The sequence below is a fragment of the Bos indicus x Bos taurus genome, chromosome 4 (genome assembly GCF_003369695.1).
Source record: "Bos indicus x Bos taurus breed Angus x Brahman F1 hybrid chromosome 4, Bos_hybrid_MaternalHap_v2.0, whole genome shotgun sequence".
Classification (NCBI taxonomy): Eukaryota; Metazoa; Chordata; class Mammalia; order Artiodactyla; family Bovidae; genus Bos; species Bos indicus x Bos taurus.
This window is the reverse complement of record NC_040079.1, coordinates 26,728,341-26,865,043: the sequence shown is the minus strand read 5'-3', so window position 1 is coordinate 26,865,043 and position 136,703 is coordinate 26,728,341. Positions and strand designations below refer to the sequence as shown.

Here is a 136,703-nt window from a genome sequence, read left to right as displayed (position 1 = left end):
GCTCAGTTGTGTCTGACTCTTGGCAACCCCGTGGACTATAGCCTGCCAGCCTCCGCTGTCCTTGGAATTCTCCAGGCAAGGATACCGGAGTGGCTATTTTCTACTCCAGGGGATGTTCTGGACCTAGGGATCGCACCCACGTCTCTTGCATCTCCTGCGTTGGCAGGCAGATTCTTACCGCTGAGCCACCTGGGAAGCCCCTCCATCTGTAAAAGGAAGTAATAACCACTGCTGTAGGTTGGGAGAGTCCAATGAGGCAATGTACATGTGATGTGTGCCTGACACGTGTGTGGCGCCTGGTACGCAAAAGAACCCAACATAAGTTACTTTCTGTTCCTCCCCTCCTTCTGGTTGTACTGACAAGAGCAGCAGGTTGATTTTCCTCTGGATTTTGTGGCTGGAAGCAAGAGGTTGCTATAAGGAGTGAGGGAGATAGGGATAAGGAAATTGTTAAGTTTTGTACTTAATGCCTTTCAAGTCCGGGGCTTCCCAGGTGGCTTGGTAGTAAAGAATCCACCTGCTAATGCAGGAGACTCAGGTTTGATCCCTGGCTCGGAAAGATCCCCTGGAGAAGGAAATGGCAACCCACTCCAGTATTCTTGCCTGGGAGATCCCATGGACAAAGGAGCTTGGTGGGCTACAGTCTAGGGAGTCGCAAAAGAGTTGGACACGACTTATCGACTAAACGACAGCAACCTTTCAAACCACGCCAGTTGTAACAAATGAAGTAAGCCCACAATGTTATAAAGGCAAGTGCATCATGACACCTGCTTCAGCCCTTCCTTGCTTATCACTCCCCCCAACGTGACCAATGGTGACAAGGTCTGTTGTTCCACACCCATCCCCTGGCCCACACGACCACATGCAAGCCTGTGAGCATCACATGGTTTCGTTTGGGTGTGGTGCTTGGGAAAAGGCCGTGCAGGATCCCATCTCTCCCCCACCCAGTCTGCCCCTGCAAGTCACCCACTCACCCCTGAAGCTCCTTTCTTGGTGGTTCCTGTCTCCACCTCCCTATTTACCCAGGACCCTCTCTCCCCACTCACAACATCATGTTCACCCCAGGCAAAGGTTACCCTGACTGAGCGCTGTTTATCACAGATCTGATTCTAATTCCACAGCTGTATCCCACAGCTGGCCACTCCTCTGCCTGATTCAGAATAACTAGGCTGCCAGCCCCTTCCAGAAAGGACTTCTTCTGCCCCTTAAAATGCCTGCAGGTGTCCATCCCACTGTATTCCAGGGATCATGCCAAATCGCAGCATGCCTACTCAAGTACCAATGTCAGCCCCCATACTTGACCGTCACTGCTCACAGGTTAATAGCAGAGTTGGAACTCAGTACTTCCTTTGTTGGATGGAACCTGCTGGGATTTTAGGAGTGTGTCTGTTTTTCGGCTACTGTTTTTTGGTAAAGAGAGACCAGTGCAGTCAGATTGCCTATCTGAACCTTGCCACAGAGCCAGCACCTGGAGCTGGGTAGTACTGGCAGAATATTTCCAGGCACCACACAGGGACCTCGAAGCCACGAGTTTCTCCAGCCTGGAGGGGAGCTTGCCAATCAGCCTTGGGCTGATTGGGGAAACTGGGACTTCCCCAATCTCTTTTTTGACTTTCTTTTTCACAAATAATGACCCGTGGGGACATCATTAGGGCATGAAGAAGCTGAGAGGGTGGGGCAAAGAGGAGAGGAAATATGTGTGGCTTCCTGCCTGCAATTTCCTCTTCTTCCCACCCATTTCTCTTCTTCCAATGCCTCATAGTCCTGCTCTCAAGATCCCATAAAACCTCCTCTGCTGGTTCTGGGCAGCACAGTCCAATAGAACTTTCTGTGACAACGGAAATGTTCTATATCTGTCCCGTCCAATACAAGAGCCCCACGAGGCTCCTGGCTAGTGCAATTGAGGATCTAAATTTTTAGCTTTATTTAACTCTAACTCATTTTAATACAAATAGCTTTGTGTAGCTAGTGGCTACATAGCACATATTCAGACTGTAAGGCAACCTTGTGCAAATTAGTGAAAAGGAGAGCTTAACAAGACAGCCTACTCCCTTCCACGGGCTGGAAAGTTTTATAATAGGTTCGCAATGGCAGAGATGGGAATGAGGCCTCCTCAAGCTGTGCAGCACACAGCCCCACGTGGCTGCCATGGCTCCAGGTCCTGTCCCCGAATGGCAGTGTAAAGAAATGTGACTGAATGGTTGCCTCTTGACTTCCTTTGCAGGTAGGAAAGAAGCTGCCCATGCAGACCTTCCCATGAAGGCTGGCCAGAAGAGAGAATCTTGCAGGAGTTTGGGCCAAGACTTGCCAGGGGCCTCTGGACAAAGGCCCTGACCTCACTCAGCACCATAGCTCCACTCCATAGTTTTGACACAAGCAAGATCTTAGGCTGAGGGAGGGGAAATAGCAGCTGTCCACTCCAGGTCATATGAAGAGAGGGGGTCAGAGGGTGAGGGGATGGAGGCCAGTGGGTCAAAACCACAGCTGGGGCCATCTTGAGGCCCCAGATGTCTTGGCATCCAGTATTGATCTCAAACTCCTACTCATCTGGGGCTTTTGGTAACAGCTTTATTGAGATATAATTCACACACCATAAATTCACCTGTTTAAAGCGTACAATTTGATAGTTTAATATATTCACAGAGTTGTGCAGTCATCACTGTGATTAATTTTAGAACATTTATCTATAATAAACCCCACACCCTTTAGCATTTCCCCCACTATTTCCCGCCACCATCCATACCGCAGTCCTAGGCAACCGTTCGACTACATTTCTTCTCTATGTGTATGCCTATGCTGGACATTTCATGTAAGTAGCCCTTTGTCCAGCCTTTCATTTAGCATAATGTTTTCATAATGTATCCATTTTGTACCATGTATCTGTACTTCATTCTTTTTTATTGCCAAGTAATATTTCATTGTGTGTATGTGCCATACTTTATTCATCCACTCATCAGCTGATAGACATTTGGGTTGTTTCTGCTTTTTGGCTGCTATGAATAATGCTGCTATGGATATTTGTGTGCAAGATTTTGTGAGGACAGACGCCATAATTTCTCTTGGGGATATTACTGGGCAGGGAATTGCTACAGCATATGGTAACTGTGACTTTAACTTTTTGAGGAACTGCCAAATTGTTTTCAAAAGTTGGCTGCATCATTTCACATTCCCACCAGGGATGTGATAAGTGATAGAGTGAAAGTCACTCAGTCATGTCTGACTCTTTGCAATCCACGGAATGTGGCCTGCCAGGCTCATCTTTCCATGGAATTCTCCAGGCCAGAATACTGGAGTGGGTAGCCTTTCCCTTCTCCAGGGGATCTTCCCATCCCAGGGATTGAACCCAGGTCGCCTGCATTGCAGGCAGATTCTTTACCGTCTGAGCCACCAGGGAAGCCTAGTGATGTATGAGGGTTTTAATTTCCCTACTTCCTTGACAACACTTATTATCATCTGATTTTTTGGATGATAGCCATCTAGTGAATGTGAAGTGGTATTTCTTTGTGGTTTGATTTGCATTTGTCTAATGACTCATCGTGTTGAACATCTTTACATGAGCTTATTAGTCATTTATGTTTCTTCTCTGGAGAAATGTCTATTCAAGTCTTTTGCTCATTTAAAAAATTGAGTTACTTGTCTTTTTATTATTTTTTGTAAGAGTTCTTTATATATTCTAGATACAAGTCACTTATCAGGTATATGTTGCTGCTGCTGCTGCTGCTAAGTCGCTTCAGTTGTGTCCGACTCTGTGCGACCCCACAGATGGCAGCCCACCAGGCTCCCCCGTCCCTGGGATTCTCCAGGCAAGAACACTGGAGTGGGCTGCCATTTCCTTCTCCAATGCAATGAAAGGGGAAAGTGAGAGTGAAGTCAGTCACGACCCCATGGACTGCAGCCCACCAGGTTCCTCCGTCCATGCGATTTTCCAGGCAAGAGTACTGGAGTGGGGTGCCATTGCCTTCTCCTATCAGGTATATAGATAGCCAATATTTTTCCCCCATACTGTGGGTCATTTTTATTTTTTATGATTTGTTTTTTTTTTAGCAGCACAAAAGTTTTTGATTTTGGTAAAGTCCAGTTTATCTGTTTTTTTCTTTTGTGCCTTGTACTTCTGGTGTCACATTTAAGGAATCATTGCCTAGTATATGGTTGTTGTTGTTCAGCTAACTCATGTCTGACTCTTTTCGACCCCAAGGACTACAGCACGCCAGGCTCCTTTGTCCTCTGCTATCTCCCAGAGTTTGCTCAAATTCATGTCCATTGAGTCAGTGATTCTATCTAATCATCTCATCTTCTGCCAACCCCTTCTTCTTTTGCCTTCAATCTTTCACAGCAGTCTTTTCCAATGAGTTAGCTCTTCACATCAGGTGGCCAAAGTATTGGAGCTTCAGCTTCAGTCCTTGCAATGAATATTCAGAGTTGATTTTCTTTAGGATTGACTGGTTGAATCTCCCTGCAGTCCAAGGGACTCTCTTGAGTTTTCTCCAGCACCACAATTCAAAAGTATCAATTCTTTGGCGTTCAGCTTTCTTTATGGTCCAACTCTCACATCTGTATATGACTACTGGGAAAACCATAGCTTTGAATATAGGCAAGTGTATGGTTAGAAAAATGTATCCCTGTGTTTTCTTGTGAGAGTTTTATAGTATTAGCTCTTCCATATAGGATTTGATCCATTTTGAGTTAGTTTTTGTATATGGAGTGAGTAAGGATCTGTTGTTAGGTACCCATGTTTATAATGGTCACTTTTCTGATGGAATATACTTTCATCATTATAAAATGTCCATCTTTACCTTAAGTTACGTTTTTTGTTTTAAAATCTATTTTGTCTGGTGATACTATAGTGCCTCCAGTTTTCTTACGGCTGCTGTTTGTATGATAAAACTTTTCTCCATCCTTTCAATTTGAATATATTTGTATCTTCCAAGTATCCTTCTTATAGACAGTATTATGTTGGATCTTGTTTTTAAATCTGGTCTGATGATCTCTGCCTTTTGATTGGACTGTTTAATTCATTCACATTACTAATATAGTTGTATTTGCATTCGGGATTTTACTTGTTTTCTAAATATATCATTCCTATTTTTGTTCCTCTGTTTCTCCTAGACTGCCTCCTTTTGTATTAAATGAATTTTTTTTTTTTTTGGCCATGCTGCATGGTAGGATCTTAGTGCCCCAGCTAGGGACTGAACCCATGCCCCCTCCATTGGAAGCATGGAGTCTTAACCACTGGACCACAAGGCAAGTTCCAAGTCAGTAATTTCTTCTATAACATTTTAATTATTCCTTTAATGATTTTTTTAAAAAACTTTTTTCTGTTTTCTTAGTGGTTATTCTAGGGCTTCCTTGTGGACAGTTTACTGTCTTCCGTCCCATCCAGGTAAGTTGTCCCCGGGAAAGGTCCTGGCAGAGCAAGTGGGCAGGGGAGCTGCCTGAAGAAAGATGGCCTTAGAGATGGGCCACAGGAGGCAGGACTGAGCCAGGGAGATGGCCACAGGGTGGTGGCCCCAGGCTGCAGTTGTGATGGAGCTTTGTGGGGCTGCACGGACCTCAGATTTTGAGTCAGGGCAGAGGTCCACATTCAGGGAAATGAACATTCTAAGGTCCAGGCAGGACTTACTGGTAGCCCTGTAGTCAGGCTCCCAGGTAGCTGCCCCTGTGGCTCCATCCTGCCCCTCAGATACCTCCCAGTGTGGACCCCTGAGCTGGTCCACAGTTCCCCTCGGCCCCCAGGGACCAACAGGCGACAGGGCTCAGTGGGAATGGTGGCTACCCTCCTTTTCTCCATCAGCTACCAGCCCCGCCTCCCAGGGCACTCAGAGCGTGTGGGGGTCCAAGGCCAGGCGCTGCTCCCCCAACCAGGAGGCCCGCTCTGGGGAGCATGGCCGCTGCTCCGCGGATGAGCACACGGGTGCTACTCAGAATGACAGGTCCCTCAGTTTCCTCCCCTCCTCGGCAGCGCCAACGCCTGACTGAGCCCAGTGAACCCAGCCCATGTCCTTCCCCGATGGAGAAGGTGGGGTCTGGGGAGGGAAGGTTTCCGGGGTAGGTTTCCGGGGAAACAGAGGAGGAGCCAGGCCTTTTATCCTGCAGGACCCTCAGGCTCCCCCTGTACCTGATGGCCCACCACGCCCCATCCTGCCCAGCCCGTGACCTCAGCTTGTTTTGCTCAGGGTCCTCTGTAGGGCCCCAAAGTGGGTACTTAGGAAGTAGTCCTTAAAGGCCTGGAAAGGTGGAAATCCTGGGGAAAAGGACCCACCTTGTTCTTAGTGCCGATAGAAACAGACCCCTTCCCATTCATTCTGTCGCCCATTCCTTTTCCCATCTATCATTCATTCATCCAGGAGCTCCCACCATGGAAGAGCTAGGATGGCTGGCTGGCCCTCGGTAGAAGCCTGAGGTAACCATGGGACCAGGGTATGCCCCCAGTTTCCCCAGGAGAGTCCTCCCTTCCCAGCGTTTTGGTTTCTCACCTCTTGCCCCACCATCCTCACTACCCTCTGCTTTTCTCTGCTCTACTTCACTCCCCAAAGCTGCTGGGTCTGTGTGACATGGGGTCCCTTGGCCTCTGAATTCTGGGCGGAATTGGCTAAGGGGAGGCATTGGAAAAAAATAGGAGGACAGGAGGGTGGAACGGATGGAGCCCCCCCTGCTCCCCTCTCCCCCCCCAATCGTGCATGGCCATGGATCCTGGAGGTCAGCCCCTCTGTGGATGGTGACAGTTCCCTACTGATGCTCACCTTGGGGGCCTGGAAGTTTCACGGTGGCTTTGTCAATCCTGTTAATGTGTGCTAAGTTGCTTCAGTTATGTCTGACTCTTTGCGACCCCACAGACTGTAACCCCACCTATCCATGGATAGCTCCTCTATCCATGGGATTCTCCAGGCAAGAATACTGGAATGGGTTGCCATGCCCTCCTCCAGGGGATCTTTCCAACTCAGGGATCAAACCTGCATCTCATGTCTCCTGCATTGGCAGGCGGGTTCTTTACTACTAGCGCCACCTGGGAAGCCCAATCTTGTTCACATCTCTGCAAATATTCTAAACTTGCTTCCATTTAATTTTACCTGCATCCTGCCACAACCTCGCCTCATACGCCTCCTATCTGGAGCTGCCCACACTGAGGTGGCCCCTTTTTCTGAGTCCCTGGGGCAGTCGGGGGGCCTGTGAGAAGTCATCAAACCCCAGAGACAGTACTCAGCTTCCTGAGAGCAGGAGGAAGTCAGGACAAGCAGGGGAAGGGCGGAAGAGCCAGGCAGAGGGAAGAAGAAATGGAGAGGGTCGGGGCAATCACCACCCCAGTGTCTGTGTGCTGAGCCTGTTCTTTTACTTTTCTTTTAAAAATTATTTAGAATTTTTATCTAAGACTTACTGAAAGAGTTCTTTAAGGCCTATTTACCATATATAGGTCTTTTGCTTCCATGAAAAGAAAATTACAAGCTAAATACATTTCTTAAGCTATTCCTATTCCTAAAACTTCTTTTTAAAAAATAGTTATTTTTATTTATTCATTTATTTGGCTGTGCTGGATCTTCGTTGCCACATGCAGGATCTTTTGTTGCAGCATGCAAAGTCTTGTGACATGTGGAGCTAGTTCCCTGACCAGGGATCAAACCCAGGACCCCTGCACAGGGAGCACAGTGTCTTAGCCACTGGACCCCCAGGGAAGTCTCTATTCCTAAAACTTCTTGACATGTAGAATTTGGATTTTCTGAGTGCCCTTTTTATTTATTTTTAATGCCCTACATACAATGAAAACTTTTTAGTGTACAGTTCTGAGTTTTGGCATATGCACAGGGTTGTATAACTGTCGCCACAATCAGATCAGGATAGAGAACCCTTCCCATCACTTCATATTGCCCCCCCTTGGCAGTCAGCCCCTTCCTACAGTCCCCCATCCACCCACCCAGCTCTGTTCTGTGACCCTACACCTTCTTCTGGGCCTATTTCTGAGGGTGAGGCAACTGGGGAGTGGGCAGCCTCTCTTAGGGGCCATGAGCATACCCCAGCACACACAGGCCACATTTTCTGTACAGACCATCCCCCAGGGCCTGAGCATGAGGAAGGAGGCCCCTAGCAGCCGGCTCCCTCTCCTCTCCCAGTGTTGGGTCGGCGGCTGGAGGTGGGGGGATAGCCCCAGCATGCTCTGGGCTGGCGGAGGGTGGGATCTGCCTGCCTCTCTGGCTCTGCCTACCCCAGGGACTCAGCGAGGACATCTGGCTGTAGTGAGGCAGCCACCCAGAAACAGCAGAACACAGGATGTACTCTGGGGAGTAGCTGCTGCTATGTTTAAATTATCATCACTTCTGCTGCTGTGTGCCAGGCACTGGGCTAGACAACCCGACCCCCCAACCCCCCTACTGAATAGCAGTTCTTTCCTGACAGTAGGGTGTTAAACCCCTTTACAAACAAGGACACTGAGACTCAGAGAGGCTGAATGCTTTGCCCAGGATCAGACAGCTGTGACCTGACTTCAAGGTCTGTCTGACATTAAAGTGATCAAAGATCACTCATCAGATCAGATCAGTCGCCCAGTCGTGTCCGACTCTTTGCGACCCCATGAATCACAGCACGCCAGGCCTCCCTGTCCATCACAAACTCCCGGAGTTCACTCAGACTCACGTCCATAGAGTCAGTGATGCCATCCAGCCATTTCATCCTCTGTCGTCCCCTTCTCCTCCTGCCCCCAATCCCTCCCAGCATCAGAGTCTTTTCCAATGAGTCAACTCTTCGCATGAGGTGGCCAAAGTACTGGAGTTTCAGCTTTAGCATCATTCCTTCCAAAGAACACCCAGGGCTGATCTCCTTCAGAATGGACTGGTTGGATCGGGACTGGAATGCAAAAGTAGGAAGTCAAGAAACACCTGGAGTAACAGGCAAATTTGGCCTTGGAATACGGAATGAAGCAGGGCAAAGACTAATATAGTTTTGCCAAGAAAATGCACTGGTCATAACAAACACCCTCTTCCAACAACACAAGAGAAGACTCTACACATGGACATCACCAGATGGTCAACACCGAAATCAGATTGATTATATTCTTTGCAGCCGAAGATGGAGAAGCTCTATACAGTCAGCAAAAACAAGACCAGGAGCTGACTGTGGCTCAGACCATGAACTCCTTATTGCCAAATTCAGAGTTAAATTGAAAAAGTAGGGAAAACCACTAGACCATTCAGGTATGACCTAAATCAAATCCCTTATGATTATACAGTAGAAGTGAGAAATAGATTTAAGGGCCTAGATCTGATAGATAGAGTACCTGATGAACTATGGAATGAGGTTCGTGACATTGTACAGGAGACAGGGATCAAGACCATCCCCATAGAAAAGAAATGCAAAAAAGCAAAATGGCTGTCTGGGGAGGCCTTACAAATAGCTGTGAAAAGAAGAGAAGCGAAAAGCAAAGGAGAAAAAAAAAGATCACTCATAGTCAGGTTCAAATCCCAGTGCTTCATTTTGCTAGTTGCTGTGTGCCTTTGGGGAAACTGCCTAACCTTTCTGAACTTCGATGTCTTCATCTATGAAATGAAGATAAAGAAAAATAAACTCAAAATGGATTAAAGATCTAAACGTAAGACCAGAAACTATAAAACTCCTAGAGGAGAACATAGGCAAAACACTCTCTGACATACATCACAGCAGGATCCTCTATGACCCACCTCCCAGAATATTGGAAATAAAAGCAAAAATAAACAAATGGGACCTAATTAAACTTAAAAGCTTCTGCACAACAAAGGAAACTATAAGCAAGGTGAAAAGACAGCCTTCAGAATGGGAGAAAATAATAGCAAATGAAGCAACAGACAAACAACTAATCTCGAAAATATACAAGCAACTCCTACAGCTCAATTCCAGAAAAATAAATGACCCAGTCAAAAAATGGGCCAAAGAACTAAATAGACATTTCTCCAAAGAAGACATACAGATGGCTAACAAACACATGAAAAGATGCTCAACATCACTCATTATCAGAAAAACGCAAATCAAAACCACTATGAGGTACCATTTCACGCCAGTCAGAATGGCTGCGATCCAAAAGTCTACAAGCAATAAATGCTGGAGAGGGTGTGGAGAAAAGGGAACCCTCTTACACTGTTGGTGGGAATGCAAACTAGTACAGCCACTATGGAGAACAGTGTGGAGATTCCTTAAAAAACTGGAAAGAATTGCCTTGTGATCCAGCAATCCCACTGCTGGGCATACAAACTGAGGAAACCAGAATTGAAAGAGACACGTGTACCCCAATGTTCATCGCAGCACTGTTTATAATAGCCAGGACATGGAAGCAACCTAGATGTCCATCAGCAGGTGAATGGATAAGAAAGCTATGGTACATATACACAATGGAGTATTACTCAGCCATTAAAAAGAATACATTTGAATCCTTTCTAATAAGGTGGATAAAACTGGAGCCTATTATACAGAGTGAAGTAAGCCAGAAAGAAAAACACCAATACAGTATACTAACACATATATATGGAATTTAGAAAGATGGTAACATATTATGTTAATAGATCACTGAGAGAATAAAATGTTAGCCTTCTGTAGCAAAAAGAGAAAATATGCATTTAAGAGGAGTATTGTGGGTCCCAGGACTTAGAAAGAGTCATTGTATTAAAAAAAAAAAAAAGAAATGAAGATAGTACATATCCCTGCCTTGCACAGTTGTTATGAGAATCAAATGTGACCCATGTTTGGTGGATAATGGGTTACACAGTAAATACTTGTCCCTGTCCTGGAAGTCACTGATGGCCCTGGACAAGCTGTCAGGCCGTATCGCCTTCCCTGCAGCTTTGGAAGTGCTGCTTCAGAAGAAAGGGAGGAGGATAGGCTGAAAGAAGTAGGGGAGAATGGTCCGCAGACTGACACAGATCAGCAGAGACTCCTGGATCCTGCATGCCACCAGTGTGGCATGGGTCCAGTCTGCCTAGCACAGGGTCCTGGGTGGGCATCAGAGTGCCAGCTGGCTCTCGACTTGGAAAACTGTGAAACACTGAGATTCCAGGACACTGGCCTGGTAAGAACTCCCTCTGGATTCCTCTCCAGTGAGGCCTAACCCACTCCCCTTCTCTGGGAGGAGTGGTCCTGCCCTAGGAGACCTCCCCCACCTCCAGAGTCCTCAGCCTTCAGGGCCCTCTGCTTTCTTGATTTTCTGCCCCCAACATCAGAGGCCATAGAAGCAGCAGAGCAGCCTAGGGGTTCCCCAACTGGGCCACCAGGCCTGATTCCTACAGGGCGGTAGCTCTGGCCCAAGGGTACCTGGCTGGGAAGAACCAAACACCTGTACCCACAGCTCTGTTGGTTCCCGGCCCCCCAGGAGCTCCTTGCCCTGCCTTTACACACATGATGTGCTTGTGCCACGACCCCCAGCCAGCCCATCCCTTAGGAGGCCAGAGGGACAGCCTGGACATCCCCTTCCCACAATGAAGTGTTGAGAGGCCACGTGGGACAAATATCCTGCCCCCTGCTCCCTCCCATAATCTCACGCGCCAGCCCCTCCAGGTCAGAGAGTGCCTCCTCTGGACTCCCAGAGCCATCCTGGGTGTCCGTTCCCATCCAGGGTGGCTCTGGCCTCATTCCACCACCCTGAGGTCCAGATGTGAGCTGAGAAGAGGCCCCCTGTGTCCTTGGGCTGATGCTGCCATCCTGAACATAGCTGAGCCACATACACACACCCTCCACCTTAGAGGGACAATAGTCTCTGCCCCAAGGGGGATCCTGACCCTTGGTTGTAAGCTTCAGGGACTTGAGATGAATCTGGCTGAGAAGCCACGGGGCCTCCTGCCTCCCACATCTATGATGGGTGGTCCTCATGCATCTAGATGGGACCCCTCTCTCCAGTGGGGACACCTATGAATTCTAGGCTTCAGCCAAGTCTGTTTGAGACAAGCTGGAACACTGAAGTCCATTTGTTGGTTCCCATGGGACTGGGGTGGCCTCCGTACCCACAAAGCAGGGCCTTAGCCATTTCCACTGCCAGAGCCCTGGAGGGCTCCTGTTTCCAGGTTGGACTTCCTTCTCTTTCTTTTCCTCCTTGTCCAACAGCTGCATGCTCTAAAGTGAGTCCTCCAGACTGGCAGGAAGGATGGAGGCCCTGGCCCCTTCCTTGACACAGCCCAGGAGAGGGGAGGGAAGTGGTTTGAGCAAAGCACTGAACTAAGCATATTGTAGGAGAGTCTGAATCAGACTAAGGGCAGATGGGAGGAAGGGGTGCGAAGATGAGGATCTGGGCGAAAGGCATCCTCATGTCTCAGTGGGGGACAGTTGGCAGAAGGACCAATGACGATTGCACCAAGAGGCAGGGCAGAGGGCAGGTGGCGTGGGGTCGAGGAGGACACTAAGACACCGAGCTGAGCTAGGAGCAGATTGCCAGGACATTTATTTACAGTGGATAGGGAGAAACTCAAGCAATAGTGAAATCTCAGGATCTGAGGGTTGAAGTGAGAAAGAGACGCAGAGACTGGAGTTTCTGAGGCATACCTGAGGGTTTCAGGGACTGCTGGAGCTGTGGATCCAAGGTCCAGAGCAGAATCCATGGGCAAAGGGTGGGCGCCAGATTGTTGAGGATTAGGGAGAGGAGAGGGGCTGACTATGGAGGAAAAGGGAAGTAGCATTGGTTCTCAGTGGGCCTGGGGATGGACGAGGGCGGTGGCGGAGCTTCCTGGGACTCAGGCCATTTGAAGAAAGAGTGTAGATTTGGGAAAGAGGGGACGTGAGGTCTAGAGGCGTCAGTGTGACAGTGCTGGCCGAGTGGGGGACTTCCAGCTCACACCTCAGAGTGCTCCGAGGAGGAGGGTTTAATGAGAAAGGGGAAGGAAGCCCCAGTTGTGGTGTCCTGGGCCATGGTGATGCGTGTCAGATATGGTGTCATGTCCTCTGCAGGCAGGAGCCAGAGTGGCAGCATGAAGCCTGGTCAGACCACGTGGCGCCTCTGCTCAGCCTGTGCATCGACCACAGGGCGCCCTTGGCCCAGCTCTGTTCCTGAGGCACTGACTGTCTGTCTGGCTCCACAGATGGAAGCTCCAGGAGGGCAGGGGTATTTAGACCAAGTGGACTTTGGTTGGCCACTTTCACCTGGCTTGGCCGAAGGCCTCACTGTGACTCTCAGGTTATCATTCTCACATTTCGAGGACTTGGGGGTCCTCGGAGTCTGAGGTTTGCCTAGGATCAGACCATTCCAGAGGGGAGAGCCAGGGTATGGCTCGGGCCAGCTGGATCCCAGAGCCCAGTGTCTCGCCAACAAGTTCCCAGAAATGGGGGTGAATATCTAAGGGCCAGGCCGGCCCCGGGGAAGCCTGACAGCCCAGACTGAGGGGCCAGGTCTCCTGGAGGGGGGGTGTGGGGATGGGTCCCGGGGCTGTGTTGAGGGGACGGGTCTAGAGTCGGGAGGGGGTCTTGTCCGGCTGCCTGCAGGACCTCTAGGTTCTCTCCCCACCACTCACACTGGGCTTTCGGTTCCCTTTGGTGATGTGGCTCCCCCCACCCCCAACCCCTGCACATACACACACGCACCGTGGCTTCAACCGGAATCAGGCCTCTCACCACACCCTCAATCTGATGCCCCAAGCAGGGGAAGTGGGGGCAGAGGCTGTCTCACCATTGGAAGTGAGAGGCCTGGACACACATCTCTGCCAAGGCTCCCAGCGCTGCGGAGGCCACGTCTCCTCGCTCCCCGTGTGCCTCGGCCCCACTGTGGGGGAACTTGGAGTGATCACATGGGGTCACTGGTGCAGTCTCACTTCTCCTTTGCTTGAGCCTCACCATAAGTCAGCATCCGGAAGCAAGGGGACCCTTGAATTTTGGAAGAGCCTGAGAAATGCTCTCTGTCTCCACCCCGTCCTCCTGATGCCGTGTCTTTGGCCCAGAGTGCTTCTTGGTTCAGGTTCCCCTGAACCTGGGGAAGGCAGAACCCAAGGGGTGTGGAGCCCTTGCATAGCCCCTGGCCCTGGAGCTTCATGCCAATGCTGCGATCTCAATAATACCATCACCTCCCCCTTTACCGCAGGAAATGAGATTCACAGGACCCGCCTAAGGCCCCTGAGCTTGAACACAGCAGAAATGGATGCACGCTCAAGGGCAGTGCCCCTTCTTCTACACACAGCCTCCAGAGGATTCTTTTTTTTTAACTTATTTGGCTGTGCCAGGTCTTATTTGCAGCAGGTGGGATCCAGGTCCCTGACCAGGGATTAAACCTGGGCCCCCTGCATTGGGAGCACAGAGTCTTAGCCACTGTACCATCAGGGAAATCCCCCAAATGGTTTTAGACAAAGTTCAGGGGCTCTCAGTGTGGGGCGCCTCACCTGAGGACTGGGGATAGTGCTGGGGGCGGGCAGGGTGCAGAATCCTAGTCTTAGCCTCCCTTAGACTGTGTGTGGGGGGCATTTAGCAATAAAATAAGACTCTTCTTGACGATCATTCCAGATATATTTTCTAGTCCAACATAGAATACTTCCTATTAAGCACGACTCACCTCCAATGAAAAAGGTTTGTATTTTGGGGGCAACTATTTTCAATTTGGAATTGAAGTCCCCCACTCGGCCAGCACTGTCACACTGACGCCTCTAGACCTCATGTCCCCTCTTTCCCAAATCTACACTCTTTCTTCAAATTTGGAGAAGGCAATGGCAACCCACTCCAGTACTCTTGCCTGGAAAATCCCAGGGACGGAGGAGCCTGGTAGACTGCAGTCCATCGGGTTGCTAAGAGTTGGTCAATTTAAATAGCAGTTTCACTTTTAAAGAAAGAAATATAGAACGATCTCCCTATCCTCATTTTCTGCATTCACACTTTAAATCTTAAAAATCTTAAATAGTGACATATTCAACAGATACAAATAATACAATACTTATATAAGATTATATTTCTATTTTATGTTAGGGCTACAAGAGTGGGGGAGAAGGAGAGAAATGCAAGAGAGGAGAAAAAGGACAACACGTAACGAGCAATGATACAAGATCAGGGGTGAAGATTAACCCAGGTATTTCTACAGAGATGGAGGCGGGAAGGGAAGGTCAAAGTTCTGATTCATCAACTAACTGCTATGCTGTGTTTGTTAAAAATACAGGCGCTAAACTTTAAAGGGCAAAGAGTACTTTCTAGAACTTATGTATTTTAGTTTCTATCTAAGATGTAATCGATTGACATAAATTTCCTTCATATAAAAATGTATTTTTATTAAAAATTACTATAGAAAATAGGAGATGAAAAGATAGGCGTGGTTCCTGAGTAAACTGATTCTAGTGGAAATCAGACATTAAACTCCTAAGTGAAAACCAGTGAAGACAGGCCTTAGGGTCTGGGAACCCTACCTAGGAGACAAAGTCAAGGTAAGCTTTTCAAAGGAGGTGATGCTGAAACAAAATTTGAAGAGGAGCAGGAGTTCCAAAGCGAAGAATACTCCAGGAGAGGTAACTGGACAGTGTGAGGGTTGCGACCAGCGAGGGAGGCCTGCCTGCGGAACCAGAAAACGTTCAGACCGGCAGACGGATGGTCAAGGTATCCGTGAGTGAAGAGGTGGGACAAGAGACCAAAGCGCTGACGCACAGAGGTCCCCAAGGCGATCAGGGAGGGGGAGCAGGGGCAGGCAGATGCGAAGGTTAAGGATTAGAAAGAATCAGAGTAGCCTGAGCATCCCTGTCTGTAGGCACCTCGTGGAGCGAGTGTCTGAGTCTGGATGCCAGTGGCTGGGTACTGGGCGACCCTCGGAAGGGTTCGCGGGCGCGTGGGGCGAAGGCCAGGGGCGACTAGTACCCCCACCGCCCTCGTACATGGCTCGGTTGATCGCCAGTGTCCGCACCGATCTAGAGCTCCCAGAGGGACAGGCTAGAAAGTTCCCGGGCCCAGCCGATCACTATGGCAGGGTAGGGTTGGGGGGCTGAGGTTGTCGAACGACTCTTGCGCCTCCAGATTTCTCAAGGAGCCCAGCAGTCCGTTCAGGCCACCGCGCTGCCGGGCGTCTCCGCCAGGCCCTGGGCTGCAGGGGAACCAGCCTGGCCCGGGGCTCAGCCCCGTCCCTCGGTGGCTGAGTCTGCGCGGGGACCCGAGGGTGGCTCTGCGGGGCAGGGCGGGGCGCTGCCGGCGCACCGAGGCTGGGCGGCCGCGGCCCAGGGGCGGGGGCGGGTGATGCGGAAGTGGCGAGCAGGCGGGCGGACCCGCGCGGCTCCAGGACAGCGCGGCTCCAGGACAGCGCAGCTCGGCCCCACCGCCTGGCCAGGGCTCCCGGGCGCAGCCACGCGGGCGCACAGCAGACAGGTAGGTCCAGGCGGCCGCGCGCTCCTCTCCGCGCCCGCGGGGCACCTGCCGGCGGCGGGCTGGGGACTGAAGCGGGGCAGGCGCGCGGGAGGGGTCAGCATCCGGCTCTTCCAGGTGCCCAAGCTCAGGGTGGGGAACGCCCAAGGCAGGACGCGCCCCGCCGTTGTGGGGGCCTCCAAGATGCCTCCTATTTCTCGATCAGAGTACGGTGCCCCGCACCAGCAGCCTTGGTCCAGAAGGCACCCGAGGAGCCCGGAGGCGCGGACGGCGGAGTCCGCACCGCTGCCAGGGGCGCCAGCTCTCCGGCTTCTCTCCCTTCCTCTCGCCTTCGCGGTGGATGGGCAGCGCCCGGCTGGGGCCATGGAGGGAAAGCCCCGATTCTCCCTAGAGTTCTGTACGCTCCGATCCCCCTTCCCCGGGCAGCCCTCCCCTCATCCTTTCCAGTAAGAGAATGAGGTTTAAGAGGTTCATCTCTCCCTTGATCTTAAGGCCAATGGCAAGAATTAGGGCAGAGAGTGGGTAGGAAGATGGTGTCAGGCGAGGCGCCGGCTGTCCTTTTACTTGCAGCAGGGAAAAGAAAGTGCTGACCCTCCTGAGCGAGAAGAACCACGGACGAGATACTTCGTAGACTAGTTTCCTCTACAGCCTTCCCCCGAACATCAGAAGGAAACAATCGAGAATCTAAAAGTGGAGGGAAAGCGAGACCAGTGTGAGCGTGTTGCGGGATAGGAGACGGTGAACACCTGCGCGGCCCGGGCGCCCAGTTGTCTCTGTGGCCCCGGAGGCACCGGATCTGGCCCTGGGGAGCTGGGGCGGAGGGGACTTCCCTGGCTTCGCCGCCACCCTGCGCCCATCAGAGCGGGGATGAGGGCGGGGTCGCCTCCACCCTGAGGAGCGGTCGGAGAGGCAGACCCTAAACCAGCGCTCCGGGCCGGGGAGGGAGTGGGGGTAGTTAGTGGGCTGGGCCAGGAGGCGCGGCCAAGCCGCCCCGGGCGGCACCTGCGGGGACTGTCTTGAGAGCGGAGCCGAGTTGGGGCTCCCTGCGCTCCCAGAGCGGGGATGAGTGACCAGGACCAATGAGGACGAGGGCGGCGTCGATGGAGAAAGCTAGAGTCTCCCGGGAGAGGCAGCCCGGCCAGAGCAGGGTTGTAGGACTGGCTACTGGGGCTCCCAGCAAGTCGAGGGAAGCCTTGGGAAACCACCCTTTTTTAACCCTGGGGTTTCCCCGCCCTGCGCCTTGGCCTTACCCCACCGTGCCCCCAGAGGAAGCCGAGGGAAGCGTCTTTCTGCCCGCATCTGCCGCCCTGGAGTCTCAGCTCGTCTCCCCCGGAGGGGGAGGGGCTTAACGTCTCGCTGGGCGCAGGGCACCCATGCCTTCTCCAGGAGTTTGGTGTGGAGTTTGCGGGAAACGTCTGAATCAAATTCAGGAGGTGCAAGGGCTTGCTGATCGCGCAGTACTGGGGGCTGCAGAGCCTCCTCCCCTAGGGGGTCCCTGGTACCCACAGTGTTCAGGCTTCCCTTGTGGCTGGCTCCTGGGAGGTCAGGAGTTGTGGGGCCCGTGCACCTCCAGAGATGCTCCTGGGCTGCCCCTTCCCCATAATAGGGCCTTCCTCAGGTCCTCAGCCGGAGAAGGCAATGGCACCCCACTCCAGTACTCTTGCCTGGAAAATCCATGGACAGAGGAGCCTGGTGGGCTGCCGTCTATGGGGTCACACAGAGTCGGACACGACTGAAGTGACTTAACATTAACAGGTCCTCAGCAGGCCACTCCTCCTTTGATGTTTCCATGGAAGCTGATGTATGCTCATCCGGCTTTCCTCCATCTTTCAGGGTTCTAATCCACAAGGCTAGTCTGGGGGTTGCAAACCTGCACAGCTGTTGAGGAATCAGGGCAGACCCCCTGACCAGCCTGCATCCTGATGGGAAGTCAAGTCCTCCTCCCAGCAGCCACGAGGGGGGTGTGTGTGTGTGTGTGTGTATAGTTGCTCAGTTGTGTCCGACTCTTTACAACCCCATGGACTGTAGCCCACCAGGCTCCTCTGTCCAGGGGATTCTCCAGGCAAGAATACTGGAGTGGGTTGCCATGCCCTCCTCCAGGGGATCTTCGCCACCCAGAGATAGAACCTGGTATTCTAGAGCAAAGTATTTCAGGCAGATTCTTTACCTCGTGAGCCGCTTTCCTGGTGGGGGAGGGATGTAGAATGGACTTTCTCAGGGCTGTGCTTCTGGGACCCCCTGGGGATCTGAGTGACTGCTTCTATCAGGATGGAGCGCAAAGGCACTGAAATTCAGAACTCCTGGCATTGGGATAGCTTGCATCAGGTCTAAGTCCATCTCCAGGCAGGAAGCAGCCTCCTTGGGGAGCTGATGCTGAGCCTGGTCCTGATGCCCCCGGATGCAGGGAAACCTGTGGCTGAAGCTCCCTGTGTGGCATGCTGGGCAGACCCTCTCTTGGCCATGGCCAGGCTTTTGGTGGGAGGCCCTCTCCAGAGCTCCCTTCCCTTCCTCTCCCTTCCCTGTGCTGCTAGAAGGGGTGCACCTTACTGCCAAAAGGTCAGAGGCTTGTGTTGTAGAGCAGTGCGGCGGGCCTTGCCCTGACTTCCTCCTTGCCCTGGGCGGAGAAATCGATCTTCCTGGCCTCCCAGTTCACCACTTCTGGCACAGCTGCAGGCCCGACCATGTGTGGGGGTCATCAGGGAAGCTTGCCTTGCCCTCTGTCAACAGAACTTTCCTCGATCCACCTTCCCGCAGCCAGAATGGCCTGCCGCTGTGACTGTCACCTATCTGTTCTAGGACCCAGGCCTTTGGGAGGCGTGGGGATGCTGCAGACACAAATTGGATGAAGCTCTCCAACGCTGTGAATCATACAATGGATGATGACTGCCAGCGGGCTTGAGGGTTGGGGGATGGGCTACAGGATGAGAGATGGAGCATTTGGTCAGGGGGACCCAAATGTGATTTTCTCCACATCCCTTCCCTCCCCCAGCTCATAGTGAGTCAGGTTTCCGAGTTGTCCGGTCTGGCCACTTTCATTTCCCCTAGGGCTGGGTGGAGGCTAGTGCAGAAAGGGGAACCGAGCCACTCATCTTCTGAGACCTGGGGGCAGGGCCGGGTGCTCTCCCATCCTCTCTGTCCCAGCCCAGTGCTGGGCACTGCTCTGGGGAGAGGCCCACAGACAAGAATCCTTAGCAGCGTGGAGGTGGCACTTAGCCGCCACAACCCAGAAAGATTCTGGGCAGGGAATTTCAGGGGACATTCTGAAGCAGGCCTGGATGATGGTGTGTGTGTGTGTGTATCCCAGTGCAGGCCAGGAAGCCCACCAAGACTTGTGTACTCCCAGAAGCCTTTGCTCCCAGCAACAGTCCAGCCTGTGGTTGGGTGGCTTTAGCTGTCAGAAGGTTCTTCAGCAAGGATGTAGTCTGTCGCAGGGGAGGCTGTGTTGGTCTTGACTTGAACCCTAGTCTTTCTGCCACACGGGGGTATTTCTCATCCCCACCCCACTGAGTGTTTACATCAGCCACCCAGATACCTCATTTCCTTCAGTCATCCCTTCCCGGACAAGCCTGCCCACCTCAGACCCTCACTGCCTCACAGCACTCGAAGCTTCCCTCTTGGGTCTGGTCTCACCTTGAGTCGGAGGAGGATCCTGGGGAGGGCAGGGTTGGTTGGGGTGGCAGTGGGGTGGGGGTGGGATGATAAACAGCTGGAGGACGGACGCTTCCAACATCTGGCTGGCCTTCCTTAGGTCCTACTTTGGTCCAGTAAATGCAGATGCCCAGGAGGGGCGAGTGGTGAGGAAGAAAGAACCGGAGGCACTCCTGCCCTTGAAGAGGTTGCCCCCTGACCTGGAAAGTAAGCGAGACGTCTGGGTGGGGGAGGCTGTGCAGGACGGAATAGGAGCCCCACTTGTCTCAGTGGAGGAGAGTCCAGGGCAGCCCATGGCTCTCTGGAGAGGGAGCTGTGAGTGTTGCGGCCGGAGGGCTAGTGTTGGCACCCTTGTTCCAGGAAGCATGACTTCTGCCAAAGACCCCGGCCCACCCCATCCCTACGCCACCATCATGGCCACCACTCCCTCTCTGTCACTTGTGCAGCATCTTCTACAGGGGCTGGGTGGACCAAGGCAGTGGGAGAGGAGCATGGTGCCTGCAAAGTGTGTGTCCTCTTACACACACAAGTGCACGCCCACCTAACTCACATGTGCTCAGAAACCTAGGGCCCAGGGTGGGAGGCAGCCTCATTTCTCATCGTGGATCAGCCCTTTGTTCCTTCCTTGCCCATCGACAGAGTCTTCTCTGAGTCTCAGGACGGGGGGCTATGCTGGCTCTGTCCCTTCTGTCGCTGACCCTGGGCTCACAGGTGAGGGGCAAGTGCAGGGGAGAAACCACGCAGGAGTGGAGGAGAGTGAAAGTGGGCTCAGGACAGTGAAGAGAAATTTCAGTCCAGGGTCTGGAGGGGAGTGGAGCTGGCAGGTAGAGTGGAGGAGGCAGGGATTCCCTGTGGCCAGCTGGCCTCTGACTTGGAAGGCAAGTCTGTGGCCTGGGGTGGGGGGTGGCACTTGCTCTGGTGGGGACTCTATCTGTGTGGATCCCACAGCAAACATAAGGTGCTGCTGAATGAATGCATGGTTGGTGGAGGAACCAGAGTCTAGGAAATTGCTGCCTTGAAAAGCAGAAGTTCTAAGTTTGGTGGCCACTGTCCTTGCCAGCGATTCAGGTGGTAGATGGAGTTGGCTCATGGGATTTCTTTCAAGATATCCAGGTCGGAGAAGGGTGGGAAGCTTCATCCCTGAGGGAAACCAAGGAAGGAAGGAAGCTCTGAGGACTGGGTGTGGAAACCCCTCCCTGACTCACAGGTTCTGCCTTGTCTTAGCAGAGTTTCTTGAAAGTTGGTTTGGTGAGGGAGAGGGAGGGAAACAGGGGAAGCAAGAAGAAAGCTAAGCAAGGATGTGGGCTCAGCCAGAGACTGGCTTCAGCTAGAACCTGTGGGGACCCTGGAGCGCACATTTGCTCTGCCTGAAGCAAGGGGACCAGCCCTTTGTCCCTGAGTGTGTCACTGACTGTGGGCTCTCCCCCACAGAGTGGAGGGGTGGCCTGGCCCTGGAGTGGGGCAGCTGAGGGCAGTTCTCCGGCAATGGGCAGCTCTGTGCTGTGCTTGGACTCACAGCAGCTGGGGAACTGCTGCCCCGCCGGGCACAGGACGTCTGGGTGGGACACCCACAGTGTCCACTCCAGCTGTGTACCCCTCCCTCCTTTCCCTCAAACACAAAGCCCAGACACAAGGACCTTGTGACAGGAAAGCTGATGCTTAGAGAGGAAAACTGACTTAAGCATCTGGACAGGCTGGAGGGACTCTGGCCTCCTGTGCTGGGAGGAAGAGGGGGAGTCTTACGGGCCATGGCTCGGCCCTCTGATGTGTACTGACTGCCCCCTGCTCTCTCTGCCAGACGCCTGTGCCATGAACCAGCCGGCCCCCGCCGCCCTGCTTCCGCCCCGGCGCGTGCGGCTGAAGCCCTGGCTGGTGGCCCAGGTCAACAGCTGCCAGTACCCAGGGCTTCAGTGGGTCAACGGGGAAAAGAAATTGTTTTACATCCCCTGGCGCCATGCCACGCGGCACGGCCCTAGCCATGATGGAGATAACACCATCTTCAAGGTAAGCCCTGGGCCTCTGAAGGCCCTTCCCTAGAAGAGGGCTCCCCACTACATCAGACTGGCCACTCTTCCAGCTGCCTTGTGGCCAGCGACCCCAGGCCGGGGCTAAGGGGCTGCAGGCATCACCACTGGGCAACCTTTCTAATCCGATCCCTGGAGCAAGGTGAGGACTGAGGGGCCCCAGGAGACCTTCAGGTAACTCCTCCCCCTCTTCCTCTTTGTGCTTTTTCATCACACATGAGCACCTGTCCAGGATGCACATTTGGTGTACACATATGCTTAAAGGACCACAGAATTCCCCCATAATCTTAATACTATGAATATTTTTTGCTTGTATTATCAGTTTTCTCCATGTGTATATGAAGTGCAAAGATGGAATCAAGCTATAGATTCTATTTTGTAACCTGCATTTTCCACCCAACATCAGGACTGGCTTTCCCATTCCAACAAATGCCACATTCAAATGCCACTGAATGTTCCATCGGAGCAGGGAGCACACTTTAGTCACCAAATGCCAGATTTTGGACACCTTAGGTTGCTTTCAGTGTCTCCATGTTGAAGACCACACTGCCATGGACACCCTCTAAACTCTTATCCTTGGCACATCTCAAATGGTTTTCTTTGGGATTAGTGCCTAGAGTTAAACACTTCTGGGTTGAAGAGAATGCTTATTTTTAAAGTTTTGGCCACGTGTTGCTTAGTTTTTGCACTTAGTGTTTGTCTTTTCAAGGTTCCTTTCAAATCCATTTCTCATTTTTGAATAAGTAGCATGGTCACATAATTCAACATTTAAAAAAGTGTAAAATGCAAAGTCTCCCAAATGGGAGACAGTCTCCCAGACATCCAACATCCTCCTTTGGGACAGTTCGTATTCTCAGTTTCTTGTTTATCCTTCCTGAGGGATTTTTGTACATATGCAAGCAAATATGTGCCTATCCTTTCCCCTGCTGCTGCTGCTAAGTCACTTCAGTAGTGTCTGACTCTGTGTGACCCCATAGATGGCAGCCCACCAGGCTCCCCCATCCCTGGGGTTCTCTAGGCAAGAACACTCGAGTGGGTTGCCATTTCCTTCTCCAATGCATGAAAGTGAAAAAAGTGAAAGTGAAATTGCTCAGTCGTGTCCAACTCTTAGTGACCCCATGGACTGCAGTCCACCAGGCTCCTCCGTCCATGGGATTTTCCAGGCAAGAGTACTGGAGTGGGGTGCCCTTGCCTTCTCTGATCCTTTCCCCTACTTTTGACAAAAATGGTAGATGTTTACATCTTCTTCTGCACCTCATTTTTTGAAGATTACAACATGTCAGTATATAAAAAACTTCCTCCTTTTTTTTTTCTTGTTGCTCAATATTCCATTTTATGGGTTGGCCATAATTTAACCAGCCCCCATTGATGGACATTTAGATAATTGAGGGTCTTTTTCTTTTAGAAACAGAGCTGCAATGAATAAGCTTATATGCGCAAGCTTTTGTGTGGATGCATCTTTATATGTCGGATAAATTCCCAGAAGTCAAATTACTGGGTTAAAGGATGGAAATGTGTAATCCTGAGATCAACCAAATTACCTTCCAAAATAACAGTACTGGGAGTTCCCTGGTGATCTAGTGGCTAGGACTCCAGTGCTCTCACTGCCATGGCCCAATTCAATCTCTGGTCAGGGACCTGAGATCCCGCAAGCCACATGGTGAGGCCCCCCCCTCCACAAAAAAATCATTATCATCATAATACCAACAGCCCAAGTGTACAGAGTCCATCCCAAGGGGAGACACAGTTCAGAGAGCTTTATGGGCATTAAGCCTGAGTCTTCACCACCACACCGTGAGGCAGGTGCTGTGATGGGGAGACCGAAACAAAGAGAGGCAAAGTGACATGGCCCTGGCACACAGGTAGTGGTGGCACATTCCGATCCAAACCCAGTTCTTCTCCAGGCCCCTCTCATCCACCATGTTATCCCATCCTCCTTAGAGATTATACCTGTTTGCCACCTTAAGACCAGTGAATATGATGCCTTTCAAAGCATCTAGAATTCCTCTAGCTTGCTGGAGCCGTAAGAGACTGGCTTCCTAACTCCCACCTTGCAGATGGGCGCTGGGCTCAGCCTGTGTGATGGTCTCATCCACAGCAGTGACTCCCCCTGGCCTGGAGGGGCTGGGCTTCAGTGAGGGGAGAGGTTCTCTGTGGTTGTCTGTCTTGTCTTCCTGCTCTAGGCCTGGGCCAAGGAGACGGGGAAGTACACCGAGGGGGTGGACGAGGCCGATCCGGCCAAGTGGAAGGCCAACCTGCGCTGTGCCCTGAACAAGAGCCGTGACTTCCGCCTCATCTATGATGGGCCCCGGGACATGCCACCTCAGCCCTACAAGGTCTACGAGGTCTGCTCCAATGGCCCGGCTCCCGCAGGTATCCTGCCTGGCTGTATGTGGGCCACCTAGGGGGCTATGCACGGAGGCCTGGGGCCCCTGCAATGTGCAGTGGCTGGGGACGTGCTGCTTGGGCAGAAACCCAGGGCTCCCAGGAGTGGATCACTGGTGAGGCTAGGAGTGGCTTGGCATGGACCAGGCCCCTCCCCACCGGGTTTGATTTCCTCACCCGATCCTGGTTCTTGGCTCCGTGAATGTAGGTCAGGTGACCCAGTGAATGTAGGTCGGGTGACCCAGGGAGGGGAGCGCCGTGGGGTCAAGGGCGGTGTCCCCAGTGATTGCTGGTGGCTGTGTGGCCTTTCCCTCTGTGTTTGGGCAGCTCTGGGCAGGAGAGAAGCCACCTGGAGCCCTGAAGCCTCCCTCTCCCCTCCTGACTCCCTTCCGGTCTTTCATTTCTGTCTTCCTCTGCAGAGTCACAGCCCAGTGAGGATAACGCTGAGGAAGAAGAAGAGGAAGAGGTGAGCTTAGGGGCGCACTTGGCAGCCTGTGCCGCCGCCCTGGGCCTCGCTAGGCCTGGCTGCTTGTCCCACTCCACTGCAGGACTGGGCAGTTCCATTCCTCTGGAGCCTGCTGCTGTTTCTGCAGCCCTTCTCTGGGTTTCTTCTCTTGGGATTCTGGGGACAAGAACAAAGTCACCACCTTGAACCTCCCTGGGACTCTGTTGGTAGAAAACATGCTCGCACATGGTCTCAGCCTCAGTAGTTGGGGCTTAGCAGGTATTCCCACCTGCAGAGGCAGAAACTGGGGTACCAAGAGCCTACTGACATGCCTGGGATGGCAGAGTTGGGCCTGAGTGTCTGGCCTCGCCTAAGCTGAAGATCAGGGAGTTGCCTTGTGGGTCTCATTCTTCAGCATTGGATCAGTTTAATAACCTGTCTTCCTTCTCTCTCTGGCCTCCTCGCTCCTCCTTTGCCTGTGTCTTCTCTTCAGCTCCAGAAGATGTTACCAGGCCTGAGCATCACAGGTGGGGCTGGGAGGTGGTGTGGTTGGGGGTCTAGTATAAGGAGGAGCTGTGGGGACCACAGGTACCTGGGAGGGGGCTGAAGGGAGGCTGGGGGCTGGCCCAGGGCTGGGAGTAGGTGAGCCTGGAGGCAGTTCCTAGAAGTGACATTAAAATTTTGTCCACTCCCACCTTCTATAGAAGCAGTGCAGCCCGGCCCTGCCATGGCACCCTATTCTTTACCCAAAGAGGATGTCAAGTGGCCACCCACTCTCCAGCCACCTGTGGTGTTGGCCCCCCCTGCTCCAGGCCCCAACCTGCTGGTCCCTGCTCCTGGCAATGCCGCTGACTTTGGGGAGGTGTTTTCTGAGGTTCTGCCGAGCTCGCAACCGCAGCCTGGGTCCCTGTCTACCAGCCTGGCCCCCACAGGCGAACAACTCCTGCCCGACCTGTTGATCAGCCCCCACATGCTGCCTCGTAAGAACCCACGGGAGGTGGGGGGGGGGGGCGGGCACGGAGGAGCAGCTAGGAGGGTGGAGGATGATGAAGAGAAGAACAAAAATGCCCATACCAGTCCCTGCTTGGCTGGGAGGGAAGTGGGGAGGACTGATGATGGCCTGGCCGCAGGGGAGAGAGGGAGAGATCAGTGGGCAGCAGAATGGGGAGGCATGGGGCTCATGGGGGGGTGGGCTTGCCTCTCTGTCCTGCAGTGACCGACCTGGAGATCAAGTTCCAGTACCGGGGACGGCCACCCCGGGCTCTCACCATCAGCAACCCTCAAGGCTGCCGGCTCTTCTACAGCCAACTGGAAGCCACCCAGGAGCAGGTGGAGCTCTTTGGCCCGGTGAGCCTGGAGCAAGTGCGCTTCCCCAGCCCCGAGGACATCCCCAGCGAGAAGCAACGCTTTTATACCAACCAGCTGCTGGACGTCCTGGACCGTGGGCTCATCCTTCAGCTACAAGGCCAGGATCTGTATGCCATCCGCCTGTGCCAGTGCAAGGTGTTCTGGAGCGGGCCCTGCGCCTCAGCCCAGGGCTCACACCCCAACCCCATCCAGCGGGAGGTCAAGACCAAGCTCTTCAGCCTGGAGGACTTCCTCAATGGTGAGGGCCCTGCCTCATGTTCCTCTGGGTCTCTTTTCATCCAGGGGCCTGGTGTCCGCCTCTGACTTAGGGTCTTACTGTCAATGCAGAGCTCATCCTATTCCAGAAGGGCCAGACCAACACCCCACCTCCATTCGAGATCTTCTTCTGCTTTGGGGAGGAGTGGCCTGACTGCAAACCCCGGGAGAAGAAGCTCATCACTGTACAGGTATACTCCCATCATCAACCTCCTGAACTCTGCTTTGAATATTGGGAAATCCTGGGCCCTTGCCCCAGGAGGGGCAGGGCTGTCTGGGTAGGGTGAATTCAGTGGTCAGAGTTAATTGATGACCGGCACTGCTCACACATAAGCTGCCTTTCTACGAAGTAGAAATTGGTGCCCCTTCTTCTGGCGGATGTAAACTACCACCTGCCCTCTGGTGGATCCCCTCATGCATAACTCAATCGGACAGCCCTGCCGATCCAGACAGTTCACCCCATCCTGTCTCCTCTTCACCCGCTTAGGTGGTACCCGTAGCAGCCCGGATGTTGCTGGAGATGTTCTCGGGGGAGCTTTCTTGGTCAGCTGATAGCATCCGGCTACAGATCTCAAACCCAGACCTCAAAGACCGCATGGTGGAACAGTTCAAGGAGCTCCATCACATCTGGCTGTCCCAGCAGCATCTGCAGCCTGTAGCCCAAACCCCTGCCATGCCAGGCCTCAGTGCTGCACAGGGACCCTGGCCCATGCACCCAGTTGGCATGCAGTAAGGAGGCTGCAGGTAGTGACTGGCCCAGGTTTCCTGGGTGGCTGTGCAGAGATGTGGAGGGCAAAAGTTCCTGGGGGCACCTGATGAGCAGCAGGGTCCTATCTTGGGGTCTCCAGAAATGGATCTGGGTCATGAAGAAGAGGTAAAAGAGGCCTGAGTTCCAGGTTCTCCTCAGAAGCTGAGGGAAGCTGGAAGCCAGTTTTGCTTTGAGGACTCTGTCTTCCTGCATATGTCTCTCCTGGACTGGCTCTGGGGGAACTCAGCCATCAGCATCATTGTGGAGGGAAGGAACTCTGCCAACTCAGGGGGCCTAGTTGTACAGAGGGAGTTGCCCCAGAGCAGTCCCTTCTTGTGGGTGCCTCATTTCTTTGGGTAAGAAGAGCCAAGTGCTGGGGGTCAGACCTCCCTGGCAGGTCCTCTGCAGGGCATGGGCCTGACTTCGGAGTTCCCTAGCTTAAGCGTTGATACCCTGGGGGAGGAAATGGCAGCCTACTCCAGTATTCTTGCCTGGAAAATCCCATGGACAGAGGAGCCTGCTGGGCTACAATCCTTGGGTTCACAGTCAGACATGACTGAATGACTGAGCGCGCGTGCGCGCGTGTGCACACACACACACACACACATACACACACACACAGTTTGAGCCTCATTTCCTCACAACATCCAGAGACAGATTAAGTATTACACCAGATACTAAGTCTGGCAGCTACCTCCCTTGAGAAACTAAGAACCTGGGATAGAAAGGGGACATTTATGTATTTTTGGATTAATAAATATTAAAAACAGACTCAGTCATTATTTTTCAGCACCAGTTGCTCCCATGCTGTTCTACTGGGCCGTATTTCTCCTGCCAGTTAGCTTTCTTTACCCCAGCACCTGCCCTCCTGCTCTGGGGCTGTTGACACAGGGAGGGCCTGCCTTCCAGGCTGATGAGTCAGTGAGGCCTTCACAAGCACTCGGCTGGCTGGCTGTGCTTTCCAGGAGGAAGCCGGCTGAAGCAAGGGCGTGGACTTTTAAATGTGTGCAGAGTCTAAGATTCTGTCCAAATCAATTTTCCCATAAGAAATGGTGAAAAGGGGCTGGATCTCACCTAAGGACCATTACTATCTGTTAGCCTCATGTATATTCATATGCTATTAAATATATTAGGACAATGCATACAAATTGGGAGCTCACTGTTTGAATCTGGCTTACAGATGTAATTTTCTGACCTGAACAATTTTGCTGTTATCTTTTTATTATGGAATATCTTTAACATCTGTTAAAGTAGGGAGAATGGTATAAAATTCCCATGTAGTAGCTTCAATAATTATCAATTCACAGTCCTTCTCATCTAAATTCCCAACACTACAGTGGATAAGCTTGTGCATATTTATGTCTTTTTATTACTTTTGCCAGTATATCTTTAGGATGAATCCACAGAAATGGGATTTCTGGGTCAAAGGATAAAAATGTGTCGAATTTGAGTGTAGCTGTTTCCCCACAATCTCAACAGATTATAATGCCAATTCTTTGGATTTTGCCAATCTGTTAGGTGAGAAATAGTATCTCTACCATTTCTCATTATGAACAAGGATGAGCATCTTCATATGGTTAAGTGGCCTGTGCAGATTTTAGTGATTAAAAGAAAATAATAATCTTAGAATAGTTTTAGATTTACAGGAAAGTAGCTAATAGAGTGCCTATATGACCCACACTCAGTTCCCCCAACTGTTGACATCTCACACTGTACCTTACATTACTATGGAGCATTTGTCACAACTAATGAACAAAGTGAACACATCGTTATTAACTAAATTCCACTCTTTATTCAGATTTCATTAGTTTTTAATCTCATACTTTTTCTGTTCTAGCACCCTATCCAAAGGATCGCTTTACATTTAGTGATCGTGTCTCCCTAGCTATCACTGATTTAACTGGTTCTCAGACTTCCCTGGTTTTGGATGACTTGGATGGCTTGGAGGGTACATTTTAGAATGTCTCTCAGTCTGGATTTACCTGATGTCTCTCATGGTTTTTTGCAAGGAAGACACAGAGATGAACTGCCATTCTCACCAGAGTAGATGAAATAATGAAGTAGGCAACCATCCCTGGACTGACTTCTCCAATACTGCAGGCAGTGCAGTGGCTGCTGAGGATCCTCCTTTGGCTTCTATTTACATTTTGATTTCTTATATAAAACATAAATGAAAGCAAAAAGCAAAAACCCCAGCACACCTGGCCATCATTTCCTGTAGGGTAACTGTGCTGTAGTAGCCAGTGGTGGATGGAACACTAGCCGCTACACTCCCGCCCCCTCCCCGCTCTGCCGGCCCCACAGTAGCAGATATTGAGTATCATTAAGTTCCAGAGTTAAAGCCAGGAGCGTTGCCATTCACTGCTCCACTAGGCTCCAGATCCACTTGGTAGTGGCCTTTGCCCTGGTGGCCTCTGCTAGCGTGCAGGTTGGAATCCACAGAATACTGATGCTCATGATCCCGGGGATGAATACATCTCTTTAGCATGAGGTAGTTTCCCTCAGTTCTTCAAGGCTTCTCCCCAAGTTCATCTTTGTATCCGACATAATACTCCCTTTTAATTCAAGACTCCTTCCTCTTATTCAGCTTTTCACTAACCTGAAGAACTTTTCAGTCTTTATCCAGTAGGAGAGAATATTGATAGCTTTCCCCCATTTTTGTCAGAGGAGTGTTCTCACAAGGCAACCCTCTCACTTGCTGGTAATACATCTCACAATTGGGCATACCTTGTTGCAAAATCTTAGATATTTAACTTCTCTGGATTTTTGGCTTTCATCCTTGTAAAGCGACTTAGTACCAGGGCTACACAATGTGGACACGTACTTTTCATGAGGTGTGGATGCCATCCAAAAGATCCTATCTTATTTACAATACACTCTCAAGTTATTGATCTTTATAGAACAGGTACATAAAATTACAAGTTACTTCTCCTTAGTAAAATCTTGCTGGGAATAGGCCGAATGGGTGATTTGTGTTTCACATAATCATGACTAAAATCTCTTGGCTAAGTCAGTCATGGAAATAAGGGAACAGCTCCGTGGGAACTTTATGACAGGTTAATTCAGGTGTAAGACTCATTCTACTCCCACTAGACAATGTCAAGCAGGAAGACAGTACTATATTAGGATACCTGATCCCAGACAGTAAACTGATCCTTTTAAACTGAAATATAGGTGGGTATCCTTGCTATGACAAAAGTTGTTAGCAAGACTATTTGTATTAAGTAGTCTAAACAATCTGACACTGAAAAGTACAGTGAGAACCATTAGTAACAGTTCTGGTTTTCAATATTGTAGCTGTGGAGATGTTCTTGATATATACTAAGATATATATTTCAAAGGCTATTTTGTGGTGGCTGGGGAGTCGTATTAAGTCTTCTACATCTTTTAGTCCCAGATACGACTTTCTGTGATAAAAGCCAAATTCCTTAAACAGACCAAAGTCAATGGGTCATTGTAAGGATCTAAGGCTGAATTAGGCTTCAAACTTTTGTTTAGCCAGAAAATGAGCAGGATGGCTAAGGTAAGGTGCTGATCCCCAGAATTTGATCATCTTATTCCAAATATTGTTCCATACTCAAGTTTTTTTCTCCATTTATAACACTGCCTCTTTAGAGAATAAAACTCAGAGCTGATATTATACAGAGAGGTTTGTTTCAAGGACTCCAAATGCTAGATGCAACTTTGTGGTCAAGGTTATTAGCTCTAAGCCCAATTACTATAACATACTGTATGATCTCATTTACATAAAGCTCAGGAAAATGCAAACTAACCCACAATGACAGGAGAGCAGTGGGTACTTGAGTATGGCAGAGGATGGGAAGAGGCATGAAGAAACTTTTGGGAAAAGAACTTATGTTCATTGTCTTTATGGTTTCATGCGTGTACCCTATGTCAAAGCTTACCAACTGTACACCTTAAACACATGCAGCTTATTTTATGTCAATGACTCTTCATTACAGGGCTCTTTTTTTTAAGACTGACTATTCAGTAGTTAGGAAACAATCTACTTGGATGGCCACTGCAAAAAGAACACACTACATTTTGTTTAACATGCCAAATGACCCATTCTCCTACCCACTGAGGCCATACAGGAGGACAGAATGTAGCAGGAGTTTTAGGGTAAGCTGGAAGAATGAAAGACGCAGAGCGAGCCACTCCCCTGAAATATGAACAGTCTGGGCAGTGGGCAGGGCCTGGCTTTCAACCTCCGTACCCAGACATCTATTAGAGAATAACTAAGACTCTTCACTCAGGCAGTCACCAGCTGTACATCTCAGATTTATGAGGCAGTGAAAGGAAGGAAAAACAAACACTGATTAAATTTTAAAAATTTATTGTTTTTCTTTCTCTTTCTTTTGTTGCTGTTGACTTGTTCTTGAGATGGCGACACCACCAGACAGAACGTGTTCTTGTGTCCAGTGCCTGTGCAGGGCTACAGTTCCTTGAAAGCATCAGGGCTTGCTTCAGCTTTCCTCTCCTGCCTCACCCCCCATTAAGTCAAATGATTTCCACGTTTTTTAGTAATATAGTTAGCCCTGTAAACACTTTTTTCCATTCTCCCACCTTCTGTTTTCCTCTCTCAAGTCTATGGGTAAAAAATTAACAAAAAAGGAAAAAAAAACTAAAAGAAAAAAGTATCTGTATCCCACTCACCCTAATTTTGGCTCTTCTCTCCAAAGATGACAATCCAAGGTAGATTGGAAGTGGACTTAAAGAGATTGAGTAGGGTCAGAATTGGGGTACACATGAATTTTGGCCCTGGCAGGTCCTAATATCATTGATGTGACCATGATAAAAAGCAGAACAGGCGCCTTGCTTACTTCTCCTTGTATGAACAACTCTAAAGGTGAGAATAAACAGTTGGGACCAGACACGAGGAGAAATTTTGACTCACTTTCATTAAAAGAGGAAGGGGAAAGGAAAAGAAGAGAGGGGAGGAGAGAAGGAAAGGACAAAAGAAAACCTTAAGAGATGATCCTGCCCCTTTCCTTCCAATTGCAGCTGTTTAATTCATTTGAATTCCCATCTTCCCTAAGTAAATGCTTTTGTTTCACAGACAGTTCTGTACTTGTATTTCTCTGTGTGCACACATGCGTGCTAGCGTGTGTGTGTGGGTGCATGTATGTAAGTGTGCGTGTCATTTGCTACCAGGAGAATGTTGCAATTGTAGTTTCAGTTTAGTTTTCCTTTTTTTTTTCTTTTTTATTTCCTTAAAATTATTTTTCCTTTTAGAAACAAGTTCACCAGGAAACCAGCTCCCCTCCCACCACGCTGGACAGGCCACAGCCATTTCTCTAAACAGCTGATTCTTCCTCACATCCCCAAACAGGAACTCGGCAGGGTGGCCTTGGAAGGCTGCAGTCTCTCCCTGTCTGGCGGGATGCCCTGGTGGCGGGTGAAGGCCCCTCTGCCACAATGGAGGTTTCTGATTGTGGGACACAGTCTGGTTTTTGTTTTCTTCCTGTCTTCTAATTAAAAAAGACATTCCTGACAAAAGAAAGAAGACAGTCAATTAACTGTGGTCCGGGAGATGGCAAGCACGTCATAAAGTCAACCACAAGGCAGAAATTTCTATACCTGCTCCAGTACCTCACTCTGGCCTCTGATGTAAGAACTTCAGTTTAAAAACAAAGGAAAAGTAGTAGTTGGATTTTTTACCTTGTGATTTTAAAGGAGCTACTGGTTTAATGAAATACTGTCTGCTGTTTTCCAATTCTGAGTGTGCTCAGGGGTAATATGTAGGAGTAAGGAGTAGCCAGCAGATCCAGGCTGCCCACTCCAAAACCAAACCCGGAAACCTCCATTTAAGTCTGCTTAAATAAATACTGGGGTTTCATGCAAGATTTTATTTTGAAAGAAGGCTCTGCCTACTAAAAAAAGGTTTAAAAACCATTGATCTAGACTTTATGTAAAGGGTACTATGTAAAAGCTTTAAGTAGAGTGGGTAAAGGTGAAGATTCTGACACCAGAAAAGTGAACTGTGGGTCTATCAATTACTGACTGTGGCATCAAGCAAATTACTTAACATCTTCAAACTTCATTTACAAATTTCCTCATTTGTAAAATGGAAATAATAATAGTAACTAATCCAGAGGACTGTGTGAGGACTATCTTACAGTTAGTATATAATATGCTTTGTACATGATACAAAGTACTTAGGATAGTACCAGACATGCAATCAGGGCTCCATAAATGTTAGCTATGAATACCCACAGCTATGCACAAATAACCCTATGTGCATCAGTATTAGCTATTCAGACACTGCAAAACTTGAGCATTCCAAATGATATTACTAATTAAAAAATCAAAGTTTAGAACAATTTCTGGTATGGGAGGTACCACTGAACAGCATCTTCACCCATAAAGCATTTAATCCCAAAACCACCAATGAGAGGGCTGCACATTCATCAAGAATTACCTCCAAGAAGGATAAATTTGGCTTAAGACATCACAGAGTGGGCTTACAGGAGAGCTGCCTTTCTTCTCTCAGTCAAGAAACAGGCACCCAGATCCCACCACTCGGTCCTTCCCTCCCTCAGCTAAGCTTCTCTGCTTTACTTTGGAATCAGAAAGTCCATGGAGAAAACTGATGATGATCAGGGGCTAGACAAATAGGCCAGCTCCTTTCCTATACCTCCTGCCTCGGTCAAAAACCTGGCATTTTAGTGTTAAAATTACAAAAATTGGTAAGAACAAGCCTCTTTGCTCCTCAAATCTGAAAGATCAGTTTTAGGAGGGCAGTGCCATGTATCATGGCTTTAAGGCCAGCACTGTTTTCACCAAAACAGCCAGGTTGAAAAGTACTCTCATCTGTCACCACACATACTTACCATTCTGGAAATATCTGTAAGAAGAGGAAGGGAGGAATTTTTTTAAAAAGATATTCTGCAACAGTAACTTTCTTATGGGGGTGAATGGCATCCACAACTCCAGCTATAGTACTAGTCCCATGATGGGCATTAAAACCTGTGCCCACCCTCAAGTACTCCTGACAGCCACCACTCACCTGGGTGACAGGCACAGAACAGGAGTGTGAGCTATCGAAACAACCTGGTGAAGTCTCGCAAGGCCCAGCAAACTTGTTTACATTCCTCAGCACTAGAAAAGAAAAGAAAGGTAGGTTGGTCCCTGCCTGGTAAGAAAAGTATATACACTGAAAAGCAACCACAACTTTGAGGGACCCTGAGAACTGTCCCAGCTCTGCTCCTGACCCAACTTTTGATCTTTCTGTAACTCAGGGGTAAATATTAACTACTGTATATGGGAATAATTATAAGCTATGTGGCCCTTAAAGAGTGGGCTTTGGAGAAAAAATTGCTTAGGTCTAAATCTTGGTTTCATTGTGTCTTTGAGCAAGTTATCAATCTGCCTCAGTTTCCTCATCCATTATCTACCCCACGATGTTCTGAGGATTAAATCAATTCCTGTATGTAAAGTGCTTAGGATAACAGAATAGGAACAAAAGAGCATTTGACAAATATAGGCTGCTGTAACAATAAAACTTGTTTGTGGGACTTCCCTGGTAGAACAGTGGAAGACTCTGCACTTCCACTGTAGGGGTGCAAAGTTTTGATCCCTGATCAGGGAACTAAGATCCCATATGCTGTGCGGCCAAATAATAATAACAATACTTGGTTAAAGTCCTTGATAAATCTAAGAAAAGTCAGAACCCTCAAAGTAAAAAAGCAAGCATATTCACCTAAGGTGGATCATTTTAACTCTATGAACTGAGCTAACTTAGGTACCCTGGTTTCCTCATTCTTTTCCAAAAGCAGATTTTGTTTTAAAGCCCAATTCAGCAAGTAACTCTCAATCAGTCTAGTTGAACAGGCTGCTCAAGATTTCATGCTGTGGGAGGAGAAGGGAGAGGAGAGAGGAAAGGGTTAAGGTATGAACAAAGGGAGGAGGAGGAAGCTGGTCTTGGTCTTCAGGCAAGCACAGAGATGCCTAGGTGGTATGAATAGCCCAATATTCATTTGACCCTGTTTTTTCAAAAGGCTTCCTTTGTCTAAAGACTGTCACCAAAAAAACCTGTTGATGCCAGCTGCATTCTTTTCTGCCAGTCTTCATAATATGGTAACTGAACACGAGGCTCAGCTAAAATTGTGGAAAACAAAGCATATTCAATTAATAATATGCTCACACTATGTGGCACTCTCTTTGGCACTGAAAAAATCAGGGACCACAGCCTATAGCCTAGGAGTCAATGTCAGAAGAAAGCTCTCTCCTTCCTGTAATGGTTAAATGTCAGAGCGGGAATCACTAACCGTGATCCAGCATAAAAGAAGGTAACGAGAGCCATCACCTTAAGTGCCTACATCTGGATTCCCCAGCTATTTATTATAGGGTCTGAAACATCACTAAGAACTTTGATTTAGATTTCAGGACTTGATTAAACAGAAACTTTCCTCTAGTCTCCCTCCATCCTAAAAATGTAAGGAAATTAAAGAAGATCTTCTAGTTTTATGGAAATTCTGCCATTTGCCCTGTGAATTTAACATGTTTCAATAAAAGCATAACATTTCTCTATTTCCAAATTAACACTGACTCTAAGTAGGCAGCCTTGGTGAGTGAACCCCTATCACGCATGCTTCTGAAAGTCATGAAGGAGGAAGATATGTAACTCTAGAAAAGTCACTGTGTGGTGTGCTACTGTTATTATAAGGGACTAAAACAACAGGAAAGAGAGAAACTCAGGATAATGTTAGAGCCCCAAATCTTTTGTGATCCTAAAGCCTTACATGTTCTTCAATTCTACCCTTCTTCAGCCAGAGATCCTGGTTAACTATGGAAAAGAAATGACAACTCCATTCTTAGCCTCTTTCATGACACAAGAAAAAGTACTGAAACCCAAATACAAGTACAGGAGAACTGTGCTGAGACAGGGTGAAATGAGGTATAGTTAGTCTCTCGAATCAGCTCAGCTTCTGCCCCGAATCCTGTCAGAACTGCTCTGCTGTCAGGAGTTTTAGTCAATGTTTAACTTAAGTGTCCTTGGTGATTAAGTCCAAAGAAATGGATTTAAAATAAATAAATAAAATAAAAACTTCCTTAAAAACTAGAACTATTTTCTGTTTTATGCCTCAGTCCTCCTGGCATTTAATATTTTGGGATTGTTTTAATTTACACTTATTTATTTATTTATAGTCATTAATTCAAAATTGCGATTATTTTTGTAGAATTTTCTGACTTCTAGTCCCACCATCCTAATCCTTATCCTTTATTTATTTATTTTTAAATAATCAAAGTAGAGTTGATTGAAAATGTGGTATAATTTATCCCTCCCTCAACCCTTTCCCCTTTGGTAAATGTAAGTTTGTTTTCTATATCTGTCTGTTGTTGTTTAAATATGTTCATTTGTGTCATACTTTAGATTCCACATAATGTTATTTGTCTTTCTCTTTCTGACTTTCTTTACTCAGTATGATAATCTCTAGCTCCTTCCATGTTGCTGCAAACGGCATTTATTTCATTCCTTTTAATGGCTGAGTAGAACTTCATTGTGTATATACACCACATCTTCATCCACTCATCCGCTGACAGACATTTAGAGGTTGCTTCCGTGACCTGGCTACTGTAAATAGTGTTGCTATGAACACTGGGGTGCATGTATCTTTTCAAATTATAGTTTTCTCCAGATACATGCCCAGGAGACTTTCATTGTACCTTTGAGTAATTTCATGGTCACTATTCCTCAAGCCCCATAATCCCAGTAGTGTGCTGAGAAATGTAGCTCTTTTCATCTGATGTGCATATGGAAAGTAATCAAGCTCTAACTACTGACTTCATTCAGAAAGAAGACACCCCCATACCGGCCTATTCTAGTGTCAGGGCTTTGTATTCCTATCTTCTGACCTTGAGATCCTCATGCAAGTGACACTCACAGAGTAAGTACCAAGACAAGAGAAATGGGAAATGACAGCAAAAATTCTTCTGGACATGCTTAGTAGTATCTGGAAAGCAAGAATGATATTTCAGAATGAAAAACTCCAGTTTTCTTCAAGTTGGCCAGCTAAACATGCCAGGGAATTAATTACCAGTACATATGAGAAACAGGCTTGGACTTGCTGAAATGAAACGGAACCAGTTTACCCTCCCTGCTAGGATGGCAAACAAAGCAGCATGTTGAGGCAGGAGTAACAGGACCTTAAAACCAAAAGGGAGACTGAGTCATGTGTGGAACAGAAGGTTCAAGGGCAATACACGCACTAGAGAAAGAGAATTACTAAGAGGAGGTGAGCAATTTCAAATCCTTTCTCTAGAACCTCAATATTACCTCTTACTTCTGTTCATTTCCCACCATATGTCACAGCCTGCTAAAGGAGGAGCTGTAAAACTTGCTTAGCAGTAAGAAATCAAGCAGCCCAGGTTGATAATGTATCTTATTTTCCTGTATTACAGGACAAAGATCACAGATATTTTTGTTTAAAGCGATGCATTATTTGGGTTCATATTCCTAGCCTCAAGATTTTCCTTACATTATGGAATGTCCATGACTTCTATTTCAGACTTATGCTGTATTTCTATCTATCATGTATTAGTCTGGATGAGGAAATGTGAACTTGGTAGAGACTTATTCCATGTGTGGGTGGCTGCCTTAGAGCTGAGGGAGACATGCTCTAGCTAGTTTTGCAAGTACATAATGACATTCTGGCAGGCTCTTTTCCAAGAAGAGAACTAACATTCACTGATCACCTACTACGTGCCAGATCATCTTTAAATTTCTACTTGGTATTTCACCATAACCCTATAAGCTAGGTATCACTAACCCTATTTTACAGATAAAAAATTTCCTGCAAAGTAACAGTAAGTGGCAAGATTCAAACCAACAGCCTTGACTTTAAGCCCAGTCCTCCTTTGAAGGTTCTCCCCATTCTCTCATTCGCCCTAATCTAGGGCCAATACGATCCTGTCCTTCTAAAGAACAGCACTGGATAAAACAGAGAAAAACAGAAGCAGAGAGAAACAACTGTTATACTTCTTTCCCCTGAGACACCTTGTAGGTAGAATACTACTTCTACTGGGAAGATTCATAGTTTAAAAAAAAAACAAAAAGAGAGAGTTTTTTAAGGTTATCCAAATTAGTATATGACTCTCTACTAGAGAGGAGATCTCCTCCTTTGGCAAAATATGTCATGAAGGCAGTCACATGCTATTTTTAAGTCATGCATGTCACTTGATCTGTGGCCCAAAGTCAGTTATTTCTGGGACATGAAGTTAGGCCACTTTGTAAACTACAAAAAGTAATACTCAAAGATTAGGGATTTTAACATTAACAAAATTATTGGAGACTCTGGGGAATGAGAAAGTAAACTATTTTTGAGAGTAACAAGAAATCAATTCTCACAAAAAAAGATTAACATTTAGTTTTATCTCCTTTTAAAAACCTAGGTCTGGTTTTAATTGTAAAAGTATATATATACTATGCTCATGAAAAAAAAAAACAACAAATAGCACAGGTTAGGAAAATCTTATGTACATCTTTCCATAAATTTACTACTGATTATTTGTAATAAAGTAGCCTGTGTGTGTGTGTGTATATAATAGAACAGCTTTTAAAAGTACAAGTTGGTTCATTTACAACAGCATGAAAAAGAGTAAAATAAATTATAAAATGTGACTGAAAGAAATTAAAGACACCAATAAATGGAAAGACATCTTATGTTCACAGATTAGAAAACCCAATATTGTTAAGGAGTCAATGCTATAATGAAGTGATCAACAGATACGATGCAATCCCAGTCAAAAATGCCAATGACATTTTTTTGTGGAAACAGAAAAACCTATCCTAAAATTCATATGAACACAGTTCCCCCTGCTGTGCTGGTATTCATGGTGGCGAGGCAGCTGACCTCAGCAATGTGTACACTGCTTCTTTGGCCTTTATTGTTGACTCAGTACTATAAATTTTCTGTTTTGAGTTTTGTAACTTTGTAGTATTTTAGATAATGTTGTGTTTGTACTACTTTGTTGTGTAGAGTAAAAGGATTATGTTGAATAAACCTAGGATTAGAGTCCAAAAAAGAAATCATATGAAATCTCAAGGGACTCCAAATAGCCAAAAACCTCTTGAAAACAAACAAACAAAGTTGGAGGTCTCAATTTCCCAATTTCAAAACTTATTACAAAGCTATAATAATCAAAACAGTATGAGACTGAAATAAAGACAACCACTGGGATAGAATAGAGAGTCCAGAAATAAATCCCTTACATATAAATGACTTTCAATAAGGGTACCAAGACCATTCAATGAAAAATGGACAGTGCAGGGAAAACTGCAAAAGAATGAAGTCAGACCCTTAACATACATCACATACAGAAATTATCTCAAAATGAATCAAAGACCTAAGTGTAAATCCCAAAACTATAAAACTCTCAGAAGAAAATATTGGGGAAAAGCTTCATGACATTATATTTGGTAATGATTTCTTGAATGTAACACCAAAAGCACATGCAACAAAAATAAAAACAGATATGGAGAAATTAGAACCTGTGCACCATTGATGGGAATGCAAAATGGTATAGCTGCTATGGAAAACAGTATGGCAGTTACGCGAAAAAAAAAAATTAAACACAGAATTGCCGTATGATTCAGCAATTCCACTTCTGGGTATACGTCCAGAAGAACTGAAAGTGGGGTCTTGAAGTAATATTTATACACTCATGTTTATAGCAGAATCATTCACAATAGCCAAGAGGCAGAATCAACCAAATGTCCATCAAAGGATGAATGGATGAAGATACAACATATACATACAAGGGAATGTTATTCAGCCTTTAAAAGGAAGGAAATTCTGATTCCTGCTACAATGCTGGATGAACCTTAAGGACATTATGCTAAGTCAATCGCAAAAGGACAAAAACTATATGATTTCATTTTATGAGTAAAGAGTCAGACACGACTGAGCGACGGAACCGAACTGAAACTTAAGACAGTAGACCAATGATTATTAGGGGCTAGAGGAAGGGGGAGAAAAGGGAGTTGTTTAATAAATATACTTTCAGTTTTGCAAGATAAAAAAAATTTGGGGTTAATTCCGCAACAGTGTGAATGTAGTAATACTACTGAATAATACACTTAAAAATGGTTTTAAAAAAGTCAAGACAGTAAATTTTGTTTGTATTTTATCAAAATTTTAAATCAAAAAAATCTTAAGTGCAAATTGGGTTATATGATAGTTTTTTCTCCCTTTATATCTTATATATATTTTATGTATCATCACATGTATTTTTTTCCTTTTTCTTTTCCACTGTTACAAACATTACTGCAATAACTCACTTTTGGACCTAAAATCATTACACAACTGTATGAATATAAGCCATTGCCTAAAATTTAGTCAAAATTCTAAAGACTAGACAGAAAAAGAAATATCAGAGCAAGGTTAACACAGAGTTACAAAATCCAGTTTAAGCTGCTGTTGTTAATACTATCAAGAACCATAAAAGTCACATAAGTTTGAGTCAGTGATTATTTCTTAAGGAAAAGAGTCAAAAGAAGTTAAAGGCTAGATATTAAGTATTACTCATAATACTAAAAAAATGAAAATTAATAGAGGCACTGTAAGGAAATCAATGTCTTACAGCTATAAAACTGTAATTAGGAAGACTACGTAGCTATATTTAAAATGTTTATGTTTACAGTAAGAAAAAAAAACCAACCCAACAAACCCATACATGTATACTTAACATTTTAACTAGGTTGTAAGCAAGTGGCTCATGGGACTAATGTGTCCCAGAGAGAGGTTTCGTTTGGCCTGCATTCAATTAGAATTTGCCTATCTTCTAAGTTAGGCATGGCAAAAATTTCCCAATCAGTCTACATCACTCCATAATATTTTACAACCACTGGTTCACCTAGTCAGACACCTGCATTCTTGACCCCTGAATATGGATAAGGGCTGGGAAGGACTTTAAAAGATACAGATTTCCTGAAGGATAGTGAGCTGTTCACTAGATAGCATATTGGACCTAGATAGCATATTGAAAAGCAGAGACATTACTTTGCCAACAAAGGTCCGTCTAGTCAAGGCTATGGTTTTTCCAGTGGTCATATATGTATGTGAGAGTTGGACTGTGAAGAAAGCTGAGTGCCAAAGAATTGATGTTTTTGAACTGTGGTGTTGGTAAAGACTCTTGAGAGTCCCTTGGACTGCAAGGAGATCCAACCAGTCCATTCTGAAGGAGATCAGCCCTGGGATTTCTTTGGAAGGAATGATGCTAAAGCTGAAACTCCAGTACTTTGGCCACCTCATGCGAAGAGTTGACTCATTGGAAAAGACTCTGATGCTGGGAGGGATTGGGAGCAGGAGGAGAAGGGGACGACAGAGGATGAGATGGCTGGATGGCATCACTGACTCGATGGACATGAGTTTGAGTGAACTCTGGGAGTTGGTGATGGACAGGGAGGCCTGGCGTGCTGTGATTCATGGGGTCACAAAGAGTCAGACACGACTGAGCGACTGAACTGAACTGAACTGAACTGAGTGAGCTGTTCAAGGCACTGTTGTTCTCTTGGAAGACACAATGCTTCCACTTACCTATTAGGATATGTTTGATACATATGAACAATAAAACAGGCACACATGGTGGTATTTCCCCACAGATTGGTTCCCAACACCAATTTGTGCAATTCAAGAGTTAAGAAGACACAAAATTTTAATTTATAAAGGTATACACACAAAAATATTACTGGGTATATTTGTAACTAAGATGATATAAGAAACAAAGATATTCTTTCCACATACGCCAGCTGCTGTTGATCACTCACCTGGTGACTTGTTTGTGGAAATCTGTAAGTTGTTTGTGTGTCACTGTAACGGCTCCCCCTGTTGTCTCCTTTGGCAAACCTTTCAAAGAATTCTCTAACCACCGACAAAAAGTCTGTACAGAGAAGAAGGATAAGCATTTTAAAAGGAGGCAGGGCTTACTCAATTGAGACCCTACAGGTAATAACAAAAACCCACAAGTTTTCCTTCGTAGCATTTGTGCTCCACTTGGAAGTAAATAAAGGAGTTAACAGAAGTACTGTTTTTGGCCTTCCAACCTACTGAAGGTTGGAACAGTCTATAAAGGCATGCCCAGGCTCCCTTCAAGGGGGCAGCAGACATCAGTTCAGATGAAGCCCTCTACCTTGGAAGTAAAGTCTCTTCTGGATGAAGTTATTATTGTTTCTATCATTAAACTTATGCAATATTTTAAAAATCAGACTGCTGCCAAAAATCTTTTGAGCTTAGAGATCAAGGGCAACCCAAAGCAAAAGTTCGGGTACTAGAAAGAGCAGGGTCAAAAAGTAAAACAAGTAAACATTTAAAAAAGTGTATATACAAATATGAATCCAGAATCTTAAGGATTTTAAGGTCATTTCTCTCAGTAGAAGTCACATCCAGTCAGTTCCTTTGTGATAACTGCCTGGTCTTTGGGTTAAGAAAATTCTATCTTGTTGCTCCTTTTGTTTTCTTTTTTGGCTCTAATTTTTCTTCATGTCTTTAAGTAGGATGTATGCTTTGGTCACAGTTTTTAGCTGTAAAAGAACTTTTTTATACCTAAATTTTTTACATTATGTGTTTTTCCACTATGTTAATTTATGATCACAATGGGGTTTCCTAGGTAGCACAGTGGAAAACAATCTGCCTGCCAATCCAGGAGACACAAGAGATGTAGGTTCGAGCTCTTAAGTCAGGAAGACCCCCTGGAGAAGGAAATGGCAACCCACTCCAGTATTCTTGCCTGGAGAATCCCATGGACACACACGCCTGTGGACTACAGTCCATGGGGTCGCAAAGAGTCGGACACAGACTGAGTGACTAAGCACATGATCACCACAGACTAGACCAAAAGTAATATTCCACTATAAATGTTTAAAGTACCACAGAATGCTCGAAGTGTTGCCTCCAAGGAAGACAACACACCACTTAGACAGAAACAAGCAGAGGCAAACAGGAAGAACAAACTCTTAATTGACAACATTCTGGCATCCAAAATGACCCATAAGTTAACCACAGTATCCCCCGAAAAAAAACACTACGAAACTAAATTGTATACTGTCAACTAATATAGGACAAAGGAGATGAGAATATCCAAAGTAGGAAAGATAGCTTTCTCAATAAACAATGCTGGGATAGTTGAATATTTTCATGTAAAACAAAGAAACTAGACTCTTACTTTTCACCACTCACAAAAAGTAACTCAAAACAGGTTAAAGACTGAACACAGACCTGAAATCATGAAACTCCTTGAAGAATACAAAAGCCTAAAGTACTGTGACATAGGTCTTGGTAATGATTTTTTGGCAACGACACCTAAAGCACAAGCGGCAAAATAAACACAGGAAACTACATCAAACTTGAAAGCTTCTGCACAGAAACCATCAACAAAGTAAAAAGAAAACCTAAGGAATGGGAAAAAATATGTATTTGTGAGCCATATACCTGGTAAGAGGTTAGTATCTAAAATACATAAAGAACCAACCCACAGAAGTCTAGCAAAAAACCAAATAACCCAGTTAAAAAACGGGCAAAGGACCTCAACAAACGTTTCTTGAAAGAAGATACATGAAAAGCCAACAGATACACCAAAATGCTCAGTGTCACCAATCATAATGGGAATGCAAATTAAAACTATAAAGACATATCATCTTAACGCCTGTTAGAAAGGTCATGATCAGAAAGATAAGAGATAACAAAGGCTTACAAATTCAACGTTTTTTGTAAAGTTAAATGTATATAATAAGGTTTTTGTTACCTGGAAACCAAATATATTTATTAAAAAGTAAGAGTACAGAAATTTTATTTCTCTTATCAATGACGTTTGGAATAAACTTGTCACGCCGCAAGGGCTCAAAGAGTACTTTTTTGAAAAACAAAAATACTACTGTATTAGATTCTTAGAGTGACACAAACGTATTCTCTAGAATCCTTCTATTGGCTCCTTTATTTAACAATTAAACTTAACAATGTGCCTAAATTATGTTCCAAGAGCATACAATAGGACTAGTTTCAAAGTTAGAGTCAGCCTCTCAAGAAACTATCCAGGACTGGAAGTGGGTTCCTTATGAAAACAGTCTTACCGGTCTGTCAACCTGCATGATCTCCCAGAGCACTTCGGCCACATCGGGTAGGGTATATGGGGGGAGGCAGAAGCAGCACGTGTGAAGCAGCTGGCTTACAAGCTGCTGTCCAAGCTGGTTCATCACCTGTCCAATTAGTTCTTTCCGTACTTCAAAGTCTTCTTCATGCTGTAAGAAAACAGGAACAACAGGGAAGTGCTAATTTCAACTTTCTGAAGAGCAAGTACTCTTTCCCCTTTAATAATTTCCTTTCTCAGAAAAGAAACTATATATAATAGCTGGACTCACAAGGTGCACTGTCTTGTCACAAGGAAGAAAATATTAAGAATTTAGTTTCAAGGAAACGGGTAAGGGCTTCAGTTGAGATTAACCTTAACTCTAAGGTTTTTCATGAATAGAACACAGAAGAGAAACAATGGTTAGAGATTAAGGGTAGTGATCCTTTTAACCTTTTATTCTGGTAAAAAATAAAGTATTCCTATTTTCTTTTTTAAAAAGCAACTGAAAAAAGAAGACTTCTATCAAATATCTAATCTTCTCTATCAAAAAAATCTTACTTAGGAACTTCCCTGGGGATCCATGGTTAAGATCCTGCACTTCCATTGCTGGAGGTTTGGGTTTGATCCTTGGTCAAGGAACTAAGATCCCACATGCTGTTGTGTGGCCACAAAAATAATAAATTAAAAAAAAAAATCTTACTTATTTTATTCCTTTTAGTCTTTGAATATACGTATTTCTAATATGTTGAAAAAAAACCTTTAAAAGTGCCTTTCACTTCTAGCTATTTGTCTTCTTTCCCTCTCTTTTTTCTACTGTCAAAACTCTTCAATTAGTCTACAACATACTTACTTCTTCACTGTTCTTCCTTACTTTCAATTCTACTCTACATCTAGTCAAATCAACGTTTGAAAATTCTGTGAACCACTTTACCTCCAGCCAAAAAGGTCTCTGAAGTATCTACTAACAAACTTAGTCCTTTCTCTGATTATGATTTATATACCCATTTAGATTTTCCTCCAATCCATCCAAATGGCTCCACTGTGGTCTCTCCTAGTCCAAAAAGTTATCCCAACCTACTTCTTTCCAAAGAGTTTTCCCTCCTCTGATCTCAGCAATCACAACTTTTATCACTTATCTGACAATCAAATATTGCCTTGCTGCTGTTGTTTAGTTCTTTACAACTCTATTTCTCTCTTCAATTAGACACCAAATGGCTTGGAAGCAGAGACAGTTTAGACTAGTTTACACCGCTTACAACACGTAGTATAGGTTGTCTTAAATCTACTAGTTGATATTTTGGTTAGTGAATGATCCACTATGGAATATACCTACCAACACAGATCAAATGAGATGTTTCTTTTTCCCTAAGGAATGATATATGAGGTGATAATGAGATACAAGTAGAAAAACTATTTAATACATTGTTTGTACTTACATCATTGGCTACCCCTGTATGGATGAGGTCTCGTAGGAACCTCATGACACTACAATTGGCATCCCGGTGGTCCAAGGTAGTAGAGGCAATGGCCCACTGTAAGATAGGGATGACAACTTGGCTCCTCAGCAAAGTAACAGGGCTACGCTGAATAAACCTGGTATGGAAAGATAGGCAAGGTAAAAATTACAAAATTAGGCTATACAAATGTAGCCAGGGTAAAAGGCAAAACTAGGGAGATAGTAAAAAGATCAATGGTTGTTAGGGATTGACGGAGTGGAGGGTAGGAACATGAATAGGTAAAACATAGGGGATACTGACAGTACTAAAACTATGCTCTATGCTACTGTAATGATAGGTATATGTCATACACTTGTCCAAACCCATAGAAAGACCTTGGCTTCCCTGGTCGCTCAATGGTAAAGAATTGGCCTGCAATGTAGGAGATACAGATTTGATCCCTGGGTTGGAAAGATCCCCTGGAGAAGGGAATGGCAACCCACTCCAGTATTCTTGCCTGGAAAATCCCACGGACAGAGGAGCCTGGTGGGCTATGGTCCATGGGGTCGCAAAGAGTCAGACACGACTTAGAGACTAAACAAGACGCTTGGAAGACAACCACCAAGACAGAATCCTAATGTAAAGTAAGTACTTTAAAAATGATGTGGCAATGGAAGTTCATTAATTTTAATAAATGGGCCACTCTGGTGGGGGATGTTGATAGCAAGGTAGGCTGTGAGGGAAGGATGGGGGAAGCTAAAGGTATATGGGAACTCTATACTTCCCAATTTTCTCAGATCCTCTAATGTTCATAGAAAATCTCCAAGAAAAAGTAAAATAACATTCCAAATTTATTTTACCAGGCAATCATTTGTACAAAGAGAATCTCTTGAGATTAATTTTTCAAGAAACACACCAGGAAAACAGGTTGACGGCCCACCCAATTTTTCTCATACCAACTCAAAAAATTAATAAATAAATAAAAAGGGTTTTCTAACTTGTCCAAAAACTAACCAAAAAAAGTGTTCATTACCAACTGATTTGGATCAAATTCCTGAGCTAGGGACTAAGAATGAATACAAACAAGCAACAAATAGGGCTGCAGGCTAGGAGCAGAAATGGGAAGTACAGTACCAGATAATTTTTAAAGTACCTTAAAAGTCTAAAAAAATTGTATTCTGAGATATGATTATATTTTAAGGATGCCAAGCTTCTCAAGGAAAAAGCTGAAGTAAAGCATGACATCATAGTAGCACAAAACATTAAAACCACACAGGATTCTAGAGACTGTCTAGTCAAATGTTCTTGCAAAACTCATTTTTATTGTCATGGGTGTGTTCCCTCCTTTATGAAAGGAGCTCAGTTATTTCCCCTTGTACTTATCCAACTCTTCTTCATTTATGGGAATAGTCTGGTTCACGATTTAACTTTGGATTATGAATAATTACTCTACCTACTTCTCTTACCTCATTTTACAGAGAAGGAAACAGGTAAGTGTTAGGTGACAAGACCAAGCAATGATGAGGATGATCAATAAAAGAAAAGGTTGCTTTTCAGAAGGACTGACCTTGTGGCTAGCCTGAATAGGTCATCCACTGTGTCAGGGTGATTCTGGAGTCCATTCTGCTGTTCTAAGAGCTGAAAGGTGGGGATGCACAGTGCCTAAAACAGAAACGATTTTAAAACAAATGCTTGTAAATAAATGCCATGGGATTCAGACTTGCTAAATATCACAACATACACAGAGAACAAAGAGGTAAAGCACAGATAAGAAAAAGACTGTGATGAGATTCAGATCAAGAAAGGGAAGACAAAAATCCTTCTCAGTTGACATAAACAGTCTTCACATATGAGGCCTACATTTCAGAAAGGGTTTAGGGTACAGACTTCTGTTGATGAAATTGGATAGATGTCATCTCAAAGTTTTAGAAGTTTCTGAAAGTGACAACTGTGCTTATATACTAGATATGATCTGGTCAACTAAGAGAGTAGCTGACATTTTAATAATAATAATTATGAAATGGCAATTTTAAAGGGAAAGACATCTTGGGAAAAGGAGCACCATGATTTAACTCCCTAATATATTTTCCCCTCTTTGACTAGGAGACGGTAAAAGCAGTATATGAGAAGCCTTTTCCAATGCCTGCTATTTACCCTAAGGTGAGACCATCCCTGCTAAGTAAACTAGTTCACTGGCTGTTCAGGCAAGACATTAAAAATACAATCATGCTTGAGCTAAGAGATCCTTTATTTTAAATCCACTTGCCCACCTTCCCAAAAAATCCTATCTCTGAAGAACATAAATTAGACAGCAATAACTGTAATGACCAGCATATTTGTGTGGTCAATCTCTCTCTCATTCTTCCAAGCAGGCCTGTCCACAGAATAACTAGGAAGATCTACCTCCATATTAGGAAATCATTATGCTTGAAAAGCAAACTAAAAGCAACAGAATTAAAGACATGGTGAAGAACACACTGCTAGGCCTTCAGACCCTCCAAGAGAACATACCTGGAGCATGTCTAGTAGTCCCTGCCGACAGCCCTCTTCCATGCCATATTCATCCACAAGGATACTACCAAGGTACAGGAAACAGGAATGCTGATGTACCTGGTAAACATTTACCATCTGCCAAGGGAAAAACCAATTAGTTCAATTATTCATCTCTCAAAGAGTGTCAGCTTAGGTAGCTGTCTGAGGGAAGAAATTCTGAGATAGATTGGTCTCTTCTCTTTAAGACAACGTAATAAAGCTTGTTGGAAACATTTTCTAAACCATAGGGCTCAATAATTTGCAAGTACTCTATTTAGAGTTCTTTCAAGCCTTCAACCTTTCACCTTTTCAAAACAATGCTGTAGGAGAGTTGTATAATACTACAGACTGGAACCATTCATAAGTTATTATCTGAGGCTTCTGTTATATTTGCAATGCCCTAATAAAGTATATCTAAACTTTTCTTTTTTTTTTTTTTTAAAGTATACCTAAACTTTCTAACCAACAGGTTGCTCTTATATGCATTAAAGATGATTCTTTAAAAAAAAAAAAAAATCACAGTAGGAACAAAGTATCAAATGCCCCTCATTTTAGAGGAGACAGAAGGCATTGTTTAAATTGGTTTATAAACTCTTTTATTTAATCTTTTGGGTAAAGAACAGTGTTTCTAATCAAGATTATCTAGACCTCTAGAGAATAAAAATTTTAATACAATCTAAGTATTTAAAATATTTGTTTAGAATTTTTACCCTTCTATCCTACAAAAATTAGGCCACCATACATTCATCTATTCAAAATGCCATCACATGGGAATTCCCTGGTCATCCAGTGGTTAGGACTCAGTGCATTCATTGTTGGGGCCTGGAGTCCAATACCTGGTCGGGGAACTAAGATCTTGCAAGTCAAGAAGTGAGGCAAAAAGAAAAAAAAAAAAGCCATCATAACACACATGTTTTGATCTTATTACATAAATTCAGTTCTTTGATCTTGGTGGGGTGGAAGGGTCCAGTAATTGGCTCTTATCAGCATATGGCACGAGAAAAGAATACGAGATGGAAGCTATGAATCTGTTTAGTGTTGTATACTCAAAATTGTATGCTGTACTTAATGAATAAGTTACAGGCTGGGCCAGATAGCAAAGGGTTTTAGGCTCTGCTGGCTTTATAAACTTTTGATCACTTAACTTTGCCACTGAAGCACAAAAATGGCCAATAAACAATACTTAAATGATTACGCATGACTATCAGTAAAACTTTATTTACAAAAACAAGTGGCAAGCCCACTGGCTGGAGTTTAGTGACCTCAAATTTGTAGGTTTTTTGTCACATGTACAGACTTTTGAACATACCTCCTATATAAGATGCTACCCTATGCTACTGGAATAAGAGCAATATAAAAGTCATGACTCAAAGTGTTAGTCACTCGTCCTGTTTGACTGTGACCCCATGGACTGTAGCCCGCCAGGATCCTCAGCCCATAGGACTCTCCAGGCAAGAACACTGGAGTGGGTAGCCACTCCCTTCTCCAGGGGATCTTCCCAACTCAGGGATTGAACCCAGGTCTCCAGCACTGCAGGTAGATTCCTTACCATCTGAACCACCAGGGAAGCCCAGAAGTCATGGGCATATCCTCCAATAGCAAAGGGGAATTAAACCACATTGTATAAGACCCATGATGTACTGCACTGAAGAAGACACTTGACCAGAACTGAACACAGTCTAAATGTAACACATACTGTTGTACTCAGGGTATAGTAAATGCAGAAAAATCACTAAAAAAATTCTGTTAACATATTTACCTTTACAAACTTCAATCAAATCTATAATTTAAGGAAGCATGATCATGTAAGTGTCAACTGACACAGCAACAGGATGACCCTGGTTCAGGATAAGAGCTTCCTTAAGAGTGAGGCAGAACTTAAGAACTTGAGGGGCACTCACTGTCAGGGTCGGTCCAATAGATGCCCTGCCCAGTTGGAGAAGGCCACTTCTGGTTGAGTGGGTGAGGTCTAGCCTGAAGCCCTGTAGTAGCTTTCCTCACAGATGAGTGCAAAATTTGAGAAGGTACTTGCTCAGAGTCCTGCAAATGCAAGATTGGCACTTTGCCCTGCCTCCATCAATTCTAGGTCATGGCAGCCCACTTGCCTAAATCTAGTTCTGGCCCTGCTGTTAGGCTGGGGCCCCAGCATAAATTACTTAGTAAATTAAGTCACTAGTCATAGGCATCTCAAAAGAATATTCTAGATGATATGATCTCAGAGAGCCATGTACAAGAGCCACATCACCATAATTACATACCAATCATGCTGATTGAAAGAGTCAAATTTATTTCCTGACAAATAAGACACTTATATGAACAACTAACTATGGTGAAGAAAAAAGAAAATCTCTTTAGGCCAGAAATAGCAAAGCTTGACTTGCCACATTTTCAGAAAGGAAATTAATATAAAATGCTTAATACATAAGAGCTGATTCATTAACATCATTCCCATGTATGAATTTTACACTAAGATGTGGTGCTATTTAGACTATTACTACACAGAACAGATTACAGGCTATTTACCATAAAAATAACACACCCACCACAGGCACTACTTATCTTTCAAATATTTTTTAGTTTGTATTTAAGAAATATTGAAGTGTTTCATTTCATTAGCAAGAGCTTTTGTTCTAAAGCCTCCTATTTCAAAACTCTGTATCCTTTACATTTTCCATCTTTCAGGGAACTCACCTGCGTGACTAGTGGCTGCAGCAGGGCTGCGGATCCTTTGCCTACACAGCGAACAGCAAAACGGAGGCACCTGCAACAACGCTCTACAATCCGATTATCAGCCCGGTGCTTATTTAGAGTCTCAGATAAAATTGGCCATATCTGAGTCGAAAGTGAAAAGAGCACAGGAAGAAAATAATGAACAACTAAGTGCTGAGAAAAATGCTCCCAAGTTGGTAAAAACTGATTTGACTTTTAAATAATTTGGGGAAATCTTTCTTTACAGGAACACACATGGCCTGATTCTGGTCAGTGGGTGTGTGTTTATGTGCTGGGGTTCAATACACTATCCATCAATAAAAACAACCACGTCTTAAAGGGAAGCACAGTAATTCTTTACAACAGAAGAGAAGCATGACTAATTTTACTAAAAAGACAAAGATCTCTATTTTCCTAAACTCTGAACTTCTGATTTAGGATGGGAAGAAGTAGAACAAGTTAAAGGAAGAGATATCTGATACCAATGAACACTCAAGGATAACTGGTGTTTCTCCCCTTAAGTCTGAAAAGCACTTCTCAAACCATGCCCTCTGATCCTCATGTTACTCTGAGTTTTTACAAAGGAAGTACTGTCAAAGAGGAAGCTATGATGGTTAATCAGCTTTGTCAAAAACATTCTGCCAGTACTGACCAGGCCTCTCAACAACTCTAGGATTCACACAGTTAATCTCTTCTTACTTTGGCCTTTCACTGTGTTTCCTTACAGCCTGTTTTCTTACCAAATCTAAAATCAAAAACATTTAGTTGGATAGTTCCATTCATCTTTTCATTGATACTGAATGCATATCAACAAACTGAATCTTCCTACGAACCTAGAAGACAGAACCTTCTCACTTTAGTTACCTAGAGTCTTATAAGGAAAAAAGAAGAAAGCTTTATTTCACAGGCATCGATTAATACTTACTTCCTGTATGACTTTTTGGCACGGATGAGTCTGTCCATTTTCCACAACGGGATTGGTGTGTCTGGGGAAAGACAATGATCCAAATTAGTGAAAGAAGAGCAATTTCATCAAGGACACAGAGCCCTAATCCCTGTTAGTTTACTTAGTATCATTCTCACCAATTAAAGAAAACCAGATAGTCAACTCTGGGTACATGGGCTGCAGGTATGGGGCACTACAACTATCCTTTTCATTTTTTTTTTCTTTCATAAACTTGAATATGTAGTTTTTTCCAAATTAATAAATATATTCAAGTTATCCGAATCCACTACAGAAACTCAAGTACTGCTTCATTCCCAGCACTCAGAAGGTAAAAGCTTTTGAAACTGGTCTACCAAAGATGTTTCCCACAGTTCTAGTCTAAATTCAATGATACACAATGTGAGCCCACCACAATACACTGAATTCACCTATCTATCTAGTTCTAGAATCCACTAACTTGAAGGAGAGCAGGAAAAAACAAAAACTATGATTTTAACTACCAACATCTTTAAAGGAAAACAAGTCTTTAATTTTAAAAAGCTCAACAGCAACAATAAAAATATGCTGTCGTAGTTGTTTAGTTGCTCAGTCGTGTCCAGCTCTCTTGCGACCCCATGGACTGCCTCCCTCTCGGCTCTTCTGTCCATGGGATTGCCCAGGCAAGAATACTGCAGAGAGGAGCCATTCCCTTCTCGACCCAGGGACTGAATCCAAGTCTCCTACACTGCTGGTGGATTCTTCACTGCAAAGCCACCAGGGAAGCCCAATATAAAAAAATATAATTTTTCTTTACATTAAGACATTTCAACTTTTGCAGATTTTCTTTCATTTATTGTGAAATAAGACTGTTAATACGCTCTCAGAATGGTATGCAACAGGGGGTCCCCTAATTATACAAGAAAAGCATTATACCAACTCAGAAAAAGATACTTGTAGGTAAGAACAAGCTAAAACAACACCTCAGTTTCAACTTCTTCCACACAGGTTTTTATACAAGTATTAATTGATATTCCAGATATAGCTATATGACACATAAGTTATATTATGCAACTAAGAAAGATCACTCTCTGAATACTGTTGCTCTAATGCTTTTTTAATTATTAGGCTCCTCTTAACATCAAAAAAGGTTTAATTTCACCTGGTCACGGAAGAGAATTCATTATTTGTCTGCCCCCATACACTATTACATAGCAATGATTATGAAAGTATGGTCTTTGGACTACAATGCAATAGCACCTGAGAACTTATCAGAAATGCAAATTCTTGGGTCCTATCAAGATCCAATCCATCAGACACTCTGGGAATGCAACCCAGCAATCTGCTGCCTTGGGAACTGAAGCACCACAGGTGACTCTGATGCAGGCTGAAGTTTGAGAGGGCCTGCCCTGGTGGCTCAGATGGTAAAGAATCTGCCTGCAGTATGGGAGATCCGGGTTTCATCCCTGGGTAGGTAAGATCCCCTGGAGAAGGGAATGGCTCCTCACTCCAGTATTCTTGCCTGGAGAATTTCATGGACAGAGGACCCTGGTGGGCTACAGTCTGTGGGGTCACAAAAGAGTCGGACCAACACTTTCACTTTTCAAAGTTCGAGCATCACTGATTCAGAGACCAAAAGAATTAATTACATTTTAAAGTCTTTTGACAAAAGTTTACCAAAAATAAATTCTTAGAATTTGCCTTTGCAGTTTGTAATAGGAGTAAATTAGTCTTCTGACAGAAGCAGTTTACAGGAGGTACTCAGAAGCTGAGGAAAAAAAACACTTTCTTACTTCTATATAGTAGTCTCATTAGAGATTTTAACCCAGGGCAGGAACCTGGCATTTCCCTTCTTACCTAAATATGACTGCAAGGCGATCTAAGAACACAGTGGGATCTGAGGATATGCCGTTGCTGGGCTCCTGAGACAACAGCTGAAGAGACAGAAAGATATTAATACCCAGTCATTAAACATACAAACCTACAGCAAACATGGCAACATATGCCTCTGTACATCAACCTCTGTCTCAATCTCTATTTCCTTAATCAGATTCCTGAAAGTTACTCAAAATGGTAAAAACTTTTAAATTCATATTAGCAAACTATTTTCCTCCATCTTACTGCATTCTGGCCAAGACTGCATATTAACTTTTACTATAGATCACTGTACAGTGGAAAACAGTGCAAAAGAGACACAGGTGTAGAGAACAGTCTTTTGGACTCTGGGAGAGGGCGAGGGCGGGATGATTTGGGAGAATGGCATTTGAACATGTATATTATCACATGTGAAACGAATCGCCAGTCCAGGTTCGATGCCTGATACAGGATGCTCTGGGCTGGTGCACTGGGATGACCCAGAGGGATGGGATGGGGAGGGAGGTGGGAGGGGGGTTCAAGATGGGGAACACGTGTACACCTGTGGCGGGTTCATATTGATGTATGGCAAAACCAATACAATATTATAATTAGCTTCCAATTTAAATAAATTTATATTAAAAAACAAAAGGAAAACAGTATTATTTTTTCCCATTTACTTTTATAATGATTAGGATATTATAGACATTCTTATTATAGTATAGATTATATGTATTATACTATATAATATATATTTATATAATAATTTTATAATATAAAGCTTCAAAATTATTATATCTTTTTAAGAGGTAAGGCAAATTGCTTCCTCTTCTTTCCTAAAATTTCTTAGACACTTCTACCAGTATATCACTAGAGATGAGCTTTAGAGTCATTTCATCAAGTTCTCCTAAAACTACCATTGGTATGCTCATTGCTATTGCACCATAAATGTAATTTGAGAAGAGCTGACATTTTCGCAACAGTCTTCAAAGAAACATGGTAGGTTATGGTTTCAGAAGTTAACTTGAATGGTGTTTTCTCCACTGTATCTTTTAAATGGCATTTCTGATACAGTGAAAATCTATTGATTTGGGAATACTTATTTCATATATGTAGCTACTTTGATAAATTTATTAATTTTAATAACGTCTCAGTTCATTCTCTTGACTTTTCTAGGTAGTTAAAAGACCACCTGCAAATAAAAGAATCTTCTCTTTTCTTTCTATCATATAAACACACTATATTTGTTTCACCTCTTAATTAGACTCACCTTTTTCAATGCCAAAACTTGAACAGAACATAGTTCACTAAGACATTCAGTAATCTTATCCAAAGGTAATCTGGCTAGGACAAGTGCTGTCCCTGAAAGACAAAGGATGACACAAATGAAGAAAATAAAAGCCACACTGAAGTAATTCATTGGTTTACATTATATGGCTTACAAAGGCTAACTGGTTCTATTCTTTTAAAAAGATCAGCACTTTTTAAAAAATTATAGTATTTTGTTATTTTATGGTTGGGCTTAGGAAGATCATAAAGACTTTCACATTGACATTCACAACTGAAGTTAATATTAAATTATTTCTCCTCAGTAGCCTACTGGTTTAAAGATGTTAAAATATGTCTCTCCACTTCCAATCCTTCAAAGACTTTAAAAATCTCCACAAGGCCAATGACAAAGCTAGTTTATATAGCATAGTACAATGGTTCTCAAATTTCCCAGAGGTCAAGGACAGCCTTTATTGTTGATAAGTACTATAGGCAATTCTTATCATCCAAGAAGTAGAATGAGTTGAAGTTAGAGATTAACTCTAGTTCTACCATAACAGACCCTATGAACTGGGTAAGACATTCTCTCAGACCATCAGTTTCTTTACCTGTAAAAATGAGCGCTTCAAACAGAACAGTAATAGTTAAGTTTGTCTTTATTTCACTTTTAAATAGTTGCAAAAATCTCCCCTTTCTCCTTTTCCCCAAATAAAATCTTAACTTGGAACTCCAATAAAACAGATTAAAAAAGAAAATAGAGGTAGGTTAAAGTGGGCACAGAAGGCCCAGATCCTTCCTATCTAGCTTCCCTTGTGTCACAATCCCTACCAAATGCTGAAGTATCTCCCCAGCATCCAAAGGATTACACATTATGCTATATCCTTTGACTATTATTTTTTCATCTCCTAAAATTTTATTCAAAAGAACAGTAATCAATTCAAACCTTCAAATTTGAATAAAATATTGAATGATTTTTCTTAACAGTCTGTAACCATGGATGAATTAGATTTTTTACTTAAAACTAGAAGGGGTAAAAATCTAACAAACACAATTTTTCCTTTTAATTTATCCCTACAGAAAAGAATGTTACTAAAAAGGTTTCTCCATCTAGAAGATACCACCAATATAACTGGGACACCACATTTTATTACAAGTTAGTTGTCATGCTATCATCAAGGTTAAATTTCACTAGAAAATTACAAGATGGCAGCAATACCCACAGTTAGTAGTGAAGAAAATACATGACCTGATTTAATGCCTCATTATCTACGCCTCCGAAGAGAAACAACAAAAACCCATGCTTAAAAAAGAAAGTCCGTCTTAAAAATGCATAGTTACATTGGCTGGTAGGGAACCTGATCACAGAAGTGAGAAAGAACAGTCATCCAATCCGGACAAGGCTGTCTGCCACTCACAGAAATGTACAAGGTTCTGCACAGGTGCTATCACCCAATCTTTGATTTGATACACCAGCTGTCAGAACTTCACTACCTGACAGGACACACCAATCTGTCTGCAGAAAGCATGGTTAGAAAGCATTTTCTTTCTAAAAGCCAGTAAACTGTCAATAATAATTACTCATAAAATAAACCTGCTCCCTCTTTTAAAAATAATTCTTCAAATATTAAAAAATAGCCATTCGTCTAAGTCTTTTCCCCAAGTATTAATATCTCTAATTCTTCTATTATTTTGAGTTTCATCACTACCCTGGCTGTTTGCCTCTCAATCAATTCAGTGTAAACTAATTAGTAATGGTTAAAGACCATTAAGTGACCAGAACCCTTGGCTTTGAGTTACAGGACTGATCTAGGCAGACTACCTTTAAATTTCCACCTCTCTCTTTGGTATAGCAATGCTTATTTGGTCTCCCTTTTTATTCTTTCCTTCAACTCAAAAAGGAACTATGATTTAGTTCCAATATGTTAACTCCACTCAAAATCTTAGACCATGATATAAATTCTATAAGCACTTTGAATTAGTTATACAGCCTTAAAACATTCTAAGAATGCATGCACACATAATCACACATCCTCTCCTCCGAGTGACCTTCCTCATCATTGAGTAAATTGCAACTGAAAAGGGGGATACAACTTGACACAAGATAATCCCCAGAAGTGGCTTAGAGACTGTTCTTTCTTAATATCTTAAGTAAATACCTTTTAGCAAGCCCACAGCAGCTTCTGGAGACAACATGAAGGAATCAAGGGAACGGGCAATCTCCAGGAGTCCATTAAAGTGCTGAGCCATGTGGTCTCGGCAAACAGAGCAAATGTTATGAATTGCTTTCGCTGCAGCAGAAGCCAGAGGCTTTTCACACAGGCCTTTCATCAAATAGCCCAACACAGGGTCTAAGGAGAAAAGTCATACATAAAGATCACATATTTGAAGCTTAAGGAAAACTTCTAGGTTGTTAGAACAGAGATTTATATTCTCCTTTAAAGCAAAAGAACCATTTTTAAAAAATGAAATATGTTTAAATCCCAAGGTATTTACATATAAAAATGGAGCTGATCTCAGTGACAGTGTCAGAGAGCTCCGAGGCCTATCTATTTATCTTGCATTTCTTACCTTGTGGACATGAACTGCTGCTTATTGCTAGGGCTTCACAAAGCACGGTTTGAAAACCACTGACTCAGTTTGAAACACTGGTGGATATAACCATCCAAGTATTAAGAATACAGTTAAAGTAAGAAAGAAGATAAAACTCAGAGAGTACCACAATACTCACAGATTAATCATTACTTGTAAAAAATAAAAAAGAAATCACCTACATCAGGACAATGACAAGTTACCCAAAGCTGACACTTTTATACTTACTTCTTTATAATTATAAAAACCACAGCGACAGATCCTTAGCACTTTGAGAGGAGTTAATTCATTATGTCTTACTTGTTACCAACGTAAGTGTTCTAAGAAAACTGATTATAAAGGCAAATTTGTATACAGCAAATCCTACTTATCCTTTACCTTGCTTTGTAAAAGTTTTTCTATGAAAAAACCCTAAGAAAAACCATCCATGTTTAAAGAGCACTTTATGTGAACTATAGAGTAATCTCATACCATAAAAGAAATACTCTCTGAAAACCCATTTAAAAGTTATTTCCATTTTTAGCCTAATGAGAAAAATAAGGCAGCAACCCAGCAGGAACCCTTGCTTTCCCACGACACACAGCCTATTTAGCATGAGAATCAGAACTAGAATCTAAAACCTAGTCCAAGTAACTCCAAAATTATTCAGTTCAGTTCAGTCGTTCAGTCTTGTCCACCTCTTTGTGACCCCATAGACTGCAGCATGCCAGGCTTCCCTGTCCAATACTATAGGCCTCAGTGATTCTCAAATTGAATATTTTGAAATATTCTCAATTCACAAATTGAATATTTGTGATTTTGACTATTCTACAGTAAGTATGAATATGCAGCACTGTGTCTTCTAACTAAGGCACAAATTTAAACGATACACAAGGTGATACTGAATGATAAGTGTTAAACAGGTAAATGCACTTTGTTTCTCTGTGGAAAAACTGTTCAGAAAAGAAGCCAAATGATGTGGCAGATAAGTGAAGACATTTAAGAATTAGAAAATAAGGTATTTTGAAAAAAATTTTAATGGTATGTTGAACTTGAAAGTGGCTCAACTACAATGTAAGCCTACCTATCATATGCTCTGTATACAGATACAAGAGAACAGGAACACACAGCTCTCTCTTAGTTTTGGATACGATAGGTCTTTGTTGCTGCGCTTCGGCTGTCCCTAGTTTCTGAGACTGGGGGTATTCTCTAGTTGCGGCAGGCAGGCTTCTCATTGCTACGGCTTCTCTTGTTGCGGAGTACGGCTCTAGGCACATGGGCTTCAGTAGTTGCAGCACGCGGGCTCAGTAGTTGTGGCACATGGGCTTAGCTGTTTCATGGCATGTGGAATCTTCCTGGACTAGGGATTGAACCCATGTCCCCTGCATTGACAGGGGGATTCTTATCCACTGTACCATCAAGGAAGTCCAACACAGCTCTTTTTAAGTAAGAGTTTCAGGCAATAAAAAAAGAGATCACGTGTAAAATAAAATCAAGTCAAAAGGTAGTAATAAAGATAAGCACAGGGCTTCCCTGGTGGCTCAGTGGTAAAGAATCTGCCTGCCAGTGCAGGAGAGGGTTCAGTCCGGGAAGATCCCACAAGCTGCAAAGCATAAGCCCACATGCTGCAACTACTGAAGCCTGTGCTCCACAACACAAGCCACTGCAATGAGGAGCCCGTGCCCTGCAACTGAAGAACAGCCACCGCTCATCGTAACTAGAGAAAGCCTGAGCAGCAACAAAGACCCAGCACAGTCAAAAGAGAGAGAAGCACAGCACATCAAACTTAATCATACTCACACATTTAAGGATTCTTAAAATTCTCAGAATATGTGTCTTGAGTGTCAGTGGGACTTTATTTATATTAACCTAGATAAATTCTCTAGTCTCTCTGGACTCCACTTTTCTTATCTTGAAAATGAGGGAATTAGAAGAAATTCTTTCTAAATTTACTTTCAATTATAAAATTATTTTACATCTGTATTTTTTCAAGACAGCCAGAGGTTATACAACTCAACACTCTTCATCTTAGTTTGTACTTAGTTTCAATAATATTTCTTAGTTTTTAAATAGTGTATGTATTTAACACTGAAATGCCCTCCCCTTTGCTCTAGTCTACTGGCAGCTTCTAGGTTAGAACTACAGGAGAGTCTGATTAGCTCAAGCCTATGCCAAAACCTAACAAAGACAGAAATATTTATGCTGAAGCAGAGTACTAGTAGCAAACTGTCACCCTATCTAGAGATCTAATTTTCAAAGGTTCTTTCTCCAAAGACTGTGATCAAATTATAAAATGTATGAACTGAGCAGTAACTCATGTATCTATTCTCGGTGTCTAGAAACAGTCTACTTATCAATAAAAGAGAAAGTAGGAGAACAAAAGCAAAAGTAAGAGAGGAAGAAGAAATCAGAAAAATCAGAAGCAGTAGTTACAGAGGGGAGCGTTCACACATACCAAGGAACTGAGGATTTCGATCGACCACTTCGCTCATCTCTCCAACCAACTCAATGCTGGTGTAGCGCACAGCTGTATGCACAGTCTCCGGGAGACGGACAACTCCTTCTAGGACCTCCACGAGTGTTGGATTGTTCTCCCTGAGTTTAGAAGGCAAGTACTCAGAGTTAACAATTTCAGAGGTGAGGTTATGGCCAATAAACAGGCTGCAATGACACAAATCATTGCTAAGGGTTTCTTTCTAAATAAGTAACCATTTGCATAAAAGTGCTTAAATCTGGTATAAAAATTTTTAACCCTCAAAAAGGGGTAAAAGACAGAAATGGAAGTTATCATTGTTTCAGTTGAGAAGCACACTGCTCCTTAATCTTCTAAATGCCAGTGAAGTGTCTAAAGACACATCTTGCTATCAAATAAAGCTCTTCAAACTGGACAGGTAGGCATTTACTGTGGACCAATGTCTTTTAGTGAATTCACTATTTATTCCTGTATCTGCAGCACCTAGAACAGCGCCTGGCACATAGTGGGCACTCAATAAATAAATATTACTGAATAACTAAATGAATAAATAATTCTTATAGACCACTTCCTATTAGTTGTTATTCTCCAAAAGATTTCTTATGGCTGGATAATGGAAACCTTAAGAACAGGTAAGCATGGGTGGGCCAGCTCACTGACTAAAGAATCAAGAACAAAAGCTGCAGGAATAGATAAAGGTGCTCTGACTTAAAACATGAGGGAAAATTAAAGTTATCCAAATACTTTTCACAGCTCCATGAGTTTATTTTTTCCTTTTCCTTCTCTTTTTCTCACCCCTCAAGGATACAGGCTCAAGTTCTTTTAAGCAGAGGGGAGGATGTCCCGCAAATGACCAGAATGTAATCCAGAAATGAAAGATGTTTAAATAAATCCTGGATTAGCACAAGAACGATCCTTCCTGATAAACTAAGTCTATTAAGCCCTTTATAAAACAAAAATAAAAACAAACCCACACCTGTAATCATGCAGTTGGCGTGAAATGTAGATAAAGAAAAAACAAAATAAAATCTTTCGTTTATGCCTTATGTTTCCTGAAGGCACTAAGCTAGTGTTGAGACTCTCTATGCATCCTTTCTCATACACAATCACAAATCAGTTAGATCATTAGCATAATATCTTCAGACTGTTACTGAAGGTTCCAAAAGATACCAAAAAGGGTTTAAAAGCAAACAGTATGATAAGTGATTCAGGACTGCTGCTGCTGCTGCTAAGTCGCTTCAGTCATGTCTGACTCTGTTCGACCCCGTAGACGGCAGCCCACCAGGCTCCCCCGTTTCTGGGATTCTCCAGGCAAGAACACTGGAGTGGGTTGCCATTTCCTTCTCCAATGCATGAAAGTGAAAAGGGAAAGTGAAGTCGCTCAGTCATGTCCGACTCTTAGCGACCCCATGGACTGCAGCCCACCAGGCTCCTCCGTCCATGGGATTTTCCATGCAAGAGTACTGGAGTGGGGTGCCATTGCCTTCTCTGAGCCCTTCTCCTGCTGCTGCTGCTGCTAAGTCGCTTCAGTTGTGTCCGACTCTGTGCGACCCCATAGACGGCAGCCTACCAGGCTCCCCCGTCCCTGGGATTCTCCAGGCAAGAATACTGGAGTGGGTTGCCATTTCCTTCTCCAATGCATGAAAGTGAAAGTGAAGTCTCGCAGTCATGTCTGACTCTTTGCGACCCCATGGATTGTAGCCTACCAGGCTCATCTGTCCATGGGATTTTCAGAACTTCTTAATAGAGAAAAACAAACCAACTCTGATCTCCTTAAATATTTCCTTGAGTAGAAAGTATATAAGATTTCATTGACTAGACCCTGAAAGCCAGCTAAGAAAGAAGCACTGTACGTTTTATGAATACATGCCTTAACCATCTCTCCAACCAAAGCCCTGTACAGAGAGCTCAACTGCAGGTGTCTGATTACATACAATACAGGAAAATTTGACAGATATCAGCATCAATTTATAAACTCACAGAACAAAGTAAATTCTGTTTTTAAGGATTCATGTTGAAATAATAAATAGGATTTCTTTGCTAAGCAAGGAGAAATCAAATTCTAATAATTTAAAAATTTCCAACAGCAATAACAAAAATAATTCCCCTTTAGATTTTGTTATTCTTTTAAGAAATACGATAACTATGATGTGCCTCTCTGAAACTTAAAAATGATTCTCCAAGACAGGAAAAAAGGAGAACAATATAGTTAAATATTTGTAAGCATAACTTACCCAAGATCACAAAAGCAGGTGAGAGCCAAATTAGTGCCTATTCAAATGCTTCTAAGCAAGTGCCAACAATTTAAGTCTAATAAATTTTTGATTATACCAACTTTCACAAGGGAGCCTGGGTTGGAAAAATAAATCAGCGTTCTTTTCCTAGCATCAAGAACAAAAGAATTTTAACTATAGAAAATGTGGTTAAAACATGGATATCAGCAATGCATGCTACTCTGAACTAGTCTCTTAGAAGTCAGAAGACTAGACAGCATTATAGAAGAAAGAAGTTCTATGAGTTTCCAAACATATCCCACATGAGGAAAAATGGCGCAATTTTCCTTCCTCTGATATTAAGAGTTCCCAGCAAAAGACTTATAGACACTCACGGATCAACACTCTTTGCTATAGCAGCCATGATAAAGAGAACCGCTTCTGTCACCTCCCAGGGTGGGTTGCCTTCTTTCAGAGTAGAATATAACTAGAGAAGAAGAGGTGGATTATGGATCCATTAAAAGAAAAACAGAATAGAGTTCCAAAACAAAACAAAAAACCTGTTAGTTAAATTCAGCCCCTTGTTTCTAAATTTAATTATCTCTCAGAGCCAGGGGAGAATAGTATTTTCATTTTTCAAATCTTCACTAACTCTAAATCAATACTAGTTTAATATCTGAAACAAATCCATTTAGGTTCCCAAGGGTACATCAAATTATCATCTGCCCCTACAAAATAGTATTATGGAAAAAACAAAACAAATTACATGAGTGTCTTTTCTTGGTTCTGGTAACTGATAAATACATTAACACACTTAAAAATGATGTAAAACCTCCGCATATGCATTGGCTTTACATTTATTATTTTGACTACCTGTCTGCATCAACACTAGCAGATTAAATTCCTAAAAAGTAGCTGTTCTGAAGCACCCATCACAATACCATGTCCAAGCAAGGGTGGGTGGGAAGAGACCAAGCAGAATACTCAGAGATGTCCTAAAACTTCCCAGGGTGTAGCCATCAGTGGAATGTGACTGGTTGTTAGTCTAGGTTTCCGTAATCAAATAACACACTGCTAGGTAAAATGAAATTAAACAATTCTCTTATATGACTTCACAGAACCTTTAAATATACTATTTAGGTCATTCTCCAGTTTTAATTGACAGAACTATTTTTTTCCAGAAAAGAACATCTCATGAGACTGGTGTTCCACAGTACACACCTTGGACAAGACTCACAATTAATGTACATTTGTAAACTGAGGTCTGGAGAACAAGTCATTTGTTCAAAGTCACGGAGCCAGTGAGAAAAGAGTTGAAATCTGAGCACAGAGCATCTGCCTGTGATTTAGTGGGGATCTCACTTAAATCTGCTTTCTAAGAATCCCTAACCCTTTGTGATTAGGTCAAGAAACACACTTTGCTTAATATAAAGAAATACAGTTACAATTATTTTAACACTTTCTAAATCAGATGATTCCCCAAAATACACCAAATGCATGGGTTACCCATTTTCCAAATTAGGTCAGTTCAGTATGACTGATAAACCATCAAAATCAGTATTTCAGGATTCAGAGCATGATCCAGCAATATGAAAACCACCTGATATTATGCTAATGTTAAGTGACATGGAATGGTGATGACTGTAACCTTATGACCTAAAATGTTACTCACTGATTATTAGGAAAGCCATAGGACATGATTCTTCTACTCTACTACAGTCATCTCTGGGATGACACTGCAAAGGAATCTAACCATAACTGTGAATAAACGAAATGCCAAATAACTAAGATGGCCAGGAGTTGATATATAATTATTAAAAGCAGAAAAACTTGTCTGTTTTTCCTGGCTGGGTCCAAATTCCCTTTAAGTATCTTGGGGGCTTTAAGGTTTATCTATGATCTTCCATTTCAATGGTACAAGTGGAACAGCTCTCACTAGCAAGAATATAGTGTAAAACAATAACTGAACTATTCACTGCAATTGGCTTGTAAGATACTAAATAAACATAGCTACTATATGCCAGGCAGTGTGCTAGGCACCTGCATATCTACTGTCCTATTTAGCCATCAAGATTGAAGAAAAAGATGGAACACTTAGAGAAGACACAGAAGTGAACACAATTAGAATGACTGGTAAAGCTGATGAGAATCTTCAAATGGGCTTACCTGAGCAAAACACTCCATAGATCCAATCAAGAAAATCAAGTCCTTCACCAGGTCTGACACCCGCATCCGAAACTCCCCAAAGTCATCAGTCTCCTCAGGAACCCCCTCCTGAAATTTCAAATCAGATAACATTTGTTTTAAACCCACTAAGGTTTTCACTAACTTTTAAAAGAATAAAAAACCCATTAAGCAGTTCAGTCCCAATGAATAAAAAGATAAATTGCATAAATCACAAAGATATTTTACCACAGAAAGTATCCCAAACATTAAGGTATGTCAAATCAATACAACCTACGCTCTACCTTTACTATGAGAAACATTTTTTGGCACGTCCAAGCTACATCCTGCCTGTTGCTGGAAAAATCTGGAGTGGTGGAGGTGGAAAGTGTTCTAGAATATAAGTCTATCTATAGTAGATAAAGTCTAGCTTTTTATTACTGAATAAGCCTCTGAAACTTTATGATTCAAGATCTACCAAAATCAACCATTACCACAACTAGACACACAACAGAATATTAGACTTTAAAAAGAATTTTATATAGGTGCACAGATACATAACACAGGTGTAATAAAATATTAATGGTAGGAGTTAGGCAGCAGGTATACAGATATTCATTGTAAAATTATTTCACCATTGCTGTATATTTAAATTTTTTCATTAAAAAATACAGAGATCATTCACATTTCATGCTTCTGAAGTTTTCCTTACTCTAATATCCCCCTGTGAGTACACTAAGGTTTACTAATTATGAGATTAATTATGAGATTAACATAACTAATTATGTTATGGGTATGTATAAGAATCTTGGACCATGAGTTTCTGGGAAAAGCCCTTAGTATTACTGAGAATTGCTAATCTAATTCAACATTCTTGCTTTAAGATGAAAAAAATTAAAGTCAAGGAATGAGGAGGAAATAATGGTTGACTCGGATGAGATAATGAATTATGAAGCACGGCACACCTACAAACGTATGGAATTACCTACAAGGGAAGTGGTACCACAGAACTAGCAGAGAGAAGAAAGGGATCAAGCAAACACAGCCATTTAAACCAGAGTAACTCTGTGTTTTTTTACTTATCATGCTTCCAAGCACTATGGAATCCTGAGGACAGGATTCCTCAGTTTAAAAAAAAAAGTAGTGAAAACCACTGAACTAAATCATCACTAAAGTTCTGTGGAAATACAAAATACCATAACTCAGATGACAACATTAACATTAAGATATAGAGCACAGACAGTTTTCAGGCCAGGTTTAATAGTAATAGGAAAAAAAAAAAATCCACTCCAATTTATAGGCTGAAGGACAGAGATATTAAACTACCCAACCAAAATGATGAAATAAACACTATAAAATTTGAAATAACTAAGCAAAGAATGTGGTTGAAGCATTTCCAATTAACCATTTTATAATATTTCTTGTATATTTTCTTCTAAGCAAATAGATTATTTCTACATTTTAAATTATAAAATCAGCATAAGTAATATAAAGAAAAATTTGCACTTATGTGTTCAGGGGAGACTCATGTTATTTTCCATGTCCTCACACAAATATTTCATTTTTGTGTTTAGTTTTAATCCAACCACGTATTTTATACTATTAAAAATACACAGCATAAAATTTTACATTTTCATTTTTTCATTTAGGATACCAATTATTGCTATCTCAAGTTATTATTTTTAAAATGTATTATTTTTTCTATAGTTTCTTTTGGTTTTATTTATTTTCATTTACTTTTTTGGCTGCATGGCACAGGAGATCCTGGCTCTCCAACCCGCACCCCCTGCATTGGAAGTGCAAAGTCTTAACCACTGGGCTGCCAGAGAAGTCAAGTAATTACTTTTAACTGCTGCATTATGATCCATCAAGTTGCTACATAATAATTTATGTAACTCTTCTATAATACTCTTTTGTGGGGAGGGCACACAGCACAGCTTGCAGGATCTTAGCTCCCTGACCAGGGATTGAACTTGGGCCCCGCAGCAGTGAAAGCACCAAGTCCTAACCACTGGAATTTCCTAACCAAGGAACTTCCTCTTCTATACTCTTGTAAATGGATTTACCATATTTTACATTTATAGATAATGCCTTGTACATAACAATTTTTTTCTTCAGCAGAATTATTTAAGGTGAATTCCCAGAAGAATTACTGACTCAGCAGGACTGATTTCTTTCTACATAGGCATAGCACTCTTCATTAAACTGGTATTGACTTCCTCAGTGTAAGCTAGAATGACAGAAAACCTGCAGATTCCATTAGCTTTATTCTCTATCTTTTCAGTTCCTTTTCAAGTTAGCACTGAAAAGAAGAGGAAATCAAGACATGATTAAATAGAGAAGAAAACTTACATGATCTGGTTCCAACTGGCAGTGGCGAGCCAAGGCATGAAGCAGCCTTTGAATGTAAGCTTTGAAGATGCCATGAATAACCTCATCATTCGTTTTGTACAAATGCTCCCCTAGTCGGTACCAAAAATTAAAGGAAATTTCTACTACCTATCAACAGAAAGAGAAAACATGGTTTATTTGGATCAGAAAAGAAAGCAGTTTTATTATTACTAGGGCTAACAGGAAAGAAACACTTTAAACTAGTATGAGTGGAACCAGTTTAGCAGCCACCTTTTTCTCTAGCAGATTATTATCTTCCCAAATTATCTTTCCATGTTAGACCCAAAACTCAACATTTAGGATGACTGGCTTTACATTCTCTGTCTAGGCCTGAGAAAATTTCTCCAGCAGTATACTGAATTTTAAATTTAGAGAAACATATACAGAAATCTCTTTAAAATGTAGTCTTTTTCCCTAAATTCTGAAATTATTTTTTTGAAATTAAAACACCTCTCAGCAGATAAACCTGCAAATATCTGTACAAACCACAGCTTATCTTATATGTGGCACTATTTAAAGGAGAGATTATTATTAAGTAGAGCAATACTTCTGCCCAAAACTGTTTTGAGTTTCAACAAAATCCAGATATTGTCATGAAAGTATGTCAAGCAAACACATATTATCTTCTATGTGATCACAGAAAAAACACTGAGACTCACAAGAACTACTAGGCCCCTCCCTTAGAGGGGCCCTACCATCCTTTTCCCATCAAAGATCCAAAATGAAGCTATTTAAATAGAGCTAACCAAGCTTGGGAGTTCTTCTCACTTCTTATACTATTAAGAGGAGATAAAGCCTTTTGAATAAATAGAGTTGTGTTTTTGTTTTTTTTTTCTCTTAATCTAGTAAACTTAAAAGTGGCAGCATGTCTTAGAGATTTGGGGATGAAGAAGACTCTTTAAGTCCTTTGAATCCCATTCTCATTTCCATCCATAATTTGGAGAAAATTTTTGGATTTTAAAACTTGGAGGTACAGTTAATATTTGGTATATTTCTTAAGCTATAAAGCTCTAAATAATAACTAAAGCTAGAGAGGGGGCCTCATTGGAAAAGTAATAAGCTTTGTTTCTAACAGATTCCTTCATGCTATGTACCAGTCAGCCCAGCTAAAACCAAGTAGGAAAACAGAAAAGAATCAAAGCAGAAGCTGACATATAATTTTTTTTTTAATTCACAGCAGAGTAAACTCTTCATGACATTAATTAAAAATAAAACTATCATTTCCCACAAATAAAAAGCTGTATAGGAGATAATAGAATGTAGACAATATGCAACATACAAATGAAAAATAATGGCATTAGCATAGTGTAAACACTACCTCATATTGAGGGTGCCCTGCACAGATAAGAAGCAGTTCCAGAGTTCGTAGGTCCCCAAGGCCTTGGCCTGGCGTACAAACAATTTTTTCAAGAAAAGTTTCACAAAGTTCAGTGAAAATACGGCAGTAATTCAGAACTCTGTAAAGGAAAAAGGAATAAGAACACCAAGTCAGATATCTGTATATTATGTGTACATACTCACAGACACAGTTAATCAAATAAAGAAACAATCCTTGGCCTAAGAGACATGTAGTGATTATTTGCTATGGTGTAGCACAATCTCCTCAGCAAACATCGTTCCTTAAATCATATACTTTTAAACATATAAGCAAATGTAAGTAAGTCAGTTCAATTCTCAATTATTAAAACATCTGAAGAAAATTCCCATTCAATCACACTTGATACTTCAAAGGTCATCCCTAACTCTTAGAGCCTTATCCTCTGTAAGTGCTAAAACTTACTATTCTACATGATCACTACATCTCCCTCTGCATTTGATTTCCACTCCTGGTTCAGAGGTGAATAGCAGAGGATCTTGAGGATGCAATGTATATATTTACACAGGGTCATGAAGAATGGAGGTTTTTATTTTTTTTAATCTAGCAAACTTAAGTGGCAGCATGTCTGAGAGATTTGGAGATGAAGAAGACTCTTTAAGTCTCTTCAATCTCATTCTCATTTCCTTCCATAATTTGGAGAAAATTTTTGGATGTTAAAACTTGAAGGTACAGTTAAGATTTGGTATGTATTTTAGCTGTAAACGCTAAAGAATAACTGAAGCTAGAGACAGGGCTTCAGTGGCAAAATATGAATGAAAAGAAGGTGACTTAAAAGAATCCCAGGCTGTATGGTCTCCTGCCCTTAATAACTACTCACTTATCTAAATCTTCACGTGCCACAGCCATATGATAGGCTGTCTCCAATGTCAGGACTCCTTGAAAAAGTTGCATGGCTAATGCCAAGTTGGTTTCCACATTCTCAATGGCATAGAGAGCTGAGCACACACAGTCTGAAGCAGCTTCGTGTAGGTTCGATGAGGTCTTATCCTGTTGCTGGGAGGTAGCAGGAATAGGGAAGTAAGATAATTAAGCTGTAATCCAATAGGATAGCAATTAAAGCCTGTTTCTGAACATGTACTTTATATACACATAACAGCCTAATATTCATGGCCTTCAACAAGACAACATCCATCAATCTTCCTATTTCTGACTATTTGCCAAGCAAATCTGTCTTTTGGTACTTCAATCATGGATGGTCACATGACTTCTAAAATTCACGTTTTCTCCCATTCACTAGTCCCTCCTGGAATGTCTTGTGTTCCCTGCCCTATTTTCCATGGAAATCTTCTCCATCTTTTTTCTGATATTCAAGTACTATTTAAAGTGAAAAGGTTCAACAAGTAAGTATCAACGACTCAAACCTAACACATTACTCTGATATTTCAGAATACTAAGGTTAAAGAGAGGTTCTGAAAGCTTCTGGGGAAAAGAGAAGGTAACTTAGAAAGGAGCAAAAATCAAGTTACTCATCTCATTAATAATGATACCTGCCAGTATATAGGAAAACAAGGCCTTGGAAATTTTGAAGAAAAAGAATATTGAATTTGGAATTCTATATCTAAGCTAAATCATTAATTAAGAATGAAATAAAAACATTTCTCAAGAATGCATGCAAAAACTCAGTATTTATTTCCCACATATCCTTCTGAGGAAAGTATCTGAGATGGGCTCAAAAAAAAAAAGGTTAATCCAATCCATAGCAGAGTAAAGAAAAGTCCCAGGATGACAAATGGACACAACTGATACAAACTAGAGCATATTAGAAAGTTCAAGGAGGGAGGCCTCTAGGGGTTCTATTAAATAGTCCAGAGATTGGATAAATTTAGTAAGGCATACTGGTCATTTGTGAATAATAAAACACAAGGACATTTAGAATCTCCAAGGGGGTAAAAAGCTATAAAAGCAGGGTTGGAAAAGCACAAAGACACAAATTACTCATTAGGTTATTCTTTGAGTGGTGGTGAACTCAAAAATATTCATTGTACTACAATGTTTCAAAAGTTAAATAAATGTTCAAATTTACTCTTTTGTATATATCAATTATTATTTTTAAAATATTTTTTAAAAGAACTATAAGAAAAAAAGCTATATAATAAGGTCCTGGCCTAAGCATTTGTTTAGTTGCTAAGTCATGTCCAACCCTTTTGGTGACCCCCATGGACTATAGCCTGCCAGGGTCCTCTGTCCATGGGATTTCTCAGGTAGGAATACTGCACTGAGTTGCCATTTCCTTCTCCAGGGAACCTTCCCGACCCAGGGATCAAACTGACGTCTCCTGCACGGCAAGCAGATTCTTTACAACTGAACCACCAGGGAGGCCCTAGCACAAAGCAAACTATTTAGTTTTATGTGGCATGACTGCAAACCACTGAAAGAATATAAGAATGAGAATATATTTGACTCTGACTCCAGAAACATTCTTAAGTAACAGAGGACTGGTCATGACACTGGATCAATAGAGAAAACAATAGCAATATATCTGGCACATTGGTTTGTTCTTTACCCCAATCTCAGTTCCCAAGAGTCATCACTGAAGTTTGAAGTGTATTTTAGACTGTCCTCCATTCATATGTTGTCATATTTATATACTCAAAAAAAAAAAAGTGGGACCTAAATTTTTTAATACTGACTACTCTTTCACACAACCTGGTGAGATGAAAATCAGAATTATTATCATTAAGGTATGGCATCAACAGACATGGAGACAAAGATAATGATTAGCAAAACAATTACTAGCATCTTAATTTTCCTGAATTTTAGCTTCTGATGCAAGAATGACAGCAAAAATACACTAAAAACATTATATGTAATATCTAAAACGTCTCCTTGAAGAATCCATTTTCCTTTTCTTTCTTAAATCCAGTGATATCAATTAATATCATGCTAGCATCTTCTAAATAGTTTACCAGCATAGACCCAGTATGGAAATACAGAGTTTCCACCCTAATATGTGTTCATGGAAGGAAAACCATCAGGGAGAAAGAGACAAAGTCACACCCACCTCCAAAGACCAGTTTAACATTTGTGCTTGAGATACTGCTGCTTCTTGTTCTAAAAACTAGTCTTATTCTAAGCACTCCCATCAACCAAGACAGAGGAATGTACTACTAGCCATTATTACTTTTAAAGTTTAAGAAAGAAATGTACCAGTATATAAAAAGACACGACTTTTAATCTCAAAAACCCAAAATTCATCTTATACATACCCTAATGTTTAACTATCTCAACTACGAAGATAATATTCTGATCTGTAATTGTCTCAACCACCCAATGGTCATTATTAGAAACACACAACTTCATACTTTAAAAATAACGAAAAAGATGCCAACGGTACTTTTGTTACTTGACTTTTAATATGTAAATCAATGATTTACATATAAAACTGCTTTTCTCTTAAACCTAACTACATTATATTCTGAGCACTAAAAATAATATCTTAATGTGGTATTTGGCAACAAGGAAGGGACAGTGCTGCTTTCTTACCATACACTTCCTACTCACACTGCAAAAATCCGAAAACACTCTTATATCCCATAAGGGCAGTTACTGTTTAAGTGACTATGTGCCAGAAATAAACAAAAGCCATTTCATAAATGAAGCCATTACTTACCAAAACCTCAAAAAGGAGTGCTAGTAACTTATTGTTAGCCATGAAGTTACTGTCCAAAACTCCTAAGTTAAACCAACTTCCCAAACAGCGAAAGACCTTCATAAGCATTTTCTCATCTGTTCCTGCTTTTTCTACACAAGTCATCTGAAAAGAAAAAAATAATTATAAAAATAATACCAATTTTTACATTTAAAACATTGTTAAAAAATGAAATATTTTTACAATCACTTTATAGATATGATACTGAGAAGGATGGCAATAACAGTTAAAAGTGTTTTTTACTTGCCAGACACTGTCTTGTTGCTCTTAAATCATTTAACCTCCACTAAAATTGTACAAGTATGTATATACTATTATTATCTTTATTATCTCCACTTTCTAACCTGAGAAGCTGAGCTACACAGAGGCAGAGACTGGTTCAAAGATACATATGTTTCAGAAACAACTATATTTCTTAGATTCCACTTCTGTATTAATATAATCTTAACAAGAGAATTGTCTTTAGCACTCATCATCTCAGCCCCTTCATGTTTCACAGCCTTGTCGTGGCAAAGGGGTTTTCGTAAATCAATGAAACTGTAAGCCATGCCGTACAGCACCACTCAAGATGGACGGACAACTACTAATAGCTCCAGGAAGACTGAACTGGCTGGGCCAAAGCAAACACCCAGTTGTAGATGTGTCTGGTGAGGAAAGTAAAGTTCAATGCTATAAAGAACAATATTGCACAGGAACCTGGAATGTTAGGTCCATGAATCAAGGTAAACTGGACACTGAGAAGCAGCAGATGGCAAGATTGAATATCGACATCTTAGAAATCAGTGAACTAAAAGGGACTCAAATGAGAGAATTTAATTCAGATGACCAGCATATCTATTACTGTGGACAAGAATCTGTTAGAAGAAACAGAGTAACCCTCATAGTCAACAAAGAGTCCAAAATGCAGTACCTGGGTGCAATCTTAAAAACAACAGTACGATCTCAGTTTGTTTCCAAGGCAAAGCATTCAACATCACAGTAATCCAAATCTATGCCCCAACCATTAATGCTGAAGAAGTTAACCAGTTCGTTAAACACCTACATCATCTCCTAGCACACAAACACACACACACAAAGATGTCCTTTTCGTCACAGGGGATTGCAACGCAAAAGGAAGAAGTCAAGAGATATCCAGAGTAACAGGCAAGTTTCTCCTTGGAGTACAAAATGAAACAGAACAAAGGCTAACAGTTTTATCAAGAGAGTATGCTGGTTATAGAACACCCTTTTCCAACAACCCAAGAGATGACTCTACACATGGACATTACCAGATGGTCAATACTGAAATCAGATTGATTATGTTCTTTGCAGTCAAAGATGGAGACATTCTATACAGTCAGTAAAAACAATACCTAAAAAGCTGACTGTGGTTGAGATCATGAGCTCCGTATTGAAAAATTCAGGCTTAAACTGAAGTAAGTAGAGAAAACCACTAGGCCATTCAGGTATGACCTAAATCAAATCCCCTTATATTATACAGTGGAGGTGATGAATAGATTCAAGGGATTAGATTCGGTAGACAGAGTGCTTGAAGAACTATGGATGGAGGTTCATAACATTGTACAGGAGGCAGTGACCAAAACCACCCCAAAGAAAAAGAAATGCAAGAAAGGCAAAGCAGCTGTCAGAGGAGGCTCTACAAATAGCTGAGGAAGAAGAGAAGCCAAAGGCAAGGGAGAAAGGGAAAGATATACCCAATTGAATGCAGAGTTCGAGAATAGCAAGGGGAGACAAGAAGGCCTTCTTAAATGAACAATGCAAAGAAATAGAAGAAAACAACAGAATGGCAAAGACTAGAGATTTCTTCAAGATAATTAGAGGTATCAAGGGAACATTTCATGTGTATTCATGGCAAGAATACACAGAAGAACTATACAAAAAAGGACTTAATGACCCAGATAACCATGATAGTGTGGTCACTCACCTAGAGCTGGATATCCTGGAATATAAAGTCATGTGGGCCTTGGGAAGGATTACAACAAACAAACCTAGTGGAGGTGATTGAATTCAAGCTGAGCTATTAAATATCTTAAAAGATGATCCTGTTAAAAAAGTGTTGTATCAGAATGTCAGCAAATTTGGAAAACTCAGCAGTGGCCACAGAACTAGAGAAGGTCAGGTTTCATCCCAATCCCAAAGAAAGGCAATGCCAAAGAATATTCAAACTATTGTACAATTGTGCTCATTTCACATGCTAGCAAGGTTATGTCAAAATCTTTCAAGACAGGCTTCGGCAGTACAGGAACCAAGAACTTCCAGATGTACAAGCTGGGTTTAGAAAAGGTAAATCAAACTGCCAACATCCACTGGATCATTGAGAAAGCAAGGGAAAAACATCTATTTCTGCTTTACAGACTGTGCTAAAGCCTTTGACTCTATGGATCACAATGAACTGTGGAAAACTGAAAGAGATGGGAGTTCCACTACATTACCTGTCTCCTGAGAAACCTGTATGTGGGTCAAGAAGCAACAGTTAGAACTGGACATTGAACAACTGACTGGTTCAAAATTGGGAAAGGAGTATGACAAGGCTATTTATTGTCACACTGTTTATTTAACTTATATGCAGAGTACATCATTTGAAATGCTGGGCTGGATGAGTCACAAGCTGGAATCAAGATTGCCAGGAGAAATATCAACAACCCCAGATATGCAGATGATACCACTCTAATGGCAGAAAGTGAAGAGGAACTAAAGGGCCTCTTAATGAGGGTGAAACAGGAGAGTGAAAAAGCTGCCTTGAAATTCAACATTCAAAACACTAAGATCATGGCATCTGGTCCCATCACTTCATGGCAAACCTAAGGGGATAAAGTGGAAGCAGTGACAGATTTTATTTTCTTGGGCTCCAGAATCACTGCAGATGGTGACTACTACCAGGAAATTAAAAGACGCTTGCTCCTTGGAAGGAAAGCTATGACAAACCTAGATAGTGTATTAAAAAAGCAGAGACATCACTTTGCCAACAACGGTTCATGTACAGTCAAAGCTATGGTTTTTCTGGTAGTCATGTACGGATGTGAAAGTTGGATCATAAAGAAGGCTGAGTGTCAAAGAATTGATGCTTTCGAATTGTGCTGGAAAAGACTCTCAAGTGTCCCTTGGACTGCGAGAAGATCAAACCAGCCAATCCTAAAGGAAATCAACCCTGAATATTCACTGGAAGAACTGAAGCTGAAGCTCCAATACTTTGGCCAACTGATGTGAAGAGCTGACTCACTGGAAAAGACCCTGATGCTGGGAAAGGTTGAGGCTAAAAGAGAAAGGGGCAGCAGAGGATGAGATAGGTTAGACAGCATCACTGACTCAATGGACATGAACTTGAGCAAACTCCAGGAAAGAGGGGAGGACAGAGGAGCCTGGTGTGCTCTAGTCCATGGGTTTGCAAAGAGTCAGACAGGACTTAGTGACTGAATAAGAACAAATAATAATTGATCTTGAATTAACAAAATGGAGAATAAATGAAGGGAGAAAAATATTAAGAGTCCAGGCTCAGTTCAAGAGCAAGAAGAATAATATTTTTAAAAAATTTAAAAGTTGAATACAATATTTAGGAATAAGTCCATTTGAATGGACCACAAAGTGTAATACTGACAAAATAAAAAGATAGAATAAAAACATTAAAGAGAAAATGGGGGAACTAAATGAAAAAAGTTCTAAGAAGTCTTTAGTATCTTCTATCACAGCCAAGTACATATTTTTCTTGGTAATTGTGGACTAATTTAATCCTCTCAGTCCTAAAACAAGACAAAAGACACGAGAGACTTATAGACCTTATTAAGTCCCACAAGGTATATCAATATTTTTCAGATACCATGATGATATCACCTGTCATCAATTACGATGAAGTGCTAAATCAAGTCCAAGTAGCTAAATGCACTTGATCATCATGGCAGTAATAATAACTATAAGGACTATCACGGCTGCTGAATTTTTTTTAGTCATTTGAGTGCTTACAAAATTACAAGCTTTGGTCTGTTAACCCAGCTCAAGTCACAGTCTGAGAACTAGCAACATGACTAGCATTCCATGACAGCTCTAAATGAAGCTCTTATAATATTGCTCAAACTCATATACAAAATTTAATTGTGTGGCTTGCTGAATTACAAACAACAGTTGAATTTACAGTCCTACCAAGTTTCTCATGTCAAAGTTCTGAAATTGACTGGTAAACAGCAGACTTCTGAAGTTTGGAATGGGGACATCCAGTTGGACCCTAATGAAACTGGTAATCCAAGTCACTCTGAGTCTCCCTTACCAATAGAAGTAGCCTCTGCCTTCCAGTGTCTGAGACAAGCCTTTCTCAGCTTCAAAGCCCTGTAATAACCCCATCTGAGACAGAGGCCTTGAAAGAAGATGCCCAATCTCTTCAACACCTTCCACAAACATCCCCAATAATACTCATAAACTAGGGTCAAATCTCAGAATGTTCTAGGGGAACAGGAGGAAACAACTTATACACCAATACAACTGTGAAACTTCACTTAAATGTGTCTAAAGAAACCTAGGAAACACGCAGAAAGGTGTTAGACTGAGGAAGGCTGGACTATAACACTAGATTGAGCCAAACATTGACACAAGTATACTTTCTTGAGAGTATTCATTTAGTGAGTGTATGGAGTCTCTGGGAAGTACCAATAGGAACATCATAGTACAAATATCTAGAATTTTGGAACAAATCTATGCACTCTTCTACAGGTAACTATCTGTCTTTTGAAAATCAGCTTCTGGCTTACTATAAGAGCTGGGCAGGCCTATCCATAGGACATCAGGTGATTATGTGACCTGACCTTCCGACCATGAACTAAGTACTGACTGAACTACCTAGCCTTAAGATTGGGCATGCATAACAAGAGACTTGTCATCAGATGAAAATGATATAAAGAGGTTGAGTACAGGAAGATTTGGAAGCTACAAAAATGTTACATGAGTATAGATGGCTCAGATTCTCTGACACCACTTATTCTTACATTGATTCATCCCCTTCAGTCCATGCTTGTGGCCTCCTGGGATGTTCCTTACAACTGGATAACTGAAGAAAACATTCAAGCTTGGATTACAGATTGATCTGCATATGCTGGTACCACCTGAAGGCAGACAGCTATAGGATTACAGGCCCACTCCGGGGCCACAGTGAAGGCCAATGCTGAAGGAAAACCCTCCTAGTGGCCATAACTTCAAGCAGTCTGTATAGTTGTCCACCATGTCTGCAGTGAGATGAAAAGAAATTTGGATCGCCACTTATTCATGGACCCTTGTCAATCATTTGGATAGATGATCAGGGATTTGGCAGAAACAAGACTGGAAGATTGGTGACAAGCAAGTCTGAGAAAGAGGTATATGAATGACATATAAATGGGCACAGATTTCTGCCTGATGTGAATACCCACCAGAGCATCACTATATCCCAATGATAGATAGACAAAATGACAAACTCTAACAATGTCAGCCTCTTTCCCTAGCCATCCAGTGCTTGCTCAATAGGCTCACAAACAAAGTGGCCAGAGTAGTAGGGATGGAGGCTAAACATATATTAACATGGATTTCCACTTTACCAAGGCTTAACAGGTAAACAATACTGATGAGTGTCTGTCAACAGCAGAGACGAACACTGAGTCCCCAGTGGCACCAATTGCCACGGAGACCAGGTTCACTGATTATATTGGCTTCTATCATGGAGGAAGCAGAGATTTGTTCTCATAGGAATAGGCACAAATTCTGGATATAGAACCGTCTTCCCTGCTTATAATGCTTCTGTCAACATTATCATTCATAGACTCAAAGAATACCACATCTAACCATGATGGTATCATAGCAAATCAAGAAACTCATATCAGAGTAAAGGAAGTACAGTAATGGGCAACTCTGAGCTCTATTAGTTTGGAGATCTGGGTCCCAAAGAAAGTATGTTTCCAATAGGAAACTCAAAAATAATTCCAGTGAATTGGAACATAAAAATACCACCTGGACAATGGGAGCTTCTTATGCCACTGAACCAACAGGAAAAGGAGTTATTTTACAGACTAGAGTGACGAATCACAATTACCAGTGAAACACTGTATTGCTTCTATATAATCAAAGCAAGGAGTTCTAGGTCTGGAACCCAGAGGATTTTCTAGGGAGTCTCTTTGTTACTTCCATGCCCAAAAGGTTAATGGAAAACTATAGAAACAACAATCCACAAGGCAGGATGATTGAGGGCTCAGACTTTTTGGGAATGAAGTCTTGGGTAAATTCACAGAGTAAAGAATCCTAAGCAGCTAAGTTTCTGGTCAGGGCAGGTGTCTTAGTCCATTCAGGCTGCTATTAACAGAATAATACAGAACAGGTGGCTTATAAACAATAGAAACTTTCTTACAGTTCTGGAGACTGGAAGTCCAAGATCAAGGTACCAGTCTCTGCTGAGGACCTGCTCCTTGTTTCATAAACAATTGTCTTTTTACTGTGTCTTCACATGGCATAAACGGGAAGGGAGCTGTCTGGGGTCTCTTTTATATGGGCACTAATCCCATTCATGAGGGCTCCACTGTCATGACCTAATCACCTCCGAAAGGCCACATCTCCAATACCATCACCTTGGAGATTCGTTTTCAACATATGAATTTCGAGGCAGGGGCACACACAAATATTCAACCTATAGCAGCAGAGAAAACATGAAATGAGTTGTGGAAGAAAAAAGCCATATATACCAATTACAGCCTTGTAATCAATATAAGTGAGGACTGTAGTAGTTCCATATTTTCTATCTGCTTGTTACACCACTGCACTGGTGTTTAAATATGTATAAAAGAGCACCTATGGGAGCTAAGTTAAAAGGCAAGACTGTGGCCAGCTGCAGAACTATTGCCTCTCAGCTCCAAATTCACCCTTTTAGAACTACTCTGTGAAAATGGATCTGGGCCCTTAAAATATTTTTGTCCCGTGCCAGCTGGTACTAACTTTTTGTCGGAAGGTCACTAGAGAGAAAGTGCAGAAGGAAAAGGGTTTTGCTTCCTGATTCTAGTGTGCTCACTAAGCAGCCTTCTAAAGAACATGCGGCTTCTTCAGCCCCAGACTGATAGTTTCTCTGGTGTCCAGCTTATTGGCCAGCACTTTCTCCAGCACCAACTCTCATCCTTACCAACAGTTTTTCAGCAAACTGCTCCTGGCCCCTAAGGAATGTACATTCTTCTTTAGCAACAGATTCAGTGCACTTAGCTTCTCCGGTGCCTACATTACACAGTGGCCAGTAGCCTCCTCTGGCGTTCCCACACCCCGCTGATTCTGTTGCAGAGTGCCTCTGGTGAGATACCTTCCCTAACAACTTTCTTGGCCTTCCTAGAAAGCAGATTTTTAGCAAGTTTGAGAGGAGAGATTTTCAGTGGCATGCAGCACCACGGTGACTTCTTTACCATGACCAAACCATCACCAACAGGGTTTGAATCTCAGTCCTGGGAGAGGGGTGAACTCTTCCTTCCTTAGAAACTCTATCTTAGCCTTGACCTTAATGACTGCTCCTTGTATCTGTTTTATTTGTATACTCTTTAGAGCTCTCTACCTCTTATTAGACAATCCCTTGTTACTACAGATACCTGTTATAGTTAAACATTCTTTATATTGAATAGTCCCAATAAATTAGTAGGTGGTTTCTCTCTCCTGACTGGACCCAAACTGATACTAAAAGGAACCAAGGGTTCTAGATCTGGGGCAAAGCAGTAACTAGATGATTACTAGTTACCTTTTTCTGTGAGGAAATAAAGATGTGCTCCAGTGGCCAAAGTTGTAACATTTAAAGCATCAAAAGGATAACTTAAGCAAAGACCCTGAATCAATGAAACTCATGGGCCCATAATACACCATAAAGAGAAAGTCAAGGAGAAAAAGTAACATTTAAGTAATCTTAAAAACAAAATCCTTATAGAGAAAACAGAATAATCAAAAATTAAAGATTCATCCTGTCTTTCTAGTGGGAACTTAGAAGAATGTTAATATACATGTAGAAAGAAAGAATTAGCAAAACTTTATTTTGCAAACCACGATGGAATTATTAAGGTAAGGATTATAAACTTAGAATTTAACATTCATACAAACTGCATTATATTGTAAGGGGAGAAACAAACTTTATAAATGGAAGAATCAAACTGTCATCATTCTAATCTAGTCAATCCTAGCACAGCATCACTAACCAAAGTGATGCTTTTAGAAGGTCAACCAAAACGTATATCTTCTGATAAATTGCAGCAGGAAATATCTAAGTTGTTTTCTAGCTAAAAATATTTAACCTTTTAAAACTAACCTATCAAAGTCTTTCAGTCTTTCTTACCAGGTTCCTGGGAAAGAATTAAGTCCTGCAGAAAATGATTTGAGTGTCTATTTTCTCAATCATCCTGTGAATGGTATATAGGAGAAACTGTAGACGCCTTAGGGCATTTAAGGCTTAATTCTCTTGAGGAATTCCTACTGAGTAGGGCTGCTTTAGATGTAACTTCCGATTAGAGGAATTATAGAGAACAGAAAAACAAACTAAATGACACAAAGACAATCCAGGAAGTAAGAAGATGCTTTATAAAACAACTAGTCCAGTCTCAACAAATCAGTGTCATTTTGAAAAAATGAAGAAGGGGGACTGTGATCATAACAACTTGATACAAGGCATGGTTCTAGACTAGTTATTGATATGAAAAAATGCTACAAATAATATGTTAGGACCAACTCAGGAAATGTGAATATGGTCTAGGTATTTATTAGATGATACAAAAATTTACTGAAATGGAAAGATGAAGCTGGAGGACTGGAAAAGCAGGCTCCAGAAGGGTGGGTGAAGCATATTCTCATTTGGATTTTCAAAATCTGTATACATGTTCACAGAGGATACATACTAAAGGATTAACAGCGTGATAGATGGTTTGAATGTAACTTGATTATCTATATTTTCTAACTTTCTATTACACGATTTCTTTAAAATAAATGGTTAATTGAAAACACATTTAACTTAAAAAAGTAATTTTCCAATGAACTTCTAATGAACACAATTTTAAACAAAACTTTGTTTTTCAAATGAAAAGTTCTATGATGCTGAAATACTGAAATACATTCCTGAAAAATAATCTACTATAACCACACTGTCGAGAAATTGACCTGGACGCAAAACCTAAAAATGGTATATGGGCTAAATAATCAATTTAATACCATTTATTAGTTCAGGAATCAGCAAAATTTTTCCACAGAAGGGTCAGATAGTAAATATTTTAGGCTTTGCAGACCATATGGTCTCTGCAAAAACTACTCAATTCTGCTGTTAGCCCAAAATTATGGCCACAGACAACATGTAACTGAACGAGCATGACTGTGTCCCAGTAAAACTTCATCTACAAACAGCCCATGGACCGTAACTTTACCTACCCTGGTTGAGGACATTAAAATTTCCACCTAATCAAAAAGGATGCAAGCACATTTAACTATTTTTTATTAAAGAACAGTATATTCTATAATTATGACATTATTCAAAGGTCAAGTAAAGTCCTGTACCACCACCCTATCAAAAACTCTCAATTTATCCCTTAGAGAGGATCTTTCCTTAATTAAATTTATATGCAGTTCCTGGAGCACAGTCCTTACTCAAGAGCCTACAGCTGGTAGCAGGAAGGAGGAGAACAAGGGATATGTAATCAGAAGACCTGAGTTCAAATTCTGAATTAGCAGTTGTGTAATTCTAAAACCTGTTTCTCATTCATAAAATGGAGACAATACCACCCTGACAGCATTACTTAGAAGCTCAAAAAGTATAGTTTCTGAAGTACTTCTTAACTGTAAAGTGTTATATAAAAGCCATAGTATTATCATTGCCAAATTTTGCTAAGAAAGCTATTTTACAATAGTGCTACTGAATTACAAAATAACCACCAAAGCTTTTTGCACATAGGCAATAACTCAGTATTTCAAACATACCAATAGAGATACTACTGTACTAGAATAGAAGGCCAAATCTTCTATAATTTCTGTACGCCGATTAGCTCCAATTCGTAAGGAACGACTATGTACTTCTTCAGGTAACACTGTAAGGATCTCCAGCAGAAAAGGCAGAGAAGTTACATCATTGCTATATCTAGGTAAGAAAAGAGGAGAGCTATAAGTTATTTAGAGCCCAAAAATACACAATCACATAAGATAAAAACAGCCATCAGAATAACCCATGACAACAAAGTAGAATTCTCACTATAGTTAAAGGGGAGAAAAACCCGACACACTCTTCTGGAAGGACATCTAGAAATCAAACTTTCAACTTGCATAATAATTTATGACCCAGCAATTCCACTTTCAGAAATTTATCTTTCAGAAAAATCTCACACACACATGGAGATGTATATGCACAAGTATTTTTTTTTAATAATAGCAAAAATACTGGGAAAATGTAAAGGTCCCTCATATTAGGATAAAAAAGGTTACAGATATCATACAATGGAGAATAAACAGACATTATAATGAGTATCTATGTCATAACATAAGATGTCCACAATTAAGTGAAAAAAGTATATGAAACATATTAATACATATAGCTGAAGAAAATACATGTTTATGCATATTAATACACATATACATCTCTTTATTTTAAAATGCTTAAAGGGAATTCTAGAGGGCTATACAGTCAGTCACTAATAGTGGCTACTTATAAAATATATGAATAGGAAGAGACAAAAATATTTGCTTTTTACTTTGAAAGCTTCCATACTGCTAGAATTTTTTCAAGGAGCACGCATAATATTATCAATAAAAAGTTTCTTAAAACAAAAAATAAACTATCTACATAAAGGTTTTAATGACACACTATACTGCTGCTGCTGCTGCTAAGTCGCTTCAGTCATGTCCGACTCTGTGCGACTCCATAGACAGCAGCCCACTAGGCTCCTTCGTCCCTGGGATTCTCCAAGCAAGAACACTGGAGCGGGTTGCCATTTCCTTCTCCAATGCATGAAAGAGAAAAGTTAAAGTGAAGTCGTTCAGTCATGTCCAACTCTTAGCAACCCCATGGACTGCAGCCTACCAGGCTCCTCCGTCCATGGGATTTTCCAGGCAACAGTACTGGAGTGGGGTGCCATTGCCTTCTCCGAATGACACACTATAGTTGGTAGTAAAAAGGACATCCACTTTGTTTAAAAATAATTTCCTAACCAAATGCCAAAATGCAAGCAAATATCAAGATTATCTTGCCAAGATCATGAGGAAATGCTTTATTCAAAGCAGCAAGCTCCATATATCTAAAAATAATACTGTCCTTTTTATAGACATGAAATGAATCCCAATTAGTAAGAATAAACATTCTGACTGTATCTTTATAAAGACCATTGATATGACAGTTAGTGGGAGTGATCCACAAGACAACAAAGGTTTTTTGTTGTAGTTAATTCAAGAAGAGTGTGGGTGGGTGTGGGTGGGTGTGTGTGTGTGTGTGTAAACTATATGAGTCTTTAACATTCCACATGACATACTTCTGGAGTATTTAAATTTTAAATCATTTTCTTATACTGTAACAAAGGTTAATAATAAATAAATCTATGCCAAAAGTTTGGGCATGCTCAGTCCCTTCAGTCATGTCTGACTTTTTGCAACCCCAGGGACTATAGCCCACCAGTTCCTTTGTCCAGGGGATTATCCTGGCAAGAATACTGGAAAGTTGGGGGAAATAATCCAAATGTCCAGCTTTTGCTAACAAATTTCTCTATGTAGGTTAATGGTAATTCCAAACGCCAGCATATAGTCAAAACAAGCTACTTACTTTTCTACCAATGTCTGTACACATCCCTTCCAGGAAGGCATTTGTAGGGCAAGGTCTGCTATTGCTAAGGCCAGCTGAGTAAAAAGAGAGATTAAATAAATGAATAGACAGGTGAACAGAAATACAGTTACCAATAATATTAACTGGAAAGCAAAGAAACTAAATTTCTTCCAAACAATATGACAACTTAGACTGCGATACCACTCTTCTTCTCATACAGCTATGTATCATGTAAATTCTTCTGGGCTAACTACAAATTGCTGGGATTTAAAATTTAACCTTTAAAAATGAAAAACCAAATTAAAACATAACAAAAAGAAGTCAGAAAGAACAGACTGTAGATTTTCCTCAGACTATATCAATACTTACTTTTATTTGGCAATACCATAGAACTTCATGGACTTATAAAATATACTTTGTCAAAAACCCAAAGCTACTGACAGTCAGCCCTTTGACTCACTCAGTAATAGAGTGCCATATCCCTTCTCCTTTAATTTCTTATCTTGAAGTCTTATGCAAAAGCCTCCTTTCTCTTCAAGAGTATTTCTATGCCAGGCAGAGAACACATGTGAGTATGTATTCACTGAAGTGTCGTCCACTTTTCCTTTGTAATGTATTTCCCTATCTAAGGTGGAAAGGCCAGATGCTCTAGTTTACCATTTCATTCATGAGACTTTTTAATAGCTAATCAGTCCAGAAAGGATTTTTAAAAAGGCAACTACGTAGACCTCTGACCCAGGACAGTACTTTATCATCTACAAAGTAATAAGAGTGTGTGTGTGTATGCGCGCACACACACATAACGTGACTGTGAAAACCTAAACACCTCCCTCAATTTTGTTATTTAAGTTAGTCTGATATCAAATGAATTCTAAGATAAATACAAAGATTTAAATTTTTCACGTTAAATTTTTCACATTCTATTCACTTCTAAGAATACAGCAATGAGTCTTTAAAAAGTTAACATCACTTCTCATGGCCTAGCATTGCTAATCAAAATTAACCTGATAAATCCAAATAGCCTTACAAATTTTCCTAATGAGAAGCATAGGATTTACCTGCGTTACAATAACAGGTGACAAGTCTTTCAAGTTCTGGATATGAGTTAGTAATGAGTCCCGTAAAGAGGCATGAGAGTCTGTGGGGAGCTCATAAAATGAGGTCTGAATCTTCATTTTCATGGTCTGTGCAGCAAAATAGCATGATTCTACATCTTGCCGGATCTGTAACAACTGGTCTGAAATCTCCCATGCATGAACCTAAAAGGGACAAAAAAAAAAAAGTCATAAAAACTACTTTTCTAAACAACCTTAATGCCATGCAACCTCAATACACATACAAACTTATTTAGACTAAAGTATAATGAAAGAAAAAATCTGAAGGATAAATTACCAACCAATTCAGTCAAAACTTTAAACTACTGCATATTTTTATAGGCTGAGCTCAACAAAAGTACTACCTAAAATCTTCTGATTCTAGGAAGGCATGAAAGTTATCAATTGAATAAAGAGATCTAAGCCTTGCTGATTAGAATTATTAATTGTGTAGAGGGGGAGAGTATAAAGAAAAATGTCTCAAAGTTTCTAATAAAACTAAAATGTCTTTGTATAGCTCCCAATGCTAACCATAAGTTGGATATTTCTTCTCTTATCCATTTAAAGTAAGTAAGCTTTTGTTCACTCTGAGAATTGTATTTGGAAGCTATCTTAATATATCCATAAATAGGAGAATACATTGGTATTTCATATTTAAATAGGGAAATGGCAACCCACTCTTGCCTGGAAAATTCCATGGACAGAGGAGCCTTGTAGGCTACAGTCCATGGGGTTGCAAAGAGTCGGACACGACTGAGCAACTTCACTCACTCACATTTCAATATTTAGTTGCTGACTGAAACAGCAGAAAAACTATCTCACATACTTACTTTTCTTATGTTTTTATATCTGCCAAAGTGCTATATATGCTACTAAAATCATTTTCACAGGAGCATCTATGGAAATAATAAATAGAATGAAAGCACAGAATTTGGTCTCTGTAAATTTGGTCTCTTTTTTACAAGTTATAAAAACTTGTAAGACTTAAAAAAGTTTTATTTTGAAAGATACTCTGGGAACAAACTCATTCAGTATAAAGTAGGCAACTAATTAACAACTGATAAACTACACCAAACTGCCTCTTCATGCTGCTAAATCACTTCAGTCGTGTCCGACTCTGTGCGATCCCATAGACGGCAGCCTATCAGGTTCCACCGTCCCTGAGATTCTCCAGGCAAGAACACTGGAGCGGGTTGCCATTTCCTTCTCCAATGCGTGAAAGTGAAAATGAAGTCGCTCAGTCATGTCCGACTCTTAGCGACCTCATGGACTGCAGCCTACCAGGGTCCTCCGCCCATGGGATTTTCCAGGCAAGAGTAGGGGAGTGGGGTGCCATTGCCTTCTCCGGCCTCTTCATGGGAACAGGCTAAAATGGGCTGGTAATAACAGACTGAAAATTTTTTTCAATCTCAATTCAATAACAGAGCCAACTACAGAGAGAGATCACATAGATTTATCTACTTAATTTCTTATGAAGACAGCACTTCACAAGTAATACACAACAATTCTTCAAGATCTTTCCAAAGATAATTGGAAAGTCAAAGAAATGGCCTATATAAGTTCCCAAAGTAAACTGAAAAGAGACTCTAAAACTCACAATGTTTAATGACATAAAACTTAGCTTTAATCAAGTAATAAGTTGATGAAAACCAAGCATGAAACATTAACTTCCTTCTTGATAAAATGTATTTATTAATTTTTTGTACTTTTTATCACTACCATGTCATAAAATATCTTCTAAGCCACATAGTTTTTAGCCATTCATTATCTAACCAATAACCTAAGCATACCTATGCTTTAACATGCCATCAAAATATATCTTGCTCAAATTGATATTTAAAAAAATAGCCAATAGCAAGCCTTAGAATAACCATAAGTGCTTTAATGAAAACAAGAGCAATTAAAGACCAAAACCAAAACACTATAGACATTTACAACAAAACTAGGTATTATCTAGTTATCTCCAAGAACCCCAAAACATAAGTGGATGGGGACATGCCAGTGACATCTGTAAGACCTGTTTCAACCTTAGTAAAAACAGAAGTAGAGAGAAACAACAAGGTATCTAATGGATCTAAGAGGAGAGAACATCAAAAGTGTCAACAGGCAGTCACTAGAAAACAGAAAAACCATCTGAAGACTGCAGCTGAAAACAGAAAGGTTTTGCCCAATCCAAAAGCAAGTGAGTAAAACAGGCCTACATAAGAGGCTAGATGGAACCATCTAGCCTCTATCAATTCTTGAAACTGAAGTCAGGGCAAGGCCCCAAATGAGGAGAAACTGCTGTGAAAAGAATATCATACAGAACAAGTACAACAGAGACAAAAGGGAAAAAAGAAAGGAACAAAGCTAGGAAATCTTAGAAATCAAACCAACATATCTGTAAATACTATCTGAAAACAACAGAAAAGGAAGCTCTATGAAGTTGGAAATACTCCCTTAGCTATGCCTCCTTCTAAAAGGTAAAAAAAAAAAACAAACAAAAAAAAACTAATTTCACAAAAAAGAAACCGCTGAGTTCAAATGCCATATATATAGCAATGGGGGGTGAGGGTGGGGCGGGGACGACAATGAGCAGAATAGCATCACTACAAGGAAAGTAGGCCAGAAAAATATTTTAAAAACTAAAGGACATAAGTGCTAACCGAAAAAGCTCTCAATGGCCTAAACTACAAAACCTGGGAGTAACAAATTATGATACTATTGGATAACTCAAAAATAAAACAAAATCCATGAGTACATACTGATGTGAGTAACAACTAAATAAATGAGGGAGGTTATTTGCAGGATATTATACATCTTTTTTTTTTTAACAGAAGAATGCTAGTTAATAAAAGGAAAGGAGGGGAATAGAAAATCACCACTGTTAGAACACCTCAGAAATAACTGCTACAAGCAAGATTCATGGATAAGTGATACAATACAACAAACTATCTCCCCAAAATATTCATTGGTTACTGTGGTGGTTTTAAATTCTTTGAAGTGCAAGTCACCCAGTCATGTCTGACTCTTTGCAACCCCATGGACTATATGGTCCATGGAATTCTCCAGGCCAGAATACTGGGGTGGGTAGCCTTTCCCTTCTCCAGGGGATCTTCACCAACCCAGGGACTGAATCCAGGTCTGCACTGCACTCAGATTCTTTACCACCTGGGCCACAAGGGAAGCCCTTAAATTCTTTAACATTTACTATTAAGAAAACTCAGACTACTGCTCTGCTAGAGCGACAATGGAAAGAGGCCTAAGACTACATGGAAAGCAAATGAAGCCCAACTAAGTCAAGTCTTCCAGCCATTGCCACCAGAGTGTCAAGCATGTAACTGAAGTCATCTCAGAGTGCAGAAGAGTCCATCCACCAAATGAAGCCTCATGGAGAAGAATCATTCACAGAGCCCTGCTTGAATTTCCTCACGTTCATGACCTACAAAGGTATGAGATACAATGAAATGGTTTCTGGTTTAAGTCACAAAGTCTTGGGAGTTCAGGATAATTTGTTTCACAGTAGTAGATCATGAAGACAGACAATCAGATATTATGTGCTTCCTGTTGAAAGAGCAGATCACCACAAGGACAAAGGAACAAACCTGCACCTCATTAAGCCTCAGGATCCAGGTGGCAATCTGCAGGAAATACACAGGAAAGTAGAACTGCATCCTAACTACGCAATAAACAAAATCAAGACTGTAGGGAAACTCAAGAGGTCAAATGACCCAGAGTCCTGTACAGAACAGGGAGAGAAAGAAGATTAAGTCACTCAAAACATCTACCGTAATTCAACAAGTTATACATTTGCTTTGTGTGGTTTTCCTATATCTGTGTTTAAGAAACAGAACAAAACTCAGTACTGCTTATTAGATTAAACTAGTATGAAGTCTTTCTCTCTAGTGAAATCTGTCAACCCACCAGGTTAGAATCCTTGTGGACAAATGCATTGATGGTGCAGTGTCATGTTGTGCTTTAATCTGAATGGCAGAAACTAGCGAAAACATCAATCGTATCTTTCTTATTAATATTTATCTGTATTTCTCTATAAATCTTATCTGTATTTCTGACAAATACCCTTATATCCTTAAAAATAGAGATCTCAAAAATGAAGGGCAGAACCAAAAGACAAAACGAAACAGAACAGCTATGTCCCTCTGCAGAACTGTTAACTTGGGTGTACGGATGCAAAGACTTATTTTTCAAGCACCATTGATGATGTCTGAATATTATTTAACATGTCCTTTGGAACTGTCTTTAAGAATAAATATGAATTTGCAGCCCTAATATAAGGTATTCCCAAGGTATACATTTAAAAAATGAAGATGCAGATGTTATCATAAAATCCTTTTTGTAAAAATTTAAATTACTTTTTTTTTTTTTGGAAAGCATAGTGAAGCTTTTTAATATATAGGAGTTAGTTTCATGCACTACATGCTCCCTAAACAACCTAAAGCTGTAACGTTCATAGCACTAATCAAGTATCTCAACACTGGTTTTACCATACTAGCTGGTTTTATACCAATTTTCCAGCCAAAAACAAATAGAAAAAAATGAATTAAATATCAAAAGAACTAGTTTGAAGACATCAGAACTACCAAAACATCTAGAACATGAGCTACTGATTCCAGAGACAAGAAAGAGGAGAGTTCAGCCTAATATTTGGCTCTACCTCTCCTCTCAAGGCATTTATATACGTATTTGAAATGGAAGACAAGAAGCTTAAGAAGCTGAAGAGTTTTGGGGAATCTCACAAGAATGGGGAGATAAAAAGTGGAATTCAGAGCTCACCAAGGAAGAGGACTGGTAAATAGCCCAGATTTCCAGTTGGGGCCAGTACAGTAAACAGGAAATGTACCTCAAAAAGGCTAAAATTTCTCCAGGATAAACCAAATGTTAGGCCACAAAATTAGTCTTAATAAATGTAAAAAGGGAACTTCCTTGATGGTCCAGTGTTTAAGAATTCATCTGCCAATGCAGGGGATACAGGTTTGATCCCTAGTCTGGGGTTCCACATGCTGCCAGGCAACTAAGCCTGTGCACCACAACTACTGAGTTTGCGCTCCAGAGCCAGCAAGCTGCAACTACTGAGCCCTCACGCCACAAAGAAGGATGTGTACGATGCAACAAAGAGCCCGCATGTGGCGACTAAGATGCCACACAACCAAATTAATAAATAAAGCAAGATGAAATGAAACTGGAAATTAACAAAAGGAAAACTGGAAAATTCACAAATATGAAAAAACTAAATATCAATTATTGAACTACCAATGGGTCAAAGAAGGGAAATTAAGAAGACATCTTGACAAATGAAAATGGAAATACAACATACCAAAACTTACATCCAAGATGGAGTAAAAACATGCTAAAAGGGAAATTCATAGCTATACATATATACTTAAATGAAAATAATATATCTCAAATCAACAACCTAATTTTATATCTTAAGGAACTAGAAAAAAAGGAAAAAGAAAAAACTAAGCCCAAAGCTAGAATAGGAAAGGAAATAATAAAGATTAGAACAAAGACAAATAGAACATAGAAAAACCATATTTGATTCTTGAAAAAGATTAACAAAACTGACAAACCTTTGAAAGTGTTAGTCACTCAGTCATGTCTAACTCTTTGCGACCCCATGGACTGTAGCCTGCCAGGCTCCAGGCAAGAATACTGGAGTGGGTAGCCATTCCCTTCTTCAGGGGATCATTCCGACCAAGGGATCGAACCCCGGTCTTCTGCATTACAGGTGAATTTTTTACTGTCTGAGCCACCTGGGAAGACCTTTAGCTAGATTTTAACTAAGAAAAAAGAAATGAAATGAAGGTAAAGACATTACTACTAATTTTACAGGAATAAAAAAGATTATAAGAAATACTATGAACTGTACACTAACAAGCTGGATAATCCAGATGAAATGGACAAACTCCTAGAAATATACAATGTACCAAGAATGAATCAAGAAGAAATAGAAAATCTGTATAGACTATATTACTATAATTAGTGAACAGACTGAATCAGTAATCTAAACTTTCCAACAAAGAAAAGCCCAGATGACTTTATTGGTGAATTCTATCAAATATTTAAAGAAGAATTAACACCAATCCTTCTCAAATTCACTCCAAAAACTGAAAAAGTGAGGAAACATTTCCCAATTCTATGAGGCCACCATTACCCCTATACCAAAGCCAGACAAAGATACTACAAGGAAAAAAAAAAAAACCCCTTACAAATCAACAATACCCCTTAGGAATACTGATGGAAAAAAGAAAAAACTTAAATAGTAGAAAACCGAAATCAACAGTATATTAAAGAAGGAAACTGTCACAACATAAAGACTACATATGAAAAACCCACAATGAACATCATTTCGGTGTTCAAAGACTGAAAACTTTTCAAAACTCTTAAAAAAACTTTAAAAAACTCAGGGACAAAAAGAAGATGCCCACTTCTATTCAGCACAGTACTGGAAGTTCTTAGTCGGAGCTATTAGGCAAGAAAAAGAAACAAAAGGCATTCCAGTTGGACAACAAGAGGTAAAATGATCATTGCTAACATATGACATGATCTTTTATGTAGATAATACTCAAGATTCCCCACAAACCTATTAAAAATAATAAAGAAATTCAGCAAAGTTGCAATATACAAAGTCAACACCCCCAAATCAGTTGTTTTAAATACTGACAATAAATAAGCTGTGCAGAGGAAATTAAGAAAACAACCACATATACAAGAGCTTCCAAAAAGAACAAAATATTCAGAAATAAAGCAAGTTGTTACACTGAAAACTACAAAATACTTGTGAAAGAAATTAAAGAAGACACTAATAAATGAAGACATTCTAAGTTTAAAAATCAGACTTCTACAGTTGTTGAAATTGGCTAACGTTCCCTACAGATTCAATGCAGCAGTAGCAGTGTTAGTCACTCAGTCGTGTCTGACTCTTTGCAACCCCACGAACTTTAGCCCGCCAGGCTCCTCTGTCCATGCAGGAATACTGGACTGGATTGCCATTCCCTTCTCCAGAGGATCTTCCTGACCCAGGGATCGAACCCAGGTTTCCTGCACTGTAGGCAAGATTCTTTACCATCTGAGCTACAGGGAAGATTCAGTGCAATCCCTATCAAAATCTAAGGGCTTTTTAGACTAAAGGAATCTTGTCCTATGATAAAACACGTCAGAAACAAAAGAAATTACTTCAGGAGAAAAACATCACTGATTATCTCAACTTTTCATGAACAATATATCCAGTATTTATCAAATAAAAGCAAAAGAGGGGGTTGGGGGTAGAAACAGACAATAGAAAATAACTTATCTAGATAATGCAATTATCAAATGAGAACTAAAATAACTGTGATGTCTCGATCAAAATGATAAAATTTAGTATCACCAGTAATGGGACAAACAGATTTTAAGTGAGTCAATGTGATTCACTTTCACTGCTGAAAACAACAATTTTTCATTCATACAGAATTCTTCCAAAAACGGCTTAAGCTAAACACTATCACGAGAAAACAATGAGACAAAATAGTGAGTGGGTCATATTAAGAACAAAGATAAAATGGGCCTGAATTTGTTTTTTAATATCACTATCATTAAAAAAAAAAAAAAAAACAGGAAATTAAAGTGATGTAACAACTAAAAACAATGCATTATCCTTGAGTGGATCCTGTATTAGGGAAAATAAAATGTTTAAAAAGCAAGGAATCTGTCAAACAACTGGGAAAAATGAATATGAACTATGTATTTGATAACATAATTGTAGATCAATGTTCAATTTCTTTAATGTGACAATGATTTTAGTTTAGTAGAATGTCTTTGTTCTTACAAACAATATGCAAAAGTATTTAGGGATACAGCATTATAAAATCTGCAATTTACTTCTGAAAGATTCCAAAAGGGAGAAAAAGAAACAGAGAAAAAGCAAATGGGAACAGGCAGTTTGAGGAGAGAGCTTATTATGAATCAGTGTTCACAATACAATTCTTTCAAGTTATGAATTTTCAAAATAAACGGGAAAAATTAAGTAGCTGGTTAACATATTCAAGAAATTAGATATTTGGAATTTCCATTAAGAAATGGAATCTATAAAAAAAAAGAATCAAAGGGAAATAGTAGAATTGAAAAATATGTTAACTGAAATTAGTACCCAAATGAAAGGGTTAAACAGCAAACTGGACAACAGAAAAAGATTACTATGCTAGTTCAGTTCAGTCGCTCAGTCGTGTCTCTTTGCAACCCCATGAATCTATGCTATGAAATATGAAATTCATGCTAGCATAGCATGAATACTATGCTAGAAAATAGGTCAATAGAAAAATAAGACCTGAAGTACAAATTCAAAAAAGGATAGAAAGTAGAAAAGGGGAAGAATGTAAGTGACATATGGGATATAAGTGAAAAAATCTAACATACAACTGAAACCTCTGGAGAAAAATGAAAAAAAAAAGGGGGGGGGGTGCCGATATTTAAAGATAATGGCTGAGGAATTTCCAAACTGATAAAAGACGCCAAGCCACAGTTTTAAGAAGCTCTGTAAACCCTAAGGACAGAAAAACCAAACCTAAGCACATCAAATAACACTGCTAAAAAACTGCTAAAGACAAAAAGGAAAATCTTAGAGGCCAGAGAAAAAGATATGTATTACCTTTAAAGAAACAGTTAATTAGACCAAGAGCTGACTTGCCAACATAAAAAATGGGAATCAAGTATCAAGAAAATAATTGTCAGTTGGTTACTTATACCCAGCAAAAAAATCCCTCCAAAACGCAAAAAATTTAGACACTTTGAGACCAAAAGAAAAAAAAAAAGGAAGAAGAATAGGAAAGAGTTCATTACTAATAGAACAAAGAAAAAAATACTAAAACTAAAGGGTGTTCTTCAAGCAGAAAGAAAATAATTCTAGATGGAAACATGGAAATTAAGAAGGAATGAAGAATAATAATGGAAAGGCTAAGTATGTGAGTAAATATCTGTGAACACTGATTATATAAAGCAACAATATCTCGTGGGGTTTAAAATAAATGAATCTATATGCCTGAGTGGAATTCCACATCCACCTAAGATGTAGAAAGTTGAAAAGAACACTGCTTTCCAGGTAACAATAAATAAAATCAAATACCATAGTAACTTTTCTTAAATGATCAGGAAGCTCAGGTCCCAGGACAAGCAAGTAAACTAAAAATTAAAGTCACCTCTCCAAGGAGACAGAAGACAAGTGTTGGCTCAACTGTGGCAGGACAAAGAAGAGATGAGGACCACCAGACAACCAGGTAATCAAAGTTCAGTTAAAATTATTAACAACTGATAAAGACTGAGGGTGGGCTAGTATGAACTATAAAATCCCTGAGACTCAGGGGGAATTCACACCACCCACAGGCTCTTACTCCTTGGAAGGAAAGTTATGACCAACCTAGATAGCATATTCAAAAGCAGAGACATTACTTTGCCAACAAAGGTTCGTCTAGTCAAGGCTATGGTTTTTCCTATGGTCATGTATGGATGTGAGAGTTGGACTGTGAAGAAGGCTGAGCACTGAAGAATTGATGCTTTTGAACTGTGGTGTTGGAGAAGACTCTTGAGAGTCCCCTGGACTGCAAGGAGATCCAACCTTGCATTCTGAAGGAGATCAGCCCTGGGATTTCTTTGGAAGAAATGATGCTAAAGCTGAAACTCCAGTACTTTGGCCACCTCATGGGAAGAGCTGACTCACTGGAAAAGACTCTGATGCTGGGAGGGACTGGAGGCAAGAGGAGAAGGGGACGACAGAGGATGAGATGGCTGGATGGCATCACTGACTCGATGGATGTGAGTCTCAGTGAACTCCGGGAGTTGGAGATGGACAGGGAGGCCTGGCGTGCTGCGATTCATGGGGTCGCAAAGAGTCGGACACGACTGAGCGACTGATCTGATCTGACAGGCTCTTATCCAAGCAACTCCACCAAATATTCAGGAGAAAAAACCGGGATAGAGCAGGAAACCAGAGAAAACCTCTTTGGTGGCACAATCCTAGAGGACAGGAGTAGCCACAACTGCAGAAAGGATACAAAAAGCTCTGACTAGACCCTTCTCCTCTACTGAATAAAAGTCTTATTTGGTGTGGGAGGGGCAGCAAACCATGTCACACACCCTACCCCTCCCCCCACCCCACAAGGCACATGTTAAGTAAGACCCACTGCTATTATACTAAGGGTAACAGAAGAAACCCTCCACCCTACAGGGCAGGGCACAAGGTCTAAGCCCATCATACTGTAATAAGAATACCACCACAGAGGTCTCCTACTACTGAAGGAAGGGTAAAAAAATTTATCCTGCACAAGACCCACCAGATGCAAGACAGAGCATGAATGCCACAGGGGATGACAATCACTGAGAAAGCCCCACCAAGGAGAACACTGGACACTGGAGGTGCTGAAGACCATGTACCCCCAGATGAGGGCAACAGGGAATGATGACCCTGTCCCCAACTCTCCCAAACAAATGCTAAACACATCATATTCAAACACATGAAAGCCAGAGATAAAGAAAAATACTGGAGGAGAAATCCTTTTTCCTTACTACTGAGGTACCCTTGACTGCAACAGTTCAATTGTAGTACTTTATATTGTAATTATTTGGGCCTTTGTTCATCTTTTCTAATAGATTATAAGTTCTTCAAAAGGAAAAAGTGAAAGTGAAAGTGAAGTTGCTCAGTCGTGTCTGACTCTTTGCAAAGAACAACCTTAATTATTTCTGCATTTTTCAAAACTTCCCTAGCCATAGAGCAATATAAATAAATCTATATTAAATCAGGGGCTTCCCACATGGCTCAGGGGTAAAGAATCCCTGCCAATGCAGAAGATGCCAAGTTTCAACCCCTGGGTCAGGAAGATCCCCTAGAGTATTCTTACCTGAATACCCACTTCAGTATTCTTGCCTGAAAAATCCCATGGTCAGAAGAGCCTGGCGGGCTATAGTCCACAGGGTCGTAAATTACTGGACGCAAAGCACACACGCACATATTAAATTACTAAATATGAAGCAAAATGACAAGATGCTATCATCTCATAAACCTACAACACCTCTTTGACTTCCGTAACACAAAGCCTACTCTTTTGCTAGGTAGCTGGGATACTTACTGGATTGGGAGTAAATTGTTAAGAGCAGAATCCACAATGTTTAGAAAGTGAAAGAGCAAGAGAAAACAAGCAAACCAGTTCTTTACAGATAAAGAAAACAAGGGCCCTGAAAGGATGAGATGTTTTTCATTCAGAGTCCTCATTTGCCGAACTCTGCTTGCCTTTCTTGTATGGAGCCTTGGTTTTGTTTCCAATATATATTTTGCTTTAGCAATGAAATGAAGCTCAAAATGTTCCTAGCCAAAATCTGAAGATTTAAGAATCTCAGAAAAATCTCAGGGGAGGAAAACTTTACAAGTCTTCCCTAAATGGGAATCTTTTCTAGAATGACCTTACTTTGAAATATTACCAGTATTTCTGAAACAAAAAAAAAAAAGAAGAGAGAGAGAGAGAAGCAGGTAATCTGAGGCAACTAAACCAAATATAAAATCTGTATCTTCTAATGCTCATTATGTTATCATAGTTTTTTGTTTTTTAACTAAACTCAGATGGCAGCTATATGTATTTCCTAGGACAATTCCTAGAAAACTCCCATACTGCTCCATGTGTAAATGTGTCAAGTCATTTCAAGCATCCTTGTTTATCTTGATGCTGCCCCATCCACTGGTCAATGGTGCCTCTCTTTTCAAATATTTGTTCTTTGGAACAAGAATAAAAGACAAGAGTGACCTCTAAAGAAACCTGGGAAACTTGAATATCACAATCTTCTAAGTAAACTGTCAGTGAAAAATTACCCAGGATGATACTGCCAGTACTATATATTAAGAGGTCATAATTTGTCCCTTTATTTTGAATTCCAGGAGGGTTTAAAAATTGTTGGCATCCAAACAACAAGCAATCTTGTTTTAATCACTGAATCATTAAGAAAATGCAACTAAATCCTGACACCGTAGAGCCTATAGTACACTTCACTGCTTTTCCCCTCTGCTAAGCTGCAGAAAGAAGAAAGGAAAAGGGATTCTTTACAAGGAGAGAATAAAGCACTTACACTTCATAGGACTTTCTAGCCACAGATGCCAGGTGCTACCCACTGAAATCCAGGCTTGAACTAAGCTCCACATTTCTGAAAGGACCATCTCAACCGAAGCCTGGGGCTCAGAGTCAGCAGGAGGAAGCTGCAGCTCCCACTAGCAGCACATTTCAAAGAGGCTGCAACAAGAGAACATTTTCCATTTAAGCAACTAATTCCAATCTTCCATTTCACAAAGCAGTAGCAGAACAGCCCTTTATATGAGTCTTTTCAAAAGACATTTCCATGACTATGTGATGAATATGAAACAGGCGATGGCCCAGCAATCCTTTGACTAACATGCTCCAAGTCTTTCATTATACTACTCAGCAGATCCTAAAAGTACTTGCTCTTTTTTTCTTTAATAGTCACGACTGCTCCAACTCATTTCTACAATAACAGTTCTGCTGTTATCAACAGAAACTGCTGAATCGACAGAAATCAATGAGCAGACCCTTAACAATGCAAGTCCACACCCAGATAGGGGCCTAAGGATTCATTAGCTGCCAAAAATCAGAAGCAGATTAGAGCTGGTAGTTAATCCTATACAAAAACTCCTCAAATTAAGTAGACTTACTCAGAATACTTCCCTGAAAACAGAAAAGTTCTAGCAAATAGAAAATTACATTCTGGAAATAAAGATATTTCAATGGGAAAAAAAACAAATATTTCAATGGGATTTGAAAAGTAAGCATAAATGTGTCAGGTTGCTGTACTTTTTAAAAGCATTTCAATTAACGAATAATACATTTATTAAATGTTTATAGTATCCTGGAAGGAGAGGAAGACTAGGTAAGAGTACAGTAAAAAGAACCCTTAAAAAACACTGTCAACCAGACAATGTAACATTTTAGACATATGACCTATAACAATATAGTATAGAGCTAGAAAATCAGAATTTCCCAAATCAAGAAAAAATCATTTTCATGAGACAGGTAAGGAACAAACTAGTTTTATTAACCTGAAAAAGAGAAAGTATTTTTTAAGTCAGTCAACTATCTTAAGGTTTTGTGTCTAATCCATTATGAAACTTGTACAAATTTAAGACAAACTGCTAGGTCTGTCACAAGTTACTTTCTAATGGTTTTCTTAGACAGTGAGGACAGAAAATGATATGAATGGATATTAAAAAAATATAAGCTATAAGCTTATATTTTATAGCTCTCAAAAGATAACCATCACTACCTAAAACTGTTATCTTTCAAAATAATTTGTTTTGCAAGATGGCCTGAAATACAGAAACTATGATGAAATGAAACTTAGCTAATACCTTCACCACAGCAGTAATGAGTAAACAATTCCCAACTCCAAACACAGAGCCTAAGTGAAAAATAATCATAAAGCCCTTAGTGAGCTCCCAGAACCATAAAATACCCATGTTTGCATAAACAACTACTTTTCTAGAAGCAAAAAAGCTCATTTATAAAGATAAGTTCAGTCAATTTACATTTCCACAGCCATCCCCATAATAACCGAACAGATAATTAAAAGAGAGACATTATTTCCCTTATGGGAGGGAAGAGATTCCTGGCTAAAAATAATTATTTAAAACATCAAAAGCTACTCAAATTCCAAAAGAAACACTCAAACACTGTTCAAGACAATTTTGGAAGACTGCAGTGCCCGTATATATCACTCTATCTTGATCTCAGTGAGAGGAATCAGGAAGACCAAATGACTACACCCACTGCACACTGTGGTCTCCTCAGTTTCTGATTAAATCCAAGTGTTTCTGGGACAAGCGTTTCAAACAGTCCTGAGTTATAAAATAAACTTTGTCAAATAAACTTTGGCTCAAATCTGTAGCTGTTGGTCACATATATTATGATACTGAGAAATTTTGCCAATATTTTTTCCCAACAACTATAAAGAATTCCTATCCAAATTAAAAACCCTAAGTCACCTATACATGTGACTTATTAACCCTCAAGACTGGCCCTGAAAAAACATATGTCTGGATCTGTAAGATCAACTTGGGTTAGGAGTGACTGAAGCATACATTTCTTGAAAATCAATTCACTGTGGACCTTAATAATTACACTGGGCAGCCCTGCTTTAAAAGTAGAAAATGCCAAGCTTGAAACCATTTCAAGCAAATGAGTAGCCCATACGAGGGCTTCCTAAAAGCTGAAAATATGGGAAATGGATTTCCTTTAATCACTGGTCTCCATTCCTGCCTATCTGAACAAGTTTTTTTTATAACAACTCATATAAACCTGAAGAATGAGAGTACTATTAGACATACTAAGCTACACTAATACCCTGCTGAAGATTCAAGTTTTTTAACCATGTAGAAATATGAGATGCTAGCTTAAGGTTTAATAAAAAATGCATTATAGTGTCAGAAAACTCTGAATGCTTATGTAAAAATATATACCTCTTTAGGACTAGTTCTAAGTATATTCTTCTGCTTTAGGGTCATGTATAAAGGGTATTAATAATGGCTGAGACAGAAAATACAAGTAACAATTAATACAGAGAAAACTGAAAAGAAGAGTGCTTTGGGCTTGGGGAAAAAAAAAAGTAAAAAACATATAAACTCTGTTAACAGAAATTTCTTACCAAAAGAAAAAAAACACAAATTTCATAATATTTTCATTTTGAGAAGTCTAACCAGAAAGAGGAAAAAATTAAATTGATACTTTCAAGGGTTTCTGCACGCCAAACACAACAAAATTATTCCCATTAGCAGTACTGTGAACTTCCAATAAAGAGAAATAAACTTCTCTCTAGAACTTCACCAGTTTAAAACACTCTCTGGTAATATTTCAGTACCAGGGTACATGGTAGGGCAATACAGGAGAGACAATCTGAGCAACCTCAACTTTCTAAGAATTACATCTGTTTTTAAGTTCAACAGAGCTTATGAGACTTCTCTAGTGGTCCAGCAGTTAAGACTCCGAGCTTCCACTGTAGGAGGCATGGGTATCTGGTTGGGGAACTAAGATCCTGTATGCCACACAGTGCAGTCAAAGAAACGGGGAGTGGGGAAGAGTCTAAAATTCTATAAAATCTAGAAAATAGCACATTGGTTCCTCAAATAAAAAACAAAAAACACAGAATTACAATATGATCCAGCAACTCCCCTTCTGGTGATATACTCAAAAGAATTAATAGAAGAGATTCCAAAAGATATCTCTACACCTGTGCTCATAACAGCATTATTCATAATAGCCAAAACGTGGAAGCTACCCAAGTGTGTACCAACAGATGAATGGATAAACAATATACGGTATATACATACATTCTTATTCAGCCTTAAAAAGGGATGAAATCCATCTACAACATGGATGAACCCTGAAGGCATTAAGTGAAACATGCCAGTCACAAAAGGACAAATACTGTAGGATTCTACTTATATGAGGTACCTCAAGTAGTCAAGCCCATGGAGACAAACGGCAGAATGGTGGCTGCCAGGGACTATGGGGAGAAATGGGGAGTTAGTTAACCATATTTAATGTGTACAAATTTTTCAGTTTTATAATACGAGAAAAGTTCTGGAGATGGATGGTGGTGATGTTTGTACTGTATTATTCTATTCATAAGGTACTTGGAGTAGTCAAATTTATAGAGGAAAAAAAGCAGAATGGTGGTTACCAGGAGTTGAAGAGAGGAGGGAATGGAGAATTATTCTTCAACAGTTACAGAGTTTTAGTTTAGAAAGATGAAAAATTCTAGAGATAGCACTGATTGTTGTTCAGTCACTAAGTCATGTCCACTCTTTGCAATCCCATGGACTACAGAACCCAAGGCTTCCCTGTCCTTCACTATCTCCGAGTTTGTTCAAACTCATGTCCATCAAGTCAGTGATACCCAAACATCTCATCCTCTGCCACCCCTTCTACTTTTGCCTTCAATCTTTCCCAGCATCAGAGTCTTTTCCAGTGAGTCGGCTCTTCACATTAGGTGGGCAAAGTATTGGAGCTTCAGCATCAGTCCTTCCAAAGAATATTCAGGACTGATTTCCTTTAGGATTGACTGGCTTGATCTCCTTGTTGTCCAAGTGACTCTCAAGAGTCTCCAGCACCATAATTCAAAAGCATCAATTTTTCAGTGCTCAGCCTTCTTTATAATCCAACTCTCATATCCGTACATGACCACTGGAAAAATCATAGCTTTGACTATATGGACCTTTGTTGGCAAAATGATGTCTCCACTTTTTAATATGCTGTCTAGGTTTGTAGCACTGTTAACTTTCTAATATTTTGCACGTTTTGAAATGTTTATTTTTATATGATTATATTTAAAATTTTAGTAAAGACAGAGAATGAGATAGTTGGATGATATCACCGACTCAATGGACATGAGTTTAAGTAAACTGCAGGAGTTGGCGATGGACAGGGAAGCCTGGTGTGCTGCAGTCCATGGGATCACAGAGTCAGACACGACTGAGCAACTGAAATGAACTGAAATAAACCTATATTGATCATATTGTGGTGATGGTTGCACAACAACATGAATGTACCTAATACCACTGAACTATATACCTAAAAATAGTTAAAATGTTAAGTTAGAAAATGTAGCAGTGGGACATCTCTGGTGGTCCAGTGGCTAAGACTCTGTGCTCCCAATACAGAGGGCCTGGGTTCAATCCCTGGTCAGGGAACTAGATCCCACATGCTGCAACGAAGATCAAAGATCCTAGATCCTGTGTGCTGCAACTAAGATCCAGTGCAGCCAAATAAATAAATATTTTTTAGAAAATGTAGCAGTGCCCTGGTAATTTTATATTCTGTTTCAAACCATCGACTGGTCGAAAGCCTGGGAAGATGAGAAATAAACTAATCAAAATACAGATGAATGTCACCAGATAATAGACTACAATGGCCAAAGAAATACCATCACAAATCTTCATTCATAAGCTCCAATACAACAAGGACGTGAAATGACTATATTTGCACTGTCTAAGACCTGGAATGTGGCAATGCAAATAAGGCATTGATCTTAATTAGCTCAAATTTAAATAGCCACATTAGCCATATGGGTAATGGTAATCATATTAGACAACATAACCAGACTGGTACACTATTATATTCAGTAGAAAGGTCTTTGGTTTTTACCACTTATATACTCCCATTTTCCAGCAATGCAAAGCATTCAGTATTCCTATATTCACTGAACTGACCCCACAGAAGTAATACAGGAACATTTTCTATTTTCTGGAAAGTTTGCCTTTAGAAAACAGGTTTCATAGTCACTTGACTGGAAGATGAGAGCAGAAGCATTAAAAGACTTCTAGATTTTCAGGTGAATCAAATCAATGACTGCATTGCTAGGGGAATAATCAAAGATTCTAGGTTTTAGAACTAAAAAGAATCAAGAAACTCCAAAGAGGAAAATTACTAGGAAAGAAGTTTGAAACTGATACTCCATGACCCATGACCTTCCAGATATATTTAGAAGAAAATTCTCAAGGCTATGTGATAAACCAATGCCAACTTAGTGTATCAGAGCATGATTCGATTCCAGTTGATTTATGTCTTTGGATTCTTTTCATCGATCCCTTTTCAGTCTAGAGAGTGAACTAGGAAACTTCTGAGATAACCTCTAATCCACAGACTGTCTCCATAAAGGTAGTTTCCTTCTTCTAATCTAAGTTAAAAATTTAGGACAAATGAGTAGCACAGTTTATTAGCCCTATAAAGAGATGGTCTTTCCTTCCAATACTACACCTACTCATTTTGGTTACTTAGAAGTAAACAAAGGAAAGTAGGTATTCAAAATAGTCCATTGCTAAACAGGCTTCCTTTAAAATGTCTCACAATAATTTTCTTTCTTTAAAAACACTCTAAAGATAATCAGTGATATCTGCCTATCACATAAAACAAAAACATGGCTCTCAGTTGTTTCCAAGAATTGTGGTGAAAAAAAGTTACAAGTAATGACAGTAGATTCTTCTAAAAATGGCTACTTTATACAAATCTCAGAGAAAGAAAAGATGTTAATGTGTGGCATGGGCAGAACCATATCCAAATTACACCTTTATACCAAATCTACTGTCCCTAGGGTCCATTAAAACTATACTAAATGGCTCCAAGTTTAGTAAAGTATGGGGTTGAGGGAAGTAAAGACAATAGTTTTTCAAAACGTCTATTATTCAAAGCGGTTTTGAAACAAACCAGGTAGATTCTATTCCTTACCAATTTAATTTTTCTTGTTATTTTCTTAGGGACTATACAGTTTGGATGCTACTTTATTTGGTATAATTTTAGTTACCACATCTTCTGTTTTTAACTAAAGTAGATTTTTTTTTTTTTTGGTGTGTGGGGCGGGGGCCCACCATGTGGCTTATGGGGATCTCAATTCCCCAACCAGAGATTGAACCCTGGGACCCTGTGAAGTGAAAGCACACAGTCCTAACCACTGAACCACAAAGGAATTCTTTATCAATTTCAAACTGAAAATTAAAACCTTATGATACTATACTAGCATGATTTCTTACTACACTAAAACACTTTTTACTTAAAATGTCACTTAGTGATCACTTCAAGACAGGATAGTTGTGGCAAAAAGTTCTCCTTTTCTGTACTCAAGTCGTTCAAAGTATAAAATGAGGGTAATAAAAACTTATCTCATAAAGATTGTTCTTTTAGAAGATTTGAAAGACTGAAAACAGAAGGCTGAGTAATATTGTTTATTTTCAGTCACCCACGGATATGTTAGAGAAACGCAGCAAAAATAAATGAAATTCATAGATAAAGACAAATCTGAGTCATCCAACTGCCCCTTTGGAGATGCTACAAGCAGCTATGCGTTCAAGAACATTTTTAAGAACCTGTGTGTGTCAGGCATCTTGATCATTTAATAATCTTGGTTTATTCCTTCAACTATGCATATCAGATTATATAAACTAAATATATAATATAGATATAGATTATAATATATATATAATCTATATCTATATTATATACAGTCTATTAGGGCAGACAAAACAAGTTTTCAAAAAGGTAAAAACATGATAAATGCAATTAAAGTGCTTTAGGTGTTGGGGCAGGGGCGGAAATGAATTTCAGCAGAAGAGAATCAGTTAACACTTTAGACAGAGTTTAAGCTAGGTTTTGAAAAGATGGGTTAATTTCTTCATTTGAAGATAGGACTGGGAAAAAGTAATAGGTAAGCACAAAGGTAAGAAAAAAATCAATCATAAAATCAGACAAAGGTAGCATTTCCCCGCTCCTTCCCCTCCAAAAAACCCATCTGGTTTCTTTGAGATACTACAGCTTGTGTGAGTGTTGATGCGAAAAGACCCAGTAAAGAGGGAGTTCGAGGATACAAGTAAGACATAGGATAATCAAAAGATCAAGGTTCCTGAGAATTCAGAAAATAAGATGCAGAGCACTGCGATCTGACAGAAGCAACTGGATACACATGCTCAAGTTCTTCAAATCAGACGTGAAGGGATGGTGGTAAATTGAAGAAAGAAGAGAATGACAGTGCTTGAAAAATACAAGACCTAACAAAGAAAAGGGCCAGTCAATGGAATAAGGTTTTGATAAAATTCAAGAACTAAGTAAGACTTCTTAACTCAATCAAACTGACTGAAACATGAGTTTGCCTGAGGGTTCCTTCCAAAGTTAGAGTAAAAAGTTTTTCCCCCTCCAAAGGTGAGGGAACCCATAAGAACAAAGAATGCAAACATAAACAATATTAACAAAACTGTGAAAACTAGAAAGCGCACACACACACACACACACGTGCGCGCGCGCGCATGCACACACATGCTCAGTTATCTTTGGGACCCCGTGGACTGTAGCCCACCAGGCTCCTCTGTCCATGGAATTTTCCAGGCAAGAATACTGGAGTGTGTTGCCATGTCCTACTCCAGGGGATCTTCCTGACACAGGGATTGAACCTCCGTCTCCTGCATCTCCTGAAATGGCAGGTGGATTCTCTACCACTGCATCACTGGAGAAGTCCCAGAAAGCTAATGGGTGAGGGTTAACCCTCTGAGCAGGTCTGAGAAAGTGGAAATTTGCCTGCCGGCAGGGAGGGAAGAAGGGATAAGCATGGTGGAAGCCAAGGGGGCAAACTGTAGGAAATCAACCCTAAATATTAATTGGAAGGATTGATGCTGAAGCTCCAATACTGTGGCCACCTGATGTTAAGAGCAGACTCATTGGAAAAGACCCTGATGCTGGGAAAGATTGAGGGAAGGGGGAGAATGACAGAGAATGAGATGGTTGGATGGCATCACTGAGTCAATGGACATGGGTTTGAGTAAACTTCAGGAGAGAGTGAAGGACAGGGAGTCCTGGCATGCTGCAGTCCAAGGGGGTCACAAAGAGCCAGACATGACTGAGTGACTGAACAACAACAACAATAAAGGGGGCAAATCCCTGATTTGCAAAATCCCAGAAAAGCTCAAGAACTGCAAGTACTGAGGTACATCTGAAGAAAGAAACAGAAAACAGAACAAATGGAACAGAAAACAAAGAAATGGGTTCAAAAACCTTTGCCAGCAGTTTAGTTTCCTAGATTTTCTCCCTGACTCTTGAGGGACCAGGATACTATAACTATCCTCTCACCATCACAAAGACTCAACGTTTAGTTTGGAGAGACTACAGTAGAACTCTGGACTTTTGGACAACAGGCTCACCTATGGATGGAGTATCATACTGAAAATAGATTAAATAAAGTCTATATACTTAGTGGTGAGATCCATCCTCCAGCTGATTCTCCCATATGCCACCAGCAGGCTAGTTTATAACTCCCCACCCCCACCCAGGAGAACACCAGAGAACTCTCAGAGTAAAAAAAGTGATCCAAGAAAAAAGACCAACGAAGTCAATGAGAAAGAAGAGATGAAGGTCCCTTTTATATTATCTGTCAAATCAGGGAGTAATCCAAAAAAAGATCATGGGATCCACAATTCAGTGCATCCAATACAAGAGAACGGAATTCCCTTAGGATGGTGAGATCCCAGGACAATAGTTATGCAACAGACCTGGAGAGCAACCAGATCAGATTGGAGCAGGAAGATAGAGGGCTCTCAGGGAAGGTTTTCTTCCAACAAAAATGGAAACAGATTACCAGTGTGAACATACTAAGAGAAAAAGAAGGGAATTAAGAAGCCAATGTGTTAGCTGAGTTAGCTGAATTGTAAAATGATGACGTGTGACTGTGCTATTTTCCAGGTCCACTTTTCCGCTCTTCACTACCATGTTTTCTGCCCCAGTGTGCTTGACCTCTATGGAACAGATCAACAGGTTCCTGAGTTCCCTAGTTAAGGGTTGGGTTTGCCCAATGGGGAATCCCAAGAGGAAGTTAGGAGAATAAAGTGTAGATATTTATTCCTCCAACTTCCTCCCTGCAAAATCACCTCAAGACGGCTGCTGCTGCTAAGTCACTTCAGTCGTGTCCGACTCTGTGCGACCCCATAGACAGCAGCCCACCAGGCTCCCCCGTCCCTGGGATTCTCCAGGCAAGAACACTGGAGTGGGTTGCCATTTCCTTCTCCAACGCACAAAAGTGAAAAGTCAAAGTGAAGTCGCTCAGTTGTGTCCGACTCTTCACAACCCCACGGACTGCAGCCTACCAGGCTCCTCCGTCCATGGGATTTTCCAGGCAAGAGTACTGGAGTGGGGTGCCATTGCCTTCTCCTTCAAGATGGCTAGGGCCCTTCAAATGAAAACTACCATTCCTCTCAAGGCAGTCAACTCCATATTCCTCTTGAGAGCTCAAGAAGTAACCACTCCCTATCTTATTTCTTATGGCTTAGGGCTATTAACAGTTTGGCTACAGGTTTCCATATTATGTTTAATGGCACATTATATCCGCATCTTTATAAATAGTACCTTTATAAAACAAACCCTTCTCAAATTAGCCTATTTCACGTGTGCATCTGTTTCTGTTGGGACCTGACTGACTGTAAACAGTGATGATGATGATGATGATGGTGAAGACGCAGGGCTGTTATAGAGACTCAGTTCAGTTCAGTCACTCAGTCGTGTCCGACCCCACTGACTGCGGCACGCCAGGCCTCCCTGTCCATCACCAACTCCCGGAGTCTACCCAAACTCACGTCCATTGAGTCGGTGATGCAATCTAACCATCTCTTCCCCTATCGTCCCCTTCTCCTCCCACCCTCAATCTTTCCCAACATCAGGGTCTTTTCAAATGAGTCAGCTCTTCACATCAGGTGGCCAAAGTATTGGAGTTTCAGCTTCAAAATGAACACCCAGGACTGATTTCCTTTAGGATGGACTGGCTGGATCTCCTTGCAGTCCAAGGGATTCTCAAGAGTCTTCTCCAACACCACAATTCAAAAGCATCAATTCTTCAATGCTCAGCTTTCTTTATAGTCCAACTCTCACATCCATACATGACCACTGGAAAAACCATAGCCTTGACTAGATGGCCTGTGTTGACAAAGTAATGTCTCTGCTTTTTAATATGCTGTCTAGGTTGGTCACGGAGAAGGCAATGGCACCCCACTCCAGTACTCTTGCCTGGAAAATCCCATGGACGGAGGAGCCTGGTAGGCTGCAGTCCATGGGGTCGAGAAGAGTCGGACACAACTGAGCGACTTCACTTTGACTTTTCACTTCCGTGCGTTGGAGAAGGAAATGGCAACCCACTCCAGTGTTCTTGCCTGGAGAATCCCAGGGACGGGGGAGCCCGGTGGGCTAGCGTCTATGGGGTCACACAGAGTCGGACACAACTGAAGTGACTTAGCAGCAGCAGGTTGGTCATAACTTTCCTTCCAAGGAGTTGCTGCTGCTGCTGCTAAGTCGATTCAGTCGTGTCCGACTCTGTGCGACCCCATAGACGGCAGCCCACCAGGCTCCCCCGTCCCTGGGATTCTCCAGGAAAGAACACTGGAGTGGGTTGCCATTTCCTTTTCCAATGCATGAAAGTGAAAAGTGAAAGGGAAGTCGCTCAGTCGTGTCCAACTCCTATCGACCCTATGGACTGCAGCCTACCAGGCTCCTCCGTCCATGGGATTTTCCAGGCAAGAGTACTGGAGGGGGGTGCCATTGCCTTCTCCATTCCAAGGAGTAAGCGTCTTTTAATTTCTTGGCTGCAGTCACCATCTGCAGTGATTTTGGAGCCCAAAAAAATTAAGTCTGTCACTGTTTCCCCATCTATTTGCCATGAAGTGATGGGACCAGATGCCATGATTTTAGTTTTCTGAATGTTGAACTAGTGGAAAGTAAATAGCTAATATTTAAGTAGCAATTACTAACATATTTCGAGTTATAGGTTTCAAGAAATTTGTTAAGCTCTTTGCAGGTATTAACTTAAACATTACAAATATTCCATGGCAGCAAAATTTTTTTTGTCTGGTTCATTTCCATATACCAACACCTAGTAGCTGGTACATGGTAAGCACTCAAACACTGATTTAAAATACAATAAGCAGGTTTGGTAAAGAAGAGCTGGCTTTTGGTGTGGTGAAGCATTTCTCCTACTTTTACCTTGAAAACTTTAAGATCAGGGACATGTGGCTTCCCAGATCACAGTTCAGTCCAGTCCAGTTCAGTCGCTCAGTCATGTCCAACTCTTTGCTACCCCATGAACTGCAGCGCGCCAGGCCTCCCTGTGCATCACCAACTCCTGGAGTTTACCCAAACTCAAGTCCATTGAGTCGGTGATGCCATCCAAACACCTCATCCTCTGTCGTCCCCTTCTCCTCCCGGACTCAATCTTTCCCAGTATCAGGGTCTTTTCAAATGAGTCAGCTCTTTGCATCAGGTGGCCAAAGTATTGGAGTTTCAGCTTCAACATCAGTCCTTCCAATGAACACCCAGGACTCATCTCCTTTAGGATGGACTGGCTGGATCTCCTTGCAGTCCAAGGGACTCTCAAGAGTCTTCTCCAACACCACAGTTCAGAAGCATCAATTCTTCGGTGCTCAGCTTTCTTTATAGTCCAACTATCACATCTATACATGACCACTGGAAAAACCAGAGCCTTGACTTGACGGACCTTTGCTGACAAAGTAATGTCTCTGCTTTTGAATATGCTATCTAGGTTGGTCATAACTTTCCTTCCAAGGAGAAAGTGTCTTTTAATTTCATGGCTGCAATCACCATCTGCAGTGATTTTGGAGCCCAAAAAAATTAAGTCAGCCACTGTTTCCACTGTTTCCCCATCTATTTCCCATGAAGTGATGGGACCAAATGCCATGATCTTAGTTTTCTGAATGTTGAGCTTTAAGCCAACTTTTTCACTCTCCTCTTTCACTTTCATCAAGAGGCTCTTTAGTTCTTCTTCGCTTTCTGCCATAAGGGTGGTGTCATCTGCATATCTGAGGTTATTTCCCAGATCACAAAAACTAACTAAACACTAAGACCCCTGATGGCTTCTTCAGTAGTAAAGAATCTATCTGCCTGCCAATACAGAAGCAGGCCCAATCCCTGAGTCTAGAAGATTCTCTGGAGAAGAAAAATAGAAACTCACTCCAGTATTCTTCTTGCCTGGGAAATCTCATGGACAGAGGAGCCTGGCAGGCCACAGTCCTTGAGGTCGCAAGAGTCAGATTCAACTTAACAACTAAATAACAACAACATCTAAGACCATATAAGAATGATTTTCTTATGTAGCCTACAATGAGTTATATTCCTTTCTCCTCTCATGGGGTCATCCAGGACTTGAGTTTCCGATTTTTTTTTTTTTTAAGTGTAATATTCAAAGTCAAGGTAGCCAATTTTAAAATACTTATTATGCACTTACAGCCAAGGAGCCCTCAAAAGGGCAGAGCATCTTTAAGTACTAGTTTTGAGTTTTAAAAAAGAAATGGGAAGGGAGGGGGCAAATTTAAAAATATGCTTAGGCATATGAAATGCAAAAATAAGAAAGGTAAAGTCAACAAGATCACCAAGTATACATACCCACACAGAATTAAAGCAAAGCAAAGGTAAGTGGGAAAATTAGGGGAGGAAGCATAATGCACGTGATTCAAATGCGCAAAATACAATGCATATAATAGGTTGCAATAAATTAACCCCCTCATTGGATGCTGACACGATTATCTGTAATAATCAAGGCAGCTTTGATATCTATATCTTACAAAGAAGGTAAAACTCAGGAGAAAGAGAAGATTAAAGAACTGCAAAGATTTTCTGAAACCAAAATTGATTTTTTTTATGTTGCGCTCCCAAACACAAGAAAAACTCACGTGGATAAGGATCCAGAAACGTGAGAAGCTACGAGAATACAATACTCAAACTAGAGTGAAGAGCAGCAAAGAACAGTTAAGGTGTAAGCTACGACTGGAAAGGAATTACCGGGCGTAACACCTAGACATCGAAGAGAGACGGATAAAGCATCCTTAGAAGATGGAGAAAGACCGGGATTGGATTTGGTTGAAGAAAGACAAAACAGAAAAGCAAGGCCTAAGAAGCAAGTAGCAGCAAGTGTAAAACTTAAGAGGAACAGATCGAAGCCACAAGCAAGAAGTATAGGACTTACAAATCACATTCTACGGGGAGGGGAAAGGGCCACTTCGCGACCGACCAGTGCAACTAGTTTCCGAAAAGCGGCGGCGATGTAGGTTCGCAGCCCCACCCCGCGGGAGCAGCTCCTCCCCAAGGAAGACCTCACAAGGCCAACCGCTGGACTCCAGCTCGAGCCTAGGTCCTATCCCGCCCTTGCCCCGCGGCGCAGAGCGGCCTCTCCCGGCCCCTCACCGAACGCTGCAGCTCCCCAAGCCAAAACGAGGCGCGTTCCTTTCCGCTGGGATCTGGGTCGTGGTACAGCGCCTGCACTGCCTGGTACACGAGCTGCAGTGTCGGCTTTGCTCCTTCCATGGTGGTAGCGGTGGTGGCGGCAGCGACGGTTCTGGCTCTTCTCCCGAGGCTCCTCCGATTGCTCCGCCCTCGCGCTTCCTCACTGTGTCGGCCACGGCCGCTCCCTGACTGGCGCCATCTCCTCTTTGGCCGTTACCAGGGCAGATGGGTTCCTCGTGGAAGTTACCCCCTCGGAAACACAGGTTAGATTGTATTCAAGTTCCTGGTCGTTTTTCCGATCTTCCCACAAGACTCCACACTTCTGAATCCAGACGCCGGTGCTAGCTTCCTGACCTGCTGACTTGCCCTCCGAAGGCTGTCCGGGCAAGACAGAGACCACGAAGCTTACCTCAACAGCTTTACCCGGACCGGAAGCAGCAGCACCAAAATCTTCGGCACACTTCCGTCTGGTGCGTTGTAAACGGCCTCCGTGCCGGCACGCCTCCTCTTTTCTCCCCGCCCCGCCCCCCGCCGGAAGTGACCCTACAGGGACAGGAGCCGGTAAGAAGTGGATCTCTGCATTTCTTGCTTGGGACTGGGGCTCTGCGATCCTCGTGGCGCGCACACCTGTACAGCTTTCCCCCTTTCTTCCCCCTTCCGACTTTTTCAGCCCTTCCCAGAGAATCCTTTAGGACCCCCGTGGACAAGTCGAGTCAATTCAACTGTGGCCTGACACTGACTGTACTGGAAAGCCATGGATGACTTAAGACAGAATTTGTATACTGACTCTAATGGAGGTGACAGACATACAATCAAATAACTAGCGTACAAACCTGGGAAATGTGCCATGTTGAAAAAAAATAGAAAATACCTAGAACCCTCTATCCACGAAATTCTTAACACCCAAAAGGGTGTAATTCTATTGCTCAGGACACTGAGTCCAGAGTATTTGCACAAACACACTGAATTGTGTTTTTGTGTATACCTTTCATACTGAATCAAACATCAATTCTACAACAATTCTGAATACACAAAAGAATATACAAATCTTGGAATCCGTACTAGGGAGAAAATTTCCAAACATTGCTATGTCTCCTTTGCAATAATAAATAACTGTTCAGTTCAGTTCACCTCAGTCGCTCAGTCGTCCGACTTTGCTACCCCATGAATGGCAGCACGCCAGGCCTCCCTGTCCATCACCAACTCCAGGAGTTCACTCAAATCCAGCCATCTCATCCTCTGTCGTCCCCTTCTCCTCCTCTGTCGTCCCCTTCTCCTCCTGCCCCCAATCCCTCCCAGCATCAGAGTCTTTTCCAGTGAGTCAACTCTTCGCATGAAGTGTCCAAAGTATTGGAATTTCAGCTTTAGCATCAGTCCTTCCAATGAACACCCAGGACTGATCTCCTTTAGAATGGACTGGCTGGATCTCCTTGCAGTCCAAGGGACTCTCAAGAGTCTTCTCCAATACCACAGTTCAAAAGCATCAGTTCTTTGGCGCTCAGCTTTCTTCACAGTCCACCTCTCACATCCATACATGACTACTGGAAAAACCATAGCCTTGACTAGATGGACATTTGTTGGCAAAGTAATGTCTCTGCTTTTGAATATGCTATCTAGGTTGGTCATAACTTTCCTTCCAAGGAGTAGGCCTCTTTTAATTTCATGGCTACAATCACCATCTGCAGTGATTTTGGAGCCCCAAAAAATAAAGTCTGACACTGTTTCCCCATCTATTTTCCATGAAGTGATGGGACCAGATGCCATGATCTTTGTTTTCTGAACGTTGAGCTTTAAGCCAACTTTTTCCCTCTCCTCTTTCACTTTCCTCAAGAGGCTTTTTAGTTCCTCTTCACTTTCTGCCATAAGGGTGGTGTCATCTGCATATCTGAGGTTATTGATATTTCTCCCGGCAATCTTGATTCCAGCTTGTGCTTCTTCCAGCCCGGCGTTTCTCATGATGTACTCTGCATATAAGTTAAATAAGCAGGGTGACAATATACAGGCTTGGCGTACTCCTTTTCCTATTTGGAACCAGTCTGTTGTTCCATGTCCAGTTCTAACTGTTGCTTCCTGACCTGCATATAGGTTTCTCAAGAGACAGATCAGGTGGTCTGGTATGCCCATCTCTTTCAGAATTTTCCACAGTTTATTGTGATCCACACAGTCAAAGGCTTTGACATAGTCAATAAAGCAGAAATAGATGTTTTTCTGGAACTCTCTTGCTTTTTTGATGATCCAGCGGATGTTGGCAATTTGATCTCTGGTTCCTCTGCCTTTTCTAAAACCAGCTTGAACATCTGGAAGTTCACGGTTCACGTATTGCTAAAGCCTGGCCTGGAGAATTTTGAGCATTACTTTACTAGCAAGTGAGATGAGTGCAATTGTGTGGTAGTTTGAGCAATCTTTGGCATTGCCTTTCTTTGGGATTAGAATGAAAACTGACCTTTTCCAGTCCTGTGGCCACTGCTGAGTTTTCCAAATTTGCTGGCATATTGAGTGCAGCACTTTCACAGCATCATCTTCCAGGATTTGAAATAGCTCAACTGGAATTCCATCACCTCCACTAGCTTTGTTCGTAGTGATGCTTTCTAAGGCCCACTTGACTTCACATTCCTAGAGCCAGGATGTCTGGCTCTAAGTGAGTGATCACACCATCGTGATTATCTTGGTTGTGAAGATCTTTTTTGTACAGTTCTTCTGTGTATTCTTGCCACCTCTTCTTAATATCTTCTGCATCTGTTAGGTCCATACAATTTCTGTCCTTTATTGAGCCCATCTTTGCATGAAATGTTCCCTTGGGATCTCTAATTTTCTTGAAGAGATCTCTAGTCTTTCCCATTCTGTTGTTTTCCTCTATTTCTTTGACTGATCACTGAGGAAGGCTTTCTTATCTCTTCTTGCTATTCTTTGGAACTCTGCATTCAGATGCTTATATCTTTCCTTTTGTCCTTTGCTTTTTGCTTCTCTTCTTTTCACAGCTATTTGTAAGGCCTCCCCAGACAGCCATTTTGCTTTTTTGCATTTCTTTTCCATGGGGATGGTCTTGATCCCTGTCTCCTGTACAATGTCACGAACCTTCGTCCATAGTTCATCAGGCACTCTGTCTATCAGATCTAGTCCCTTAAATCTATTTCTCACTTCCACTGTGTAGTCATAAGGGATTTGATTTAGGTCATACTTGAATGGTCTAGTGGTCTTCCCCACTTTCTTCAATTTAAGTCTGAATTTGGCAATAAGGAGTTCATGATGTGAGCCACAGTCAGCTCCAGGTCTTGTTTTTGCTGACTGTATAGAGCTTCTCCATCTTTGGCTGCAAAGAATATATTCAGTCTGATTTCTGTGTTGAACATCTCATGATGTCCATGTATAGAGTCTTCTCTTGTGTTGTTGGAAGAGGGTGTTTGCTATGACCAGTGCATTTTTTTGGCAAAACTCTGTTAGCCTTTGCCCTGCTTCATTCTGTACTCCAAGGCCAAATTTGCCTGTTACTCTAAGTGTTTCTTGACTTCCTACTTTTGCATTCCAGTCCCCTATAATAATGAGGACATCTTTTTGGGGTGTTAGTTCTAGCAGGTCTTGTAGGTCTTCATAGAACTGTTCAACTTCAGCTTCTTCAGCATTACTGGTTGGGGCATAGGCTTGGATTACCGTGATATTGAATGGTTTGCCTTGGAAACGAATAGGGATCATTCTGTCGTTTTTGAGATTGCATCCAAGTACTGCATTACAGACTCTTTTGTTGACCATGATGGCTACTCCATTTCTTCTGAGGGATTCCTGCCCACAGTAGTAGATATAATGGTCATCTGAGTTAAATTCACCCATTCCAGTCCATTTTAGTTCACTGATTCCTAGAATGTCGACGTTCACTCTTGCCATCTCCTGTTTGACCACTTCCAATTTACTTTGATTCATGGACCTGACATTCCAGGTTCCTATGCAATATTGCTCTTTACAGCATCGGACCTTGCTTCTATCACCAGTCACATCCACAACTGGGAGTTGTTTTGCTTTGGCTACATCCCTTCATTCTTTCTGAAGTTATTTCTCCACTGATCTCCAGTAGTATATTGGGCACCTACCGACCTAGGGAGTTCCTCTTTCAGTATCCTATCATTTTGCCTTTTCATACTGTTCATGGGGTTCTCAAGGCAAGAATACTGAAGTGGTTTGCCATTCCCTTCTCCAGTGAACCACATTCTGTCAGACCTCTCCACCATGACCTGCCCCTCTTGGGTGGCCGCACATGGCATGGCCTAGTTTCATTGAGTAAGATTTGATAAATTCTTAAAATGTGTGAAGCACTGTAGTTACAAGGTCTTATTTAATCCTTTTAACAGTAAATAGAAACTAAATCCCCATTTTAAAGAATAAGAACTAGGTTATGTAATCTGCCAAACGTTACAAATTTCTTGAATGAAAATCAGGATTTGATCCAAATCAATTTGGCTCCAGAACCTGTTAAAGAATACCATCTCTAACATCCTGTGTATTAGTTTGTTTCTGAATTGTTATTGTCAAGGGATTATAACTACTAGGGTTGCAATGAAAACAGGTATGGTACTCTATATAAAGGAAAGAAACTTGATATTTTGGTTACCTAATTCATCTATTCATTAAAAATTTAGTAAGACCATCTTGGTCTCTGCCCTCATGGAGTTTATAGTCTAAATGCAAAGAAATACAAGTTACTCATTACAGTTTAAAAGGTATATTAATATCCACAAGTAAAAGAATGATGTTTGACCTACCTTGCACCATATTTTTAAAAAAAATAAAAAATAAATGTAAGAGCTAAAATTATGAAACTGTTAGAAGAAAACAGGGGTATATCTTCATGAACTTGGATTAGACAGTGGTTTGTTAGATGTGGCACCAAAAGCCCAATTAACAAAAGGAAAAATAGATAAACTCTACTTCATCAAAACCAAAATTTTGTGTGTCTCAAAGAACAATATTAAAAGAATAAAATGACAACCCACAAAATGAGAGAAAATACTTGCAAATCAAATATCTGATAAGGGATGAGTTGTTGTTCAGTCCCTAAGTCCTGTCCAATTCTTTCTGATCCCATGGACTGCAGCATGCCTGGCTTCCCTGTCCTTCACTGTCTCCGGGAGTTTGCTCAAACTCATGTCCATTGAGTCGGTGATGCCATCCAACCATCTCATCCTCTGTAACCCCATTCTCCTCTTGCCCTCAATCTTTCCCAGCATCAGGGTCTTTTCCAATGAGTTGGTTGTTTGCATCAGGTGGCCAAAGTATTGAAGCTTCAGCTTCAGGATCAGTCCTTCCAATGAATATTCAGGACTGATTTCCTTTAGGATTGACCAGTTTGATCTCCTTGCTGTCCAAGGGACGCTCAAGAGTCTTCTCTCACATCACAGTTCAAAAGCATCAATTCTTAGGTGCTCAGCCTTCTTTATGATCCAACTCTCACATCCATACATGACCACTGGAAAAACCATACCTTTGACTAGACGGCCTTTGTTGGCAAAGTGATATCTCTGCTTTTTAATACGCTGTCTAGGTTTGTCATAGCTTTCCTTCCAAAGAGTGAGCATCTTTTCATTTCATGGCTGTGATCACAATCTGGAGTGATTCTGGAGCCCAAGAAAATAATATCTGCCACTGTTTCCACTTTTCCCCCATCTATTTGCCATGAAGTAATGGGACCAGATGATATGAACCTAGTTTTTTGAATGTTAAGTTTTAAATAAGCTTTCTCACTATTTTCACCTTCATCAAAGGTCTCTTCAGTTCCTCTTCACTTTCTGCCATTAGAGTAGTATCATCTGCATACCTGAGGTTGTTGATATTTCTCCCAGCAATCTTGATTCCAGCTTGTGATTCATCAAGGGTGGCAATTCACATGATACACTCCACATAGATGTCAAATCAGCAGGGTGACAAAATACAGCCTTGACCTATTCCTTTTCCAATTTTGAACCAGTCTGTTGTTCCATGTCTGGTTCTGTTACTTCTTGTCCTGAATACAGGTTTCTCAGGAGGCAGGTAACTTGGTCTGGTATTCCCATTTCTTTAAGAATTTTCCATAGTTTGTTGTGGTCCACAGAGTCAAAGTCCTTAGCACAGTCTATGAAGCAGAAATAGATATTTTTCTAAAATTCTCTTGCTTTTTCTTTGATCCAGTGAATGTTGGCAATTTGATCTCTGGTTCCTCTAAGTTCAGTTCAGTTGCTCAGTTGTGTCCAACTCTTTGAAACCCCATGGACTGCAGCGTGCCAGGCCTCCCTGTCCATCACCAACTCCCAGAGCTTACTCAAACTCATGTCCATTGCGTCAGTGATGCTATCCAACCATCTCATGCTCTGTCATCCCCTTCTCCTCCTGCCTTCAATCTTTCCCAGCATCAGGGTCTTTTCCAATGAGTCAGTTCTTCACATCAGGTGGCCAAAGTATTGGAGTTTCAGCTTCAGCGTCAGTGCTTCCAATGAATACTCAGGACTGATTTCCTTTAGGATGGACTGGTTGGATCTCCTGGCAGTCCAAGGGACTCTCAAGAGTTTTCTCCAACACCACAATTCAAAAGCATCAATTCTTCAGCACTCAGCTTTGTTTGTGGTCCAACTCTCACATCCATACATGACTACTGGAAATAAAATAGCTTTGATTATATGGACCTTTAATAGTAAAGTAATGTCTCTGCTTTTTAATATGCTGACTAGGTTTGTCATAGCTTTTTTTTCCCAAGGAGCAAGAGTCTTTTAATTTCATGGCTGCAGTCACCATCTGCAGTGATTTTGGAGCCCAAGAAAATAAAGTCTCTCACCACTTTCCATTATTTTCCCATGTATTTGCCATGAAGTGATGGAACCAGATGCCATGATCTTAGTTTTTTGAATGTTGAGTTTTAAGCCAGAAGAAAACAGGCGTATGTCTTCATGATCTTTGACTAAACAATGGTTCCTTAGATATGGCACCAAAGCACAGTTAACAAAAGGAAAAATAGATAAATTGGACTTCATCAAATCTAAAAACTTGTGTCTCAAAGAGCACTATTAAGAGGGTGAAATAATCACCCGCAAAATGAGAGAAAATACTCCACTCTGTTCTTTCACTTTCATCAAGAGGCTCTTTAGTTTCTCTTCGCTTTCTGCCATAAAGGTGGTGTCATCTGCATATCTGAGGTTATTGATATTTCTCCTGGCAATCTTGATTCCAGCATGTGCTTCATCCAATCCAGCATTTCACATGTTGTACTCTGCCTATAAGTTTAATAAGCACGGTGACAATATACAGCTTGATGTACTCCTTTCTCAGTTTGGAACCACTGCATTGTTCCATGTCCAATTCTAACTGTTGCTTCTTGACCTGCATACAGATTTCTCAGGAGGCAGGTAAGGTGGTTAGGTATACAGGGGAAGGCTTTAGTGTAGTCAGTGAAGCTGAAGTAGATGTTTTTCTGGAACTCTCTGCTTTTCCAGTGATCCAACGGATGTTGGCAATTTGATCTCTGGGTCCTCTGCCTTCTCTAAAACCAGCTTGAACATCTGGAAGTTCACGGTTCATGTATCACTGAAGCCTGGCTTAGAGAATTTTGAGGATTACTTTACTAGCGTGTGAGATGAGTGCAATTGTGCGGCAGTTTGAACATTCTTTGGCATTGTTCTTCTTTGGGATTGGATTAAAACTGACCTTTTCCAGTCCTATGGCCACTGCTGAGTTTTCCAAATTTGCTGGCATATTGAGTGCAGCACTTTCACAGCATCATCTTTTAGAATGAAATAATTCAACTGGAATTCCATCACCTCCACTAGCTTTGTTTGTAGTGATGCTTCTTAAGGCCCACTTGACTTCACATTCCAGGATATCTGGCTCTAGGTGAGTGATCACACCACTGTGGTTATCTGGGTCATTAAGATCTTTTTTGTATACCTCTTCTCTGTATTCTTGCCACTTCTTCTTAATATCTTCTACATCTGTTAGGTCCATACCATTTCTGTCCTTTATTGTGTCCATCTTTGCATGAAATGTCCCCTTGGTATCTCTAATTTTCTTGAAGAGATCTCAAGTCTTTCCTGTTCTATTATTTTCCTCTATTTCTTTGCACTGATCACTGAGAAAGGCTTTCTTATCTCTTCTTGCTATTCTTTGGAACTCTGCACTCAGATGGGTATATCTTTCCTTTTCTCCTTTGCCTTTCACTTCTCTTTCTCAGCTATTTGTAAGGCCTCCTCAGGCAACCATTTTGCATTTTTGCATTTCTTCTTCTTTGGGATGGTTTTGACCACTGCCTGCTGTACAGTGTTATGAACCTCTGCTCATGCTTCTTTAGGCACTCTATCTATTAGATCTAATCCCTTGAATATATTTGTCACTTCCATTGTATAATGGTAAAGGATTTGATTTAGGTCATACCTGAACAGACTAGTGGTTTTCCCTACTTTCTTCAATTTAAGTCTGAATTTTGCAATAAGGAGTTCATGATCTGAGCCACAATCAGCTCCTGGTCTTGTTTTTGCTGACTGTATAGAGCTTCTCCATCTTTGGCTGCAAAGAACATAATCAATCTGATTTCGGTATTGACCATCTGGTGATGTCCATGTGTAGAGTCTTCTCTTGTGTTGTTGGAAGAGTATGTTTGCTATGACCAGTGCATTCCCTTGGCAAAACTCTGTTAGCCTTTGCCCTGCTTCATTTTGTACCCCAAAGACAAATTTCCTGTTACTCCAGGTATCTCTTGACTTCCTACTTTTGCATTCCAGTCCCCTAAAATGAAAAGGACATCTTTTTTTGGTGTTAGTTATAGAAGATCTTGTAGGTCTTCATAGAACCATTCAGCTTCTTTGGCATTAGTGGTTGGGGGCAGAGACTTGGATTTCTGTGATAGTGAATGGTTTGCCTTGATAACAGAGATCATTCTGTCATTTCTGAGATTGCACCCAAGTACTGCATTTCGGACTCTTTTTGTTGACTTTGAGGGCTACTCCATTTCTTCTAAAGGATTCTTACCCACAGTAGTAGATATAATGATCATCTGAATTATATTTGCCCGTTCCAGTCCATTTTAGTTCACTGATTCCTAAAATGTTGATGATGTTCACTCTTGCCATCTTCTGTTTGACCATTTCCAATTTACCTTGATCCATAAAGCTAACATTCCATTTTCTATGCAATATTGTTCTTTACATCATCAGACTTTACTTCCATCACCAGTCACATCCACAACTGGGCGTTGTTTTTGCTTTGCCTTAGCCTCTTTATTCTTTCTGGAGCTATTTCTCCACTGATCTCCAGTAGCATACTGGGCACCTACTGACCTGGGGAGTTCCTCTTTCAGTATCCTATTTTTTGCCTTTTCATACTGTTCATGGGGTTCTCAAAGCAAGAACACTGCAGTGGGTTGCCATTCCCTTCTCCAGTGGACCACGTTTTGTCAGACCTCTCCACCATGACTGGTCTTTCTTGGCCCTACATAGCATGGCTCATAGTTTCATTGAGTTAGACAAGGCTGTGATACAAGTAATCAGTTTGTTTGCTGCTGCTGCTGCTAAGTCACTTCAGTCGTGTCCGACTCTGTGCGACCCCATAGACGGCAGCCCACCAGGCTCCCCCGTCCCTGGGATTCTCCAGGCAAGAACACGGGAGTGGGTTGCCATTTCCTTCTCCAATGCATGAAAGTGAAAAGTGAAAGGGAAGTCGTTCAGTTGTGTCCAACTCTTGGCGACCCCATGGACTGCAGCCCACCAGGTTCCTCCATTCATGGGATTTTCCAGGCAAGAGTGCTGGAGTGGGGTGCCATTGCCTTTTCCAAATCAGTTTGTTTAGTTTTCTGTAATTGTGGTTTCCATTCTGTTTGCCCTGTGATGGATAAGGAAAAGAGCCTTGTGGGAGCTTCCTGATGGGTGGGACTGGCTCTGAGGGAATCTGGGTCTTACTCTGATAGGTGGGGCCTGATCATTAAATCTTTAATCCAATTTTCTGTTGATGGGTGGGGCTGTGTTCCCTCCCTGTAGCTTGGCTTAAGGCCAAACTATGATGAGGTAATGCTGACCTCCTTAAAAACAAGGAGGTCAAAGGCTAACAGAGTTTTGCCAAAAGCACTGGTCATAGCAAATACCCTCTTCCAACAACACAAAAGGAGACTTTACACATGGATATCACCAGATGATCAATGCAGAAATCATATTGATTATATTCTTTGCAGTCAAAGATGGAGAAGCTGTATACAGTCAGCAAAAACAAGACTGGGAGCTGACTGTGGCTCAGATCATGAACTTCTTATTGCCAAATCCAGACTTAAATTGAAGAAAGTAGAGAAAACCACTAGACCATTCAAGTATGACCTAAATTAAAATCCCTTAGGATTATACAGTGGAAGTGAAAAATAGATTGAAGGGATCAGATCTAATAGACAGAGTGCCTGAAGAACTATGGACAGAGGTTCATGACATTGTACAGGAGGAAGGGATCAAGACCATCCCCAAGAAAAAGAAATAGAAAAAGGCAAAATGGTTGCCTGAGGAGGCCTTACAAATAGCTGAGAAAGAGAAGTGAAAGGCAAAGGAGAAAAGGAAAGATATACCCATCTGAGTGCAGAGTTCCAAAGAATAGCAAGAAGAGATAAGAAAGCCTTTCTCAGTGATCAGTGCAAAGAAATAGAGGAAAATAATAGAACAGGAAAAACTTGAGATCTCTTCAAGAAAATTAGAGATACCAAGGGGACATTTCACGCAAAGATGGACACAATAAAGGACAGAAATGGTATGGACCTAACAGATGTAGAAGATATTAAGAAGAAGTGGCAAGAATACAGAGAAGAGGTATACAAAAAAGATCTTAATGACCCAGATAACCACAGTGGTGTGATCACTCACCTAGAGCCAGACATCCTGGAATGTGAAGTCAAGTGGGCCTTAAGAAGCATCACTACAAACAAAGCTAGTGGAGGTGATGGAATTCCAGTTGAATTATTTCATTCTAAAAGATGATGCTGTGAAAGTGCTGCACTCAATATGCCAGCAAATTTGGAAAACTCAGCAGTGGCCATAGGACTGGAAAAGGTCAGTTTTAATCCAATCCCAAAGAAGAACAATGCCAAAGAATGTTCAAACTGCCATACAAATGTACTCATCTCACACCCTAGCAAAGTAGTGTTCAATATTCTCCAAGCTAGGCTTCAACAGTATGTGAACTGTGAACTTCCAGATGCTCAAGCTGGATTTAGAAAAGGCAGAGATCAAATTTCCAACATCCTTTGGATCATAGAAAAAGCAAGAGAATTTCAGAAAAACATCTATTTCTGCCTTATTGATTACATCAAAGCCTTTGACTGTGTAGATCACAGCAAACTGTGGAAAATTCTTAAAGAGATGGGAATACCAGATTACCTTACCTGCCTCCTGAGAAATCTGTATGCAGGTCAAGAAGCAACAGTTAGAACTGGACATGGAACAATAGACTGGTTCCAAATTGGGAAAGGAGTATGTCAAGGTTGTATATTGTCACCCTGCTTATTTAACTTATATGCAGAGTATATCATGCGGAATGCTGGGTTGGATGAAGCACAAGCTGGAATCAAGATTGCCGGGAGAAATATCAATAACCTCAGATACACAAATGATACCACCCTTATGGCAGAAAGCAAAGAAGAACTAAAGAGCCTCTTGATGAAAGTGAAAGAGGAGAGTGAAAAAGCTGACTTAACACTCAACATTCAAAACACTAAGATCATGGCATCTAGTCCCATCACTTCATGGCAAATAGATGGGGAAAAAATGGAAACAGAAACTTTTTTTTTTTTGGTTCCAAAATCACTGCAGATGGTGACTGCAGCCGTGAAATTAAAAGACAATTGCTCCTTGGAAGAAAAGCTATGACAAACCTAGACAGCATATTAAAAAACAGAGACATTACTTTTCCAACAAAGGTCTTTCTAAAAGTCAAAACTATGGTTTTTCCAGTAGTCATGTATGGATGCAAGAGTTGGACTATAAAGAAAGCTGAGCACTGAAGAACGATGCTTTTGAACTATGGTGTTGGAGAAGACTCTTGAGAGTCCCTTGGACTGCAAGGAGATCCAACCAGTCCATCCTAAAAGAAATCAGTCCTGAATATTCATTGGAAGGACTGATGCTGAAGCTGAAACTCCAATACTTTGGCCACCTGATGTGAAGAACTGACTCATTGGAAAAGACCCGGATGCTGGGAAAGATTGAGGGCAGGAGGAGAAGGGGACGACAGAGGATGAGATGGTTGGATGGCATCACCGACTCTATGGACGTGAGTTTGAGTAAGCTCTGGGAGTTGGCGATGGACAGGGAGGCCTGGCACGCTGCAATCCATGGGGTTGCAAAGAGTTGGACACGACTGAGTGACTGAACTGAGAGTCTGTTTCCCTAGTCCTGTTCTGTAATCAAATCCCACTGGCCTTCAAGGTCCAAGTCCCTGGGGGTTCTCATTCCCTTTGCCGGATCCCCAGGTTGGGAAATCTGTTGTGGGCCCTTAACCTTTTGCACAGTGCCAGAACTTCTTTGGTATAATTGTTCTCCACTTTATGGGTTGTCTGCTCGATAGCTCTATAGTGGGGCTCCCACACTGCGCCTCCCAGATCTGCTGCAGCCAGAGCCCCTGTCCCCACAGCAGGCCACTGCTGACCTGTGACTTCTCAGGAGACACTCAAACACTCAAAGGCAGGTCTGGCTCAGTCTTTTGTGGGGTCCCTGGGTCCTGGTGCGCACAAGGTTTTATATTGTCCTGGTTCCTCTGCCTTTTCTAAATCTAGCTTGTACATCTGGAAGTTCTTTGTTCTTGTACTGTTGAAGCTTAGCTTGAAGGATTGTTAGCATAATCTTGCTAGCATATGAAATGAGCTCAGTTGTACAGTAGTTTGAACATTCTTTGTCATTTTCTTTCTTTGGGATTGGAATAAAACTGACTTTTTTGGAGAAGGAAATGGCAACCCACTCCAGTATTCTTGCCTGGAGAATCCCATAGACAGAGGAGCCTGGCAGGCTACAGTCCATGGGGTTGCAAGAGTCAGACACGACTTAGTGCACTGTCTCACCCCAGAGATCCTGCCACATATACCACAAAAACCAAACATCCCCCAATGACCTTGGCCCCACTGTTCCAATCACTCCCAGGTGGGAATTCAGGCATATGTCCACAGAGGTCACAGACAACACACATACAGTTCTGTTATGTCCCATATATTACCCTTTCATGTCCCAAGGAAGACGTTTTCTCTTAGAGATTTTCATTTAGTGTATCTTTAAAAAATCTTGTGTTAAACTTGCCTTCATCTTTTTCTTGGGTAAGGACAACCCAGAAATGGCCCTTTTGTGTCTGTGATGTTACCATTCACAACTTTCTGGATAGGCCTAGTACAATCTTGAGAACAGGGTTGCTGTATGCTGAATGTCAGACGGTAGCTCTTAGCTTTGCCTGTCTTAGGGAGTTATGCTGTGCATTTTTTATTGGTGTACCATGTTTGATTTGTCCCTAATACCTTTGAAGTTTTTCTGAGAAATGAATAATGCAACATGAACTTATTAAAATACATTTTAAGCCTTTAAAAAAAAAAAAACTGACTTTTTCCAGTCCTGTGGCCATTGCTCAATTTTCCAAATTTGCTGGCATATTGAGTGCAGCACTTTCACAGCATCATCTTTTAGAATGAAATAGTTCAACTGGAATTCCATCACTTCCACTAGCTATGTTTGTAGTGATGCTTCTTAAGGCCCACTTGACTTCCCACTCCAGGATGTCTGGCTCTAGGTGACTGACCACACCACCATGGTTATCCAAGTCATTAAGACCTTTTTGGTATAATTCTTCTGTGTATTCTGGCCACCTCTTCTTAACTTCTTCTGACAAAACATGGTTCACTAGAGAAGGGAATGGCAAACCATTTCAGTATTCTTGCCTTGAGATCCCCATGAACAATACGAAAAGGCAAAAAGATATGACCCCCAGGTCAATAGGTGTTCAATATGCTTCTGGGGAAGAGATGAGAAATAACTCCAGAAATAATGAAGAAGCTGGGCCAGAGTGGACACAGTGCTCAGTTGTTAATGTGTCTGGTGGTGAAAGTAAAGAATGCGGTAAAGAACAATACTGCACAGTAAATGGAATGTTAGGTCCATGAATCAAGGTAAATTGGATGTGGTGAAGCAGGAGATGGCAAGATTGAATATCAACATCTTAGGAATCAGAGAACTAAAATGGATGGTAATGAGTGAATTTAATTCAGATGGCCATTGTATCTACTACTTTGGACACGAATCCCTTAGAAGAAATGGAGTAGCCCTCAGAGTCAACAAAAGAGTCCAAAATGAAGTACTTGGGTGCAGTCTCAAAAACAATGGAATGATTTTGGTTCGTTTCTAAGGCAAATCACTTAACATCACAGCAATCCAAGTCTATGCCCCAACATCTAATGCCAATGAAACTGAAGTCCAATGGTTCTGTGAAGACCTATAAGATCTTCTAGAACAAACAAGGAGAAGGCAATGGCATGCCACTCCAGTACTTTTGCCTAGAAAATCCCATGGATGGAGGAGCCTGGTGGGCTACAGTCCATGGGGTCGCCACGAGTCGGTCGCGGCTGAGTGACTTCACTTTCACTTTTCACTTTCACGCAATGGAGAAGGAAATGGCAACCCACTCCATTGTTCTTGCCTGGAGAATCCCAGGGACGGCAGAGCCTGGTGGGCTGCTGTCTATGGGGTCGCACAGAGTTGGACACGACTGAAGCGACTTAGCAGCAGCAGCAGCAGAACAAACAAACAGATAAAAAGAGATGTCGTTTTCATCATAGGGGATTGGAATGCAAAAGGAGGAAGTTAAGAGATACCTGGAGTAATAGGCAATTTTGGCCTTGGAGTACAAAATGAAGCAGAGCAAAAGCTAACAGTTTTACCAAGAGAACGCACTGGTCATAGCAAACACCCTCTTCCAACAACATAAGAGATGACTCTACACATGGACATCAGCAAATGATCAATACCAAAATCATATGGATTATATTCTTTGCAGCCAAAGATGGAGAAACTTTCTACAGTTAGCAAAAACAAGACCAGGAGCTGACTGTGGTTCAGATCATTAGCTCCTTACTGCAAAATTCAGACTTAAATTGAAGAAAGTAGGGAAAACCACTAGACAATCAGGGATGACCTAAATCAAAATCCCTTAGAATTATACAGTAGAAGTGACAAATAGATTCAAGGGATTAGATCTGACAGAGTGCCTGAAGAACTTGGACAAAGGTTCGTAACATTGTACTGGAGGCAGTGATCAAAACCCTCCCCAAGAAAAAGAAATGTGAGAAGGCAAATAGTTGTCTGAGAGGCCTTACAGATAGCTGAGAAAAGAAATGAAGGGAAAGGCAAAGGAGAAAGGGAAAGAGATACCCAATTGAATGCAGAGTTCCAGAGAATAGCAAGGAGAGATAAGAAAGCCTTCTTAAGTGAACAATGCAAAGAAATAGAGGAAACAAAAGAATGGGAAAGACTAGAGATCTCTTCAAGGGATTAGTCATTATCCAGAATATACAAAGAACAGTTCAACAATGAAATGACAAGGTTTGGTTACTTGAAAGACTAATCAGGTGATTAGAGGGTTGCAAGATTAAGATTAGGCTAGATTAAGTGCAATCAGTAACACTGATATCAATATAATGGTAATGAAACCCTGATCAAAACAGTGGACATCAAAGTTCAGTAGAGATTTCTGGTTGAGGAACACGTTTGTATGCCAGAAGGGTGACATATCTTGACTCCACCAAGACAGAACAGGTGTGTCTTCTTCCCACAACTTGCCCTATGTATAGCCTTTTAAGTAAAACTTCAGTTATAAGTGTAGCACTTAACTGAGTTCTGTGATTTTTTTCAAGAAGAATTTCAAACCTATGGGGGTAGTGGGCACCCTTGAATTTGTAACCAGTTGCTCAGTAGTGCAGGTGGCCTGGGGACTCCTGAAGTAAGGCTGACATCCAAAGTGAGGGTAGTGAGGCAGACTGAGCCTTTCAGCCTGTGGAGTCTGATACTACAGATGGTGTCAGAATTGACTTGCCCTTCACCCCACTGGGGTAGAAACAGGACAAGTAAGATGTTCACAAAGACTGTAATTTAGCATAAGTCCTCCCCCCAAAAATAGATTAATCAAATATATTAACAATTATTAAACACAGGGAGTAGGTAATTGTGGTCACTATACCATTGTCTCTACTTCTCTGAAATTTTGCAAATTAAAACAAATGTCATAACTGGAAAAATTATGTCTGTTTTATTTATTGACATGAAAAGATATCAAAATATTATTGAAAAAGAAACAGGTTATGACTCAGCATGTAAAAATACTCATTGACAGGAAATCATACCTATGTTTCTATATAGGTAGAAAGGTATCTGGAGAAGGCAATGGCATCCCACTCCAGTCCTCTTGCGTGGAGAATCTCATGGACGGAGGAGCCTGGTGGGCTGCAGTCCATGGGGTCGTGAAGAGTTGGACACGACTGAACGACTTCACTTTCACTTTTCATTTTCATGCATTGGAGAAGGAAATGGCAACCCACTCCCGTGTTCTTTCCTGGAGAATCCCAGGGACAGGGAAGCCTGGTGGACTGCTGTCTATGGGGTCGCACAGAGTCGGACACGACTGAAACAACTTAGCAGCAGCAGCAGCAGAGAGGTATCTGGAAGAATTTTCAACTGAATGTTAACACAGGTTAGTTGCAGTGATGGACTTTTGAGTGGTTTCTACTTTCTACTTTCTTTTTTGTGTTTATTTCTTCACAGCATTTATCACCACGTGACACATTCCATATTTTTATTATTTTTTGGCTTTTCCCTCTGTTAACACAGAAGCTCTCAGTAACGTTGTATCCCCAGTGCTTTCAGCATATGGCAGGAACACAATAAATATTTGCTAAATGCATTAATAATGTTTCTATGACTTGAATTTTTCTTTATCATGATTATTTACACTTTTAACAAATATATTTTCTCAAAATCAACATGGTTGTTTTTTTTTCCCAAACAGTGACACTGTAAACTTGAAGTCATAACCATCAGGAGCCACTGTCAACAGAATCTTGGTGGCTGTTGGCCCAAAGGCCGCACAGCACAGACCTCTTCTGGCCCAACTTCAACCCCTAGGGCACATATCCTGTATCATATTCCTCCAGCTGCAGAACCCAAGACAGTCATAAACCCAGTATTAAACCTCTTTCCTTCCATTAAACCCACATCCGGGGCTCACGTGCTGAGGACAGCATTTGCCTTTGTGTGGCTCTCCAGCTCAGAATTTCCTCAGTCATGGGCAGCTTTGCCGCCAATTTCCCTTGCAAAGCAAATTCAAACTGGTGAGAGGAATTGGGAGAGGAGGATGGGGAATAGAGATTGTAAATTTCTATGGAGCAGGAAGAACATGAATTAACTGTCCACAGTCGAAAGGAGCCTTGTTCAAAGAGCGATGTTCTGAATGGGGTGGCAAAACACTACACAGGTTGGAATTTTTCTGAACATTCACAAGGTGATACTCTCTTCAGGAAAAAAAAAAAAAAATACTATACAGAGAACCCAAGGGCAATGGTAGAGAAAAAACATACACAGTTCAGTAAGTGTCTGCCCACCTGCCCCTCGTTCCTTCTTGTGCCCTGTCATGTCCGACTCTTTGTGGCCTCATGGACTATAGCCTACCAGACTCCACTGCCCGTGGAATTCTCCAGGCAGGAATACTGGAGTGGGTTACCATTTCCTGCTCCAGGAGATCTTCCCAACCCAAGGACCAAACCCGAGTCTCTTCTGCGCATCTCCTGCATTGGCTGGCAGATTCTTTACCACTAGTGCCACCTGAGCAGCACCCTCCTTCTCCTTAACCCCTCACAAAGTCTTCCTTCCCTGGTTAACTCTTCTCTTTGGAAGCCAGACATAGAGGAGGGGAAAAGTAGCCTTATCACAACAAGATTAATTTTTTATGTTATATAATATCCACAGTTTATTGACTTTTAATCCAGCTTTACTTCAGTGTATTAAGCAATACACTGGTGCTCATATGATGTGAGTCAAACTGTTACCCAGTCAGGCTGATGGAAGATGACACTCCCCTCACAAATGCAGAAGGCTCCTGGAAAATGCCACAGACAGAGGAGTCTGGCGGGCCGTAGTCCATGGGGTCTCGAAGAGTCAGACACAACTTAAAGCCTGAGCATCCACACGCACACACACCAGCTGGCTACAGGGAGAAAAAAAAAATAACTCTTCCTTATATGGCATGGTGGAAGGAGGGCGATCCTAAACATTAGACCCCAGGTACCAGTCCCAGCAGCACCTTCTTCTAGCTTTGTGACTCTAAGTAAGTGTTAGTCGCTCAGTCGTGTCCGACTCTTTGCCACCCCACAAACTGTAGTCCACCAGGCTTCTTTATGGGATTCTCCAAGCAAGAATACTGGAGTGGGTTGCCATTCCCTTTTTCAGAGGATCTTTCTGACCCAGGGATTGAACCCAGGTCTCCCGAATTGCAAGCAGCTTCTTTATCATTTGAGCTACAGGGAAGTCCTATGTGACTCTGCGTATCAATAACTACTTTCCTAAGCTGGATTCCCCTGCCAAAAGGAACATGATTCTTACCCATCCAACTTACAAGGAGGCACAAGATCACATGAACGTGCCTTGGCTCATTGTAAACAACCCTAAGTGCTTCCTTGGTGGCTCAGACAATAAAGAATCCACCTACAATGCAGGATACCTGGTTTGGATATCTGGGTCAAGAAGATCCCTTGGAGACGGGAATGGCAACCCACTCCAGTATTTTGCCATGGAAAATTCCATGGGCAGAGGAGCCTGGTGGGCTACAGTCCATGGGCTCCCAGAAAGCTGGACATAACTTAGCGCCCACACAAAGCAGCTGTAAAGCAATTAGCATTTTACAAAGATATGGAGTCAAACTGTCACTTATGGTCTTATTGAGACACTTCGAAATCACAAGTTCTTACCCCCAAACCAAGTCTTTTCAAATATAGGAGGAATGGTGTATTAATGATCTCTCCAGGCAATCAACAAGCCAAAGACTTGGCTACTTCACCAGCCAAGCACCAATAAACACTGACACACTTTCTGGGGCCAAAATGCTTACCAGCTGGCTCTTGCTTCTTGAAGAAATTAGATATTTAGATCCGCTTTATGACTCTTACCCTCCCTGCCACTCTGCTTAGCAGGCACTGATCACATACCTGCTCTGGTTTTATGCTGCTGCAACCAGACTCCAGGGCCTATTTCCATGAACAAATCCAATGTCCTCAATATTGTCCCCCAGGCTTCTAGATCTCTCTACAAACTCAGACATCCCAACTTCCCTCCTCCCCCAGCGCCCCAATACTTCACCTTCCAAAACTCATCTCTCTCTGATGTCACTTGATTTTCAATGGCGCCTATCAACCCAGTTGCACATTAAAATCACCTGGGGGTATTTTAAACAGCTCCAATGCCTGGGTATCTCCCTGCTGCTGCTAAGTTGCTTCAGTCATGTCCAACTCTGTGAGACCCCATAGACGGCAGCCCACCAGGCTCCCCCGTCCCTGGGATTCTCCAGGCAAGAACACTGGAGTGGGCTGCCATTTCCTTCTCCAATGCATAAAAGTGAAAGTGAAGTCGCTCAGTCGTGTCCGACTCTTCACGACCCCAGGGACGGCAGCCTACCAGGCTCCTCCATCCATGGGATTTTCCAGGCAAGAGTATTGGAGTGGGGTGCCATTGCCTTCTCCGGGGTACCTCCCTAGACGACTTAAATCAGAAGCCCTGGGGCTAGGTCCGGGATTGAAAGTGAAAGTGAAGTAACTCAGGCATGTCAGACTCTTTGTGATCCCATGGACTGTAGCCTACCAGGCTCCTCAGTCTGTGGAACTTTCCAGACAAGAGTACTGGAGTGGGTTGCCATTTCCTTCTCCAGGGGATCTTCCCAACCCAGGGATCGAACCCCGGTCTCCTGCACTGCAGGCAGACGCTTTACCGCCTGAGCCACCAGGGATTAAGTGGTTCTAATATGCACCTAGTTTGTTGGCCGTGTGTTCATTTAGTCACTGGAGAGTTTCTCAGCAGGAGAGCTACTGGCATTTGGGGCAGGACCATTTTTCCTCGTGCAAGTGTGATTCAAGCCTCACGAAGTATCACTAGCACACCCCAGTTCCAGTCGTGGTGACAACCAAAAACACACCATCTCCAAATGCCCCCACTTGAGAATCTCACCAGCTCCTTCTTTTCCTTTTGTACTTCTCCAGAGTGAAAGGCCCTCCCTTCCCACCCCACTCTTCAATTCTCACGTGACCAATTGTTCTAGTTTGCTCAGGACCCAGGGGTTTCCCAAGACATTAGGCTCTCAGTGCTAAATCTAGGAAAGTCCCAGGCAAACCCTCAGTGGTTAATCACCACAGATTTCCTTCTCTTGGCTCCCATGAGAGATCTTCATTGTTTTGTCTGTTTCTCTCCTCTTTTCTGGGAACTGGCCCTTCCCAACCCCATTCCAGGGTTATACTAGGAACAACCTTGAGGAGCTTGCTGATATAAGCTGGGCCACCTGACTTCCTCCCCCAGAATTTTCAGTTGGAACTGGATGCTAGTCTCAGTTTGGCTAGTGCTTCTAAAGAGATTTAAATTTGGGAACTGGTGGCCATTTCCTACAGATTTTATTGTCTTGGTCTCCAAAATCACTGTGGACAGTGATTGCAGCCATGATATTAAAAGATGCTTGCTCCTTAGAAGAAAAGTTATACAAAACTAGATAGCATATTAAAAAGAAAAGACATCACTTTGCCAGCAAAGGTCTGAATAGTCAAAGCTATGGTTTTCCAATAGTCATGTATGGATGGGAAAGTTGGACCAGAAAGAAGGCTGAGTGCCAGAGAGTTGATGTGTTTGAATTGTGGTGCTGGAAGACTCTTGAGAGTCCCTAGAACTGCAAGGAGATTAAACCAGTCAACCCTAAAGAAAATCAACCCTGAATATTCATTGGAAGAACTTATGCTGAAGCTGAAGCTCCAATACTTTGGCCACCTGATTCGAAGAGCCGACTCATTGGAAAAGACCCTGATCCCGGGAAAGATTGAAGGCAAAAGGAGAAGAGGGCAACAGAGGATGAGATGATTAGTTAACATCCCCGATTCAATGGACTTGGATTTGAGCAAACTCTGGAAGACGTGAAGGACAGAGGAGCCTGGCATGCTGTAGTCCATGGGGTCACAAAGAGTAGAACACAATTTAGTGACTGGACACTAACAACACTTTCCTACAGTGAAGACTACTGTTAGGTGTCAGGGAGAATGTGCGAAACAGAAAATCTGTAGCAACAAAGGAAACACGTGCCCCAAAAGAAACACATGCAGAGGTGAGGAGGAAACTTCCTGGCTTCCCCATGGTGCCCAAGTAGTTCTCAAACTTGAGCCTGCATCAGCATCCCCTTAAAACACTGTTTTTTGGGCCCCACCCCTAGAGTTTGTGATACAGTCGGTCTCCTCAGTGGTCCAAGGGTCTTCTTTTCCAAGGGTTTCCAGGTGGTGTTAATGCTTCAAATTAGGAATTTTGTGAGGACCCTTCCTCTGGGCCAGTTTCAGCATTGATCGATTTTTTTTTGGGCCAAGCTGAAGCACAGAGCCTTAACCACTGGATGGCCAGGGAATTCCCAAGTAATTCCCAAGTCTATATCTGATCAATTCCCCCACTTCTTTTTCTCAAACTTTGAGGGCTCAACAGGCTCAGCCCCGCCCTAGTGGTACATGGGTTACATGAGTCTGTACTTTTTTTAAAAAATCCTGGTTCCTGGGACTTGGGTGCTATCCCCAGATCTTCTAATTTAATTGGTCTGGCATGTGGCTCAAGTCTCTGGATCGATTGACTCATTATTTTTGGCTGAGCTGCTAGGCATGTGAGATCTTAGTTCCCCCACCAGGGATCAAACCTGTGCCCCCTGCAGTGGATGCATGAAGCCTTAACCACTGGACTGCCAGGGAAGTCCCAAGTCTGTATCTTTCTAATAAACTCCTCCTCTTCTTTTTCTCAAATAGCTTTCAGTTCAGTTCAGTTCAGTCGCTCAGTCGTGTCCAGCTCTTTGCAACCCCGTGGATTGCAGCGTGCCAGGCCTCCCTGTCCATCACCAACTCCCGGAGTTCACTCAGACTCACGTCCATAGAGTCAGTGATGCCATCCAGCCATCTCATCCTCTGTCGTCCACTTCTCCTCCTGCCCCCAATCCCTCCCAGCATCAGAGTCTTTTCCAATGAGTCAACTCTTCACATGAGGTGGCCAAAGTACTGGAGTTTCAGCTTTAGCATCATTCCTTCCAAAGAAATCCCAGGGCTGATCTCCTTTAGAATGGACTGGTTGGATCTCCTTGCAGTCCAAGGGACTCTCAAGAGTCTTCTCCAACACCACAGTTCAAAACCATCAATTCTTTGGTGCTCAGCCTTCTTCACAGTCCAACTCTCACATCCATACATGACCACAGGAAAAACCATAGCCTTGACTAGATGGACATTTGTTGGCAAAGCAATGTCTCTGCTTTAGAATATGCTATCTAGGTTGGTCATAACTTTCCTTCCAAAGAGTGTCTTTTAATTTCATGGCTGCAATCACCATCTGCAGTGATTTTGGAGCCCAAAACAATAAAGTCTGACACTGTTTCCACTGTTTCCCCATCTATTTCCCATTAAGTGATGGGACCAGATGCCATGATCTTTGTTTTCTGAATGTTGAGCTTTAAGCCAACTTTTTCCCTCTCCTCTTTCACTTTCATCAAGAGGCTTTTTAGTTCCTCTTCACTTTCTGCCATAAGGGTGGTGTCATCTGCATATCTGAGGTTACTGATATTTCTCCTGGCAATCTTGATTCCAGCTTGTGCTTCTTCCAGTCCAGTGTTTCTCATGATGTACTCTGCATATAAGTTAAACAAGCAGGGTGACAGTATACAGCCTTGACGAACTCCTTTTCCTATTTGGAACCAGTCTGTTCTTCCATGTCCAGTTCTAACTGTTGCTTCCTGACCTGCATACAGGTTTCTCAAGAGGCAGGTCAGGTGGTCTGGTATTCCCATCTCTTTCAGAATTTTCCACAGTTTGTTGTGATCCACACAGTCAAAGGCTTTGGCATAGTCAATAAAGCAGAAATAGATGTTTTTCTGGAACTCTCTTACTTTTTCGATGATCCAGCAGATGTTGGCAATTTGATCTCTAGTTCCTCTGCCTTTTCTAAAACCAGCTTGAACATCTGGAAGTTCACGGTTCATGTATTGCTAAAGCCTGGCTTAGAGAATTTTGAGCATTACTTTACTAGCATGTGAGATGAGTGCAATTGTGCCGTAGTTTGAGCACTCTTTGGCATTGCCTTTCTTTGGGATTGGAATGAAAACTGACCTTTTCCAGTCCTGTGGCCACTGCTGAGTTTTCCAAATTTGCTGGCATATTGAGTGTAGCACTTTCACAGCATCATCTTTCAGGATTTGAAATAGCTCAACTGGAATTCCATCACCTCCACTAACTTTGTTTGTAGTGATGCTTCCTAAGGCCCACTTGACTTCACATTCCAGGATGTCTGGTTCTAGGTCAGTGATCACATCATTGTGATTATCTGGGTCATGAAGATCTTTTTTGTACAGTTCTTCTGTGTATTGTTGCCACCTCTTCTTAATATCTTCTGCTTCTGTTAGGTCCATACCATTTCTGTCCTTTATCGAGCCCATCTTTGCATGAAATATTCCCTTAGTATCTCTACTTTTCTTGAAGAGATCTCTAGTCTTTCCCATTTTGTTGTTTTCCTCTTTCTTTGCATTGATCGCTGAGGAAGGCTTTCTTATCTCTTTTGCTATTCTTTGGAACTCTACATTCAGATGCTTATATCTTTCCTTTTCTCCTTTGCATTTCGCTTCTCTTCTTTTCACAGCTATTTGCAAGGCTTCCCCAGACAGCCATTTTGCTTTTTTGCATTTCTTTGCTTTTTTGCATTTCTTCATAAATAGCTTTATTGACATATAATTCATATATGGTACAATTCCCCCACTTAAAAGTTCCAATTCAATGATTTTTAATAGATTCACAGATATGATACGTACAACTGTCACCAATTTTAGAACAATTTTCATCACCTCAAAAGAATCCTCATCCCCTTTAGCTATCATTCCTCTCCCCAAGCCCTCTTGTCCCCACCCCAGCCCTCAGCAACCACTAACCTATGTTATCTATATGGAGATTTCCCTATTGCGCAGATTTCATGTGAATGGAATTACGTATTTATGTAGCCTTTTTTGACTGGTTTCTTTCACTTGGCCTGAGGTTTTCAAGATTTATCTGCACTATAGCAAGGGTCAATAATACTTCATTCCCATTCAGAGCCTTTGCTCATTTTAAATTGGGTTATCTTTTTCTCTCTTTCTTTCTTCTTTTTTTATTTTTAGGGTTATCTTTTTTATTACTGAGTTATAACAGTTCTTTATATATACTGGATACAAGTCTGTCTTTTTTAAAAATCTTTTTATTTTGTGTTGGGGTATAGCCTGTTAAAAATGCTGTGATAGTTTCAGGTGAACACCAAAGGGACTCAGCCGTCCATATACATGGATACAAGTCTCTTATCCCATATGATTTGCAAATATTTTCTTCCACTCTGTAGATCATCTTTCACTTTCTTGATAGTGCATGCTGAATATTTGCACCGCTCAAAACTCATATGTTGAAATCATAATGTTCAATGTGATGGTATTAGAATGTGGGGCCATTGGAAAATGCTCAGGTCAGGAGACTGCAGCCCTCGTGAATGGCATTATGCTCTTATAAAACAGACCCCCCCCCCCCCCCCCCCAGCTCCCTAGTCCCTTCTGCCATGTGAGATCCCAACAGGAAGTCTGCGACCCAGAGAAGGGCCCTCTCCCAACCATGCTGGCACCCTGATCTCAGACTTTCAGCCTGCAAAACAGTGAGGATTTCTTTTTTTTTTTTAATAAGCTGTTCAGTTTGTGATAGTTTGTTATAGCAGTTTGAATGGACTAAGCCAGTGTCCTTTGAAGCGCAAAACTTTTAAATTTTTATCAGAGTCCAATTTGTCTACTTGTTGCTTTTGCTCTTTATGTTTTTTGGTGTCATTTCTAGGAATCTTTTGCCAAATCCAAGGTCATAAAGATTTACCCCATGTTTTCTTCTAGGAATTTAATAGTTTTATATTTTACCTCTTATAAAGGAAATCAGTCCTGAATATTCATTGGAGGGACTGATGCAGAAGCTGAAGCTCCAATACTTTGGCCACCTGATGTGAAGAACTGACTCATTAGAAAAGGCGCTGATGCTGGGAAAGATTGAAGGCAAGAGGAGAAGGGGACAACAGAGGATGAGATGGTTAGATTGCATCCCCAACTCAATGGACATGAGTTTGAGCAAGACTGGGAGTTGGTGATGGACAGGGAACCCTAGCATCCTGCAATCCATGGGGTCGAAAAGAGTCGAACATGGCTGAGCGACTGAACTGAACTATATAAGTTGGCCAGCCCCAATGATTGTTCTCTTGCTCCCTGTTCATCCCATGCTTGACCAGTCCACGCCTCACCTACACCTTACTCAACTGAGTGACTTTCCCTCTTAATCACAGAGCCTAATCAGTAAATACTTATATTGTCACCCTGCTTATTTAACTTATATGCAGAGTACACCATGAGAAATGCTGGGCTGGATGAAGCATAAGCTGGAATCAAGATTGCTGGGAGAAATATAAAAAACCTCAGATATGCAGATGACATCACCCTTATGGCAGAAAGAGAAGAAGAACTAAAGAGCCTTTTGATGAAAGTGAAAGAGGAGAGCAAAAAAGTTGGCTTAAAACTCAACATTCAGAAAACTATGATCATGGCATCCGGTTCCATCCCTTCATGGCAAATGGATGGAGAAACAATGGAAACAGTGACAGACTTTATTTTGGAGGGCTCCAAAATCACTGCAGATGGTGACTGCAGCCATGAAATTAAAAGACACTTGCTCCTTAGAAGAAAAGCTATGACCAACCTAGACAGCATATTAAAAAGCAGAGACATTACTTTGCCAACAAAGGACTGTCTAGTCAAAGCTATGGTTTTTCCCGTAGTCATGTATAGACGTGAGAGCTGGACTATAAAGAAAGCTGAGCCCCGAAGAATTGATGCTTTTGAACTGTGGTGTTGGAGAAGACTCTTGAGAGTCCCTTGGACTGCAAGGAGATCCAGCCAGTCCATCCTAAAGGAAATCAGTCCTGAATATTCACTGGAGGGACTGATGCTGAAGCTGAAACTCCAATACCCGGAGTTTGGCCATCTAATGTGAAGAACTGACTCACTGGAAAAACCCCTGATGCTTAGAAAGATTGA

General features: G+C 41.8%; 2 protein-coding genes across 9 annotated transcripts; one reads left to right on the top strand and one right to left on the bottom strand.

Moving 5' to 3' along the window:
• The first annotated feature begins 15,027 nt into the window (after positions 1 to 15,027).
• On the top strand, positions 15,028 to 27,899 carry IRF5 (interferon regulatory factor 5). 6 transcript variants are annotated; one of them, XM_027539040.1, is made up of 11 exons: positions 16,149 to 16,254; positions 20,000 to 20,106; positions 20,539 to 20,610; positions 21,698 to 21,903; positions 24,107 to 24,296; positions 24,728 to 24,774; positions 25,247 to 25,280; positions 25,458 to 25,733; positions 25,967 to 26,359; positions 26,449 to 26,567; positions 26,864 to 27,899. In XM_027539040.1, exons 4-11 carry the CDS (start codon positions 21,709 to 21,711, stop codon positions 27,107 to 27,109), a joined length of 1,500 nt encoding a protein of 499 aa, XP_027394841.1. In that variant the 5' UTR covers positions 16,149 to 16,254; positions 20,000 to 20,106; positions 20,539 to 20,610; positions 21,698 to 21,708; the 3' UTR covers positions 27,110 to 27,899. The 6 variants fall into 6 exon arrangements, with proteins under 6 accessions (XP_027394840.1, XP_027394838.1, XP_027394839.1 ...); XM_027539039.1 differs by lacking the exons at positions 16,149 to 16,254; positions 20,539 to 20,610 and adding an exon at positions 15,028 to 15,329; XM_027539037.1 differs by lacking the exons at positions 16,149 to 16,254; positions 20,539 to 20,610 and adding an exon at positions 15,028 to 15,498.
• A 3,544-nt stretch (positions 27,900 to 31,443) lies between these two features.
• TNPO3 (transportin 3) lies at positions 31,444 to 110,814 on the bottom strand. 3 transcript variants are annotated; one of them, XM_027539034.1, is made up of 24 exons: positions 110,331 to 110,420; positions 96,679 to 96,839; positions 84,559 to 84,759; positions 83,501 to 83,574; positions 81,676 to 81,832; positions 71,710 to 71,853; positions 68,917 to 69,092; positions 68,040 to 68,178; positions 66,683 to 66,829; positions 64,334 to 64,441; positions 62,563 to 62,654; positions 59,937 to 60,076; positions 57,070 to 57,261; positions 54,915 to 55,006; positions 53,648 to 53,724; positions 51,794 to 51,854; positions 50,851 to 50,991; positions 48,139 to 48,255; positions 47,195 to 47,289; positions 45,628 to 45,784; positions 44,193 to 44,360; positions 41,895 to 42,007; positions 34,134 to 34,225; positions 31,444 to 32,614 (listed from the first exon to the last, which is right to left on the bottom strand). In XM_027539034.1, exons 3-23 carry the CDS (start codon positions 84,679 to 84,681, stop codon positions 34,165 to 34,167), a joined length of 2,574 nt encoding a protein of 857 aa, XP_027394835.1. In that variant the 5' UTR covers positions 84,682 to 84,759; positions 96,679 to 96,839; positions 110,331 to 110,420; the 3' UTR covers positions 31,444 to 32,614; positions 34,134 to 34,164. The 3 variants fall into 3 exon arrangements, with proteins under 3 accessions (XP_027394835.1, XP_027394834.1, XP_027394836.1); XM_027539033.1 differs by lacking the exon at positions 96,679 to 96,839 and having other exon boundaries at positions 110,331 to 110,814; XM_027539035.1 differs by lacking the exons at positions 81,676 to 81,832; positions 83,501 to 83,574; positions 84,559 to 84,759; positions 96,679 to 96,839; positions 110,331 to 110,420 and adding an exon at positions 78,107 to 78,199.
• Between the last annotated feature and the right edge of the window lie 25,889 nt (positions 110,815 to 136,703).

What these genes read in the sequence shown, in the direction of transcription:
- IRF5 (XM_027539039.1), top strand. Translation starts at nt 21,709, where the DNA reads ATGAACCAGCCGGCCCCCGCCGCCCTGCTTCCGCCCCGGCGCGTGCGG. An exon ending in GAGATAACACCATCTTCAAG is followed by an intron (nt 21,904 to 24,106) that starts GTAAGCCCTGGG and finishes TTCCTGCTCTAG; the next exon opens with GCCTGGGCCAAGGAGACGGG. An exon ending in AGGAAGAAGAAGAGGAAGAG is followed by an intron (nt 24,775 to 25,246) that starts GTGAGCTTAGGG and finishes TCTTCTCTTCAG; the next exon opens with CTCCAGAAGATGTTACCAGG.
- TNPO3 (XM_027539033.1), bottom strand. Translation starts at nt 110,450, where the DNA reads ATGGAAGGAGCAAAGCCGACACTGCAGCTCGTGTACCAGGCAGTGCAG. An exon ending in GCCAAAAAGTCATACAGGAA is followed by an intron (nt 50,992 to 51,793) that starts GTAAGTATTAAT and finishes CTTTCGACTCAG; the next exon opens with ATATGGCCAATTTTATCTGA. An exon ending in ATACAGGGGTAGCCAATGAT is followed by an intron (nt 44,361 to 45,627) that starts GTAAGTACAAAC and finishes GTTTTCTTACAG; the next exon opens with CATGAAGAAGACTTTGAAGT.